Source organism: Malania oleifera, chromosome 10, assembly GCF_029873635.1.
Source record: "Malania oleifera isolate guangnan ecotype guangnan chromosome 10, ASM2987363v1, whole genome shotgun sequence".
Classification (NCBI taxonomy): Eukaryota; Viridiplantae; Streptophyta; class Magnoliopsida; order Santalales; family Ximeniaceae; genus Malania; species Malania oleifera.
Window position 1 is genome coordinate 14,038,054 of NC_080426.1, and position 144,179 is coordinate 14,182,232.

Genomic DNA, 144,179 nt, shown 5'->3' on the forward strand with positions numbered 1-144,179 from the left:
GCCAGCACGAATCCCCCTGACTTCCTGCTCAAAGCATCTACCACTACATTCGCTTTTCCTAGGTGGTAGCTAATCGTGCAGTCATAGTCTTTAATAAGCTCTAGCCACCTTCTTTATCTCATATTTAATTCTTTTTGAGTGAAGAAATATTTCAGGCTCTTATGGTCTGTGAAAATCTCGCATTTTCCACCATATAAATAATGCCTCTATATTTTAAGAGCATACACCATTGCAGCAAGCTCTAAATCATGGACAGAATGATTCTTCTCATATTCTTTAAGCTGCCTAGACGCATATGCAATAACCCTACCATGCTGCATCAACACGCACCCAAGACCCTTCAAAGAAGCATCACTGTATATCACATATTCATCCTCTCCTGATGGAATAGCCAATACTGGAGCTAAAACTAACCACTACTTTAATTCTTGAAAACTCTGCTCACAGTCATCAGTCCATTCAAATTTCACATTTTTCCTCGTAAGTCGTGTCAATGGACCTAATAGCCTGGAAAAACCCTCCACAAAGCGGCAGTAATAACCTACCAACCCCAGAAAACTCCTGACTTCCTGAACATTTCCCGGCCTCCCCCAATTCACCACTACCTCTATCTTACTTGGATCAACTGATATTCCTGCTTCTGAGATCATATGGCCGAGAAAAGTAACCTGCCTTAATCAAAACTCACATTTCTTGAACTTTGCATATAATTTCCTTTCTCTCAATACCTGCAACACCAGCCTCAAATGATGCTCATGCTCCTCAGAACTCCTCAAGTAGACCAGTATATCGTCAATGAATACAACCACAAACTGGTCCAAATACCGGTGGAATACCCGATTCATCAAGTCTATAAAAACCACTGGTGCATTAGTCAACCCAAATGGCATCACTAAGAACTCGTAATGCCTATATCGGGTACGAACAGCAGTCTTCGAAATGTCCTCTGCCTTGACTTTCACCTGATGGTAGCCTGACCGCAGATCAATCTTAGAATAAACCTGGGTCCCCTGAAACTGATCAAATAAATCATCGATCCAGGGAGAGGATATTTATTCTTGACTGTTAATTTGTTTATCTCCCTATAATCGATGCATAACCTCATGGTTTCATCTTTCTTTTTTACTAACAATACCGGCGCACCCCAAGGCGACACACTGGGCCTGATAAAACCCTTATTCAGTAACTCTTGTAGCTGATCTTTCAATTCTTTCAACTCGACAGGGGCCATACGGTATGGTGCTTTAGATACTGGTGCGGACCCTGACAACAAATCTATAGTAAACTCAATTTCTCGGTCTGGCGGCAAACCAGGCAATTCTTCTGGAAATACATCTGGGAATTCCCTCACTACTGGTATGTTATCTTGTCTCAACTCTTCTTTTGGCAACTCTTTTATGTATGCAACATACCCCTGGCAGCCATCTTGTAATAGTCTCCTCACTTGAATAGCCGACACCAGCTGTGGCGAAGCACGCACACGTGAACTCGTAAATCTAAATTCTGGTTCACCCGGGGGTCTGAAAATTACTTCTTTCTGATGGCAATCTATGCTAGCATGATAAATGGCTAACCAATCCATGCCCAATATCAGATCAAACCCCTACATTACCAGGACCACAAGATCGGCTAACAACACTCTCTCCTAAATACTTACTGGAAAATTCTGAAGTACCCTCCTGCATCTAATCACAGATCCTATCGGTGTGCCCACTGACAATTCTATATCTAATGGTTGTGTTTCTATTCTAGTAATTTTCACATACCCTGCCGATATAAAAGAGTGGGTGGCACCTGTATCAAACAAGACAATCATTCTATATGATAAAGCAGTAAGAGTACCTGTGACAATGTCCCCATCCGTCTCAGCATCTCCTGGTGTCAATGCATAAACCCTTGCCGGCGCAGTGTTCCTTAGCTGACCACCGCAGGGCGCTTGATATCCACCCCGAAATGGTTTGGGAGCCTGTGCATAACTCGACGACATCTGACATGCTCGTGCCATGTGACCGGGTCTCCCACAGCGATAGCAAACATTCTCCCCGAATCGACATTCACCTGAGTGTCTTCGGCCACACCTGGCACAAGTGGCGAGAGGCTGACTACTCTAAAATCCCCTGTGCTCTACCATCTGTCTCTGGCCTTCACCAGATCTACTTCCTCTCCAAGGGCCTCGGCTGGGACCCGCCTGATAACTCGAGGGCGCAGCCCTCTTCTTCTAATTTTGTGCCTCCGTCTCTCCAGATAGACTCTCCTCCACGATAGTGGCCCTGTCAACCAACTCTGAGAAATCCTGGATCCTCAGTACCACCACCTGCCTGTAAATATCCCGCCTCAAATTCCTCTCAAACATTCTAGCCTTTTTTGTTTCATCTGAGACAATATAAGGGCAGAAGCAAGATAGCTTAATAAACCTCGCCGCATACTGTGGGACAATCAACGACCCTTGGGACAGACTCAGAAACTCCTGCACTCGAGCATCTCTAACCGAAGCAAGGTAATATCGATCAAAGAACATGTCCCTGAATTGGGCCCAAGTCATCTGCACTGGTATAGCTCTCTGCTCCTCCAACAACCTGGTGGTTGTTCACCACCTCTCAGCCTCCCCTGCCAGTCTATATGTAGCGTACATAACTCTCTACTCGTCAGTGCAGTGAAGTACTGTCAGAATCTTTTCTATTTCCTGCACCCAGTTCTCCGCAACTGTAGGATCAGTCGCTCCAAAGAAAGCTGGCGGATTCATCTTCATAAATTTCTCTATGATACATCCCTGAGCTGAGGATGGACCTCCCTGCTCTCTAGAGTTCCGCGCTATCTCAGCCATAACTTGCTGAGCTACACTGCGTAGCCCAGCATCTGAATCCCCACCAACTGCACCAGAAGGACTTGCTCCATCATTCCCACTGGCGTGAGCACTATTGTCCCCTGCGTCCATCCTGCAAACACATAGAACACTGTTTCAAAATTTTATCTCCCTATAGACTCAACTTATTCAACTAAAATTCCAAAAACTCTATTAACTATCTCTCCTGTACCTAATCCCAAAATCCACTCCTACAACCTAAACACATGACTCGTCGACAGTTTACTATGGTTTTCCTGAAATCATCACCCCAGGAAAAACACAGAAACAATCACGAAGTCTTGTATTCAGCTCATAGAATAAAACCTCAAATCTTTTTCCTATATTCTGGTATTGTTTTCCGCTGCACTCTAGAGTCTACAGAACCTAGCAACCTAGGCTCTGATACCAAATTGTAACAACCTCCAAATTCTTATCATTTATATATACTGTAAAACTGTATACTGCCTCTGTAGCATCTTGATGCTACCTTTGTATCTCTGTCTATATATTACGGTAATAGGAAACATGGCATACTAAATTCTGTATAAAGCTGTGGTACACATACTATTCTGAATAAATATGCATACATGTATATGTACATATATATAAATATCTGTTCATAAAACTATTCGTATAAAAACAGTATATGTATGTAAATTTCTTTGTATATATATATCCTTATCTGTATAATCTGTATAATCTCTCACTGAGATTGAGGCGTTACGTATCACCGTCCCTCAATTCAGTATAGTATGATATATTATAATAACTGTATAAATTTCTTCATCTTATAAAAATCTACTTAGGTCACACAAGCATTTAAACTTATATTCTAAAACAAATACTGTTTCAAACTCATATTCTGAAAATTTTGTATATTAAAATGGTGTAGTTATGCATCTATAAAATCTCTAATATCATTACAAAAACTCCTAGCATAGCATATTTCTCTTACCTCAACTTTGAAAAGCCCCTATAAAATTTGGCTCTATACCCGCAGGATTCCTAGATCAACCTCCTGATAACACAATATCTCAGAACAAAATATTATTATTTTTCCGCCTACGTCATTTCTTACAACTACCATAAAGTCAAAAACTCAATAAAAGACCTTACCTAGAATTTGGGATGAAATCCAACTTCGTTTTCTCGACGATCCGCTCCGGCAAACTTGTAGGGAATTCCACCAGGAGCATCGTGGTAGCCTCGGATCGTCGATCCGGCGACTGGTGGGGCCGGAAACGAAGAGAGAGGAGAGAGAGAGAGAGACTTCTTAAAATGAGATATTTCCCGGATTGCGCATATATATATATATATATAACATGGGATTTCGTCGACGAGTCCTTCACAAATTTCGTTGACGAGGCCTTATATTCGTCGACGAAATTCAGGCTGCCTCAGAACCCCTCTCGGTATTTTCTCGTTGACGAAGTCTTGTGTTCGTCAACGAAATGCTTAAAGCCTTCGTCGATGAAACCCTGTGTTCGTCGATGAAATTTGGCAGCTTCCCTTCTATTTTTGTTTTCATTTCTCTCTCTCTTAATATTTGAATATCAATATTTTTCTGGGTCGTTACAAAAAGTACCCATGTGAATCTAAAATAATCATCTACAATTACGAATGCATACAATTTTCCTCCTAGACTCTGAACTTGATTAGGACCAAACAAGTCTAAGTGTAGCATTTCAAGTGGTATAGTGGTGGATATTAATTTCTTTTTCTTAAAACTTGATCTAGTTTGCTTACCCATTTGACATGCATCACAAATTTTATTCACAAAAGGTCTTTTTGGTAAGCCTTTCACTAAATCCTTTTTCACAAGCTTTGAAAGATCCATGTTAGCAAGCCCTAGACGTCTATACCACAACCAACTAACTTCATTTATAGCAGAAAAGCATGTTACATGTTGAGAAGTTAAGTTATCAAAACTAGTGGTGTACACATTTTCATGACGTTCAGCAGTAAAAAGTACTTTGTTATCAGATTTACTCTCAACAATGCATTAATCATTTTCAAAAGATACTTTATAACCTTTATCACACAATTGACTAATACTCAACAGATTATGTTTTAAGTCATCAACAAGTAAGACGTTATCAATGACGAGAGAATGTTCCTTACCAACCTTACCTGCTCCGATGATTCTGCCCTTTGCATTGTCCCTGAATGTCACACACCTTCCTTCCTTGGGGGTAATGGATGCGAACTTGGCCTTATCACTAGTCATATGTCGTGAACAGCCACTATCCATATGCCACTTGTCCTTAGATGAGGACGACGTTAAGCATATCTGCAAAAACATTTAAGTAACTGATGCTGGTCCCCAAATTCTGTTGGGTCCAAAGGGGTTAGTGCTTGATTCACCTTTAACTCTCCACACATTTTTTATTTTCACATGTTTATTTCTAAAAGGACAATCAAACTGAATATGACCTATCTGTTTGCATTTATAACATGTTATTTGCCTGACAGATTCTTTAGGTGGAATGTAGGATTTTGATTTACGAGTAAAATATCTCATATAAAGATCTTTTCACCTAACATTCTCAATTCCATTAAATCGAGACCGTCTTTACTAAGCGAGTTTCTTTGAGCCCCGAGAAGTTTTTCAAAATTGTTTTGACCCTCTGTAAATTTGTAGATAATCTTGGAGCCATCCTCCAATTTTCTTTCAAGTTCAGCCATTTTCAAATTCTTTTCTTCTTGCCAAGTAGAATGAACAGATTTTCCCATTTCAACAAGCTTTGACCAATTTTCACATTTCCTTATCAAAAAATCATTTTCTTTGGTCATCTTATTTAGCAATTTTTACACGCGAATGTATTCATACTACAATTCTTTATAAGTGAGCATACTATCAGAATCACAATCATCATAATCAGAATAATAAGAAGATTAAGAGTAGGATGATAATACCTCATTATCGTGTGCCATCAAGCACAAGTTAGCAACCTCAGAGTCACTACCATCAATGTCTGAATTACTGTTATTTTGTTTGTCTCATAACGTGCCGGTTTTCATTGCTTTCTTCTTTTTCTTTGATTCCCTCTTCAGTAACGGGGTAGTATGGTTTCATGCCCGACTTTGTCGCAATTGTAACATGTAGGAGCATTTGATTTTTTTTTTTCCTTTGCTTGGTTCTCCCTTCTCAGATACTAAATCTTTGAACCTTCTATATGGTCTGCTGTTCTTTTTGAAGAACCTATTGAATTTTCTGGTAAGCATAGTCATGTCATCTCCTGATTCTAGTTCACTACAATCACTAGACATGTTAGTTGATGTTTTCAAAGCAGTCACCTTCTTTATTCTATTTTGCTTATTGATGGTCAACTCGTATGTGATGAGAGACCCTATCAGTTCATCTAAGAGCATTGCTTTTAAGTCTCTACCCTCAGTAATGGCAGTAGCCTTAACTTCCCACACAAGTGGCAACCCTTTAAGGATTTTCCTAATCATTTCACACATGGGATATGTCTTGCCTAATGCATGTAGTGAGTTAATGATATGAGTGAAATGTGTATACATGCTCTAAATAGATTCACTAGTGTTCATCTTAAATGTTTCATATTCACTAGTTAAAATATCAATTCTACTATCTTTAACATCTCTACTACCTTCATAAGTCACCTCTAACTTATCCCAAATTTTCTTTGTGACACCCCGATTTTTGTATAAATTTTTTTTATATATAAACAATAATAAATAAATATTTACTCGTCATCAACAACATTCACAAATCGGCCACGTCAACAACCCTACTACCATTCATACGACCCGACCCGCATTGGGTACCGGATAAAAAGTCATTTTATTTATATAACCTAACAGCGGAAGATAGTACATACTTAACAATCAAAATACAATACCCAGAGTATCAACATACATATATAAATACATTACCATCTCATACTCAAAAACAACTCAACTCTAGGCGAATTACACCTCCCCTAGTCCAAAAACTCACCCTGTGTGTCAGGGTCTCAGCTCCATAAGGTCTCGGAGCTCTATTGCCTAGCCTATCTCTATTCCTTGAAAAATTTAGATAATTTGGGTGAGACACGTCTCAGTAAGTAGGAATAAATTATTTACAGTGTATGGCCATATGAGTTCAGTTGTAACACACTTTACTTTTCAAATCAACATTTCATCTAAGAAAAATATATTGATAAACATATTCTCATAATCATATAGATATACAACACAAGCTTTTATAAGCTTTAAAATCATTTCTCAAATTTAATGATTTCCAACACATATTTACTCGCAAAGTTCCTGAGAATAAGGAAGATTACCCGCCCATACAGGTAGTTTCCCTCTACCCTAACAAGTTATGCAGTCAGGTATTGCCACATCTGATACCTATCAGGGCACTCGCCTTACTCAGTAAGCCCTTAGGCGGAGAGTTTCACTTCGCCTCAATTATTTAAGTAATTAACTCACACAGATCCATTTTTCAATTTTATCATTCTCTATTTCTCAATTTCTATTATTTCTTTCATTTCTTATTTTAGCCCATATTATCATTCTTTCATTTTCTGTTTCCATTTTGCTATCCAGCTAATGAGTATCCTTGGTATCTAGTATCAACATCATGTATGTAACTCATGGCTACTCTGAGGATCTTTCTTTCCACACCATGCTTCCCCCTATGGTCAAGGTTGTGTAGCCCGAAGGCTGGATCTAACCACGGTTAGCCAACCCAGTTAGATCAAAATATCATATCACATATCTCGTATCTGTAGTACGACTGGCCGGCCTATAGCCCTGATCCAAACTCAGGGGGCACAACAACTCTACTAAACAAGTCAGTCGACTGTCACGCCGCACGCTCCATGAGTCCGTGTGGTTGCACTACACCACTAGCAATGATACCGTGCTCAATATCACAACCCATCATTAGGGTTTTCACAACCATCCATCAGGGTTCACTACGACATACCCGCATTATGTGGTATTGACATTTCATCAATCATATTTCAGTATATCTCAATTCATCTCAATATAAATGTTCTCATCATTTTCTGTGCACATTTCATCATCTCATAATAGTATATATCGTATTTCACGTATTTCAACATTTCTCAAAATATCCATATTAGTAATTTACAAAATCTCATTTTTCATGCAAATCATTTCTACTCATATATAAATACCATATTTCATAATTTTTCACTAATTACATCAGCAATTCTCATTTCAATATTTTCTTAGAAATTACTTATCGTTATATTTCACATTTTTCAATATACGTCATATGTCACACAGTTTTTTTCTATTATTCATAATATATTAATTTTACACTCCAAAATATCACAATTTAATATTACTCAAATGCCACACAATTTATCTAATATTTATATCATAATAATTTCTAGACAAAATACTATAAGCTCATTTTCACATATTAATTCAAATAGTAACTCCAAAAATATTGTTATAATTTATTCCCCTTACCTGACTTACTGAGAGTCTCGTTAAAACCCAAATCCTACGCCCTTGGCGCCCGAAACTTAAATTCTACAATTTGCATTTTTCCTAAATTAATTGACTCATTTTCCCAAAATAATACCCATATAATCTTCCCTAGGCTCCATATACCCCAAATTAACATTTAAACTAACATTTAACACTTTCACTTAATTTTTTGAACTATACTTGCGGGGTCCCAAAATTACACCCGCGGCGCTCACCCAGACCCTAAATTTCAAAAATCTTATTTCAACCTCAAATGCTCAATATTCTAGTATTTATAAATCAATACTAATTAAATAATAATAAGCCCCTTAATAACCCCCTTATCCCAAATTTGGGGTTATGCTTACAACGATCCCACGAGAAATCCACTCCGCTAGACTTGTAGAGAATTATCCCTAGATTCTCGTGGTGGTGTCTGATCGTCAATTGGACTTATAATTTACAAGAAATTGAGGTAAAAGGAAAGATTTGGCTTACCCCAAAAGATACGCCTACATCGCTCCTACCACCAATCCGCTCCGATAAAAATGATGGCAGCGAAAAATGGAGTCCAGCGATATTCATTGATTTCCGATTAGGCGAGTATTTGTCAGAAAAAATGAGGAAAGAGGGAGAGAGAATAAGGAACAGCAAAGCTTCAGGGGGGGCTCTCTGCGGCTCTTCCTTTCTACACCAAATCCTAAAGCTTCTTTTCAAGCTTCAGGTAAAGGATGATGATGATGATGACGATAATAATAATAATAATAATAATAATAATAATAATAATAATATTTAATTAATATTAATAATAATATATTTTATTAATAAAAATAAAAATAATTTTTATTTATTATTATTTTTCTTTTTTTATAAATTTAATTATTATTATTATTTTTTTTGGAATCACCCCACTAATCTTGTAGTCATTTTTGGGGTTATTACATCCTTGCCAGTAGAACATGTCATAACCTTATTAAACTCATTTACATCAAGTTCACAGTATAAAATATTCATTGCAGTTGCATTTATACTTATAGCTTTCATATCATCATCAGTGTATTCTTCCTCTATTTTAGGTACTCTAACCTCATCTTCAATTTTCATGGGAACAAAATTTCCTTTAGAGACAACTCTCCATGCCTTCCAGTCAACATTTTGAAGGTAAATACGCATCCTTTGTTTCTAGAAGGTGTAAGTCACACCGCTGAAAATAGGAGGACGTGTGGACCTGGGTCCCTCAAGAAAAAGGGTTACAGTATGATGAGTCATTTTTTTTTTTTTTTGCAAAGAAATGGTTAAGTCTACGCAATTAAGCTCTAATACCAATTGTTGAATTACTGTGATCCCAAGAGGGGGGTGAATTGAATTTTTGAAAAAATTTTCTCTTATGTCAATTATCTAGCAGCAATATTTCACAACCCTAGGATCAATCTAAAGTAAATATAAAATAAACTGATAAATGCAGCTATAATTAAATCGCCCAAGTAAATTAATCAAGCATGCACAGTAAAGCAAGTAAAGCAGGATGACACCAGATGTGTTATCAAGGTTCGGCAAATGTGCCTATGTCCCCGCCATTCCACTACGGCTCACTTAATGGGTGGAACGGTACCGAATACAACTAGTTAATTAAATATATTAGTACATGTTAAATCCTATTTTTTTGTGTTGAACTGAAAACATGTACACATTTTATGGACCTAGGAGGAACTAGTTCATGGACACCACTAGGTCCTAATCCCTAGGATGTGAATTTCATGTTGGACCCAAATGGTTAATAATCTTGTCATACATTTCAGGTCCATGTAACTAGGAATATTGCATGACTCGGGGGGGAGTCGACTTTTGAACCCCTATTGCATTACCTTTGGATTATAGCCTTGATTGGCTATCATGTATTAAAACAAAATGCAACATGTCATGCTAGTATGTGCTAAATGTCTATATTTGCTACATGCTAAAAATCTTTTGAAAGGATGAATTTTTTAGGAATGCTCTTAAATGATTATCATCCTGAACTTAATACAAGTATGTATGCATGCAAATACACAGGAGGAGTTTAAGCCTCATGCTTAAGAAAAATGAACTTAATGCCTATAATATCTTGCATGCTGAGTAATATTTAGAAGGATGAACATGTGTTAAGTGTGCTTAAATAAAATTCATCCTTGAACATTAATGCATTTTTGTATGCTTAAGACTATACTGAGGAGGTTAAGCCACATCCTTGAAAAAGGATTAGAATCACTTGACCCATGGACTCATATTATTTCTATTGTTTCTACTTTTTGAGTCCGAAGCCTTTGTAAATACCTTGAACATCATATCATGTCTCCACTGAACATCTTTGATATGGTTTGTTCCAGGTACACATGAACACCATGCATGACTTAGTACTTGATATTTAGCGCATGTGTGTTTAGAGACATTTTACTGATGAAATTTATTCGTCTAACACATATCTAGTAAAATCTGAAATTAATACTTATATTGTTTGGACTTTTAATGAATTTTCATAAATTGCATCAGTATAAGTAGTTAAAAGAATCTAAGCACGTATTCAAATTGATAGGGGGAGCACCTAGAAATTATTTTTCTATCTTGTTGTGCTCACAACATTTCTGGCTTAGATTTGGTTTTTGAATTCATTGTAGCTTGTACTTAATTGTAATGTCTTCATTTAATATAATAAATGAAAATATTTTTGTTTACCATAGTGTTTTAGGTTTTTCCATGTGATCTCCATTCTTAACTTTATTTAATATCCTTGGATCTATATGGTTGCATTTTTCTAGTATTTTGTTATTTGTGCTTAAATGATAAACCTGAAAAATTATACTTGCTTGAGTTTTAAATTAAAGTTTCTTTTTCAGCAAGCATAAGCTCTCAGTATTTATTGAAAACTTTAAGGGGATATTATATTTATATATAAATTTTCAAAAACAAGAATTGAACTTATATAGAATACATCTTGGTTCTTACTTGTGTGCTTAAATCCCTTCACGACTTATGCTCTCTCTGTATTAAAATTTTATGTCATGAAATCTTTTAAGGATGTTATATTGCATAACTAGTTCATTGATTGTTCATAAAATGCATATGAACTAGTTAGACCACTCTTATGCTCAAACCTACATTTGCTATCATATGTCGTGCGTGTTGAACTCAAATCTTTCACGAGTCTTTTGATATGTTTAAATTGACATGGTTTGTGGATAATCCTAGTCTGATCTTGTTTGTCATATGCTTTTTAATTTCTTAATGACCAGTTATGAAAATTGTTATGTGCTTAACTGCCATATATCTTTCAAACAGTTATAAATTTTTATGCCCATAATCTATACTTAAAAGATGAAGACTTTTCTTTAAAAATTATTTTATTAAAAAAGGAGGGGTGTTCTCTTTGCTATGTTTGTTTTAAATGATCAATCATTTCTTCTTAGCTTAGCTCCTTTGCTGATGACAAAAGGGGGAGAATATTTTTGAGTAAAATGTTTATGACCATAAGGGCAAATATCTTGAGAGGCAAAAAACATAAGGGCAACTATTATAGGGACAATTATCTGAGCTTGCACTTTAATGAAAAATTTAAATGCATAATCTTTGTAAATGTCTTCTTTTGTGCTATGCTTGTACTATATGCATATTGTTAGGTAGAGCCTTTTCAGGTTGTACCTATTTTGCTCTTATGTGTTTGTTATCATAAAAAAAATGGAGATTGTTGGCTTTTTGAGTCCAATCTTCGTTTTGATGCTGACAAACACAAGTGATTCTTATGTGTACTTTTAAGTGCGTGAACATATATAATTCAGGACACACATAAGATCAAGAGGACATAGAAGCCATGACATGACTCAAAACTCATATCTGGCGTATTCCATGGAATTAAAGAGTAAAGAAGAAAGAAGAAAACATTTGTGTTTTATTTGTATTGCATTTATTTTCATATCTCTAGTCCGTAATAATGCATGCATTTGCATGATATGGGTTATATGCTCAAATGGCCGTAGTTTGACCATAGAAACCGAATGACCTTAGGGCTCCCTTCAGTCAACCGATGTCGGATTTTTAGGGTTATTTCTCAAAGGTCTTAGACTGACCTTAGGTCCCTAAATATTTCATAAAAATATGCCCTATAGGCTTAACATTAATCATCATATGAATAGAAAAAATTTTATAAGAGAAAAAGGATTTAAAAAATGCCCAAATTGGCATGTTCGGTCAACCGAACTCAGTTATACTGAGTTCCTCGGTTGATCGAACTCCCATTGGATCAACAGGTTGACCTCTCATTCGATCGACCAGATATATATATATAAGCAGACCTGGTCGACCGACCAGATTTTACGGACAACACCCTGGTCAATTGAACCCACACGTGGAAATTGCCAATCGCCCAGTCGATCGAATCGCACGGGTTTGAAAATCACCTCAAGTGTGGTCGACCGAACCTATAGTTCAAAAATTCCCTATTCAACTGAACCACAAAAGTGGTCGACCGGAGCTCTCGAGTTGGAAATTTTTAAATGCATTAAAACCTCATTAAAATTAAATTAATCTTTTCCAAAATACCGAGCGTGTCCCCAATGGTCAAAATTTTCAGAAAATCTATAAATACCCCCTCATAACTCCAAATTAGCAACTTTGATTAGCCTAATTTTTCTCTCAAATATTTTTACTAATCAAAGTTCTCCCACATACTTTTTTACTTGAAAAATCATTTTGGGGTCAAATCTTTTCATACTCTCTTTGACTCTTTTTGTTAAAAACATTTTTTTTAAGAGAGTATTTTTATTGGGCTGATTATTTTTAAAGTGTGGTTATTGCAAAAATGTTTTGAGCATAAATCCTATCTTCTCCAAGCAATATTATTGCAAATTTTCATTGGAGAAAATATTTGTTTTACATTTGATCATTGAAACTTTTATTGCATGTTTCATATAATATCAAAAATCTTACATATTAGTTTTTGCAAAAATACTTTTACAATCAACCCTTGATTCTCCGGTGCATTTGAAATATATTTTTAGGAGAATATTTTATCAGGGTTTAAATATTTGAAGCATTTTATCACATATATCTTTTTTAAAAGATTAAAATATTTTTTTAGAAAAACACTCTTACTCTACTGAGCTTAAATCATATCATAAGAGAGTGCATATATTTAGAGCTTTATCATGTACATCTCTGCTTGTATTTCGGAAGCACGTTTTATGTACAAAAATGTTTTATTGTAACGGTTAGGGTTTAGTTCAGAATTGAAATAGGGAGTCTCAACCCCGTAAGTAAGACCGGTTCAGTTCAACACAAAAATTGAACTAGGAAGTCTCAACCCCATAAGTGAGACTAGTTTGGATCAGCCTAGTAATTGAGTTGGGATTTTCCTCGTCCCGTAAGGAGATGATGTAAACGGCTTTTACTCCGTCCGGTTAAGTGAGTAGGTTTAGTGGAATCCTTGCGGGTATGCCCAAAGCGGGGACGTAGGCCGTATTAGCCGAACCTCGTTAACAAAACTGTGTGTCGTTCTCTCTCTATCTTATTTAAATTCTTGTACTTAAATTTCAGTATGTGTATGTTTATTCATGTTTTTTTATAACCATCTTGCATGCACACAGAACTAATTTAAATGAGATATGTAGCATACGTGTGTATGCACACACTGATAACTTAATCGTTGTACGTACACGTTTTCAATATTGAATGGGATATGAACTGTGATGAATCGGCATAATTGTTTAAATTAGTGAAAAATGTTTTAAAACCCAATTCATCCCCCCCTCCACTCTTGGGATCACACCAATTCCAACACCAAGAGAATGTATCACATTAAAAATAAAATTTTCACCATTTATATTTTTGGAACTTCTTTTTCAAGATTTTTTTTATATCTCTTCATAGTGTTGTGTTAACGTCATTTCAATTTCTACTCTGATTTTTCTTAAAATTTTTAAAAATTTATAAAGTTGAATGACTACATTTGGAAATATGAATTTCGGACATTGGATTTGAATAAATTTCAACACAATTTTCTATTACATCTTATTCAAATTCAATATATATTAAAATCTAGAGTCTTTCCAAAAATACGATAAGTATTTAACTTTGACCTTTACAATATCAGATTGAATGACATAATTTTTTCTTCTCATTGGATCAATGTGTGCATCATTATTTTGGGTTCTTGTCAATGGTGAATAGATTCCACTAGAATTTGAGTTGTGAGGATTTGGTGCAAGACATTTGAGATCTACTTTACCATTTATCAATTTCATGATTATGAAAAAGGAAAAAACATCTGCAAATAATAGAGTTGGGCATGGTTTGGTTTGTCAAATTATTCCTTTAATAGGAAAAATGACTTAAAATATTGACCTTAGTACCTCTGTCCCAAATGATGAATATGTTTTTATAAAACGTTATTTTATACCATTCTCCTATGAGACCCTTAATAAAAGAAGGGACAAATTTTGTATAGCCCGTTTGCAAAACCATCTCTAATATGCACTTTTGTAATGATATTAATGGCAAACAACATGATAGTTTGAGCATAAGACATGTATTTATGTTGAAGTCTACAATTTGAGTGTTGAATATAAAAAATATGAGATGGAAAAAAGAAAAACGAAATGTAGAATGCAAGATCTAAAGTCTCATTTGGTTTGAAAAATAATTTTCCAAGCTTTTATGTTTTGTCTGATACATAGTGAAAATATATTTGATGAAAAATAATCAAGTTAAGGTAGAACATAACTTCCTAATTATTTTAAAAAATACTTTTCTATTGAAAGGAGTAAATTTAGAAACTATGAAGTAGATTGTGTAGCAAAATTTTAATTCCTAAATAGTTTGTCACTAAAAATTAGCTTTTAATCTTGACGGAATTGAATCATTAGAATCAAAAGTTATTTTTGTTTCACCATCTATAACATTTTTTTTATTTTTGTAACTTTTGAAAAAGGCAAATTTTAATGGTATAAAATATCAAGAAGAAATGTCTACGTTTGCTCATCAACCTCAGTGAACTAAAATAGATTGAGGAATTTTAGTTTGATTCCTTTGCTTGATGATGGTTTATGTGTATAAATTGGTTTATTTAGATGTCTTGGTTAATGTTCAAGTAGTATTCCTACCTAAGTGGAAATAGAAGATGTGTTTAAGGGTAATTCATTTTAGGTATCTTACTAGGAATGGTTTGTTAATTAGTTTGTTGTGTTTTGCTATAAGATGAATGATCATCTCTAAAGGCAATAAAATAAAAAAAGTCATTGTTTGAATTTAGAGCGCTTGATACATTCTTGGGGGCAGCCAAGAAGAGAGTGAGAAGAGAAGAAAACTTGCTGAAAATTTAAGGTTAGAGGTGTTAGTGCGGTCATCTTTTATTGCGACAATTAAAAGACGATTTCTTGTATGATTGATTCGAAATTTTGGTAACTTGTTTGTAATTTATCTTTCTTCATTCTAGTAAACTCTGTCGAAGTGTTTTTATGAATTTGGATGCATTATGTAGAAAGTATGACATATTCAGAAGAGTCCAAAAAGTAGACATGAAAATAACTAAAGAGTGTAAGAGGAAGGACCTTTTTCATCAAATGCAAAGGAAACAAGCAGTGCTCCTGCTCAATGGGAGAAAGAGTAGATGTTTTTTTTTCCCAGAAAGTACAAAAAATCCAAATACAAGGAGAAACCTTGGAAATATCTGAGAAAAAAGAAGCATAGAAAAAATTTAAAAGATCATCGATGTTACATTTGCAACCAAAAGGGACATTATGCAAAGAAGTGTCCTTATAGAAGAAAGATGAAGCCTAAGGTGTAGTCTCAAGAGTAGAGTGAATTGGGTTTATAAAACTCTTTTTAGTATTTTTAACAATTCACAACCTTTTGTATACTTAGCAAACACACAAGAATGTTTTGATTTTAAATGCTCAATTAAACTAACCAAAGATTTTGATTCAATCAACACAAACTAATGATTCAAAATATAATACTCTCAGCTTTTGAATAATTCAATCGATCAATCAAAACACAAGATACTTAACCACTTGTAAGAGTTGCAACACTTTCTTTTTTCATCGTTTGCAAAAACTCAGTTTAGAGTTTAAATAAAACCCGGTATGAATGAATATTGATGCACTTCTTTTAAACAAGATTTCCGCAAACGATTAATCAACGTACTCCTTTTAAGATTTCTGCAAAAGATTAATCAGCGTACTTTCTTAAATTAAAAGATTTTCTCAATCTCAATTTTCAGCTACCTGCACTAAGAAACACAATTTATATATGCTAAAAAATTAAATAGAAAGGGTAGAGAGTGAGACAGAATTTGTTACGAGATTCAGCTTATACCTAGCCTACGTCTTCGTTTTAGGCAATACCACCTAAGGATTTCACTAAATCGTTCCTTTGTGAATGGAACAAACTGTTTTCAATCCCTTCTTTAGGGTGGAGCCCCCTCCCTAAGCGATACCCCACGCTCAGTTACAACGATCCAATGACCTGAACCGTCAAAGAAATAAGGAAACAAAAAAAGATTTCTTTTATACAAGAGATGCTCTCAAATAGAGCTGATTAGTACAAATAAAGTTAAGCTAATTTTCTTCATATTAGAAAAATATACACTTTCCATTTAGAGCAATATATACTTTTTATTTTTTCAATTCTCTCATGTATATATATATTCTTGTAATCCTTATATTATGTGTGAATTAATAGAGAAAATTATTTTTTCTCCAATTTTAACATGGTATCATAGCAAATTTCTTAACCTAATTTTTTTCTTTCACCTTCTTTGTCGTCGCCGCCATGGTCCACTCAAGCGCTCCATCTCCGGCCATATCATTCCCTGCAAACCCATCACTGTTACCTCTCCATCATCTCCCTCACTGTTACCTCTTCATCATCACTATCTCTGGCTACCCAAAACCACCACCTTTTCCTCCTCACCGGTGTTAAGCCAAACCAGCATCCTGGCCAGAGCATTCTTGGGTCGTCACACCATCCTCGCAGTCGTCGTCGCCGGAGTTCATATGGAGACCAGCCGCGGTACAGCTCTCCTCTGGCGAACACTCTCCGCCACGTTCGTCAAACCCAGCACTTGTCGGCCATCACTCATCCACAGCAAGACGGCTCTCTCTCTCGTCTTTCTGTCTAAACCGCAGCACTCTTCAGTATTTTCGGCCTCATCTCAGTACATCGCTCAGTTGCCAGCTTGCCGCTGCTCTCTACTCTATAGGTCCTCTCGCTCTCTTCTCTCCCTTTTTTTTCGGCCATCTGGTTGGCCATCTCGACCGTCTTGCAGTCGCAGCAGCATCGTTCTTTATTCCGGCATCTTCTCCAGCAGCTCTCCGGTCTCAGTTCCGTTCGACTGGTTCCTTCCCGACGCTCTGCGAAAGGCTATCAATTCGTCGATATCGCCTTCAAAACTCGTCTTGTATTCTTTCTGGCAGAGCTCGTGCGCGTGGCGCGTTTGCTTCGCTTTGAGCCTAAAAGGGCTTCTGTACGAATACAGAGCGGTTACTCTTGCTAAGGGAGAACAGTTTAACCCAGAGTTTGAGCAGTTGACCCCTCTTCATTTTGTTCCAGTGTTAGTTGATGGTGACTTGGTTGTTTCAGACTCATATGCAATCTTAATGTATTTGGAAGATAAATACCCTCAGAAAGCCCTACTGCCAGTTCATCCTCAGTTAAGAGCTCTCAATCTGCAGGCTACAAGTATAATCAGTTCCAGTTCGTCATCTCAGCTGTTTTCTGATCGTAGCTTTCCGGCAATCCATCTCAGTCCTGTTTTCTTCTCCGGTGCCCATCTTCTTTGACATTTTTCGGTTGATCATCTCTGGGTATCCCTTAAGCCTCCGATTGTCTTCTCCGGCATCTATTCAGTTTTCTCAGTCGTCGGCGGTATTCCTTGTCTCAATTTTGGCTCGCCTTAGTGGTCTCCACACTCTGACGGCACCTTCAGCTTCTCTGATTAAACTCGAAGATTATCAATCGAAAGTTTATATTTTTTGTCATTGCAGAGATCTAAGTTGACCCGATTCGGCGGTTTTATTTATCTGAACTATCTGACGTTATCGAAGCATCTGGTTCTTCAATGGCTGAAAATAATGTCACAGGTTCTTCAACCTCTTCTGAAATTGCTATTCCCGATCTCACCAGCGAACAATACCATCAACTCTTAGATCTTTTATTGCCCTTGGACACCAACTCTGCGAATTTTGCTGGTAACCTCGAATATCAAAAGAAATTGAATTGAAACTCAAGAATTATTTCACCGGATTTCTTCTCTTGATAAGAATCAGCAATTTAGAGGTTTGAACTTAGAGAAGATTGATGAGAGACTCAGAATTTATCAGCAATTCTCAGTATGAAAGTGTGAGCAAGAGAGTTTTGATAAAGAAAGAGTAATATGGCTTGAGAGTAGATTTCTCAATTCTTAGTGCTAATTTGATTTGATAAATCATGTATGTATAGGCCCAAAAAGGTTTAATTCGTGTTACCCAAGTTACTTGGAGTGTTTCCCAAGTTTATACAAAGTTTGAGGCATAAGCAATATAAATTTGAATTTTAAAACTTTTAAAAATTATAACCGTTAATAGTGGTCAGGCATTTGAGGCTTCGGGGTCAGTCGCCTGAAGTCTCTGGACACTATATATTTTCAACTTAAAATAGGGTCAGGTACCTGAGGTTGCAAGGGTCAAGCGGTTGGGCCTATACTGCCTATTCAGAATTTGTTTAGGAAAATCTTCATGCGCCTGAGGTTAAAAGTTCAATCACCTGAATAGTTATAAAACTTGTTTTTCAATTTAGTTTTCAAAAACTCTTAGCCATCTTGCTTTGGTTCTTTAAAAAAGCTTTTTCCGGGATTTTCAAAATAAGGTCTCTAAGTTCATATTAACCCATAATGAGTTTCAAAACATTTCAAAATGATATTTATAAAAAAGTACTTACATAAGTTATCAACTTTAACCACTCTAAGCTTGAAGTCTTCGTATATGTTTTTACTTTGAATCCTCTTAGACTTGAGTTTGAATCATCTTTAGGCTTCCATATGTTTTGAACATCTTGATGCAGTATGGCTTTATGGTCTTTGTGATCTTGAACTTTCATTTTTTTGATATTTTTTAACTTTATCATATAAGGTTTCCTAAAATGTTATCACTTAAACAACAATTTGTTAAAATAACATTTATTTGTTATCATCAAAATAAGATTCGAAAGTCATATTAGACCAATAAAAGAGAATCAAACAGTTTGATTGTCATTTGGAGTTCAGTTGCATTGATTTCTTTATTTTTGGATGAGACCTCAACAATTTGTTATTTTTGATGAATTTTTTTTAGTTCAAGTGTATATATAGTTTCCATGAAGAAAGTTGTAACTTACTATTTAACATAGTAAAAGATTCAAGGCGAACTTCAATCTCATGATTTTTCCTCCAAAGGGTTTTCATGCAAATTTTGTGCTCAACTAGTTAATTTGTGTTGCTGGTAGCTGATTATTACTTGGGGTGTCTCTCATAATTAATTATTTTTATTTTTTTCTTTTGCTCTAAAATTAATTATTCTACTTGCATAAATTGAATTAAGAAAAGATTTATCTTGAGACATACTGTGTTAGCCCATCACCTCCATGCCTCCCCTTCCCAACATGGCAACATATACCTGTAAATTATTGCTTTTTCTGATTAAAAAATAACTGAAGTTTGGTTTTGGCACATAAATTGTCAACGCTTGGCGGCCTTCACTCTCAAAGAAAAAGGTCCAAGCAAAAAAGCAGAAACAGAGGAAAATATCACCAAATATTTCACAACTCATAGAACACACCAGAAAAAACAATGATATGAAAATGAAGACAGTGCATTTGCCGCATAATCCCAACCCGAATTCATGGCTATCGGATTCATAATCCTCCATGAAATCCTACACCACCAGTGCTGGACTGCCGGTGCATCAAAAGCCCAACCTCAAAAAAATTATCGTTTCCCTTATAACAAAGCAACTGTCGCAAGCAGAGCTCCTCCCGACCAAACCGCCGCCGCCGCCGAAGTACGCCACACCAGCCCCCGAGCAGCAGAGTATTCAGCCACACTGCCGCTGCCGCTGCTGCTGCCGCTGCCACTGTCACTGTCACTGCTATCGGATGAACTGGAAGCACCGTTCGCCGCCGTCTTGGGTTTGGATGGCGCCAGAGCAGGCGGTGAAGCAGCAAAGATTCGCGGCGGAAGGAGCACCTGGTCCACCTCGTACACCGCCAGCTGCCCATCGCTGTACAGGGTCTTCCCAACTTTGGCATTCACGAGCCCAGAGGTGAGGTTGACCAGATTGCCAGAAGTGGTCACGTTGAGAGGGTAATCGCCGCTGCCGTTGTCTCCGGCCATGGTGCGAAGTGGGTTACTTGCAGATTGGAACTGCGAAACGGGATAGAAAGAAGTGAGGAGATGGAAGAGAACCACCTGAACTTGCTGCTGAACGGAGAGTGCGTTCAGAGTGCCCGATTTTAGCTTGGAGAAGGCGTTGTCTGTGGGGGCGAACAGGGTAAGACCCTGTTTGGACTCGGTGAGTAGAGTGGAGATACGGTCGTCGACTTGAGTGGTTTTGAGCAATCGGATGAGGGAGGTGAACCTGCCGGGTCTGTCGAGGATTGCGGTGACGTTAATGGCCGGAGCGGTGGGTGCGGGAGACAGGGGAGACAGAGACTGAGGCGTGGGAGAAATGGGTACGAGGGGCAGAGGAGAAAAAGAAGGAGGGATCGGAGAGAGAGGAGCCGGAGAAGGAGGCGCGGGAGAAAGAGGTACCGGAGAAGGAGGAGAAGGAGGCAAGGGAAGGGGTGAGAAAGAAGGGGGTGTTGGAGACGCGGGTGGGGGTGAAACTGGGGAGATGGATGGAACGAGCAGCTGGGAGTGAGAGAAAGTTGGGAAGGTGCAAAGGAAATGGAGGAGGGTTAGCAGTACGATTGAGAGTGAAGAGTGGAGGTGGTTTTCCATCTCTGGCCTCGGGATTGTGTTGGGGTTGGGTTTTTGTATTGTGGTGATTTTGTTGGAGTTGATTTGGTTTGGTGTGCTTGAGAGGGTAAAGGGGTTTAGGGGTTTTATAGAGGAGGTATATGTGGAGTGGGGGTAGTGAGCCTAGAGAGAGAAGTGAGTTGGGAGGGTGAGATGAGAGATCCCAATGAGGCATCTGTTCTCTACTTGATGTGTGCTACTGAGAGTGAAAGAAATGGGATTAATACCGCTTGTGGTTTTGGTTACTTAGCAGGGGAGGGAAGGCATGCAGAGGGAGAACAAAATCACAAGATCCAAAGAAGAAAAAAAAAAAAAGAGAGGGAGGGAGGAGGAGAAGAAGAAGAAGAGGAGAGAAATCCTTGTCATGTTGCTGTACTTTTCAATACATATTACCTTGTTGAGTTGAAAACGAAAACGTTAACCTTTAGCTTGATGGGATAAATGCAGTTGCCCCACCACCTATGATTTGGAGATTATGAAAGAGCTATAAGAAAAAGTAGATCTCTCTCTCTCTCTCTCGTCTCTATCAGAAAGATGAAATATATAATTGTGGAGGAGGTTGATAAATGATAATTAATCCATCTATAGCTTTTTACGTGACAGCCTAACCACAGAAGTGCTGCCCTCTCCATCACTATGCATGTTTGCATATCCAAATTATGATGGATACATCTAACCATGAAAACTGCCTTCCCCCCTCCATCCCAATGATTAATTGGCACCTAGCTGCCGCCATTTCACAATACAAGGAGAGAGAAATTATATACGGCATTTGAAATTATGTACGGCATTTGTCTCTCCGGTGCCTATCCTCCAATCTCCTAAATTTTAAACATATTAAAAATAAATTCTCCTTTTCATATATTTTATATTAATTAATATAAAACCAATTTAACACATATTTAATATTTAAAATATAAGTAAATAGACCCGGACAAGCCCCATATATAAAATATCCTCATTGGGACTCATTTTGTTTTTTGGGTTCAATTGCTCACAAAGGCTAACTCTCAATTGGACAAACTTCTATTAGTTTGGTACCATCCAATGAAATATGAAAGATTTTTGTGTCAGTCTTTTATATGTTAAACATGTGATAAATTGGTTTTATATTTATTAGTATCTGACATATAAAGAAATGAACTTATTTTCAATATATTTAAATTTTAATAAATAGACATACGAACACGTAGAAGGAGACATGCCTTGTATCATTTCCTATGAATTAGAGAAAAAAAAAATTATTGATCAAAGTCAACAATTTCTATATATAAAAAACGATAATCTGTATTTCACATTAATTAATAATAATTGAAAAATATATAGATTTAAGCTAAAATTAGAAAGTTTGACGCAAGCAAGTTTATGAGCCTAGTGAGTTGAGAAATTATTAGGGCTAAATTGAACTCTATGATTTTTTTTAAATGAATTTTTACAAATGAGTTGATGAAGAGGAATTTACTAATATTATTTTAAAAATATTAACCCTTTTGTGAAAAAGAAGCTATTAGAAAGAAAAAAAATATTTGAGAATATGATTAATGCTTTGATGATTTTGTGATATATTTTTTAATAGAAAATTAAAGATAACGATGAAATAGAATAATTTGTAGGAGGAAAAAGTTAACTTTTAACTTTTAAAAATTTCAAATTTGTACATTTTAAAAGTTCTCAAAAAAGTTAAAATTAATTTTTAAAAATTAGAAAAGTTGATTGCCACATTAGACCCTGCTTTACTTTTAAAAAAGAAAAGTTCAGGTTAAAAAAAAAAAGAAGACCAAACTCGTACACATGAACAAATTGTAATCTATATGATTTCACTGTTAGTAATATATATATATATATATATATATATATATATATTTATATTTATAACTGTCTAATTGATTTAAAATATTGACATATGGTGAAACTATATTAATTACATTATATGCTCCTGGTGTACCTCATATTTTTTTAGTAATTCTCCCTTCTCAACCTTTTGTTTGCCCCTTCTTGTTATTGGATAATAAATTTTTGGGCCGACATTTCTTAAGCCTCTAGTTAAAATGTTTTTGAATTATGGCTTTGGTTTAGTGCATCGTCTCTCTATGGCTACTTGTAGGATTTGATACCATTTGCTAGCATTGGAAATTGAAAAAGTCCTTGCGCTAACTTGATATACATGGTTTAAGTAGCAACTTGACTCAAAAACTTAGGACCTTTCGATATTATGTCAAAAATTATAGAAACAAAAATAAAACGTAAAAACCAAAAATTAAAAATTAAAATTAAAAGCTAGAAACCAATAACATATTTGGCTAATATTTATAAATCTAAAAAAATTAAAAATTTATTAAAAAATGCTAATTTTCGTCTTTAAATCAAATAATATTATAAAAAAATATGATTAAAAATAATAAAATCACATAATAATAATACACATTTAAAAATCTATAATAAAAATAAAAATTAGTATAAGTATTTTACTTAATTGTTATTGTAGCGCCCCGAACCCAGTGGGCCCGGAATGCTATTATTCTATGCATATATCTCTGATACCATAATTATAACGCCCCAAACCCAAACAAGGATCTCGGGTGTCCCCGTCCATAAACTCAATATAAACATGCAGCGGAAGATAATTAAACCTCAAACACTTTACAAGAGTTCTAAAATCAACCTAGATACTCATATGTGATGTTATATATTACATAACATAATGAACTAAACATAACAAATCTAGAGTCTCACAACACTTACAATAACAATCAAATCTAATCCCAGCCCCATAGCACGCTAGGCTCGATTCCCTGTAGGACCTGAAAAATGAGTTGGATAATGGGGTGAGACACTTCTCAATAAGATGGATTAGGTTATCATCAGTGTGTGACTAACATGAATTTTAGTGTGATCATAATACATTTATATATTTAACTGTAGGTGAAATAGTATTTAAAAACTATACTCACACCTATATAACTGAAAATACACATTTCTCTGGTAACATACTTTCGACTCATTATAACCCATTTTTCATAACTAACATATATGCATAGAGAACCCTCCTGATTGGATTATCATGTAACATCATATAACATCATGTATAAACCCCCATGATCAGGTTGTGCAGTTCGAAGACTAGACTTACCTTTGACTAATCTACCATCAAGTTAAGTCAACATAATTCATCTGCAAGTACGTCTGTAGGAATGATTTACCTTATCGCATCCTGGTCTAGACTCAGGTAGGTGCCTTAACTCTTCGCAGGTCAAATCGTTTATCTACTACCTACACTTCTACTACAGTGTGGCTGCACGTACTGGTCTTTCTTTCTAGCTACGGTATCGAGTTTCCATAGTATCGAGTCTCTCAGGGTTCATAAACCATATATATAATTTATATAGCAAAAACAATAACATGATCTCGTTTTCATAATTCATAATTTTGTATAGAACCTGTCATTTTCATAAATTAGTATAAAATCGTCATATCATAACTCTCGGTATAAAACCGGCATATCATAGATCCACATTATTCTTAACATTTTCTGAGATCAGTATAAAATCATATCTTTCACTGTGTAATACCATAAAAACATCGGGTTTAATTATACAATAATAATTAACATTCTCATGTCACGCGATCTGAGTGATACATCATAATATCATAGACTGCCCGAGAAAAATATACTTTGCTGAAACAAAGATATAACCATCTCTAGGGTTTAACTTAACTCAAATACATGATTTATAGGGAAAAAAAAGATGATTACCCTACTCACTTTAGTTTTCCTCAAATACGTATAATAACCAAAATCGACATTTTCATATACTCGATTCATTCAAAAAACCATATATAGTATTCATGTAATCATATACTTCCATTTAATCGGGTTCACATTTCGAAAATAACTGACATAATCTAATTTCCTTTCCTATTCCTGAAAATGTCTACAATGTTCGGAGGAAAAACCTAGTTTCTTAACCTAGCCAAGAAACGAGAAGGGAGAGAGAACCACAGAGAGAGAGAGAGAGAGAGAGAGAGAGAGAGAGAGAGAGACCTAGAGAAGCTTAAGAGAGAGAGAGACACGTCAGGGTGGAGAAAGAAAACCCTAGGAGAGAGAAAATGTGAGTTAGAATAAAAAACTATAATTAGATTCTAACTTATAAGCCTCAGCCCCGCAAAAAACCATCGATGGTTTTCTTGAAACTGTTGACGGTTTAATCACTTACCAAACCATATTTCCCGTGATCATACATAGAAACTCTCGATAGTTTAAAATCGTCAACGGTTTTCTTGAGCTCCCTGAAACCATCGACGGTTTGGTCATGTGTCAAACCTTTTTTCTTCTTTTATTTTTCTTTCTCTTTTTCTTTTCTTTTCTTTTTCTTTTCTTGATTCGGGTTCCTATAGTTATACTTTTAAAATTTATTTATTTTACAATAAAATTTTTATTGGACATGACAATTGAAAAATAGTAAAAATATTTTGTAATTGACTTTTTTATTATTAAAATTTATGTATAGTTTTATTTAATTATATTTAAAGTTATAGAATCATTTTATTTTAGTTTTAATTTCAAAGTGTATAAAATAAATGATTTAATCAAAAAGAAATATTTCTAGATATTAAAAAGTATCTGGCAATGTAAAAGTTTGACAAAACAACTGAAAAAAAAAAAAAAAAAAAAAATCATTTTTAAAATTTTCGCAAAATATATGAAAATCGATAACAAAAACAAAAAATTGACAACATAAACAAACACATTTTTATAATTTATTTTTTTATGTGCAAAACTAGAAATAAAAAAAATAAAAAATAAAAAATAAAAAATAGCAATGATACTAAACAAACCCTTAGCTTTATTAGCTCTTAGACCGGATCATGCATATAAGAACCTATTATCCACTCAAACTTTCCCATATAAAACAAATTGACAAGTAAAATTCTCAACAACAAATTAATAAAAGGTTGGAACTTGAACTTTTGGAGTTGTTAATTCCAAAGCACAAAGTAGTACAAATGGGTTATGGTATCATATAATTTTTCTAAAAATTCAAAAACTAATAAAGACAAGATTAAAGTTTGAAAACTAAGAGTTCATAATAATAGAGAAAAATTGATGTGAGACCAACATTATTGAGGCGGTACATAAAACATATCTTTCACTTGTATAGAACATGCTAACATGGTATTTTGTGATTGATGAATTTAAAATTTTACACGAAAGAACTTTCCTTTTATGGTTTAGATATTTTGAGACTTGTGTTTAGTTCTAAATATTTATTACGAAGACAACATTGAAAATTTTATTTGAAGTAAATTTAACAAGACTTAATTAGGTGCAAGGAGTATCATTTTATTCACTTAAGTTGTGTTTGATTCGCACAGTATCTATTTATAAAGATTATGATCATGAAACAAGATGTATAATTTAGAAAAAAAATTACTAATTCAAAAGTTTGATATCTCATCTAGAAAATGGTAGAAATAAACATTTTAGATATTGTAAAATTTAGGAATAGTAGTAATTGTTTATTTATCTTCTATTATAAATTAATAATTTTTTTGCATTATTAATTTCTAAATTATTTAATGATGAAAATGTATATATATTTCATATGATTTCAAATCTTATATAATCATAAACTGAATAAATTATTTTAGTGAAAGAAATTCAATCCGATAAAAGAATTAATATGCTTTACTAGCCAAACTGGTAATCATATTTTCATGAAAAAGTCGATTATAATGGCATGCACATCAAAATATCTTGATTTTTATTAAGAAAAAACAATAAAGAAAAAAACTTTCAACACATTTGGTACATGGCCAAATTAAAAAGCATCTTGAAGAAAGCACACAAGATCGAACAAAAAGATGAATTGAAACACAATTCCAGTGCTGCTTCTGCAGCATTATCCCTCGCAATCCCATTAATTTTTCAGCTTCAAAAAACATTCCGATCCATGATCACCGCTTATCGCTCCGACAATCCGATCTTCATCACAACCAAAACGCTGCAACTACGACAACCGCCGCACCCCAAACCCCAACCAGCGAACGCCGCACCAGTACTAAACCCGCTTCTGCGCCCGAAGCGTCAGCCGAAGGCTTGTCGGACGAAACCGCCGGAGTAGTACTACTGGCACTCTCCGGCGGGGGAGCGGCGAGAAGCGCCGCCGGCGGGGGAGACGCCTTGGCCTTCTTCTTGTGCTTGGCTGGAGCGGGGGCGGGGGCGGGCGGGGCGGGGGCGAAGATGACCTGGGGGAGGAGGACCTGGTCGACCTGGTAGACGGCGAGGTGGCCGTCGTTGAAGACGGTGTTGGCGACGGTGGTGTTGACAACGCCGGAGGTGACGTTAACCTGGCCGCCGTCGGTGGTGATGTTGAGGGGGAACTGGCCGTCGTCGCTGCTGCCGGCCTGGGTGTGGAGGGGGTTGGTGGCGGTCTGGAACTGGGAGGGGGAGAGGTAGGAGGTGAGGACGTGGAACTGTACAAGCTGCACTTGCTGCTCGTTGGAGAGGGTGTTGAGGGTGCCGCTCTTGAGGCCGGAGAAGCCGGCGTCGGAGGGAGCGAAGATGGTGAGCCCCTGGTTCGATTTTCTGACCTCGGAGTTAATTCTGGTGTCCATTTGGGTGGCCTTGAGCAGCCGGAGCAGGCTGCCGAAGTGGCCTGCTTTTTGTAAGATTTCTACGATGTTGGTTTTGGAGGAGGTGGAGGTTGCCAGAGAGGAGGCCTGTGAGTGATGGAGGAGGAGGGTTAGGCATGTAATGATTGTGACCAGTGCCGCTGGGAGTGGCGAGGAGGAGATGAGAAGGTTCTTCATTTTGTTGTAATTTGTGGGCGGCTGGGTTTGATTTTACAAATTTCAATTCAGTAGCGGGTAGTGGGTAAGAGCAGTAGTAGTAATAGTGGTGATCAAGATAGGATGGGTGTGTTGGGAAGAGGCAGTGAGGGTTTAATTTATAGTGAGGTGGGGAATTAAGTGGATGATATGTATGATATTAAGTGGGTGCTAGGTGAAATCTAAGTTGGGAAAGAAACCATGTATCTGGTTGGGATTGGCCCGCATCATCTGGCTGATTTGAGAGAGAGAGAGAGAGAGAGAGAGAGAGAGAGAGAGAGATGGGATTTGCAAAATCGCATGTAGCTACCAAGCTAGCTAGGTTGCTTAGAAAGGGAGTAAATCAAGACAGATGGAAAAGGGGGAGGAAGGTATGATTTCTTAGTATGTCATATTGATTTGGTGTTTCTGGTTGGAACCGTCCCGGGTTTAGTTTCTTATTTTCTTGCTTTTATTTTTCGTCCATTCATTTTTCTTTTTTTTTTTTTCCTTTGGGCTAGGAAAACTGATTTCTTGGGATAATCTGCTGCTCAAGCACTGAGCTAGCAGATGATGAACTGAAGGGAGACAAGATGTTTCATATTTTAAAATCCGGAGCCCATAAATTGAACTGCATTTACTTATTTTTAAACACCACATTAAATTATAATGTCTGAGTTGCAACCCAAATTATACAGGAAATCTGTTCATCTGGATTCTCCATGTGTCTGTGTATCTATTTTTTAAATTCCAGATATATTAAACCTTCTTTATATGTCTAATATATTAATGTTGGTCAATTTATCACAGGTTTTAACATTTAAAATACAACTATACAAACACATGGAGGCTCAGTTCCTTTGTGTAATTTTTCAAAAAGATGGTTTGGAAACTTTGGTTACATTTGGATAAGGGAATATCAATTTCTTATGAATATTAGTGTAATAAAAATTATTATTGGAAAATAATAATTTAGGAAAAAAAATCTTTTTATGTTATTCTATCTAACTAATAATAAGAATGGAATAAAAATGGTAAAATTTAAGAATAGTTATTAATTTCTCATCTATTTTAAGAATTTATAAAGAATTGTACATCATTATCTATCTTAAATCTCGGGCCCCTAATGCCACTAAATTCAAGTGCTCTGTGAGATATATATACTGTGCTCCGCCGCCCTGTGGAGTCATCTAATATTCGATTTAAAACTCAAATTGCAATGTGCTTTAAATAATGATCATATTTAAAAGTGGGATCTGGCATTGTCCATTGAGAATGTCAGAATTTGGTGCAATTATTTTACCTAATTAAATCATACAAACACTCGCACAATCACTAATACAAACTACACTTGGTTTTTGATTTTCCATTAAGGTTAAGAGTTCAAATTTTAGTATGTTTATTTCCATTTTCTTCTGTTCATGTGGTTTTCATTCAATTACGCTGCTCTGGACTTCTGTTACTAAAGACATCAGCTAATCATAAGGTGGATATGTACCCACATCTAAATAAAGGGCTTCACACCAGAACGCGCGATGGAAAGTTCTCTTCTCCAAGCTTACCTCGGCCAAATTCTCTTCTCACTAGGGATGGAAAGGATAATTTTCTTGCATGCATATTCGCCAAACCTATAAATTGGATTCCAGCGACCACTAAGCTGGCTAAATTGTTGCACAAATAGAAACAATTTTCAAACCGTGTTCTTATGGCACACAATTCATTTCGACACAGCAAATGAATCAAGCTGATCTGATCGGGTGGTAGATAGCGAAGGCAACCACCATGCCGAAACTTTTTTCTATATATATCTTGAAATGCAGCACAAAAATGTTGTATTTTTTTTGTATCGTGAAGATAATATTCCAAAGAAAATGTACGAAAAAATTGTCCAAAAAGGAATGATCTCCATATACTGCACAGCCTCTCTTGTAGTAAGTCCTAAAGCGCGCACACACTTGATAGTGTTGTTTCTAAAACTTTTAGACATTCTCCACTGGATCTCTTTGCGGCTCTTCAGCACTCCCTCCAGCAGATCTCTCAGCTGCCAACCTTTCTTCCAGGGCTCGAGCGCCTCTTTCCCTACAATCCAGAGAAAAAGTAAAGCAGGTGTGAGGTCACAAAAATATAATGCCTCTCTCTCTCTCTTTTATTTGAAAGACGTCTGATCAGTGTATTAAACTTAATATATTTTCTCACAATAAAGGGAAAACAATACTCAATTTATAAATAAAGGGAGAGACCTATCATTGTGGTTAGTCTTCCATTTTACCCAATTATTCCATATGGTATAAGAACATGATTCTGATACTTAAAACACTAATTGTTACAACCACCATCAAAACTAAAGCCTAAAACCAAATCCACAGCATGCATGTCTACCATGATAGAAGAATTTCCAGCAACACTTACTTGTTATGTAGTGTCTGTCATCCTTCTTAATATATATTTTCACAATAAAGGGTAAACAATACTCAATTTTTGGCCACACATAAACAACTCTGTTATGTAGTATGTAGTGATGCACTTTTGGGAGCAAGTTTTGACTGTAAGCCTACTGCTTAATGTCAAAATTAATAGCATTCCTTTTCAAGAGTAAAATAACTGTGCATACATAATATTCACATCAATTGGGGGAGGGGGAACAAAGCCTATCAATTCCCTGTATCCAAGTGCGGCTATTGTTTTTGAAGGGCCACAGTTCTGGGGAAAGCTACCCTTCTATAGAGCTCTGGAACCTACTAACTCAGGATTGAGGAAAGAACTAAAGGCCGCTACCCAAATTTTCAGCACATCTATCTTACAAAGTCTGACAATTCCCTGTATCCAAGTGCGGGTACTGTTTTTGAAGGGCCAGAGCTCTGGGGAAAGCTACCCTTCTATACAGCTCCATAACCTACCAACCTACGATTGAGGAAAGATCTGAAGGCCACTACCCAAATTTTCACCACATCTATCTTAAATACCAGAGTCTTGACAGTCCAAATTTATGTTTCTGTGAAAGAAAATTACTCCAGTGAGTTTCACATGATAGTTGAAACAAGCACATAGGTTCCTATTTGCATTGTCCCATGGTTGAGTTCCCTTGTTTAAAATTTCAAGAAGCATCATCTGCTTGTGCTGTCTACAAGGCTCACAAATGACAACTTTTACTGCCTTTAACTTGTGAGAACCCCACTACACAGATGGATCATGCTCGACAAATATCATTTGAAAAACGAGGTCGAGAAGATACTAAAAGGCAGATGTTCGTACAAAAATAAAATTGGAACTGAAAAACAGGTGAACAAGATATAAAAAATTGGTTAGTTTTCAGAAGAAATATGCAACAATTCAAAAAAAAAATAAACAAAACAAAAAATGCAGGCTGGCAGACACACAATAAAACACAAGGGAACAAATGAAAATGTTAACAACATTTTGCTATTTTTCTTAGCATTTGAAAAGAAAACAACAAAAAACACTTGGATAAAATTATTAGACCACATATACAGAAAATATCAGAAGTTTTCATTTTGTACAATATAGCTACCATTGGACTACATCAAGCCTATAGTCAGGACAATAGATGAGGAAGATGATCCCTGATTTTTGTAACAACCTATCCAATGCATGCAATAATTTCCGTAATATATTCACATGCAATATGAACTATATTCTACAGAAGCACCAAACCAGGAAAATTACCTCCTCCGTGATGCTTCAATAGGGTCAGAGCCAGGCAATGGGGCACCTCCTAGGGTATAACCTGCAGCCTCACCAGAGGTTTCAGATCTTCCACAAAACATCCGAGCAAATACTGATGCAATGGGATCAATAACTGGTCTGCATGTCAAAATCAGCAGGAAGTGTCACGAAAACATGTGCAGACAGTTTAATCATAGCTGTTGAAAAGAGTAATTATTATGAGGACAAAACTAGTAAACATGAAATTACCTTAAAAATTCAGGGAAGAAGGTAGAGAAAGCGAACTCATCACTAGGATCACCCCTGATCTTTGTTTCTGGTTTTCTCTGTAGGAATCTGAGATAAATCCAGCTGATATATGTGCCAAATATTAAAATTGGAAGATATGCTGCTGACTCTGTGGTAAAAAAGCTTATCGCAATTGACAACAATAGCATGAGAGATGGCAACCACTACACAGCAACAGAAATGGCACCAAAGAAAAGTGTTAGACATGATGAAACAAGCACAAAGTTTAAAAAAAGGTATCTGAAATGCCTGAAAAATAAACAAGCACATATACTCTAGCAATTCATACCTTTGCCTTAATTCTCAATAACGAAAATAGAGATAGCTCTTGATCAGGTATGATTTGCTTCACTCCAACCAAAAAACCTGAAAGGACCCCGTGGAAGCCAGAAAGAGGCATATAACTACCAAAAAACAGTTTTAAATGAAAGTCAGAAATAATGAAGGATGGATACAGAACAACGAATAGAAACTAGGTAGTAAGGATGGATAATGGCAGTACACCATGCTAAAATAAAAATTTGTGAGATCCACATTTAAATTAAATTTAGATTTTTCAGGGAAAAAAATGATGGTTAAATTTTACATTTTTTTTTTTTTGGTGGGGGGGGGGGGGGGGGTCACCAAATTATAAGAAAAATAAAAGCATATATTTCTAGGATACTATTGAACGTGCAGTACTCACAGGTAAATTTCCTGCCTTGTTATATAGTACAAGGCAATAGCAGTAATGAAAACGCAAACAGACGTTAGAAAGTTAACTACAAATATGAACTTCAAGAACTCTCTAGAACCCCAGATCGGTTCAAGGAGCTTCCCAACAAAGAGTAGACCAAGTGTGCTGATGACCACCTGAAAAGAATGTGACTATCAGAATAACTTCATAAAGAGAACTAAAACACTTAGGTGATATAATAACACTAAAATAAAGTAGCATTGTTTGAAGTGAAAGAGATGAATACCCCATAAACTGATTGTTCAACATAACCAGCCGTTATGAGGTTCCAAGCAAAAGGAATTGTCCTACACAATAGATTTGAGAGAAGAATGAAAATTTTGAGCTATAGAAGTTTGCAAATCTGAAGAACCATGCTTGATAATCATTTATTATCTTCCCTTATCCCAAGGTGGGAGCTGAAAGGAATAGAGAATGGTTGCACAATTTATATTTTTTACCAGTTCATAATCACATTTTCCTTGGTAATTTCTCAAATATCTTCAAAAGACCATGTCCAACTAGCAATACAATCTTTAAAAGAATGTAACTTTTCTTTTTCTTCTTCTTCTTCTTCTTCTTCTTCTTCTTCTTCTTCTGCTGCTGCTTTTTTCTTTTTTTTTTTAAAGACATTGTGCAATTATTAGAAGGCCGACTATACAGTACAATAACAGACAATTAAAAAAGTATGTTTCTTCCCCTCAAAATAAAAACAAAAAACTACACTTGGGAAATAACACAAGCTTCCAATCCAATCAAACCCTTTAACTGTCATTCCTCTATTGTTTATGGCATTTTCTTATATTTCCTGGATATGTCAGTTTTAAGGGGTCCTTAATACAAGAAAACTGGTATTCACATTCTGAAAACATCACCATTCAAACACTCAGTGATGGCTTATTCATAATAGCAGAGAAAAATAAATGCATTCACAACTAAAGCAGATTTTTTTTTTTAATGATAAATCATGGATGATTGTTCAGCCATTGTACAAAGTTTGAATTCAAACGGCAAAGAAGAAAACAATTAAACAGGAAAAACTATCAAAGACCTACAAACAGTCAAAGAAATAAACCAAAAATATATTTTCCACAATATATAAACTCAAGGAAGTGACAATTATAATTGTAACTACATGATTTTGCTAATTACACTGCTTGAAGGTAGTACAGAAATCTAATCAAAGCTCCAATCTTGCTCCAAGTAATATGTTTTTAGTTACAAGATCTTCTATGCTAAGAGACCTCCTACTTGGGACCTTCATTCAGTGGTTCGGTGCCTTCACACAACTTTGCTCCAATCATCATAGAATCACATTCCCTCCTGATAAAACCTGGCTGTCGTCATTCTAAACCTCAAAATACTTATGACAGTTGCAGCCTTGTAGCCTTGTAGGCATAAGAGTTCATTATTTTGGATTAGTTAGGGATCGACTTATAATGTGGTTTAGTAACTTTTTAGGTATTGTTGCATGAAAATGCAGACTTTTATGTAATTGTCTTAGTTTATGTTTTAGGTAAACTTGTTTGTAAATATTCTATTAAATTATAATTTATAGCTTTACACATTTTTTTTCAAAATTTTCATATGATAGATACCCCTTCGACACTTCTAACATTCAATTCTTCTTCATTTCTTTGCTCTGCTGCACCCACACCCATTCCTGGTTTGCATAACAATGATTAATTTACATCAATTGCACAAAAAGTGACAGTTTGACACAGCATCACTCATGTCACATCTAAATGTTTTTTTTTTTAAATTTAGTCTGAAGCAGTTAATATTTCAGTTAGACAGTTGGACAAAGTGTTACCTAGAACGTGGAACATTCTAGCTTGAGGAACGGGATCACGGTATGATACATGCTCTAAAATATCAAACACTAGCGGTACACATAAATAGATAGATAGGTGAAAGAAGTGTAATGGCACTTGTATATTTCAGAAAAGTTGAGGTGTTTCTAAGGGCAGAGGAGATTTTCTATTGTGTAATTGATTAAAAATGATAGAAACAGACTTAATATAAGTTATTTATGTGAAAAAAATTGAATAAAGACTTTGGATCGATAGATTTAGCATTCTGGAACAAAAATGTACCACATTTTGGGATGTTAGCACCAATACATGGTTTGCTAGGGTGTTAGCATTTTCTAGTAACATGGCTGGACAGTTGTGAAGAATGGAAGTCAACACAGAAAATGAATCAAAGTGGAGGGAAGAAAATAAGTGGCCGCCATTCAAATGAAAGGAAAATCATTCTGATCTACAGGAAGCCTAATCCCAAATTACTAAAAGCCAACTCCACAAATATTTTCCCTTCAATAATTCATAGTTCACTTGAGACTCTATGCCTGCTACCAGCCCAAAACTGCCCCTCATAACCATCAGCTAGGGACTACACATTTGAAGATTGTAAAAGAAAATCATTGACCCACTGTGCAGGTTGATGCGTTCCTTGACTAGTTCTTCTTCTTTTAGCTCCAACAATTGTCTTTGAAAGAAAATGACGCATAAAATATTCACATTTTTTCAATTTTGAAGAAAATATAAGGGAAATCAAGTGTGGAATGTGTTGGGCTCTGTGGAGCCTAATTGTGTTTGATCCAGATGATGACCCAACTCGAAATGATGTCACATGGTTTTTTAATGGAATATTTTTTATTGAGGCTTAGTCCATGGAGCCAAGGCTTGGGCCAATTGGCCCAAGCCGTACCCCCAGGAAAAATTTTTTGGTCTGTTTTGTAGCCTATTGTGAATCCTATGCGCAAGATATATATAGAAACCATTGTTTTGGCGATTAGGGTTTTTTGATGCAATTTCAGAGAGAGAGGACAAACTGTACGGCCGCACTCTGTATTTTTCCCTGATAATAGGGAAATTCCTACAACTCTATGGACGTAAGCAAAAATTTCCGAACCACGTAAATATTATCTTGTGCGCATGATTATTTGTCTTTTGGCGTGTGTTTTTCTCTATTTTATTTCTCTGTCTTTTGGCGTGTGTTTTTCTCTATTTTTTTTCTCACAAGTTTTTGGGAATTTTGTGGTAATTTCCCTACAGAATAAACGTGAAACCTGAAATGATGTGGTAGTGTTTTGTACCATCAATTCATTCGTGATTTGTTGTAACAAATCATATATGAGAATAAGTTATAAGTAATTGGCAAAGAGCATTAAATTTAACTCGGCGAACAAAGATTACCTGGCAGGGATAAGTGCAAGATACGTAACAGCTGAAGGGAAAATCTGCACCACTATGTGCCCGCTGACAAGTATCACAGCGAGGCCCTTGCATAGCCGTGTAAATCCAGAAAAGAGGCCCTACAATTTAATGCCATATATCAATTTTAAACCCCTAACTGGAGAGAGATGCAAACAATTTTGTCGCATTTGTGATATAGTAATACAGATCCGTAGTAATATATTATTCAAACCGAAAAAAGAAACCCCAAATTCTGACCAATTGAGGCAACTTCAATTCGCATTTTGTAAGTACTTATCTTACTACCAAGAGCTCAAATCAATGGCATTCTAGCTTTTCCCAAAGCAAGAAAACCAACTAAGAAATGATAACCAAACAACATTTGGGTAAAAATTATTATTGGAAGATATCAGTATCAGCCCGCAGAGCGACAGAGAGAGAGAAAGAGAAACACCAGTAAAATTCGCAGATCCGATTCAAAGAGCGTACAGAGAGAGAGAGAGAGAGAGAGAGAGAGAGAGAGAGAGAATACTCCTGAAAGCGCCGGAGAACTCATGACGGGAGGCGGGCACTGGTGGCCGTGGATTAGGGAGTATGAAATCCGGTGATCTGAGTAACACTTGGGGGTGCTGAGGACTTGACTTTCGGGAGGGGATTTTGCGGAGAGACAGGTCACATGTATAGCTGCTAACGAGCAAATCTCAATAAACGCTTGATTCGGTATCAACCCTGCCGGATCGGATCCGGGTACTTGGATATCTATAATCTATAACGTATTCTATAGTCGGATTTTGAGCTGTGGCTTCTTTGCGGTTGGATGTCATTTGACCTGGACTGATGTGGGATGGATTTGAATTGGGTGGATAGATCCAAGTGAGAATTATTTTTATTTTATGAAGCATGAGCAATGCTATTTAAGAGTGTCCCCACAAAATATACTAATAAGAAGGAGGTTACATTGCATAAAATATTTCTCCCGCATGACATATATTGAAGGGTCTTTTGTGTAAAGTTCTTAAATTAACTTTCTTCTATCTCATTTAATAAAATCTACCCAACAAATAAAAATTCTAATGAGAGAAAAAATATTTTAACCATTCAATGTATATATATTATATAAACCCATCTCCCATTTTATAATTTTTTAAAAAAATTAATTTTCAAACTTTAGTATAAAAGTTTCAAGATATAACAAGTATATGATGTAATTTTTTTTTAAAAAAAAACTATCATGAAAAATATGTCACTTCAAGATAATATATCAAAGGATAAACTATATGTGTTTGTTTTGTATAAGGTAATTTACAAATTTCTATATTTCATTATTCTATTGTACATGCATTTGTAATTTTATACTATGTAAATAAATTAAGAAGCGGATCATGAAGGAATCATTTATTTCATGCATACAATTCCTTAAAGATATAAGATGCACCAATGAATTTATTTGCACATGAACATACATTTATTTACTTAGATAATGTTCAATTTGGAATTGAATTAGAATTATAAATACATAAAATTTATATCCAAATTTCACAAATTTTCAAATTCATGATTTGCCTAAAAGGTAAGATGAAAATGGATTTTTAAAGTAAATTTGAATTTGTTGTTTGAATCCATTTAAGAATGGGATGATATATTAAGATTTGAAACCATGCTGCTATAATCAAACCATTAGGTTACTTACAAAGAAACGTAAAATGAGCACATTATTAGTCTAGGAAGTTGAAAAGGGAACAAACGATTTTCTCCATCCGCGCAAAAGCTCCCGCTGGTGCCATCCATTTAGCGACACAAAATTTGCCCAAATATTTTTGTATTTTATAGAGACAAAACGAAGATCATAGTGTCTTTTTTTATCTTTTTGTTTTCTGCTTTTTAGAGTCACCTCTGGCACGTGGGTTCCACGTATGGACGTCAAACTCCACCCATCCGGAGCCGCAGGCACAGGCGGCAGCGGCCGCGGCCGTGGCCGCGGCATTGGCATTAGCAGCCCTTTCCGGAAATTGGAGAGTATTGCCAAAATGCGCATGTTTGAGGGAGAATTCATATCTCACCCATTCGCTCGAAAATGTCAACCCCTTTAATCTGATTTAATTAGCTTGATATCCAAGTCCGATCATCATGGAAAACCCTTTTTTTTTTTTTTGGTATGTTGTCATTGTCTTCTTTTTGGCAAGGGAGTTTTAGGGTGAGAAGAGTGACATGCTGATAAATTGGCAAACACACCAAGATGGATTTTAACCATCCATTATAATAAAATTATGACCCAAAACTTTTATTACTATTGATATTAATTTCATGTTTTGTTGAAATTTATTAATTTTTTACTTAATAAAGAATAAAAAAACATAAATTCTATATTGTTTATAGATAGATATAATGATAATTTTAGTATAACTAATGTTTTCAAGTCCAATTGGACCTACTCAAGTGGTAAAGCCAATTTGTGACTTCGATGATTCCAAGGTCACGCCCACCAATTGGCAGCTTTATCACAAGATGAAGCTGTTTTTTCAAGCAAACCAACAAAACATCGCAAAATAACATCAGTAATTGCACACCACAAGAGAAACAAATTTGCATCTGCACTTGAGAGAAGGCAGATGTTTCGAATGAAATGGATTTTGCATATTGTCCTCAGCAGAAGCTGCAAGCCTAGTATAATGCAACTGAGAGAGAGAGAGAGAGAGAGAGAGAGAGAAACAAATAATATTCTTCATGAGCAACTGTAAGTCTGCTGGTTGCATTACTATAGAAGAAAATATATTCATCAATTGTATGGTCAACTTCCAACCCCTAAGCAACCCAGTTATCCAAATACATATTTCTATACTCCATAAGTAAGCTCTTATATACCACACCATGAAGTATGATAGAACATGTACTACAGACAGCATTTGTCAAAAGCATGATGACTGTAACCACGCATAGTGATGTCACCACATGTGTACATTTATAGTTTTGACAGTATGCAATGCGCTGCCCTTGCATCCTCTGCAAATGGCCAAGGTAAGAGCGGTACCAAAATTGACTACTCTTTGCCAATACAAATAATGTCGGCAAGCGAAGATGGGAGCCGACCAAAAATCCATGGGTTAGTTTTATATACAAAGGCACATTAATACACATCCCTGAGGTCGTATTGAGCCACAGCAGCCAAGAACACAAATCAAAACAGCTTTATTTCTGGGCATTAGCCGCGAGCCTCATCTTTGGTTTCCAAAAATTCACTGTACAGGAAATGCCAGGAATTTATCTACGCCACAGAGAAAATAAAACAGCAGCACTCTGGGCGTGTCTGGGATGGTCCACTCAAAATGTATGTCATCCACTGAACACAAATTGCTTTGGGGCAAAAGATACTGGACCTACGAAGGCTTCATGCATGGAGGAAAAAATGCGGCGACAAGCCAAAGCTGAAGCTGCCACAAACATAACAAAAGAAGTCCAACAGAACCTCAGCATCAATAATGGGTATCTCCTTGCAGAGCCAAATAACTTGAGGAAAACCACTTTAAGCCGTCGATCTCTTAGAATGGAACGATATGCATAAATGGCAGATGAAGAACCCATCTCTCTGATGTAGGGGCCTTTCACCAATCTAAGCTGGGACTCATACCGAATTGTGGTAATGGCCCATCTAAGAGTTTCAATCGCCCACTGGTATATTCCATCAGCAATAACCTTGCAAATCTGTTGGCGGAAGAAAATCCCCTCCTTGGAAACAAATGATTTGACCAACGAAGTTCCATCCTGGTTATTAAAAAAAAAAAGTTAGTTAGCGCACAAAAGGATTCAAAGGATGAAAGGTAAATTGCCTTTGCAATTTACCCTGCATCGACCATTCACATGACCATAGACAACAGGCGTCCTCTGCATACATAGTACAGGACAAGATCATTTGCCCTCAGATAGGTCTAGGCATCCAAAAGATGCGGAAGTAATATAATTCAACAAACAAGAAGGGCCTTGAGGTTTTCCCAGTAACAATACTTGTAACAAGGATACCAAATGGCTCAAAGCCAATATCCCATATCAAAAAACAGATAAACCAACCATATAAGCTACTGCCTAAATGGTCGTGACTTGGTAATTGCTCCCTCTTGACTTTTTTCTGATGGAAAAACCATGAGATCACCAACCACGACACCATTGTCCATAAGATACTGGATGGCAATGATGGTGGCAGTTGTTATTACAGTTGATGAATCTGATTTAAAGGAACTCACTGCAGTCATTAAGAGTCTTCTCAGTACAGCGCCATCTTTGGATGGCAAGATTCTCAAAATTAAGTTTGTAACATCAAGAACACCACTGGCTCCATTGGGAGAGGATTCTAAGGAAATTTTATTATTTGATAGCATCATCTGGTGCAAGCCTTTACTGTATGCAAAAATTAAAAAGAACATATTACTCGATGTCAACATAAAGCAAGAGAGCAGGAACAATTTAACAAGCATGAAGCACCCATCCCAGACAAAATTTACGTATCTACTGATGCCCATGTTTAGTCATATGTACCCAACATGAACGTCTAACAAAGGAAATATATAGGTAATATGAATTTAGTTTCTTGTATATTATCCGAAAATTGTGATTCTTAAGGTGGAAATTTTAATAACAAAAAATGCTAATGGGGATGCTTAATCAAACAGAATAATTGGTGAAAATATGACAAATTTATAATGTAGACTTCTAGCTAATATGATGATTACATAAGCTAGTGGAATGCTAGGATAACAAAAATTGGAACTGAGAAAACCTGGGATAAAGCCTACTAGGCGATAAAATATGTAGCACACAAATTGAAGCAATTAAGCAATTAACAAAAATACAAGAGAAGGTAAAAGATATATAAAAATCATCAGATGTTTGGGTAGTGAGACAAACTCACGCTAAAATAAATCCAGACTTGTTTTGCCCATTTTAAACATTTAGATTAAAAAACTGGACGATAGCGATGACAACATGGACAAGCATGAATACTTGCAACATGGCCAACAGTAGTAGCTGTACACTTGTAGTAAAGCTAAATAGGAAACAATCATGAATTTTCCAAGCATGTCTATTATAGTATAAACAACTAGTATGGAGCCCATTAGATTTGGGCCAAGCGGCCCAGGCAGACGGTTCCCTCTGCCCAGTGAAACCCTGAAGGTGATTCCTTCTAGCCTTTATTATGTGTCCAAACATTGTATGACTTTTTATTAAGGCAGGGACAAGACAGCAGCTTCCTGGCTTATTACCTGGAAACCAAAGCAGGGAAGGCCAAAGAGAGCACACAGAGCATACTTCAGGCAGCCATTTTTTTTCAGAGTTGGCCTGACCTCAAAGAGAGTGTCATGCATACACATAAGCCTAAATCACCCTTCAGATGATACTCGACCCAGGTTTCTCTCTAAGATAGCGTGGTTAGCGGTGAAATCCTATGTGCTGTACGAATCTCTGTGTATTCAATATGGTTAAAGATACTAGAAGGGGCAGTTTGGGGTGGGTGTTGGGGTGGGGGTGGGGAAGGGGGATAAGACAACAATGTAACAACAGCAAAGCAGGTCCATATCTTTTAACTCACTCAGTCTAACAACAGCCAGCACATAATGCAGTTGATTTCCTTGTATATGCTTAGGCGCATGAACATTCACGTATGCATGGTTAATAATATCAATAATAAAGGAAAAGGCACTAACTTTCCCTAAGGTTTGGGGGAAAAATGCAGACATCTCAAAGATTTCAAAAATTCCACAAATCTCTTGAGCTTTGGCAAAAAAATGCAGACCTCCCTTGAGGTTTGGCTAAAACATTCCGGGTCTGTCCTTAGTTTTGGCAAAAAAAACAAGCCTAAGAAGAGAGATAAGTGTCCTAAAAATCAAATGTCAAGGGAGATCCGTGGGATTTTTGGCGTGTCTTTTTGCCAAACCTCAGGAGAGGTCAGTATCTTTTGCTCTATCAATAAACACAGCTAGTTCCAAGAGTATTAAAATTCACAAGAAGCATATGATATATAGGGATAATCCTTCCACTAGCCTTCAGTTTCATATTATATTGGCCCAAACAAAAATATTTAAAATAATAATAATAATAATAAGTTAGAAAATAAAGGGAGTGAGTAAACTAAAGACCACGACATCAGAACTTAGATGTGCTAAAATATATGGAGCAAAAAAGCATTAGCTGCATGCTAATGAGTAAGAAATCAGAAATCATATTACATACTTTGTTGCACCCACTCTTAAGAATAAAGCAAGCCTTTGCCACTGGAATTCCTTCCTTTTGTTTAAAACTGCCTGGATAGCACAAAGAAAAGAAGAAAATTGAAGTAAAATAATAATATGTGTGTGTGTGTGTGTGTGTGTGTGTGTGTGTCAACGATTAGGTTCAAGAATAATCACATATTAGTATAAGACTGCTAGAAATGTTACACATGAAGTCATTTACATCCAAGCATTAGGCCAAAAAATTCTGCCATCCAAAGGAAAAATAATCCATCAGGCCATCAGGAGGGATGTTTTGAGATATTTGTCTAGGCTAAGTCCTGTCAAATAGACGATTATATTCATATTCCCTTTAGCTGGGCCAGATGAATAACTCCATGTTTCCAAACCGCCTTATTCCTCCTAGACTAACCAAGCACTTTACTACTAAGTCAAAACCACATGAAAACAATATCTGCAACCTAGTAAATTACAGTCTTTAAAGTTTGTAAGCCATTTATACCGAATGTAGAATTCTCCTTGACTCAACAGAATTATCAGTAAGTAGCTTCCGAACAACGTAAGGGTATGCAGCTTCAAATGTCTTAAAATTTTCATCAGCTGCTACTGCCAATCCTGGGCACATGCAAGAGAAAACAAATTCCATAGAATCATATGAAGCCAAAGATACTGTAACATAAATTGGACAAGCAATAACAGTAAAGATATGAAACCAAAGCATATGAAACCAGACTGCAACATAAAAAATATTTACATTATAAAAAATACATATTCCTTGAAAATTTTCATCTACTACCATAACACAGTACTCCAGGAATTGGTTGTTTTCTGCTAGATGCACCTCCATATTGCTTTTATATTTTTCCCTTGCCCCTCATTTATTTTGGCAGAAATAGTACCTGGAGTTTCTCTTATCTAAGATTACATTTAGGTAAATGGATATTATACCCCGAAGCTTGAAGAAAACTAGTCATCTCTTCAATTAGTGTCAGGAAAGCCTTATCTTCACTCCTGAAAACTAATTTTTCCACAGAAAAGATGTTTCCAGCATATCATTTCTATTTCTGTTACAAAATATTGTTAATTTTGGTCTGAATGCCCTTTCCATCAGGTCTGCTTTCATTATATAGAAGAGATTTACATAGTTGTTGCCTGATTTTCAGCACTTAAATGCTGCCATATTTTCAGCATTATCTACAGCCTAATTGCCTGAATTATCTCCGTTAACATCCCCCCTCAAACTGATGCTGGTAAATCAAGAAGCATCAATTTGTCAACCAAGAACTGATGCCGGTGCTGAGAAAGAGCTTTGTGAATATGTCTGCAGTTTGATGTTCGGTGGAAATGTGAGGAAGAGTGTAATCACTCGTTTGTCAAAGGATTCATGTATGGAATGGCAATCAAATTCTATATGTTTCTTACGCTCATGAAAGACAGGATTAGCGGCGATCTGAATAGCACTGGTATTATCAGGATGAAGAGGAGTGCAATGAAGCTGAGGAAAACCAAGTTCACCCAATAACCCACGAAGCCATGTGATCTCAGAGCATGCGGAAGACAGCACGATACTCAGACTCAGTGGAGGACTTGGAAACTCTGTCTTGCTTCTTACTCTTCCAAGAAATGAGTGCATTGCCTAAGAACATGCACCAGCCAGTAACAAAGCGACGAGTATCCACACATCCAGCCCAATCAGCATCACTATACCCCACCAACTGTAAGGAAGATTCCTTAGGAAAGAATAACCCGCATGTAGAGGTGCCCTTCAGATATCGGATAATGCGGTGAACAGCAGCTAAATGAAGATGTCAGGGAGCCTGCATAAATTGACTGACTTGCTGCACAGCAAAAGAAATATCAGGACAAGTAATCATTAAGTAGTTCAAACTCCCAATAAGCTGCCAATACAAGGATGGATCTGATAGAAACTCACCTTCCTCTTGACGAAGCTTAAGATTTACCTCCAAGGGAGTAAGAACAGAATTACCCAAATGGAGACCAGCTAATGAAATCACTTCCTGCGTGTATTTGTGCTGGTGTAACAACATACCAGTCGGAGCAAGCTGCACCTCAAGGCCAAGAAAGTACTGCAGGAGACCAAGATCTTTCATGTGAAACGAGACCTTGAGATGTTGTAATTGCTTAATTAATTCAGTATCAGAGCCAGTAATTACAATGTCATCAACATATACCAGAAGCAATACGATTCCTCCAGAAGTCTGGAAAAAAGAGAGAGGAATCAAACTGACTCTGAGTAAAATGAAAAGCAAGCAAGGTAGAGCGAAATTTATTAAACCATGCACGCGAAGCCTGTTTCAGTCCATACAAGGATCGGCGTAGCCGATAAACCTCTAAGGAAGGTGTAGCAAACATGCCGGGAGGTGGAGACATATAGATTTCTTCCTTCAAATCCCCATGTAGAAAAGCATTCTTCACATCCATCTGCCAGAGAGACCACCCCTGCGACGCAGCAAGTGCCAAGATAATCCGCACAATAGTCATTTTGGCAACAGGTGCAAAGGTCTCTTCATAATCAATACCATACTCTTTTCGGTTCCCAAGAGCCACGAGACGGGCCTTATATCTATCCAGTGACCCATAAGACCGATATTTGACTGAGTACACCCATTTACAACCAATAGGTTTGACACCAGAGGGACAAGTCACAACATCCAAAGTGTGATTATCTTGAAGAGCTTGGATTTCATCTTGCACGGCCTGCTGCCAACATGCTTGGGTGCCTGCCTGGGTATATGAGTGAGGAACAAAAACAGTGTCGAGAGTGGCAGTAAGTGAGGTATGAGGAAAACCATTCCTATCCGGTGGATGTCTTACTCGAGTGGAGTGTCGAGGAACCGCATAATCAAATGAAGGATCAGTGTGTGGGAGGGGGGTTGAAGAAGGAGGACAACGTTGATGATACACCACACCTAGCTTAAATCGCTCTATAGAAGAAGACATGTCATCAAAAGCGGGAAGAAGAGTAATAGGAGTATCAGAAATAACCTGAGACTGAAAGAAATATTTATTTTCGAAGAAAATCACATTCTGGGAGATTTGGAATTTGTTTGCATGAGCATCATAACAAACAAATCCTTTTTGAGAAGGACTATATCCCCTAAAGGCACACGTGACAGACTAGGCAGCAAGCTTGTGACACTCAACAGGTGGTAGATGAACAAAACAAACACACCCAAAAGTATGAAAGGATTGATACTTAGGAGATATGCCAAATAATCGAAAATGGGGAGAATCATAACTTAGAGTGGCAGTAGGCAAACAATTGATCAGATAGACAGCAGTAGAAAAAGCTTCTACCCAGAACTTAAAAGGTCCAGAAGAATCAATCAACAAAGTATGAAGGACATCTAAGAGATGACGATTCTTACGCTCAGCGACTCCATTTTGTTGAGGGGTATAAGGACAAAAATGCTAGGAAATGATCCCCTTTTGCTGAAGAAAAGTATGAAAAGAATGAGACATGTACTCCCCCTCTGAGTCAGAGGGCAAAGTTTTGATACAAGTACTGAATTGTGTCTCGACAAACGCAACAAATATTTGAAAGACAGAAAACACGTCAGTTTTAGAGCCGAGAAAATATATCCAAATGATTTGACTATAATCATCAATAAACATCACAAAATAACAATACTGACCATAAGAAATAACAGGACTCACACCCTAAACATCAGTATGCACAATCTCAAAGCAATTAGAAGCACGAATACCATGCGCAGGAAAAGGTGAAGTTTTACTTTTACCAAGACGACAAGTAGCACAATCAAAAGATACAGGAGAAGAAGAAAAGGAATCTTTATTGCCCAAAAAACAATGTTTCATAAGATGAGCCAAGCCAACAGAATTAGGATGACCCAATTTCTTATGCCAGACTTCATTATTATTGGCAGTAGATGTACAAGCAAAAGAAACAATAATAGGAATAGAAAACTGTAAAGGAAATAAACGTCGCAATCACTGTCCCTGACACCTGATTCTGCACAAGACAACCACCACGAGAAAAATGAACATCGCAGTTATTATCTACCAATTGTCCAACATAAATCAAATTGGTAGACATTCCAAGAGAGACAAAAACGTCACGAAATGAAGAGCCGAAATTACCAACAGCAGTAATTGGAAGAGTACTATCATCAACAATCTGAATATTTTGTGTGCCTATATACTTACGAACACCATGGAGACCCGTCATATTACCAGTCATATGATTAGAAGCGCCTGAATCAACAATCCAAGAAGTTGAGTTAGTAGTCGTACCTTGCAGGCCTAAGGCCGTAAAAGCAAATACAATCATCTGTTGGACCATTGCTAGTGTGAGAACAGACGAATCAGAGCTTACAATGGGTGGTGCAGAAGAAGAAGAAGAGGACTGAACAGCAGCTTGAAAAGCTTGGGATTGGCGATTTTGAGGCCACACTTGACAATCTTTGATGATATGGCCTTCTTTCTTGCAGTAGTTACAAACTTTCTTAGGACAGTTACGAGCAATATGACCAAACTCCTTGCAATTGAAACTCTGCAACTTGTTCCTCCCTCTCCCTTGTGCTACATATGCTACATTCACAGCCTCAGAAAATACCTTCTTATAAGTCATACCCATCTGAGGGGACACCGCTGTTCTTCACGCAATAAATCTCCCAAACAAATATCCAAATAAGGAACCGGATTATGGTTCAATAAACAGGCTCGAACAAACTCAAATTCAGGTCAGAGTTTCATCAAAAACTGATTGTGTTGACTCTCAGCATGAACCACTTGAAGAGCCGCGAGTGCCCTGGGAGGAACCTTAGAATGAACAATAGCAGAATACTCACTCCAAAGATTAATAAAACCAAAATAAAATTGTTCAGTAGGTAAATTACCTTAACTGTAATTACTAATTTCCAACTCTAATTGGAACTTCCGAGCACTGTGATCTTGGTGGTAAATACTGTGGAGATAATCCCACATAGCTTGAGCCGTAGTAAAACAGCGAAGATTGGTCACAAGGTTCTCAATCGTCCCCAAAAGCCAAGAGATCACCTTAGTATCCTTGACCTCCCATTGTGCAAATTCCTTTTCATCAATAGGAACTTGAGCAAAACTATCAATATGATTTGATAAATCATTCCCTTTCAAGAACATTTTAAATTGGAATTTCCAAGTAGAGAAATTCTTTCCGGTAAATCGAACAATAGTATTTTCAATACACATGATGAAAGGCACTGCCCTGTGTGAAAAACTACGCAGCAGAGGAAGAAACACAGCACCTTCGTCGATCACACCAGGAGGAGTCGAAGCTGCTGACCACCACAGAAACTGCCAACAGCCACAAAGATGCGCAACCACCACGAGAAAAAACACCGAGATGAGTAGCCTGCAACGAAGGATAGCATGCGCAACTAAAAAAATTCCAGCAGCCCCAAACAAAACTCAAAACCACCAAAGTGGACACCACAGAGAAGGCAGACGCCCACGAAAAGCAAGAAAGAACTTGCTGAAACTGAGAGAAAGGAAAAGAAAGAAAAAAAAAACAGCGATGAGAATCGCACCGAGTGATTAAGACCAAAACAACGGAATCAGAAGAGGGGCTCTGATACCATGTTAATTTTGGTCTGAATGCCCTTTCCATCAGGTTTGCTTTCATTATATAGAAGAGATTTACATAGTTGTTGCCTGGTTTTCAGCACTTAAATGCTGCCAGATTTTCAGCATTATTTACAGCCTAATCAGCATTATTTACAACCTAACTGCCTGCTTTTCAGTACTTAAATGCTGCCAGATTTTCAGCATTATTTACATCCTAATTGCCTGCTTTTCAGTACTTAAATGCTGCCAGATTTTCAGCATTATTTACATCCTAATTGCCTGAATTATCTCTGTTAACAAATATTAGCCTCAGTTATAATAAAGAAGCAAAGCAAAGTCATTTGTTCTAATGTCCTTAAAGCCTGATAACATCCTTGAAGTCGTAAAATTACTGTATCTAACAGTTTTAGCGTACAGTTCCTGTTAGTTCAAATAGCATAACAACATTAAAACAACTGTTACAGCTGAATTTAGTTATTCTAGGAAAATTGTTTACTTTTGAGATACCTCCCCAGCCAGCTCTAATGGCATGATGCAGCGATCCTATTCAATCAGCATCAAGCAAGGAATTTTTAGTTGATGATTCTTTATTGGGTTGTTAAGCAGTCCAATTAATATATTAACATTAATATTAGAGCAAGGCAGGATTCCGGAAAACTAGACTGATCCTAACAAACAATTCTGCAGAGTAAACCTAAGATCTAACCTTTTTTTTTTCCCAAAATCAATGGCAACCAGTACATTGATGAAATCCTGCCCTTCAAACCAAAAATACAAGGCGTCTATTAAGAGTTGTCTCTGCCCCTTCAAAAGCTCTATGGTTTGTCAGTTTCTCTATCCAAATCATCCAGAAAATAGATAAAGGAATTAGTTCAGCAGTCTCCTTTCTTTCTTTATATGTCCAGAAGACCCTCCAAATGCACAATTTGCCCAAAACAGAACCTGCTGCCCCCCATTGAACCCTCAACGTGACCAAAGCACTGTCCCAGAGGTTTCTTTACCATTTGCACAGAAGAAACAACGATGAACAGTCTCATTCTCCCTCTTGCATAGAAAACATCTATTCACCATCATAATGCCTCCAGCAAATTATGAATTGTCCAAATCATTCCTAACCAGCTTCCCAAGCTACCGAACAAAAAACACACACAAACACACATTTTAGTAAAAGCATTTGTCTTGCAAATGGCCTTCCAATGAACAACATCTTTTGTCAATGATCCAAAGGAAAAATTTAACCTCATAAAATTTCTCACTTTATTTCAGCTTCCCTATTCAATGTTAGAATTTTACCACACAAGCATTCAAAAAACTTACAGAAATTTTCCAGCTATCAGTCTCAAGCCCTACTCAGAAAAAGGAACATACTGCATCATGCCTCTCTCTGAAACATGCAAACATGAAACGTGAACTCAAAAAGCATCCTTTCCCTCTTCCCAAAGTAAACAGCTCAGGAAACAGCCTCTTTAACAGATAATCTTCACTAGCAATCATGCCAAGAAAACCAACTCTCTATTGCCCACTGCAACTAACTTGTTTAAAAAAAAGAAAGAAAAGGCATTCCACCCTTTCCTAAAGTTTTTCCACAACCCCACCAGATGAAAAGGATCCCATCTGTAATCCATGCATTATAATATATCCCATGCTTTGCTACTTAAACCACTCTCCAAAGATCTTCCTTATCCATCATCAATCTGTATAACCATTAGCCCAACAAAACATAAAATTGATTAAGCTCTCACTACCAATCCTCCCTTAGAGGTTGTTTCACGAGCTCCCGCTGCACCAACTAGCATTTAAACTCCTCCACTGCCCAATAAAACCCTCCTCTGAGTATCTTCCTCAGCAAACCCACACTCTTCCATCACTGATGGAACTATTCATGCTGCATAAAAGACAGTTGGGTCAAGCACTACATAGATACTATTCCTCAATTACACTATAACCCCCCCCCCCCCCATAAGTCTAACACCACAGAGCTTTGGAATTAACTTAGATTACACAATATTAGTCTAAAATGCACACCCAAAAAAGGAACAGAGAAAAAAAAACTAATAATAATCAGGGAAGTGCCACTTCATGAGAGTAACTAAACAGAGGGAAAAGCATAAAAGACAACAGTTGACAATACATGATTATGAATCCCAGCAAATATTAAAGATAAAAACCAATTATAACAATTAGGAGGATGGCATAAAATACCTTCCAATGATGCAAGAGAACGCAAGACTAGTGTATAATATGCAGGCATGCGGAAATGATGTTTGAAGGCTACAGACCAGATTTTTCCAAGTACCTTCAGGAAAGGGAAATGCAGTAATATCAGCCAATTACGAATGTATGGCTGGAGAGATGTCACATTCCGAATATAAATTTAAAGAAAGCGAAACGAAAATGCATTGATTACAATCTAAATCTTATCCATATGTCAAATAAAACCAGAAGAGTGGATTTTTTAGAATCATAATTACCAGAATTATGAGGGAAAGAAAGGTAAAACATATGAAAGCTGGCATTTTGCGTCTGGTATCAAGGTATTCCATAGCAACAGTTGTTGCACATAAAATTTGAACCACAATTGGTGACAGGTGGGAGATCAATGGACAATCAGAAACCCATAAATTTATTTTCATTTGGTTAGAACTTGTGGTTTCTTTCCATATTTTAAAAGAGAGTATATTATAAGTATATAATCCAAAACAATGTTATTTTAATGACTACAATCATGTAGTCAAACACATTCTGATACAAAATCTTTCCTTGGGTGGAGCCTCCAACGTGGAAATCCTCATTAATTCATGCAAAATTAATGCTTGAATGTAACAAGACAAAATCCCAGTAAGTTCCCTGTCCTCAACAATAGTTTCATTATGACACAATTCTCACCCTGCTGAACTTGACATCGGGGATTCCATCCTTAAACTCTACCTCCCCCAAGGCATCTTCAAGTTCCTGAAACAGTAATTGAGCTCCATTTTAGCATAAACAGAGGAATTTAACAGGCTGCGGTCCATGAGAAAATTAGATCAGACATACTTGCCTTAACCCAACACAAGCATAAACTACTTAACATGAAGTAGAGTGTAACTCACTTCCCACTCTTAATAGACTCATCACTCGGTAACATGAAAAACAAAAATAATACAGAATCGATACCATGGTAACACGCCGAATATTAGTCCCTGGCCTTACAACATCCATTTCAGACAAAGCACGAACAAGAGAGGCCCAATCCCCATTCACTATATGCACTATGGATGCAAGCATTGCAAATTGATGTTTCTTTTCCATTCGACAGACAAGACCAAAATCCAGAAACCTAGCAAGGAAATCACAAAAAAGAGGTTTAAAAAAGTTAGCTATAAATGCAATAAACCAACCAGCATATTTATAAACTAATGGTAAACAGAATTTACCAGAAGAAGAAGAAGAAAAAGAAGGCAAGGCAAATACCCTATTTCCCCTGCATCTGTGTAACGCAAGTTTCCAGGATGTGGATCAGCATGTAGCAAGCCAGTTTCAAGCAGTTGAATCAGTGAAGCTTCCACGCCTTTGCTAACCTAGAATAATTGAAGACAATGATTTTCTAACACTCCCAAGCATATTATTATTCTCGCTATTTTCATAATGCTCAATTCTTTGGATTAAGCCCTAATATAGAAATTGCATTCTCAATATGGTCTCAACTAAGCTTTAAATCAATATTTTGTGTTTTTCATACGCAAAATCCAGCTTCTCCATTCTCTTCTATATCAATAGCTTGTATCAATATTTGCTTGCCGTGCTTTCTCTCACTATATTGATCATTCAGGCCATAACCCACCCACCCCTCCCCCCCCCCCCCCCCCCCCCCCACGCACAGGTTCCATTACTCCTAAGGATCTTAAACTTACAAAGCTTTTAAAATCTCAATTGAAATCCAAACACTTTCAACATTAATATAGGCTTCATACACAACCCAAATTAAAGCTTTTCACAAAGTAAAAAATAACTGCGATCCTTGAATACATACCAGATCAAGAAGACATCCCTTAGCATCAAGTTGCTGGCTTTTTGATAACAAAGAGCCATGATTTACAAAACTTCCTGTAGATACAAAAAGTAAATCACTTGGATTCTTGCCGACGATCCACTCCATGGTGAGCACTCTTTTACAGCTTAAATGATGAAAGACTTTTGGAATACGAATAAATGGAAAAGGGGAGTGAACTTCCTGCCATAAACAAGTATTCAGTGAGAAGAATCATAGGATTAAGTTTCTTTAATCATGAAATGCATGATTAATGTGTGTGTGTGTGTGTGTAAAAGAGAGAGAGAGAGAGAGGCGGGGGAAGCTACCCCCAATTGTGTCAACCAGTTAAGTTTGATGGAGAACCTTATGTCCAAGACACTCGAGGGATTAAACCATAAAAACTCATACATATAATTCAACCCCAAATAAATCTCTCACAACTAGATATTGATAAGGTCAAGGTACTTAGGATTTGAGCAAAATCCTAGATACCAGTTTCCTAAAGTGAATAATACTCTAAAATAATAGATACCTTACATCATAAAATCCAAAAGAATAAAACTATAATAACTTCCAATAAAAATTCTAAATTTCAAATATTTTGCACAATTCTTGATCCTGGGCCTTTGAGCTGAACTAGTATCATCATAAAATCATTATCCTTGGTTAGAAAAAATTTGTATTTGAATTTTAAATTTTGAAAGAATTGAAGAACGAAGCAGACAATTCACATATTCAAACTAAATTGAATTTTATGTAGTAAGAGTTTTTTGGGAAAAATGAATCCCACACACGAGATCTCATTCATGTCTTCGATTTTAAACTCAATGAGTAGTGCCTTCTTGAAATGGCTTTGTCACCATCAGTTTTCTCCTTCAACGCAGATTCCAATATTGGCACTTCCATCAATTTTTCTTGAGCTTGTCTTCTATCCCAGCTGGTCACAGCTCGGGTGTAACACTAGCTCTCTTATCATTACCTCAAACTTCTCGTTTTTTCCCTTCCATATGACTAATAATCCCTACTCCTTTAAGCCCTTTAGATTGTGTCCATACACTAAAGTAAATTACGTCCTTCTTTGAATATCCAATATGCGTGGACTAGAGAAAACACTATTGTCTAACCTCTTTGTAAAATTCTGTACGACATGTCTCCAGAAAACAGGATCAAACTAAGCCTTGATCAGTATGACTTTTTGTTGGGTGGGCTGACACTTTACTTGCGCTAGATGGGTATGGGTAAACGGGTGGAGCTGATTTTTTAGTTCATGCCTCAGGGTTAGTTCCAGAATAGGGAATAAAAATGAGCCTCAGCTTTTCTTGAGGTAGGCCAAGTTAAAAAGCAAAGCAGAGAGGAAATTCGGTTTGGTAAGTTCGGTCAGGAATGAGGGATTAATACTTTAGCCTTGGCAAACACAATGATATGTGGATATCGTCAAGAATGAGAGAAGAAGAGCTGGGGAGGTAATCAACATCTAGGGAGAAATATGCAGGGAAGCACGTTCCTGCAGCAGCAACAGCACTAGTAAATGATGATGACAAGGATAGATTTCCATTCATGCAATGACCCCCTTGACTTTTGACTAGTTTGAGAAATCAACTTCAAAGGCCAAGGCATTGATTGGGTTTAATTGAGCTTCAATCAGAAGTTTAAATGGAGGCCTGGCCTGTATGGATGGGTCAACATTTAAATTTAGCTTCTATCAGACATGATGAGGAATGAAAAGGAGTTGGACGATCACATTAGCGGAAGATTCATATTTTAAGATTCAATTTTACTGGATTGGGTTTGTTTTGATAATTTGGTTATTTTCTAATTTGTGATCATTTTGTTCTTAGGGTTTATTGTTGCCTATAAATATAAGATAATGCAATACTGAAATAACTTTGACTGAATTATTAAAAACCTGCCTACTAATCTCTTCTCCTCCTCAGTCCTCGCACCCATTCTCCCTCAATTCTTGCCTCCTCTCCTTATTTCTCCTAAATCTCCCCGGGATCAGAGCGAAACTACATGAAGCAATCATTTTTTTTCTCTTCCTTTGGAAATTCCACCTCTACCAAACCCCTTCAATTCTGCCACATCAAACCCCTTCTCAACTAAAATCTATCTTTGCGGCCTTTAAATCACTGGCATCATCCTATCTTAATCCCTCAAACCCAATTTATCCCTAGATACACCTTCAATCCATTCACAATCACGACAAGACTAAGGATATAACTTTAACCAGAGTTTCAAATTTCCTTCAACCTAGATATATACCCAACATTCCCATTGAATTAAGAAGGAAAGGAAAATTTCGATGCTGCCAAAAAAAATTTCATGCTGTCCTCCCCAAGCAATAGTCCATCTGTTAAGAATTTCACTTATGAATTTGTCAAACATTGTAAAAATATAGTGGATGACGAGTGCTTACAAACATGGTTGGGTCCAAGATCCAATAGGCTTAAACTTTTTAGGTCAAATTGGTGCTCACCCACGGATATCAAGCTTGCCCATGAGAACTCCCTCAGTCCTAACAAGTGGCATCAGAGTCGATGGTTCGAATTGGGCTCAAGTGTTCGTGCATGTGTTCATACGTGTTGCTGCCAAAAATTTTTCATGAGAATTTGGATCAATCACAACTTTGATCACCTGCCAAAAATAAAAGAAAAACAGCTTTGAGGACTCAGGGTGTACTCCGGGGGATCACTCTGATGCCTAAGTTAGGGAACCTAGAAGGATTGTATGTTTGCACTAGTAAAAGTATGGATGAGAATGAGATAAGATGAGACATTTTACCTTTCTTAGGGGGTCCTTTTTTGTAGGCATTCAAGAGACCTCCCTATTGATTTCCCTACTAATGGATCACAAGTGTTACATTTCAGATAGATACCCAGAGAGTAAAGATTGGTGTGCTAACCTCTTGCTTTAATTAACGAACATTACCTTCTTCCCATAATCCCTTGATGTCTTGTCATTTTTTTGGTCTTGCATTAGTTAATGGCAAGTTTAATGCCAAGGTCTCTTTTAGGTTATATCAATACGGATGTTTATCCCGTAAAAGAGGACTAGGGGATTATATGGATGCTAATCCCATAGATGAGTGGACTCCCATGGTTGAGCAATGGCTCCTAGTTGGTTGCATGACAAGTAATGACTTTTGTTTAGAGGGGAGTGGTTGGAACTCACGGGTGAATGGGAGATTGTTGAGAATTCCACTTGTGAATCTGTCCCACATTAGACAAATATAGTGGATGATAAGTACTTATATACATGATTGGGCCCAAGACCCAATAGGCTCAAGCTTTTGGGTCAAGTTGGCATTCACCCATGGATGTCAAATCTGGCCATGAGAACTCCCGAGGTCCTAGCACCATCGTTGCTATTTAAGCCATTGTAGTGTCACTCTACAATCACCATCATTTGTTCCATATTGTCATCATTCAAATATTTGTTGCTGCACTCTTCTGCCGCCATGAGCACCTTCCTCCATCACAGCCTTTGGATTACTATGTTGCTTCAACATCACCACCACCTCATCTTTGTTGACTGACTTTGAGTAGCTACTTCCAGTTGATGATGCCACCATTGTCACTATTTGATGATGCCACCATCGCCAATCAGCCTCCATGCCTCATCATCACCCCGCCTTGCCATCATCACACCATCACCTTTCCTCTTTGAGTCTTCAACACCATTGACCGAATAGGCTTCCATGCCTCATCACCACCTCATCATCACCCATCCTTGCCATCATCACACAGTCACCTTTCCTCCTGGAGTCTTCAATCACTCGTTCTCACTATAATCTGGTCATCACTCTAAATCCTTTCTCTTCACCGCCACCATGCCACCTGCAAATAGTTGGTGTTTGAAATGAAACCCTAGTTCCCCTTCATTCCCCCTCCCCCAGATCAACTTAGATCTGCATTTCAGATCCGAGTGACCTTATCCAAATCCATAACACTTCTAAACTGCTGGTCCAACAACAAACAATGAACTGGCTAGTTTGACAGTCTGGACTAGTCCAAACCAACCAACATGGGGGAAGAAAAACAAAATCAAAATTTCTTGGTATTCTCAAAATCTTTGAGGACTTTGCGTCAGTAGGAACAACAATTACATTTGACTACATTAACTAGAAGAGGTAGCCTTCATACCTGAAATCAAGTTTATTATTTTTATCCAATTGATGAGTCACATAAATCTATGCATGGAGTCCTGTTCAAGTTCTAGTTTCCCCCAAGAAACAAGTGTCTGTTCCTTGCTTGTTTTGGGTCTTAGTTCTTTGAATCTCCTTGATCCCCCAAAAAAATTACAAATGTCCTTTAATTTCTTTATATATGTGATTAATCAAGGGTAATTATTGTCTTGATGATCACCTTTGTAGATCCCAAGATTGATATTATAAGGATTGTTACAGTTAGGTGGTTCTTGAGAAGGAAGGAGAGCTTTGTTGTGCAAAGTAACAAGCGTACTGGAGAGAGCCTAGAGAGGAGAGTTAGGCAATTCCCGAGAAGCTCAAGCACGGATTGTGGTGGATGAAGGAATTCTGATGGATATAGGAGTTCCTTGAACTAGTGGAAATCCAAAGTGGAGGGAGAGAGAGAGGGAGAGAGAGAGAGATGGTTCCAATCTCTAAAGCCGAAAAAAGTCCCCTCATGAATAATCAGGGGTATTTATAAAGGGGAGACAAAATGCTACAAGGTCCCTCATCTTCCAATAATAGATTGACACATTGCATATCAATTAATGAAAATAACTAATGGTTCGAAAGAGAAGAAAGAAAGGAAACACGTGTTACTATTGACACGAACAATTGAGCAACTTAAGAAAAGGAGTAAGGGGTAAGAACCCACTTAGAGAACCCTAACTCAAGCCACCACGTCTAAACTCCCTAGAACATCCCAAGACCGGGATTGGTAGAGACCTGTTAAAATGTCAACCTAGAATATCTTTGTAAATAAAACAAATTAGGAAAGTGAGTAATTAGTGAGTAATTATGGGGGATTTGATTTCATTTAATAGGAAATTATTTCCTTGATTAGAATAGGTTATTGTATTATATATTGGATTGTACGAAGGAACAAAATTATGAAAGAAATATTTTTTTCCAATCTTTTCTTCTTTTATGGTATCAGAGCCAAGGTTTCTTAAACCCAGCTAAAACAATGGCTAACAGCAGAGACTCTATCTCCTCTGCAAACATCACCGGTGATTCAGAGGTTACATCCGGTGGGAGTACGAATGATAACACAATTTTTCCATTCTCACTGGAAAAATTAAACGGAAAAAATTTCCGTGAATGGGCTCAATCCATTAAACTAGTAATTGAGGGAAAAGGAAAACTTGGTTACCTTACCGGTGAGCGAAGGAAACCAGATCCATCCGACGCCATCGCCTTGCAAAGATGGAGGTCCGAAAATTCCATGGTCACTGCTTGGCTCGTCAATTCAATGCAACCATCAATCGGAAAAATTTATTTGTTTTTGCCGACGGCGAAGGAGGTCTGGGAAGCCGTACGTGAGACGTACTCCGATGGCGAAAGTTACTCTCAAATCTTCGACATCAAGACACGATTGTGGCAGATGAGGCAAGGCGAGAGAGGGGTTACCGAGTATTTCATGGAGATGAGTCATCTCTGGCAGGAGCTCGATCTGAGCATTGACGAAGAGTGGGAGTGCTCCGGCGATAGCACTCGAGACCGAAGGAGGCTCGAAACGAGAGGGTCTTCGAGTTTCTTGCCGGCCTGAATCGAGAGCTCGACGATGTGAGGGGACGGATCCTTGGCCGGCGCCCTCTCCCTTCAACCCGACAAGTTTTCGCAGAGGTCAGGCGTGAGGAGAATAGGAGACGGGTAATGTTGTGACCCCAAAATGATTCCGCTGGGCTGGACCCGGCTGCACGTGGATCTGCCCAAAAATTAGATGGGCCGCACACCGGGCCGGACGCATCAGCCCTTACATTAAAAGGCCCAGGAGGACCTAGTCAACAGCCACAAAGAGGTAAAATGTGGTGTGAACATTGTCGAAAAACAGGTCATTCAAAAAATACCTGCTGGGAGATTCATGGAAAACCGGCAAACTGGAAACCGAGACAATACCACAAAAATCGTGGGTACCAGGCCAACACTGGCGGGTCAAATGAAAGATCACAAGGAGAGAACAATGATACCCCATCCAGCAGTGTATTTAGTCCTGAACAGTTGGATCAGTTATATAAGATGTTTTCATCAATGCAAACCTCGGGTCAGTCTTCCTCTGGTTCTCTGGCTCATCAAGGTAATCATCTGACGGCTTTAAAAACCACATCTTGTTACAAATGCCCTTAGATAATTGATTCAGGTGCGTCCGATCATATGACTGGGTCATATCAATATTTTTCATCCTATTCCCCATATGCCGGGAATTTGAAGGTAAAAATTGCAGATGGATCTCTCTCACCAGTTGCTGGAAAAGGAAGTATTCGCATATCTGATTCCTTAACTTTACAATCAGTCTTACATGTCCCCAAGTTATCCTGCAATTTGTTATCTATCAGTCAGTTAACAAAAGACTCAAATTGTTTCGCTAAATTTGTTTCCTCCCATTGTGTTTTTCAGGACCTATCATCGGGGAAGACGATTGGCACTGCTAAAGCGTATGAGGGACTCTACTACTTTGAGGAGGCAAGTTTGAGTGAATTATGTAATACTGCAATTTGTGATTCTGCATCTACTTCTAAAAATAGTGAACCTTTGTTATGGCATTCACGGATGGGTCATCCCAATTTTCAGTATTTAAAACGTTTGTTTCCTTCTCTTTGTTATAAAATGGCTTTTGAGTTTCAATGTGAAGTATGTGAGCTTGCTAAACATCGTCGTACTTCGTTTCCATCATCCATATACAAACCATCTCGCCCATTTGCAATATTTCAGAGTGATGTATGGGGTCCCTCACGTTCCCTAAATCGCACCAATACAAAATGGTTTGTGACCTTTATCGATGATCATACTCGTTTTGTTGGGTCTACTTACTGAAAGACAAAACTGAAGTCCGTTCCATTTTTATCAATTTTCATACCATGATTCATACACAGTTCCAGACTCATATTCAAATCCTACGTACTGATAATGGTACGGAATATTTCAATACCATCCTGGGAACTTATCTTCGAGATCATGGGATTGTTCATCAAAGTTCTTGTGTAGATACCCCTCAACAAAATGGGGTTGCTGAATGAAAAAATAGACATATACTTGAAGTCGCCCGGGCTTTAATGTTTACCACCCACATGAAACATTATTTTTGGGGCGATGTCATCTTAACAGCCACACATCTCATTAATCAAATGCCAAGTCGAGTACTCTCATTTGTCACTCCTCTACAGAAATTTCAGGAAAACTTTCCTAACTCTCGTCTCCCTTCCAGTCTCCCACTGAAAATTTTTGGCTGTACTGCATTTGTCCATGTCCATGCACACCACCGCGATAAATTGGATCCTCGTGCCATTAAATGTGTTTTCATTGGTTATTCACCTACCCAAAAAAGCTACAAATGCTATGACCCGATCTCAAAACGACTGTTCGTTAGTCTTGATGTTACCTTTTTTGAAACCACTCCTTATTTCTCAAAGCCCTCTCTTCAGGGGGAGAAATGGAGGAGTGAAGATCGGTTCTTTGATCCTTTTACTATTGAATCTGAATCTGCAATTACTCCAGTTACTTCATTCTCTGACCCGTCTATTGACCCGCCTATTGAGTCTTCCATTACAGTACTTCCTGGTCTGCCAAACACAACTGAACACTTACGCTCAGGGGGAGATGCAGGAGAACAAAACAACGCAGACATACTGGTTTACTCAAGAAAGCCGAAAACAAAGGAGAAGGAGAACCTCATATCTGAAGCACCAAGATCGTTGGACCCGGTGATGGCTCCGAATAATCATGATCTGGTAATTGAGTCTTCTTCTGACAATCCTGCACCTGATGATATCAATCTACCTATTGCAATCAGAAAACAAACCAGGTCATGTACTCAATATCCTTTGTCGAAATACATGTCTTATAAAAGCTTGTCTACAGGATATCGTGCATTTGTCTCTAATCTGGACAGGACGAAAGTACCAAAAAACATTCAGGAAGCTCTAGAAATACCAGAATGGAGAGAGGCAGTCTTGGAAGAAATGCGAGCCTTAGAAAAAAATGGAACTTGGAAGTTGACAAATCTACCGAAAGGGAAGAAGCCAGTAGGTTGTAAATGGGTTTTCACAGTGAAATGTAAATCTGATGGAACAGTTGAAAGATATAAAGCCAAACTTGTTGCAAAAGGCTTTACACAGACCTACGGCATTGACTATACTGAGACATTTGCACCAGTGGCAAACTTAAATACATTTCGGGTTCTCTTATCCCTGGCAGCCAATTTAGATTGGCCACTACAACAGCTTGATATCAAAAATGCTTTCTTAAATGGAGAATTAGAAGAGGAAGTTTACATGACTATACCACCAGGATTCAGTAGAACAGGTGAAGAAAACAAAGTGTGTAAACTAAAAAAATCGTTATATGGCCTCAAACAATCTCCAAGAGCGTGGTTCGACAGATTCGCAAAGGTACTCAAGAATCAAGGGTATCGACAAGGGCAATCAGACCATACACTATTCTTCCAACAGTCTGAAGGAGGTAAGAAAACAATTCTAATAGTGTATGTTGATGATATAATTCTTACTGGTGATGATACTGTAGAAATGGAGAGATTGAAGAAGGTTCTGGCTACTAAATTTGAAGTTAAAGACTTGGGACAGATGCGGTATTTCCTGGGAATGGAAGTGGCAAGAACAAAAAAGGGGATTAGTGTTTCGCAGCGAAAGTATGTTACTGACCTCCTAGTTGAAACTGGCATGCTAGGGTGTAAACCCAGCGAAACCCCGATAGAAACAATAAAGAGGGTTGAAGATTGTGGAAAACCAGTAGAAAAAGAGAGGTATCAGAGATTGGTTGGCAAACTGATCTACCTATCACATACTCGACCAGATATTGCATTTGCAGTTAGTGTAGTAAGCCAACACATGCACTCACCAAAGGAAGTTCACTTCAATGCTGTATACAAGATCCTTAGATACCTCAAGGGATCCCCAGGAAGAGGACTCTTCTTCAAGAAATGTGAGAGCAAGGAAATAGAGATCTTTACAAATGCAGATTGGGCAGGATCAGTGGAAGATAGAAGGTCCACCACAGGATATTGTACATTCGTTTGGGGAAATCTCGTGACTTGGAGAAGCAAAAAACAGAATGTGGTGGCTCGTAGTAGTGCTGAAGCTGAATTTAGGGCAATTGCTCAAGGGATTTGTGAAGGATTGTGGTTACGAAAACTATTGGAGGAATTACGGGTACCGGTGAACCTTCCTATCAAACTCTACAGTGACAATAAGGCAGCTATTAGCATCTCTCTTAATCCAGTCCAACATGACAGGACTAAACATGTGGAGGTAGACAGACACTTCATCAAGGAAAAAATTGAAGAAGGAGTTATATGTATGACTTATGTACCAACCAAGGAACAAACTGCAGATATTCTCACTAAAGGCTTGGGACGACAGAGTTTTGAAGATCTTATTAACAAGTTGGAGATGATTAATATTTATGATCCAACTTGAGGGAGAGTGTTAAAATGTCAACCTAGAATATCTTTGTAAATAAAACAAATTAGGAAAGTGAGTAATTAGTGAGTAATTATGGGGGATTTGATTTCATTTAATAGGAAATTATTTCCTTGATTAGAATAGGTTATTGTATTATATATTGGATTGTACGAAGGAACAAAATTATGAAAGAAATATTTTTTTCCAATCTTTTCTTCTTTCAAGACCCCACAACATAGAGTCTTAGTGTTAGATATATGTATTAAAAAATGGAAGAAAAAGGATAAAATATACTAGTGTAAGAGAACTAGGTGGTGGAACCTAAAGGGAGAAAATATAATAAAATTTAAAGATAAAATTATTAAATATGGGGATTGAACTATAGAGGATGGGATAGATACAAATACTCTTTGGAGTAGATTAGCTAGCTCTATTAAAAAGATAGCAAAAGATATTTTAGGTGAATCAAGGGGAAGATTCTCAAATAGCAAAGAAAGTTGGTGGTGGGATAAAGATATCCAAAAAGTCGTAAAGACAAAGAATTTGGTATAAAACGTAGCAAAAATGTAGAAACATTGATAACTTTGAAAAGTATAAAGAGACGAGAAAAGATGCAAAAAAAGGCCATTAGTTAAACTAAACACAAATCATTTAATAGTTTGTATGATAGATTAGATACCAAAAAAAAAGGGAAAGAGATATTTAAACTTGCTAAAGCTAAAGAAAGGAAAAGTAAGGACTTAGGAAATGTAAAATGTATAAAAAGTGAGCATGATATTGTCTTGATTAAGGACGAAGGCATAAAAGATAGATGACAAAGTTACTTTAGTAAGTTGTTTAATGAAAACAAATAAAAGGCTCAAACTTAGAATTGACAAATGAGAAAAAAACTAAAAATATAAGATTTATTCACAAAATTAGAGTTAATGAAGTTAAGTTTGCACTAAAAAAGAGAGTTAGGACCGGATAACATCCAAATTGAAGTTTAGAAATGCTTAGGTGATAACAGAATTATATGGTTAACTAATTTATTTAAGACAATTATAAAAAATAAGAAAATGCTAGATGAATGGAGGAAAAGCACTTTAATACCTATATACAAAATTAGAAGAGATGTTCAAAGTTATAATAACTATCGTGGAATTAAACTTATGAGTCATATGATGAAACTGTGGGAAAAGGTAGTTGAACAAAAATTAAGGCTAGAAACGAAGGTCTCTGAAAATCAATTTGGTTTTATGCCTGGGAGATCTACCACAGAAGTTATATATCTTTTAAGAAGATTTATGAAAAAGCTTAGGGAAAAGAAGAGGGACTTACATATGGTATTTATTGACTTAGAGAAAGCATATGATAGGGTACTTAGGAAAGTTCTATTGTGGGTTTTAGGAAGAAAAAAAAAGGTGTATGTAGTAGGTACACTAATGTCATTAAGGATATGAACAATGGAGTAATGACTAGTGTAAGGACTATAAATGGAGAAACTAAAGAATTTCCAATCACTATAGGTGTACATCAAGGATCTGCTTTTAGCCCTTATCTTTTTGCTTTAGTGATGGACCAACTAACTAAGAACATTCAAAATGAGATTCCATGGTGTATGTTGTTTGCAGATGATATTGTATTGATTAATGAAACTAGGGGCGGAATAGAGGCTAAGTTAGAATTATAGAGAGAAGCTTTGGAATCTAGAGGCTTTAGGACAAGTAGAAATAAGACAGAATATATGAAATGTAATTTCAATAATGGTAGGAGGAATATTGGAGACAAAGTTAAACTTGATGATGAAGAAATAAATAACACTTGTAGATTTCGATACCTTGGATCTATTATGCAAGCTGAAGGAGAAATTGAAGATGATGTGATGCATAGAGTTAAAGCAGGTTAGAAATTTGACACCGGCTTGCTCCATAACAACCAAGTGGTGAACTAGAGTGAAGGCCCCCGTAGCCTAGATTGCTAAGCAGGATTCCTCAAGGGGCTTCCTAGGATATTAGGGTTATTTACACTCATAGGTACAATGGAGAAGAGCTTTAAGTGTGCTTAGTTGATCGTAGAATACCCTTAAAATTAAAAGGGAAGTTTTATAGGACGGCTATAAGACCAACTATGTTATATGGATCAGAATGTTGGGCGAAGAAGAAACAAAATATCCAAAAAGTAAAAGTTGCCGAGATGAGAATGTTAGATGGATAAGTGGTACTCTGAAAGATAAATTAAGGAATGAACATATTCGCGATAAGTTAGGTGTAGCTCCTATAGAAGATAAGATAAGGGAGGGACGACTTATTTTGGGCACTTGCAACGTAGGTCACATAGTGCGCCAGTGGGGAAGAGTGAGTTAGTTACTATGGGGGGTAATAGAAAGGATAGGGGCAAACCTAAAATAACGTAAAATGAGATAGTGAAAAAGTATTTAATAGCCCTAAATTTGTCAAAAGAAATGGTCCATGATCGAATAAATTGGCGGAAAATGATTCATGTAGCCAACCCCACCTAGTGGGACTTAAAGCTTGGTTTCGTTGTTGTTGTTGTTGTTGTATGTACATATACGTTCGACATTGATCAATTCTATAATTAAGGGCAAAGTAGTAATTTTGCGCATTTACAATAATCATCAAGAATCTTTTCAGCATTACGTTTATCTTCCTTCCTATCTCGATACTTTAGTCCTCTTCACTTCTTAAATTGGATGATTGACATGGAATATTTCTTTTACTATTATCAACTACCAAATAGCCAAAGTTTTCATATTATTGAAACAATAATATTTGGTTATGCTAAATGGTACTGGCAAGCAATCAAGCAAAATTTAGAAAATTTGATAGGTAGACTATTACTCTCTGGACTAACATGAAACTTCACTTGAAAATTTTTAATGGTTATTTGGTCATTAGCACTACTAGTATGTGTTAAAGAGTTATGTTATTCAGTGTGAGTCAGTAAGGGTATTATGGTCATTGGGATTGTACTTGACATATATTATAAATAGAGGGAGAGACCTATCATTTATGTTAGGTCTTCCATTTTACACAATTATTCAACATGGTATCAGAGCATGATTTTGAGACCTAAACCCTAATTTGTCACAACCACCATCAAAACTAAATCCGCTGCATGGCTTCCATCATAGGAGAACTTCCAGCAACACTATAGCCCTAGAAAACAGCTAGCAGCTGCTGGAAGTCAGACCAGTCGTTGGAAATTTCCTGGGTGATACTACCGGTTGAGGAACATAGAATCTACCATAGATTTTGCAAAAACAACACCTAGTCACCCACAGACACAGCCGATCTGCCCCCCAACTGAAATCCCATCTCCAGACAGTTCCCTACTCGCCCTCACATGCCGGTCAAAGGCTTCCAAGGCCGACCTCACATGCCGATGAGTAAAGTCAAATTCAGGCATGTTTTTTGGCATGAATTCATCCAGCAGTGCTCAAATCCCTTCATAAACATATTTGTGAAGATTTTGGTCCAAAGATCATGCCTTTTTTAATTGCTCATTTGTGGCGCACCCGAGGGATGGTTGTTGTTTGATGCTTCTTGAAGCTGTTTGTCAATGGTTATAGAGTTTATTGGGCTTAAAATAATGGTATTTGCTGTGCTTTTTTTATTTTACGTTGTGTGCTTGTGGTTTGCATCATTTGTCAAAGGTTGTGCGTGTTGGAATGGAGTTGATGAATTCAAAAAACATGTTGTCTGCTGTGTATTTTTTATCTGCTGCTCTATCAAGGTGGTTTCTGTGTTGGGATGGAGTTCCCAAATTCCAAAAGTGTGCCTCCCTTGCCAATTACTTGTTCAAGTGAACAGTATGCTATAACTATCTCAGAGGAGGGGCATTCAAGGTTCCTACAATATCAGGCATTCCAACAAGCATTTCATCATACATTGCATCTTTTTCTTAGAAAAGTAATCATAACATCTGTATGTCATCTGGCATCTCTCCCACTAGTCCCTAGGTTATTAACCCTACTACTATTGACCATGTGAAAAATGTCACCAACTTATTTTCTTCTCCCCAGTATTCTCAAAATCTACCTCAAGTTACCCTTGCTGATGGGTCCACTATTACAGTTAAGGGAATAGGAACAATAAATCCTACTCCCTCCATCTCTTTTTCTTCTGTTTTGTACATTTCTAAATCCCCTTTAATCTCATGTCTATTAGTTAAAATATAAAGTCACTAAATTGATATGTAACCTTCTTTTCTGATTTTGTTCTTCTTCAGGATCTCAAGAGAAGGAATACGATTGGCATAAGACATGAGGCTAGTGGAATTCACTACTTAGTCACTCTCTTCTCCTACTACTTGTAGTGCCGCTACCACACCACATCAATCCATTGTCGCCTTGGTCATCCAGCATTGGACAAGTTAAAACAACTAGTTCCTACTTTGATTTCCGTGTCTAACCTTGACTATGAGTCTTGTCAATTAGGAAAGCATCATCGTGTTCCCTTTGCCTCCAAAGTCAATAAAAGAGTCGTTAGCCTTTTTATGCGAGTCCATTATGATGTTTCAGGTCCTTGTCGTGTCACATCAAAGTCAGGGTTTCAATACTTTGTTACATTTGTTGATGACTTCAAAATGACTCGGTTGTATTTAATGAAAGACCATTCTAAGTTGTTTAATATCTTTTGTGTCTTTGTTTCTTAAACTACTCAGTTTGACATGCCAGCCCGGATATTTCGTAGTGATAATGCTAGTACTCAATTCATTACCTATATGACTAACTCTAGCATGAACCATCAGTCATCTTATGCCCAAACTCCACAACAAAACGGAGTTGCAGAGTGGAACAACAAACATATTCTTGAAGCCACTTGAACCCCATTGCAGCAAATGAATGTCCCCAAAGTTTTTTGGAGTGATGTCGTGCTCACTGCTTGCTCTCATTAATAAAATTCCATCTTCTATCCTTGGGGGTAAAATCCCATATTCAATTATCTTCCCTAAGGCTCCTTTTTTCTCCCTTCCTCCTTGTATATTCGGTCGTGTGTCCTTCATTCATCAGCTAAATCCAAGAAGAGATAAATTGGATCCTCATGCTATAAAATGTATTTTTCTAGGTTATTCCAATACTCAAAAATGATATCGATGTCATAGCCCCACTTTATATCAATTCTTTGTTTTTTTGAGTCTACACTATACTATTCTGATGCCTTGAGTTCTGTTGACCTTGATGAGTCCCTTCCTTTGCCTAGCCTTCTCAATCCTAACTTATTTCATCCATCCAGTCTTCCTACATCTTCATCCAATTTGAGTCCTCGTTGCTTGGATAGTCCCAATCTGCAAGTGTACACACAGCAACTCAAAGTAGGACAGCTTCCTCCAACTTCCACTTCTACGCCTACAATACCCTTGTTACTTGTTAGATGATCCTCTTCCCCAGGTGGTTGAGCCTCCTATTGCTGTTCAAAAAGGCAAACGCATTTGTACCCAACATCCAATCTTTAATTTGGTTTCTTATGATTTCCTACCCATTATGGACGGAGGACTACAATGGTTGAAGAGATGCACATGCTATATGATAATGATAATTGGGATTTGGTACCTCTTCCTTCTGATAAACCTATGGTTGGTTGTCGTTGGGTGTACAATGTGAAAGTCAATCCTGATGGTGTTGTGGCTCGTTTGAGGGGATATAATCAGGTGTACGATTTGGATTATTCAAACATATTCTCTCATGTCGCTAAACTTGTCTTGTTTATCTCTTTTTAGTCACTACTTGTCACTGGTCTCTACATCAATTAGATGTGAAGAATGTTTTCTTACATAGTGATCTTCATAAGAAGGGCCATATGGAGCAACCATCTGATTTTGTTGCTCAGGGGGAGTCAAGCTCGGTGTGTTGGCTTAAGAAATTATTATATGGACTAAAACAATCTCCAAAGCATGATTTGGCTTATTTAGTAGATGGTGTGTAGTAGATCATTCTGTATTTTATCGTCATACTCCATCTTTTGGCAAGATTTTGCTCATTGTGTATGTAGATGACATTCAGATCACTGGTGACAATGATCAAGGCATCCAATACCTAAAGCTTTTCTTATAAAGTAAGTTTCAAACCAAGGGCTTGGAACCATTGAAGTACTTCTTAGGTATAGAAGTATCGAGATTTTCTACGAGAATTATCTTGTCACAGAGGAAGTATGTTCTTGATATTTTATATGAGACAAGACTATTGGGATCCAAAACTATTGATACACCTATGGATCCCAATATTAAGTTAGTGCCAAATATGGGTGATTTGTCGCCTAACCTAGGGCGGTGCTGAAGACATGTAGGAAAGTCAAAATTATCTCATAGTCACTCAACCAAATATATCCTTAGCAACAATTGTTGTGAGTTAGTTTCTCGATTCCCCAAGAACAAGTCACTGAGAGGCAGTAATTCACATTTTAAGATATCTCAAAGGTGCACTAGGGAGAGATCTCTTATATCAAGATTAGAGTCACTCTTGTTAATTTTGGTCTAAATACCCTTTCCATCAGTTTTGATTTCACTATATAGAAGAGATTTACATAGTTGTTGCCTGATTTTCAGCACTAAAATACTGCCATATTTTCAGCATTATTTACAGCCTAATTGCCTGATTTTCAGCACTTCAATGCTGCCAGATTTTAAGCATAATAATTACAGCCTAACCAGCATTATTTACAGCCCACTATTTACAGCCTAATTGCCTGAATTATCTCCGTTAACATCCCCCCTCAAATTGATGCTGGTAAATCAAGAAGCATCAATTTGTCAACCAAGAAATGATGCCAGTGCCGAGAAAGAGTTTTGTGAATATGTCGCAGTTTGACGTTCGATGGAAATGTGAGGAAGAGTAATCACTCATTTGACAAAGGATTCACGTATGGAATGGCAATCGACTTTGATATGTTTCGTACGCTCATGGAAGAAAGGATTAGCGGCGATCAGAATAGCACTAGTATTATCAGCATCAAGAGAAGTGGAATGAAGCTGAGAAAAACCAAGTTCACCCAATAACCCACGAAGCCATGTGATCTCAGAACATGCGGAAGACATAGCACGATACTCAGACTCAGTGGAGGATGTGGAAACTCTGTCTTGCTTCTTACTCTTCCAAGAAATGATTGCATTGCCAAAGAACATGCACCAGCCAGTAACAAAGCGACGAGTATCCGCACATCCGACCCAATCAACATCACTATACCCCACCAGCTGAAAGGAAGATTCCTTAGGAAAGAACAACAAGTGTGTGAGGTGCCCTTAAGATATCGGATAATGCAGCGGACAACAGCTAAATGAAGATGTCGGGGAGCCTGCATAAATTGACTGACTTGCTGCACAGCAAAAGAAATATCAAGACGAGTAATCATTAAGTAGTTCAAACTCCCAACAAGTTGCCGATACAAAGATGGATTTGATAGAAACTCGCCTTACTCTTGACGAAGCTTAAGATTTACCTCCAAGGGATTAAGAACAGAATTACCCGATTAGAGACCAGTCAATGAAATCACTTCCTGCGTGTATTTGTGCTGGTGTAACAACATACCAGTCGGAATAAGCTGCACCTCAAGTCCAAGAAAGTACTACAGGAGACCAAGATCTTTCATGTGAAAAGAGGCCTTGAGATGCTGTTCTAATTGCTTAATTAACTCAGTTACGGAGCTAGTAATTACAATGTCATCAACATATACCAAAAGCAATACAATTCCTCCAGAAGTCTTGCGAAGAAAAAGAGAAGAATCAAATTGACTCTGAGTAAAATGAAAAGCAAGCAGGGTAGAGCGAAATCTATCAAACCATGCACGTGGAGCCTGTTTCAGTCCGTACAAGGATCGACGAAGCCGACAAACCTCTGAGGAAGGTGTAGCAAACATGCCAAGAGGTGGAGACATAGATTTCTTCCTTCAAATCCCCATGTAGAAAAGCATTCTTCAAATCCATCTGCTGGAAAAACCACCCCTGTGACGCAGCAAGAGCCAAGATAATCCGCATAGTAGTCATTTTGGCAACAAGTGAAAAGGTCTCTTCATAATCAATACCATACTCCTGCCGGTTCCCAAGAGCCACGAGACGAGCCTTATATCTTTCCAGTGACCCATCAGACCAAACGTTTACAAAGTACACCCATTTACAACCAATAGGTTTGACACTAGAGAGACAAGTCACATCACAAAATCCCAAATGTGATTATCTTGAAGAGCTTGGATTTCTTCTTGCATGGCCTGCTGCCAACATGCTTGGGTGGCTGCCTGGGCATATGAGTGAGGAACAAAAATAGTGTCAAGAGTGGCAGTAAGCGAGGTATGAGGAAAACCATACCTATCCGGTGGATGTGTAACCCAGGTGGAGCGTCGAAGAACCGCAGAATCATATGACGGATTAGTGTCTAAAGGGGTGTTGAAGAAGGAGGAGGACGTCGATGATACACCACACTTGGTTTAAATCGCTCAATAGAAGAAGACACATCATCAAAAGCGGAAAAAAGAATAATAGGAGTATCAGAAATAACCTGAGACTGAAAGAAATATTGATTTTCGAAAAAAATCACATTCCAAGAAATCCGGAATTTGTTTGCACGAGCATCATAACAAGCAAATCCTTTATGAGTAGGGCTATATCCCATAAAAGCACACGTGACTAACTGGGCAGCAAGCTTGTGACGCTCAATAGGTGGTAGATGAACAAAACAAACACACCCAAAAGTATGAAAGGATTGATACACGGGAGATATGCCAAATAATCGAAATAGGGAGAATCATAATTTAAAGTGGCAGTAGGCAACTGATTGATCAAATAGACAGCAGTAGAAAAAGCTTTTACCTAGAACTTAAAAGGTACAAAAGAATCAATCAACAAAGTACGAAGGACATCTAAGAGATGATGATTCTTATGCCCAGGGACTTCATTTTGTTGAGGGTTATAAGGACAAGAACGCTGGGAAATGATCCCCTTTTACTGAAGAAAATTCTGAAAAGAATGAGACATGTGCGCCCCCCTTGAGACGGAGCGTAAAGTTTTGATACAAGTACTGAACTGTGTCTCGAAAAATGCAACAAATTTTTGAAAGACAGAAAACACGTAAGCTTTAGAGTAAAGAAAATATATCCAAGTGAATCGACTATAATCATCAATAAACGTCACAAAATAGCGATACTGACCATGAGAAATATCAGAACTCACACCCCAAACATCAGTATGCACAATCTCAAAACAATTAGAAGCACGACTACCATACACAGGAAAAGGTAAAGTTTTACTTTTACCAAGATGACAAGTAGCACAATCAAAAGATACAGGAGAAGAAGAAAAGGAATTTTTATTGCCCAAAAAACCATGTTTCATAAGATGAGCCAAAACAATAGAATTAGGATGACCCAATTTCTTATGCCAAACTTCATTATTATTGGCAGTAGCCGTACAAGCAAGAGAAACAACATTAGGAATAGAAAATTGTAAAGGGAATAAACATCCCACTTAAGGCCCCTTCGCGATCACTGTCCCCGACACCTGTTCTTGCATAAGACAACCACCACAAGAAAAATGAACATCACAGTTATTATCTACAAATCGTCCAACAGAAATCAAATTGGTAGATGATCCAGGAGAGACAAAAACATCGCGAAATAAAGAGCCCAAATTACCAACAGCAGTAATTGGAAGAGTACTGCCATCAGTAATATGAATATTTTGCGTGCCTCTATACTTGTGAACGCCATGGAGACCCGTCATATTACCAGCCATATGATTAGAAGCGCCCAAATCAACAATCCAAGAAGTTGAGTTAGCAATCGTACCTTGTAGGCCTAAGGCCGTAAAAGCAAACACAATCATCTGTTGGACCATTGCTAGTGTGAGAAGAAACGAGTTAGAGCTCACAGTGGGTGGCACAGAAGAAGGAGAAGAAGAGGACTAAAGAATAGCCTGAAAATCTTGGGATTGGCAATTTTGAGGTCACACTCGACAGTCTTTGATGATATGGCCTTCTTTCTTGCAGTAGTTACAAACTTTCTTAGGACAGTCATGAGCAATATGACCAAACTCCTTGCAACTGAAACACTGCAACTTGTTCCTCCCTCTCCCTTGTGCTGCTGCGTATGCTACATTCACATCCTCAAAAAATACCTTCTCAGAAGTCATACCCATCTGAGTGGATAACCACTGTTCTTCACGCAATAAATCTCCCAAACAAATATCCAAATAAGGAACCGGATTACGGTTCAATAAACTGGCTAAAACAGGCTCAAATTCAAGTCGAAGTTTCATCAAAAACTGATCGCGTTGACTCTCAGCCTGAACTACTTGAAGAGCCATGAGTGTCGTAGGGGGAACCTTAGCATGAACAATAGCAGAATACTTGCTCCAAAGATTAATAAAACCAGAATAAAATTGTTCAATAGGTAAATTACCTCGACTGTAATTACTAATTTCCAACTCCAATTGGAACTTCCGAGCACTGTGATCTTGGTGGTAAATACGGTGGAGATAATCCCACATAGCCTAAGCCATAGTAAAACAGCAAAGATTGGTCACAAGGTGAGACTCAATCGTCCCCAACAGCCAAGAGATCACCTTAGCATCCTTGACCTTCCATTGTGCAAATTCCTTTTCATCAATGGGAACTTGAGCAGAACTATCAATATGATTTAATTCGATCCCTTTCAAGAACATTTTAAATTGGAATTCCCACGTAGAGAAATTCTTTCCAGTTAATCGAACAATAGTCTTTTCAATAGACATAATGAAAGGCACTAAAAAAATAAGCCCAAGCAATCAACCAAATAAACGGCAAGCCTAACCCAAATCGGGTCCAAATCCAAATAATAAGAAGTCCACAGACACAACCAGATTACAAAAGCCCAGCAGAAATAATAAAAAAAAAAAATCCCAGATCAAACACGAAAGCCTAACTCAAAATACCTGCCCTGTGTGAAAAACGACACAGCAGAGGAAGAAACACAGCACCTTCGTTGATCACACCAGGAGGAGTTGAAGCACCTTTGTCAATCACACCAGGAGGAGTTGAAGCTGCTGACCACCACAGAAACTGCCGACAGCCACAAAGATGCGCAACCACCACAAGAAAAACACTGAGAAGAGTAGCCCGCAACAAAGGACAGCGTGCGCAACTAAATAAAAAATCCGGCAGCCCCAAACAAAACTCAAAACCACCAAAGTGGACATCACAGAGAAGGCTAACGACTACGAAAAGCAAGAAAGAACTTGCTGAAACCGAGAAAAACAAAACAAAAAACCAAAAAAAAAAAAAAAGACAAAAAAAAAAAAGGTGATGAGAATCACATCCAGTGATTAAGACCAAAACAATGGAATCAAATGAGGGGCTCTGATACCATGTTAATTTTGGTATGAATACCCTTTCCATCAGGTTTGCTTTCATTATATAGAAGAGATTTACATAGTTGTTGCCTGATTTTCAGCACTTAAATGCTGCCATATTTTCAGCATTATTTACAGCATAATTGCCAGATTTTCAGCACTTAAATGCTGCCAGATTTTCAGCATTAATTACAGCCCATTATTTATAGTCTAATTGCCTGAATTATCTCCGTTAACAACACTCATATTCAAGGATATACAAATGCAGATTGGGTTGGGATGCCATTAGACTGAAGATCTACAATCGAGTACTTTATCTTTGTTGGTGGTAATTTGGTGTCCTGGAAAAGTAAGAAACAAATTGTGGTGGTCAGGTCAAGTGTTGTTAAGAGTATAGGACTATGGCACATATGTGAGCTTGTTTGGTTGGAGAATATGTTGAAAGAACTAGGTTCTCCACATTCTCAGCCAGGGGGTTGATGTGTGATAATCAAGCTGCTCATATTGCCTCCAATTCGGTCTTCTATGAGCGGATAAAGCACATTGAAGTTGATTGCCACTTTATTTGGCATAAACTTGTACAAGAGCTCATTACAACCACTTATGTGAAGCCTAAGTTTCAGCTTGCTAATTGGTTCCCTAAATCCTTGGGAGGTGCTCATATGAAATTCATTTATAACAAGCTAGAAGTATATGATATTTTTGAGTAATTGGGTAAAATGGAAGACCTAAACTCAATGATAGGCATGGTTCGAAATCGCGGTCGCAGGTAACGTCGCGAAACGGTCGCGGGTCGCGGGAGACGCGGGTGTTACGTAACGGGAAGCGGGCGTAACGGTCGTGAATTTTTTTCACGCATGCACAACCATGCCAAAATTAAAAAATAAGCATGAAATCCATTAATACATGATTTTTAATGAATTTTGAAGGCTTTTTTTCAACCTACAAATGCTTTTTAATAGGCATTATGATTTTTATATTAATTTTAGTGCGCTGTTTACAAAAAAAAACATATTTTTTTTATAGTTTACATTACTTTAATGAGTAAAAAGATGTAGAAATGTAAGAATCAATTAATTAAAGTCATAAAGTTACTAAAAATGAATCAATACTCAATAGACTTAATACTCAATATACACATTACACATACATGAATTTAAAAAGTGATTAATATCAAATATCAATAAATAGTTGAAAATACATGAATACAATATTACAAATTTATAACATAACACATGTCGCCACCAAAAAGAATGACGTGGAGGGTCTTCATAATTTGCATCTATATCTTGGGATTGGGATGGGAAATTATCTCCCCATCCTTGTGGAAATACATAGTTGAATGAACCCAAGTTTACGTCATTTTGTTGTTGCTCTTGAAAATGTACTGGTGATGAAAATTCTCCTGAATAATGTCTATAAGTTGGGGCAGGGGCTGGCTCTGAGTAGTGTGTAGAAGAAGACTCACTAGATCCTGAGATTCCTGATCCACTGGGATAAAAATGTGAGTCACGAGATGCATAATGTGGATATGCTGGATGAGATCCATATGATTGTGATGATGAACCATCTAAACCAAAGTCGCCCAAACTACGAACCACACCATATGAATCTTCAGTAGAATCGTTAGGGTCACCACGAGCACTCCTTCTCCTGGGTTGTGAAGATTGGTTCCCTGGAGGAATACCCAAGTCATAATTTTCAGGTATGTCATGTAGTCCATAAGGATCAGAAGGATATATATCCCTTCCAAATGATGTCCCTGTATCATATCCATAATTATATTCTACACCGCCGCCTCCACCACCACCACTGCCACCCCCCCCCCCCCCAACCCCAGCTCCAGCACCACTATTACCATCATCATCACTTGGTGGGCTCAAACCAAGATTGTCATCACTTTGTGTACGTTCAGGGCTTGAACTTGAATCATCATGCGCGTTTATTGGTGATTGATCACCTCCTTCTGTAGTACCACCAACCTCTTCATTTAACCAATTTGAATTGTCCTGACCGTCGAGTAGTGGTGTCTCTCTCTCCTCTAACCATTGACTTAAAGGATCATCTTCTTCGAAAATGTAGTCCAAATTGATAGGATTGAAACCCTCTTCAATTTCTCGTTGGCTTCTTCTCATTGTACGTCTTAACTTTAACCTCATGTTGTAATGTACGAAAACAAGTTTTTGTAGTCTCATGTACTTTAATCTATTTCTTGTTTTCGTATGGATGAGGCTAAAGGTGCTCCAATTACGCTCACAGTTCGAAACTGATGTGGTCTGGCTAAGAACTCTAATTGCTATTCTTTGGAGTTCAGGAGCACACAAGCCATAATGAATCCACCATTCAGCTGCATTAATAATTAAAAAGAGTTTTATATTAGTATAGCGTATTTCAAAAGTCAAATTTGAACACAAAGAGAGAAAATAAAGTAATTCTCCATTATTTAGCTATATAGTCATATTTACCAGGATTTGTTTGTTTCACTGCCCTTTGAGCCAATGGGGTTCCAAAAGTCTCCTGCCTATCTCGATATAGCAACAACTAAAAAAGGATGATTGTGAAATATAATTAATTAATTAGATGTATTAATAATTATTCTTGAAAGTATTACAGAATACTAGAACAATTCATTATTCAATTTAATGGAACCAATACCTACTTGATTAATAGCCCGAATTTGAGTATCTATATCGGGTACCAACTTGGTTATCACTTTTTTAACTCCATCCATGACTTCTCTAGCAACTTCAGGAGAGGGTGGGGCACCATAAAGAAATTGTGGGTTCAAAAAATACCCTACAATTAAATTTAGAAACATATTAATCAATAGTTTTCTAATGCAACTATGCATAATTTAAAAGTTAAAATAATAAGAAATTGTATTTGATTTACACTTACCAGCAGCGTGCAAATCTTGGTGCAACTGAAAACTCCACCGGTTGTCAATAATTTTCCAATAGTCTTTGTAAAACCGGCAATCTTTTTGAATGGCCAACCTCGCCCTATCAATTGCCTCGTATATGAAGCCCATGGTTAGTTTTTCATCACCATCAACCAATTTAAGAACTTTCACCAAGGGTTCTTGCACTTTAATTATATCAGAGGCCTTTTGCCAAAACTCTTTGCCTAAGATAATTTTCTTCGAATCATATGCTAGGCCTGATTTTGCCATTCCAAACCTTGAGTTTTTCCAAGCATCAGATGTAAACATTTCCCTTAGTGCTTGTTTATGCCTGACAATAGTCTCTAAAGCAATGAAATTTGTGGCAAATCGAGTGATGGCAGGGCGAAGTAACTCTCTATTATTTGTGAATTTCTTCATGAAATTCACTGTCCATGTGTGGTTGTAAATAAATGAGGTTATTGTTCTTGCATCTTCTAAGGCCTTCTTCACGTTACTTTTCTTACCAATATCTTCAAGAATAAGGTCTATGCAATGAGCTGCACATGCTGTCCAATAGAGATTGGGCCTCTTCTGCATCAATAATTTTCCTCCTGCCTTCATTGCAGCTTCATTATCAGTCACTACTTGAACAACATTCTCCTCTCCAATTTCTTCAACCACCTCGTCCATTAATCTGAAATGAAATTATAGATTCAATAATTACTACTATTTAATTAAAAACATGCAAGTCCATAATACTATTTGCATATACAATTAAAATTAGAAAATTACCTGAAATAATATTCAGCTGTTCTGCTTGGCACATCAGAGGCATCAACTGATTTATGAAACACGGTGCCTCTATCGCAATAAACTAAAAAGTTTATAATGTGTTTTCTAGTTGGTCCTGACCAACCATCACACATAAGTGTTACACCTCTTTCTTTCCAAATTACAGCAAAAGAAGCTATATAATTTTTCATTTCTTGATACTCTTGCTCCAAATAAATTTTAGATATCTCATAGGGTGATGGACCCTTCACCCCCTTTCCAACCTCTGCAGCAATATCAAGCATAGGCTGCATAAATGGAGAGTCAGCTACATTCGCTGGAATCCGATTATAAATTAGGAATTTTCCAACCGCTTTTCCTAATTTACTTCTTAAACCTTTCAGTAACTTTGTGTTGAGTTTTGGTTGTTTCGCACTCTTGCTTCTTTCTAAAATAGGATCCATTGCCTTTAGTCTAGCTTCAGGGGCATCAGGATTGATCCATTGTCGTCCACTACCTCCAGCTTCTCGACCACTATAAGATCGAGCTCCTGCTCTATTGAAACCACTGGTAGCACCACTGCCAGAGCCACCTCCCTCTTCATAAATATTACCCCTTCCAGTTGTTCTTGCTCGAAATCTTTGTCTTTCTTCCCATTGTTGTTGTGATCGCATGCTTTCTTGTCGAGCAAATCTCATACTTTCTTCTTCTAAGTCTTCTTCATCGCTCAAATTCTCAAAATCTCCTCTAATTTGGGCTTCTGCCTCTTCTTGTCTTTTTTGTTTATCTCTTTTCTTCTCAGCATACTGTTGTAGATGTTTCATCATTTGTTCTCTTACTTGTATGGTCACATTTGAGCATCCAGCTACTTGACCCTTTTTATGTGCCAAGTGTTGTTTCAAGCGTGTAATGCCCCCTTTGATTATCTTCCCACATAACTTACACATAATAACATGTCTATTACCGTCTACCGCAGTACCAAAATGCCATCCAATATCCTCACTAGGTAAGTTTTCATTTCCTCTATCACGTGACATATTGATAGACTTAATTTGATGATCTCTACACAAAATATAAAGAAAATACAAAGTTACAACCTTTCTACAATGACAGGAATAATATAATTAGTAATTTAGTAAATATTAAATAATAAGTACTAAATAGTCCTAATTTTAAATACTTATTACGTAAAAATAAAGTATAATATTTGATTAAAAATAATAAGTAATGTTTATTATTTTTATATTTAAATAAACAAAATTATAAAATATTAGATATTTTATTACAAAAAATATATATTCCTTTATCTTTAAAAAGATATTTTCATTTTTTTTATAGCTTGATTTTATTTTCATTTATAACTATAAGAAATTAACAGGTGAAAAAGATTTTTGCTCTACTTTCATATACATCATAGCATCACAAAGAGAGATCCATACATTACAAATTGACTATTTAATTTTTTAAGCATTTTCTCAGTATATGGATTAAAATTAAATTTTTCTACAAATTCCAGTAGTAATTAGTAAAAATCAGATTTATTAATGTATTAACTATTAGGTTAATTTTTTTTTTATTAAGTTATCAATTTTTACTTTATTTGATAACTAAAAACAAAAAATAGATGTAAACATTTATTTTACCTAATTTTAAATTTAAGGTCAAAATGATGTTTTAAAACTTAAAAAATATTAATAAACAGGGTCACCCTACTCAAGAAATGGCAAGTAGATACACATGTAACATAAAATGGGTGACAGATGTTATTTAATTTTTTTTTCTTTTATAATATGAACATTATTTAATATTTTTTCAATAGATGGGAGTGAATATGATATCTTCTTTATCAAAATAACCACTTTGTCCAGCTGACATAAATAGTATGTTAGCCAATTGGTGCCATGAATTAATTTTATTTCTATAAGTTTGGCAAATCCTAAGACTAAATATTATAATAATTGTGCAGAGTATTCCTTAGAATTTGGCAAATCCTAAGACTAAATATTATAATAATTGTGCAGAGTATTCCTTAGAATTCTTTAAGAATGGTGAAAAATAGAGCTCAATTAAGCCTAGATAATATAAAATGCCATCACATGGATGTCTTGTGTACATACATTATTTTAATGCTTTGTTTAGATGGTGAATGCAGTAGTGGATTATTGATATTCAAATATTATTATAAAAAAGGCTTCAATTATTATTGGTAAATATTAATTATTTACTAACCTTAAAAAATATTAATTATATACTATTAATAATTGCTTGCTATGTCATGGAATTAATTTTCATAATTATCTTTCAAAAAATATAATACAATTAAAATATTTATAAATTAAGAAAATTTTATTTTACATAATTATTAATGATTTCTAATTTTTTACTCTATTAAATTACTTTTTTTTTTTAATTCAATTTAACAAACCTATTTTACAACAAAATATAATTTAAAAAAAAAAACAGAATGAAAAGTGTTGTGGGAACAACAAAATATAATTTAAAAAAAAAAAAAACATAATGAAAAGTGCTGTGGGAACAACAAAATATAATTTAAAAAAAAAACAGAATGAAAAGTGTTGTGGGAACAACAAAATATAATTTAAAAAAAAAAAAAAACATAATGAAAAGTGCTGTGGGTGTTGAGTGTTAGTGTTAGAGTGTCTCATACGCTGGGCCTGGTAGTCGAGTCAGACCGAGAGAGGGGAGGGATTCGAGGGAACTCGAAGGAGCTCGAAGGAGCGAAAGCTGCGAACTACGAAGCACAAAGCAGCGATGACTCCAAGCTCCGAGCCTCCGAAGCTTAAAACGAGAGGCTGGCTGGTGGCGACTGCGACGACTGGCGGAGGAAGGTGCCGACTGCGACGACTGGCGGAGCTGCTGCAGACCTTTCGCCGTCGCCGGTGACTCGCCAAGTTGCTGGAACTGCAAGATGAGTAGATCTGCTCGGTAGCCTCGGTGTGCTCACTCTCAGGCTTCGAAGCCTTCTTATTGCTTCCGCCAGGCGCCAACAAATTTTCAAGGTTAGTTTGTAACTTTCCATTTTACCCTTTGAATGGCAGATGGGTGTGGGGACTGGGGAGAGGGGGAAAGCAGCGCTGCTGCCTGCTGCCTGCAGCAGAAATCCTTCAGCGAATCTGCGACCTGTCGGCCATGTAACGGTCCGTAACGGACGTTATGAAGTGTAACGTTGGAGAATCGGCTGTTACGTGCCGTTACGCCTCCGTAACGGCCGTTACAGCCGTGAATTTTTTCCGAACCGCATTATCGGCCCGTATCGGTTTCGGGGCCTCCGATTTCCGTTACGTATCGGCCGTTACGCTACGTAACGGCCGTTATTTAAAACCATGATGATAGGTCTCTCCCTCTATTTATAATATATGTAAGTGCAATAGGAATGACCATAATATCCTTACCAACTCACAATTATGACTAACAAAACTCTTTACACATAATAATAATAATTATAATGCTAAAAGACTAAATAACCATTAACACACCCCCTCAAGCTGGAGCATGTATATCATATGCTCCCAGCTTGTTACAAATGAATTTCACACAATCACCTCCCAAGGCTTTAGTGAACAAACAAGCTGAAACTCTGACTTCACATGAATGCTCGTAATGAGCTTCTGTACAAATTTCTCTCAAATAAAGTGGCAATCAACTTTAATTAGTTTTGTCCACTTATGGATGATAGGGTTGGAGGCAATATGAATAGCAACTCAATTATCACACATCAACTCCATAGGCTAAGAATGTGGAAAACCTAGTTCTTTCAACATGTTCTTTAACCAAACAAGTTCACATGTAGTGTGCGTCATAGCCCCATACTCTGACTCAACACTCGACCTGGTAACCACAATTTGTTTCTTACTTTTCCAAGACACCAAATTACCACACACAAAGATACAATATCCGGTTGTGGATCTTTGATCAAATGGTGATCCAACCCAATCTGCATCTCTATATCCCTAAATATGAGTGTGACCCCAATCCTGATATAAGAGACCTCTCCCTAGTGCACCTTTGAGATATCTCAAAATGCAAATTACTGCATCCTAATGACTTGTTCTTGGGGAACCGAGAAACTAACTCACAACACTTGTTGCGAAGGATATATTTGGTCAAGTGACTGAGATAATTCAACTTTCCAGCAAGTCTCCAGTATCGACTTGGGTTAGGCAACAAATCACTCACATATGGCATTAACTTACTATTGGGATCCATGGGTATATCAACAGGTTTGGATCCCAACAGCCCCGTCTCATCTAAAAGATCAAGAAAATGCTTCCTCTATGACAGGACAATTCCCGTACTAGATCTCGATACTTTAATACCCAAGAAGTACTTCAATGGTCCCAAGTCTTTGGTCTAAAACTTACTCTGTAGAAAAAGCTTTAGATCCTGGGTGCCACAATCATCACCACCAATGATCACAATGTCATCCACATATACAATAAGCAAAATACTACCCAATGGAGTATGACAATAAAATACAGAGTAATTTACTGCACATCGATGAAAGCTAAACTCAAGTACTACAACACTAAAACAGCCAAACCATGCTCTTGGAAATTGTTTTAATCCATACAATGGCTTATTGAGCCGACATAATAAGCCTGACTCCCCCTGAGCAACAAACCTAGAGGGTTGCTCCATATATACCTCCTTATGAAGACCACCATGTAGGAAAGCATTCTTCACATCTGACTGATGTAAAGGCCAACGACAAGTGGCGGGTAAAAAAATGAACAAACATATTGAGGCAAGTTTAGCAACCGGAGAATGTGTGAATAATCCAAACCATACACTTGAGTATAACCCTTAACAACAAGGCGGACCTTCAAACGAGCCACAAAACCATCAGGATTGACTTTTACATTGTACACCTAGCTACAACCAACCACAAACTTATCAAGAGGAAGAGGTACCAAATCCCAATTATCATTATCATGTAGTGCACTCATCTCTTAAACCATTGCCGTCCTCCACCCAGAATGGGATAGGGCTTCAGAAATAGATCTTGGAAGAGCAATAGAAGACAAAGTACTAACAAAACAATAATAAGAGGGTGACAAGAAATCATAAAAAACAAAATTAGAGATCGGATGTTGGGTACAAGTGCATTTACCTTTTTGAACAGCTATTAAAGGATCAGCATCACGAGAAATAAGATCATCTGATAAGGGAACTAGAGGCACACTAGTAGAAGTTAGAGAAGGCACTCCCCCCTTGAGTCGCCATGTGTATACCTATAAATTGGGATGATTCAAGTGAAGAGAAGGACTTAAACTAGATGAAGATGTAAGAGGATCAGGCACAAATACTAGGTTTGGATATGGAAGACACGGCAGAGGAAGGGACTCATCAAGGTCAACAAAACTCAAGGAAACAGAATACTATGGTGTAGACTCAAAAAAGGTGACATCAGCAGAGACAAAGAATAGACGTAGAGTAGGACTATAACATCAATATCCCTTTTGAGTATAGGAATAGCCCAAAAAAATACATTTGGTAGCATGAGGATCCAACTTATCCATTCCTGGAGATAATTGATGGACAAAGAACACAACCAAATACACAAGCAGGAAGAGAGAACAAAGGGGCCTTAGGAAAGATAAATATGGAATTTTACCACCGTGGACAAAGGATGGCATTTTATTGATAAAGGAGCAAGTTGTGAGCACAACATCACTCCAAAAGACTTTGGGGGCATTCATTTGATACAATACGGTACAAGTGACTTCAAAAATATGTCTGTTTTTTCGCTTTGCAACTCCATTTTGTTGTGTAGTGTGGGCACAAGAGGACTGATGGATCATACCAAAGTTAGTCATTTAAGTATTGAATTGGGTACTGAAGTACTCCTTAGCATTATCACTACGAAGTATCCTGACTGGCATGTCAAATTGAGTCTTTATTTGGGAACAGAAAGCACAAAAGATATCAAACAACTCGAAACAATCTTTCATTAAATATAACCAAGTCATCCTAGAGTAGTCATCAACAAATGCAACAAAGTACCGAAACCCCAACTTTGATGTCACACGACTAGAACCCCAAATATTAGAATGGACAAGCATGAAAGGACTAACCACCATTTGTCAACCCGAGGAGCAAAGGGAACACAATGATGCTTGCCCAATTGATGGAACTCACACTCAAGATTAGACACATAACTCAAAGTAGGAACTAGCTGTTTCAACTTGTCCAAGGACGGATGACCAAAACGACAATAGATTTGAACTAGTGTAGCTGCGACTGTGCAGGCAATCGGTGGAGAAGGCGACTCAAAGTAGTAAAGTCCACATGCCTCACGTCCTATGCCAATTGCCTTTCCTATCTTCAGATTCTAAATAACCACAGAATCAACAAAGAATGTGATAGAAAAATCTAGTGACTTTGTAAGCTTACTAACTGACATAAGATTGAAAGGAGATTTAGGAATGTTTAAAGTAGAAGAAAAAGAGATAGAAGAAGTGTGATTTACTGTTCCTATCCCCTTAACAGCAATAGTGGACCCATCAGCAAGGGTAACTTGAGGGAGATTTTTAGGATGTTGGAGATCAGAAAAGAAGTTGGTTGCACCTATTACATGATCAGTGGCATCAGAATCAATAATCCAAGGACTAGTAGGAAGGATATCAGATGACATGCAAACTGTAGGATTACCTTTCTGGGCAAAAGATGCAATGTGATAAGATGCTTGTTTAGACAATTTGTCACGCCCTCAACCCGAAAATGGGACCCAGGGGCGAAATTAAGTAACCTAACCTATCTCTATATCACTTAAAACATACATGATACGACATACAAAGAGGGTCCAACCCCGTGGGGTGAACAGATGCCCTATAACGTCCACACTCATCAAAATACGCAGCGAAATACGGTCTTTTATACATAACTAGTATCATACCAGAGTCTATACCATACAAGGATATACATCCCTACGAATACCATACATACTACGGGCGTCTACAAAATCCATCACGACAACCCGGCTACACAAACTCATACCTATCAGGCACTAGCAGTAGCTAAACAACACCCCTCGCTTCCGAACGCTAAGATGCTAGTTTCGGCTACCCGAAGGACCTGAAAAACATTTATATATATTCGGGGTGAGACACCTCTCAGTAAGGGAGAAAACAGGTTATAATAGTGTGTGGCATACCAGTGTCATTTTACATACTTCATAACACTATACATACGAAACAATTGAAACAATTCGTACAGTTTCATACAGTTCCAGTATTTTCACAAAACCCATTCCAGTTCATACGATATCCAAATACATACGTACATACATACATACGGTCAGTGTTGTCACACTAGTTCGCAACTACACAAGGTCACCTCGTCTCAACAGCGATTACATTGCTACATACGCAACTACGCTGCAACGATCAAGGCCCAATAGTGAATCTATTGCTACATACGCAACTACAAAAGGTCACCTAGTCTCACAACGATTACATTACTACACATGCAACTACGAAGATCTACGACTCAGACCCAATAGTGAATCCATTGCTACATACGCAACTACACACGGTCACCCAGTCTCACCACGATTACATTACCACGTGTAAAACTACGCTGCGACAATCTTAGGCCCATAGTGAATCCATTGCTACAAACGGTGTAGAACACACCTTCGGTGACCAGCCGAATCATACTGGTGATATTTCACACCCCAAATGTAGAGCCGGCCACTCTTGCCCATGGTAACTACCTGATACCTGACAGTTTTACAAATCCCTGGAATCATTTTGGAACTCATGTTCCTATATATTTCAGCATACGGTAATTAGTCGCCACATAGCTATTTTACAAATATCTGGAACAAAATACATACAACCATACATACCACACTTATTTGGTTTACGGCAAATCATATCATTTACAATTTCAAGTATACAGTTTATGCAAATATGGATTACGGTCACCTCAATAATATAGTTTAAACAAGACAAGCGGTTTTCCAAACAAAGTAGAGATGATACCCGAAATCTCCAATTTTCCCAAAAACTGTAACCTGAAAATCCCGCATTTTTACCCGATAGATTTCCCCAAATAAGTAGCCAAAACATACACATGATCGTAGCCTACAAGCTTACCGATCTTGATTTCGAAAATGAACTGATATAAACAGAATCCCCTTACCTTAACCCGAAATCCAACCACGAACTCTACGGTCCTCAAAACTACGAACCGAGACTCCGAAATCTACAAACCACAGTACAATACATACTTACAATCCGTACTACTACACATATACCGAATCAGAAATGAAAACCGAGTCTTACCTCGACTTTAGCCCGAAACCCGAAATCCTCCGAAACAAGATTTCGATCCACTAGAAACGTAGAGAATCCTGCACCAATCCTCGCTGTAACATTGGATTTGCGAATCAGACGATGTACGGCAAAGAAAAACTAGAGAGAGAGAGTGTAGGGAGAGTTCTAGAGAGAGAGGGAGAGCTTTTGGGAAAACTTAGTCCCAAAGCAACCCAAAATATCCTTTTATAGCACCTTTGACCCGAGAGGCTTCGTCGACGAATTGGTGTCCTCATCGACGAAGTCTTCAGGGATTTCGTCGACGAGGCAGCGATTTCGTCAACGAATCCTGATATTTAAATTTTCCTGAACCCCTCAGCATTTACTCGTCGACGACCCTCTGAATTTCGTCGACGAGTTCTTCACTAGCTTCATCGACGAATTATGGCTTCGTCGACAAAGTCTGTACAATTTCCACTTTTACCCCTCTTTTACAAAATAAACCCATATATCACGGTTCGGGTTCTTACACAATTGATACTGTAGAAACCTGGAATACTCCTCCTCTCATATCGTCATAGTACGCGGTTCACTCAAACTAGTGACTAACGAAGGAATCATACTTTTGGGATTTGCAAACACCATCCCAACATTCACAAACTCAGACCAATGATCATAAGATTAATTGCTGGAACAATTGGAACAACCACAAACAAGGGGACCCACCATGAACAAGCCACAAATAAATCAGTACAAGGCTGCCATAGCACCAAGAAACTCACATGCAGCCCCAAGAAAGCAACACTCAGGATTGGAACAATTGGAGAGGTGAACCACCGAAACTACCATTAGCCCCAAGAAAGCAACACTGCCACAGCCTCACAAAGAAAAAAAAAAAAAAAACAGAAAAGAAACAGCTTATGAGCACTGCCACTGGCCCGAGAAGGTCACCAATGACCGTTACTAACACCAAACAAAAACTAACAAATTACCATGAGTGCATTGTCACAACAAAGATGGGATCTTGAAGCAAAAACACATGCCCAACAGCTTGATATTTTGATACATAGAATGGATTAGAATAGTGTATCAAAAAAAAACACTAGCAAATTCAACTGTCTCAAACCCAAATACCCAATAAACTCATTAACAATTGATAAACAGCTTCACGAAGCATCAAACAACCATTCCTTGGGTGTCGTACTGCCACGGACGAGGTGAACAATTCACCGACAGCACTGCCACAGCCTCACAACAGAACATATGAATGCAGCCATGGCTCCAAAAAACTCACAAAGAAGCCTTCACAAGCCTTGAACAAACATTAATGGAATGTCGTGAGTGCATGATTAGAAAAGGTTGAATTTTTTAGCAAAAAACTGACCTAATAACTTGATAATATAGTCTAGAGAAGGAATCAGAGCATGGCCGAAGGGGAAAAAAAAGGTGGCTAGAAATTCACTCAAGCGCCGGCGAGTGAGGTCGGCGTGTGGGGGCTCCTCCGGCGATGGGGTTTTGTGGGGTGAGTCATCCCCCCGGGGGGGGGGGGGGTCCGTTTATGGGTGTATGGTTGGTTTTGTGAATTAATATGGGGTGGAGGTGAATCTAGGAAGGACAGCTGCAGAAATGGTGTTTTCCAGCGACGGCTAAGAAGAGTAGGGTTTAGTTTGGATAACGCTCTGATACCATGTTGAGTAATTGGGTAAAATGGAAGACCTAAACTCAATGATAGGTCTCTCCCTCTATTTATAACATATGTAAGTACAATAGGAATGATCATAATACCTTTACTAACTCACACTTATTACTAACAAAACTCTAACAAATAATAATAATTATAATTATTATCATTATTATTTAGTCATTTAACATTATTATTATGTGTTAGAGTTATGCAAGTAGGTATGGGTTAGTAAGGGTATTATGGTCATTGGAATTGTACATTGTACTTGACATATATTATAAATAGAGAGCGAGACCTATCATTGTGGTTAGGTCTTCCATTTTACCTAGTTATTCAATAGTAAGAAATAAACTGGGGTGGCCAAGTCAGGTGTTGAGTCAAAGTATAGGACTATGGTGCACACTAAATGTGAACTTTTTTGGTTGAAGAACATGTTGGAAGAATTGGGTTTTCCACATTCTCCGCCTATGGAGTTAATGTGTGATAATCAAGTTGCTATTCATATTGCCTCCATCCCAGTCTTCCATGACAGGACAAAATACATTGAAGTTGATTGCCACTTTGCTCAAGAGCAACCTGTACAGAAGCTCATTACAATCACTCATGTGAGGTATGACTTCAGCTTGCTGATTTGTTCACTAAATTCTTGGGAGGTGCTCGTATGAAATTCATTTGTAACAAGCTAAGAGCATATGATATATATATGCTTCAACTTGAGTGGGAGTACCAAAGGTTAATTGAGCATTTAGCATTATTAGTATGTGTTAAGAGTTATGTTAGTATGAGGTAGTAAGGGTATATTATGGTTATTGGTATTGTACTTGACATATATTATAAATAGAGGAAGAGATCTATCATTGATATTAGATCTTCCATTTTACCCAATTAATCAACAAAAATGCTCCTAGGCTCCACAAGGTCCTATGGTCAAGTGCGATGTCAAGATTTCTGGTTAAAAGGGGCACAACAACAATATTCTCATAATTTTTCATTAGTGACTTAATTATACAGCTAATATTTAATATGTATATATGTATGTATCTATGTATGCATGTATTTATGTATACATGTATGTACATGTGTGTGTGTAGACAGAAATATATGTGTGTGTAAAGGAAAACACCAAATAGTTGGCCATTACAAATGAAGAACCACCGATTCACATATCTAAAACAAATAGCATTGTTCAAATAAGTAACTTATAAAGGATGAAGGATCAACCACAATGAAATACAAGGGCAAATTAGAATTTAAATATTTCAATATCATGCTTTTGAAGCACATCTTTGGCAATATTATTCTAATTCCCTTGAAGCAATGCGGTCAACCTAACCCTAAAGACGAGTTTTTCAAGTGAGGGAGAACGATGAGGAGCAACAAAGAGTTGAATGATCACAGTGAATGAAGATTAATAGTATAGAATTCAATTTCACTAAAATATTTGTTATTTTGGGCTTATTTTGACATTAAGTAATTTTATGGTTAGTTTATCATTGGGGTTTCTTCTCTCCTCTTTTTCCCTCTCTTCTCCTTTCTTTCCATTTCTCTCTATGTTTCTTTGTGGTTGGTTGGTTGATCATTAGTGTTTCTCTCAGTCTCTAACAGTAACTCCCTCCATCTCTCCCCTCCCTAAGGTTCGACTAATGTTGATTACCTCAATTTCACAAGTACATGGAATTTGATGAGGATTAGGATGGAGGATTTGTTGGGAATTCATTTCAACAATGGTGGATTGGATTGTTTTGCAACAATGATGCAAGGCCATCATTAATTGGCAAATATAGTGGAGGCGGCAAAATTTAATATCCTAGTTCCCAAACTAAAGGGCATCCCCAGGCCATAAGGCTCCTCGCTTCGCAAGGGTAAGGGGAGGGTCATCACAATGTCTGCAGCCTTACACCTACTTCTATGTAGAGAGGCTGTTTCCTTGGACTCAAACCGATGACCAACCAGCCACAAAGAAGCAACCTTACCTTAAAATAATAGATATCCTACAATGCTACAAATCTAAAAAAGTTCAAAATTATAAAATTCCAAAAAAGGCATCTGTGTTGTAAACATAAATGTTAAGTGTAAAATACATTTCACATCTTAAGAAAGAAAGTAGCTATTATGGCGGTAATTAGAAATATTAGTTGATAGCAAGACAACTAAAGGAAAATACACATTATTGGCAGTCAGCTTATACAAAACGCTTCAATCCCACCATAGACATCCACAAGTACATTCCATATCAACAATTGCTCTATCTTAACAAAACCTAAGTAATTTGCAAAATGTTCAAGATTTCCATTGCTTAGTCATAGTGATTATAAGGAGAGTTGAGCATTGTGAAAGATACACTTGCTAAGATGAAGGATATAGGTGTCAGATTACCACTTTACCTAAAAGCTTAAGCTGTTAGGTTGTGGGCTAACAATGTATATCAAGCTTTAACACTCCCCCGCACGTGCAGCCCAACAGCACGTGGAGAGATAAACACACAATAAATTTTTAAATACCACAGAATAAATGCGGGCGACAACACTAGTAGAACCCAAGACCTTCTGGTAACCAACTCTGATACCATGTTAGATTACCACTTTACCTAAAAGCTTAAGTTGTTAGGTTGTGAGCTAACAATGTATATCAAGCTTTAACAATAGAAAGTGATGGAGTAGGGAGATTTTTCAAATAATGATAGTGATGACATCAGTGAGTTTGACAATGAGGTGGTTTGCTGTTGGATGAGATTTGGAAACAATATGGATATATTTCTGATTCCTGTGATGTCCTAGGGGACCTATCATATGTACGTCCTGCCCCATTGGAAGGATTGGAGGGGGATCCTATTTGTGAGAACAATGAGGTTGGATAATAAACTGCAGTGCAATGTTGGAAGTTGACCTACACCAGTGGAGGTGATTTTCAGGAAAGACTTAAAAGCCCAAGATATAATGGATAAACTGGATTAAAAATGTGTGATGCTGGTGGGATTGAAATGCGCTTTGATGGGAGTAAGTACAAAGACAAGAAGGATCAGAGAGAGCTAGCAAATTTAAAGTGCTCAGTGAATTATTATGGAGAGGGATTGAAAAGGGGTTTTCTTGGTGCGGAGTACTATTCTGTTTTTTTTTTATTATTATTATTATTTTTGCTTTATTTCTGTTTTTTTTTTTTTTTTAAATTTTCAAGTGGACCTCTTTCCCCTTAGGTTGTAACTTCTCTTTCTCAACCTAATATACCTTCTTTTACTATAAATAAATAAAATTAAAAAATTAAAAAAAAAAGTCAGTCAAAAGGAAAGACTTTAGTATGGTCCTAGTTGTTTTTTTCTTTTTTTTTTTTCCTTTTCTGTTAAGTCCTAGTAGCTCTTCTACTTTTTAACTCAGCAAACCAAATGGAAAAAGGAAGTATACCCGAAACTCAGATGCATTTGCTGCCTCTAACGTGTAGTCCAACTCTCCAACTAAGCCTTTTCCAAGTTCGTCCGCATAGAGGCGAGGATCGCTTTTTCTCTTTGCTATCTTTTGCAATAAACCAAGCTGAAATAACCCAAAGAAATGTGATGCCAAGATATATTTAAACATACAAATAAATACATATTAATACAAGACAAAACAAACCCCAAGGCGAAGAATATAAATATCCCTGACAACCACATGACGCAAATTAGGACGCTGAACTTTCACAGCAACACTACAACCATCAATAGTAGTACCCCGATAAACCTAGTACATGTAACACAAGAAACGTGTGAGAAACCAAGTCCAAAGCATGTGTGTGCATGCGCAGAATGCCATAATTTTCAAGGTGTGAATTACCTGACCAAATGAAGCTGAAGCCACAGGTTCCTCAGAAATGTAGCTAAAGATTGTTTCCACAGGGGAACCTAATTCTTCTTCAATGATCTTCATTGCCATGGTCCTGGGAAAAGGAGGGATCTGATCATGCAGTTCAGATAAAGCCTGCAATCACAGTTCAAAAGCAAGAGCTGAAAAATGCTGTTTGTTCCACTTTCTTGCACAATAGTTTACATTTAGACATTAAATTGTATTAAAAGAAAAGATGATAAAAAAAAAAATGCAAAAGGGAAACATGCAGCCAAATTCCTGAAGCCTGCAATCACAATTCAAAAAAGCAAGAACTGAAAATACTGTTTGTCACTTTCTCGCACAATAGTTTGTTTCAAATGAAAAGATGACCAAAAAAAGAATGCAAAAGAGACACATGCAATCAATTTGGATCATAAACCAGTAAAGAAAGCATCTTTACAGTAGAATACTCCCTGTGCATGCACATACTTTGAATAAAAGAACTTCATATTTGAGTTTTCACCACCACTTGCCACCAGAAGCAGAGAAATTTCAAATAATTTATGCCAATTGAGGTCACAAAATAATGCAAAACAGCACCTAAAAACAGCTGACACCCAGAATTTTTTAAGCCTTTCAAAGCATACGGAAGAAGCATGTTGGCAATATATATGCCACAGTAATTACTCAATTAATTGAAAAAAAAAACATTTAAGAAAGGTTTAAGGAGCACATAACTTGCCCCACAAAAACTGAAAAGACAAAGCAGGGCAGAGGAAAACAAAACAAAAACAAAAACGAAAACAAGAGAGATCTTTACTTATAAAAACCCAACAAGGTACTAATATATTTATTTGCACCCCATCTCTCACCCCCGCAATGCAATTTCTTGGTCTCGTCCTGCATTTCACGACAGGTAAAAAAAGGAAAATATTTTGTTTGGGAAATGTTTGAACATGGTCAAGGGGAGACAAAAAAAAAATCAACACTAACAAACATTAAATTAAAGAGACAACCTAAAAATCAAACTCTGCTTCTTTAAAACAGATTTATAAATTTAAAAATAAAAGACTGATCAACTGACCTTAGAAATTTCTGAACCAGTAATATCTGGCCTTGTCGAAAGAGACTGACCAACTGCATCAGCAAGCAAAGGCAAGTCACTAGCATATTGATAATCCAATGACTGCATGGAAAGGTTGAAAGAAAAAGGCATATATTTTTTAAAAACAACTCTATGAAAATCCATAGCAAATGTGAGAATGATGGAAAGCAGTAAAACCAATACCTATATCTGCAAATTAAGACATCAATTAGATTACATGCCTCACCTTTGATAAAAGTGGGACCAAGGCTAAGCATAGTTTCTTTCAGCACCATGCCAAAATTGTATTGTGATATATTCCAGTTGATGTCCTTAGCAACAGTTGGACTATAGAGATTCCACATTCCCCAAATTCGAATCTTGATTGCAGCAAAAGCAAAGGAGGAAAACACCTTACAATACACCAAGCTATCAACCCGTTTAGTATATGCTTTTTTGTAAAATAGCCAAGAGAAAATAGCTTGATCATACTGATGAATCACCATGCACATATTCAAGTGTAGCTGTGCAATACAGGTTAAAAAAGTAAACATCTGTAATCATACAGTAAACAGAAATATCACAGTACTTTCTCTTACCATCTGTCAATCACGACCCTACCTCATGCCAAAAGTTGGCCATCAAAGTCATTTAGCCAAGTATTTTCTTGAACTGTTTGACTCTCGATAAAAGAGAATTCAGTCACAGACACTTCGGAGTGGAAAAATAGCAAGAGTGAGCTTTATCAAATTTTGAATAAGCAAGCTATTAAGCGGAACCATTGAGACTGCACCTAGGACAATCTCCATAGACTCGTGGCAATCTAACTTACCAGCATGGAATCACCTTATGTTTTCCACTAATGATGAAGCATTTTGTTCAGATAGAAAACAGCAAAAAAATTGCATTTCTCGGGCAGAACTACAAAATGGCCTTTAGTTAGGCTTAAAACCAAAAGAAAATAATATAAAGAAATTGCCAATTTTGAGAAGAATATTGCATAACACATAACACTACATGCTGCCAAAATTGTACTCGCTTATCGAGATTATTTAAAACACAAGAGTATCCTTTCTAGCATAAGCAGAAGTTGAAACTAAGTTTAGTTAATCAAAAGAAATTAAAATGCAAAAGCTGTATATGGGGATTATATAATAAAAAATCCTTGTCTGTGAGTTCAGAGGCCGCACATGGCTAAACATAAAGCACAGCTGACAAGCTAGATGAAATAACCTGTGGTGAATTTTTGTGATTGATTAAGACAGCAAGACAATAACTGATTTCAAATACCTCAACAAGTCGAAGGGCTACTAAATGAGGCCTGCAACCAAAATAGTTAGCCACTTCCTCTGGATCATAGAACTCCTGAAGTGGCCTCGACCAAGCCTTGGAGAGATGGTAGAAGTAACAAGCATATGCCTCCAAGGCCTTGAGATCAGCCATGAACAAATCCACTCCAGAGAGTTCTGTCACAGAACACCGATACATCAATACTAAAGTTAGAGATATAATAGAGGCCAATACATTGACACAGAGAGAGAGATACAGTTCAGTTTATTGTCTGGGAAAATCATTTCAATAGAAATATGGATGGTGGTTGGTATCGATGCATTAGTCTAGTAACAAAGTCTTAAGGCATCCCACCTCTGTTGTCCCACATTGTTAATAGAGTCTATTGGTTTAGGGAAAACTAATTATTTTTAACATTCTAATCTAATAATGATTTGTTAACTTAAAAGTATGGGACAGTAATTTTTTTCCCAATAATAATAATCCATGTTACTTATTTCTTAGGCCTTCGTATCCTCATAGCACCTTTAAACTAAGTATAATTTCTCCTAAATAATGTTGCAGTCACTTGTCTTCACTACAACTAAATCATCTCAGCTAACTTTTCTCATCTCTCTTCAAATGATGCTACCTCTAAGTCTCTAACTTCCCAGATGAATTTTTTCTACTTCTGTCCTTTCTTTACATCACCTTTCCCATTTCAGCCCTGCTCAATTTATGGCATATTATTTATTAATCACACAAGTTAAGCATCATAACATCTGACTAGCCTTCACCATCAATTTTACCTTTAATTTGATTAGTTATTTTCTGATCACAAGGTGCCTGAGTTCAAGTAATGAAATGCTTTCAGATAGTGCAACATGGACATTTCTTTTCTTGACACCCTCGTTATAAAACTAAGATTTGTCTCAGCAGTTTTCCAAGCCTCGCACTCACATCATTTCCCAAATGCCTCAAGAAAATTCAGTGCAGGACTCCTTGCATCATCCTCCACTTCCATGAATAGATTAAACAACAAGAGGAAAGGCGAGAAAAAAAAGGGACCTTGCACATTAAGAAAAATCGGGATTATACAATGGGATTTCATTTTGAGGTTTTCCAATAGTCGTATGAGAATAGCAACATGCAAAGCCAATTATATCCAAACAGAAGAAAAACAAAAAATTTCTACTCAACCAAGCGTAATATAAGTATATAACCATGGAACTGAGTTAAATTGAGCTCTTAAGGAACAAATTAATACAGCGCAAACCAGCAACTCGAATTCTCATGTTATTTCCTTCTACTTTCCCCATGTTTCGGCAATCAGATGGAGAAACAGTCCTAATAATAATTCGAATGTTGTGTATAGATGTGCTGAGAGAGAGAGAGAGAGAGAGAGAGAGAGATTGACCTGGATAGAATGGTTGAGGCCAAGCAGGAGGGGAAAAGGGAGGGGCATTGGGGTCTTCGAGATTCCGAAGCCAAAGAAGGTGGTCGAGTGTTTTAAAGAGCTGAGGGAAGCGAAAAGCTTCGTTTGACCACCGGACTCCTCCGCTGAATCGCTTCCTGATAAAACCTGCGTCCTTGCAAAGCACCTGAGCCAAATGGCTGAAGTCGCCAACAGCGCGCGCTTGCTTCTTTGGCACCTTCCTTGCGGCCTTCGAAGGCGATCGAGCAGTGCAGCAGAGCACCGGCATCGTCACCGAAGACGGCGACGCTGCCGCGAAAGCCATGGGAGATGGCTTCTTCAATGGCTGGTTTCGCCTCGGAGTACACTCTTTGTGGCTCCGGACTTCAGGAGAGTGCGAAGTGCAGAGAGGGGCGCCTCTCGGCGGAAGAGCAGTGATCAGAAGCGCTGCGGCTCAACCGAGGTCGAAGACGTGGAAGAAGAGTGGACGAAAGCCTTGCACCCTTGGACCTTATTTGACCTACCAACCTGTTAAACTGTTACACGTATCCAACCGACCTCACCGTAAGTCTCCTTTGGGCGCAGGTGTCGTGCCAGGCTGCCAGCCTCGGCGCTTCTTCTGTTTGACAGTTTGACTGTGGGGCCCGCCTTTTTTCTTTTTTCGCCCCTTCAAGTGGATTGGGTGAGTGAGTGCGGTTAGGGTGGGCATGATTTGGGGAAAAATCGAATTAATAAACTAAATTCAATCAATTAAAAATTTACTCAGTTTGAATCAATTCTTATTTTCATTAAATTTTGACTTTTATTTTCTGGCTTGATTTTAGGATTTAATGTGTTTGGTTAATCGAATTAACCAATAGCATATGTAAATAATTAATAATTTTCTATATTATAGATGCCAAAATTTTATATATTTTATATATATTATATATTTTATAATTATGTATATTAATATGTTATATATTATAAATTACATATATTAAAATATCTATTCGGTTAAAATCAACCAACTAAAATTCGTTTCGATCGGTTTTACACTTTGTTAATATTAAATTTTGGTTAAGTTCGGTTAATAAGATTCTTTAACTGAAATTTTTTTATTAATTCAACTAATTAACCAAATTAATTGTACCAATACTCACCCTTAATAACAGTTATTCATTTGAGAAGGGCAAATGAAGAAAAATGGTAAAAATATGAGAACATGCAAAAAGGGTTAGTTGAAATGAGAATTTTTCAATGATGAGCTATTTAAGAGATGTTGTAAAATTATTGTTGTTGTTTTTTTTTTTAACATATGAGTAAAATTATTGTTGTTGTTTTTTTTTAACATATGAGCACGTAAGAGAAATTATTAGATTTGGTCGTTAAATCATGTTATATTTTTAAATAATTAATTATATTCTCAAATTTTGAAGAATTTTTAAGTGATTTGAGAATAATTGACTTAAATTGATTATTTTTAAATTCAATGAAAATCTAGTGATATGATTAGTTACTTGCAGCGTGACGTAATTATACAATTTAATCTAATGATATAATTAGTTGTAGGATTTATTTTTTTAATTATCTTGTAAAAAAATTATCAGCTTCAGTCATCCTAGCATGTCAAATTTTAAACAACCAATTATATTCTTAAATTTTGGGTAACTTTGGAAATGTTTAACTTCGATTAATGATCATTAATTGAAAATTACCTTTAAAAAAAGTGGATTTGATTAATAATCTAATCTAAAATATAACATCTCGATATTTTCTTGTGCATTTTGGTCAAATCCTAAAAAAAATATTTATATCTGGCTATCTAAACTAATAATTGTATGTATTTTGATTATAAAATTGATAAATTATTAAGTTAGGTTATCTAACATAATAATTTTTCGTTTAATTTTGGTCAAAACCTACATTCTATATGTACATTGTAACAACCCGACCTTGAGGGGCCTGGGATATTAACTTTTTACTACTAATTTACAACGGAAGCAAATAAACTCAATTTTTATTAAACCAGAGCGCTAATCATCTATATTACAATCATTTATTTCAAAAGAAAAAAAATTACACAAACATAAATATCTAAAACCATACTAATATTTCTAATCAATCTTTATTTTTCTAATCCCCACCCGCATGCCTGCTAAACTTGATTTCCGACATATCCTTCAGAGTTATCTGAAATAAAATACGATTGGGATGAGACGACGCTCAATAAGTAAATAAGATTATTATTAGTGTGTGGTCAAAATGAGTTTTTTAAAGAATTTCGTAAAACAATATTTAATACTATAACTTCAATACTACTTTTAGAATAAATATAAATTTAAAAATTTATGCATAAAACTTTTGTCATCAATTTCAACAGTAAATTTTTTATAATCATATACTATAACTGCTAAATTAAACTTTTAACTTTAAAACTGTAAAAATATTTTATGATAAACATACATATACTTTTTCTTATACGTTTTCCTTAGATCGTCATTTAAGCACTAAAATGATCATTTTCACGTAAACTTACACTTTTCCTTCAAATCATCAGTAACTTTGTACACGTAATTAAATATGTATAAACATATATTATAAAAACCACCCTTAGGCCTCTTTGTCGTAAGTCATGTTTACCCCATGACTGGGTTGTGCGGTCCGAAGACTGGACTTAGCTGGCTGGCCGACCAAACTAAATCAACATACGTAAACTTTAAGTGAGATTTTCCTTATTAAGTCCTAGTCCGGAACCAGGTGTGCACTCAGGAGAAATCCACTAACATAAATAACCATTCTGTAAACAGTGTGGGTGCACTCTGATCCGTTTAAACTTTAAGTTGCGGTACCGAGCATCTGTAACTTTGAACTTTCGTTGCCATAAGGGATTTTAAAATCATTTTATTATAATTTATGCAATTTAAAATAATATCGTAAAAAATCTCATCTTTACTCATATTTTCATAAAAAATGTAAAGTAAAAATAAACTCATGTCACACAATTTTTGTGTTAAAAATATATATAATTTTATTTTTGAATAGAAATAAATGTTGAAAATTTACCCGAGGGAATTAGAAAATTTTTTAACCCAAAAATAGATGCAAGTATATTAAAGATAGAACTTGTATAATTAAATACGTGTAAAAATAAACTCATGAAATTTTTGTGGAACTAATTAACATAATAGAAATTTACTCATAAAATAAACTCGGATATGAATTTTAAATAAAAGAAAACTAACATAATCAAAATTTACTTACCTTCTTTTTTTACTGCGTGCTACGAACACAATAACTATCTTTAAGAAATGAGATCGAAAAAAGTGGGTGAGTGAAAACTTATTCAAAAATTATCTCTCCACCACAAATTCTTTCACTCACTAATCCTTCTATTTCTTAAAAAATTGTTGTGAAAAATGAAGGTTGAGAGCTTCCTATTTATAGGAAAATTTTGGGGAAGAAATGAAATTTATAAAAGTGTAGGGAGATGGGTGAAATTATAATTTTTAAAAATTAAAGAATGGGCAAGGGATGGGCAAGGTATGGGTTGAGTATGGGATGGGGATGGAGGCCATGTGGGAGTGCTTGCCACCATTCCCATTAAATAAATTTTTAATTAATCACTTACCTAATTAATTAATCAATTAGTTAATTAATTATTTTATTATTTTATTATTTTTCTTAATCATTATTATCATTATTATTATCATTGTTATTAATTTTGAACCATTTTTAGTATTTATTTATTTTATTATTTATTTTTGAATAAGAATTAAATTTAAATTTTAAAAACTCATGTGGGCCCCACACGGTCTTGTGGGCCCCACACAACTTCGAGACCCGAATGGATCCTACATAATTCGAATAATTCTTATACGATTTTATGCATCCTAAATAGCTTTGAGACTCGTGTAAACCTCCATACGGCTTCGGAACTCATGTGGGCCCCACACAGTCTTGTGGGCCCCGCATAGGATACCTATATTATTATTATTTTATCATATATTTCTATAAATTATATCAGTCAAAACATTAGTTTATGTACTTATTTACGTATATAAATAGTGTCTATCCTGTTTTATCCTATGAAATTCCATTTTGACCAGGTCGACCACCAAGGAGCGACTAAGCCGCAATGATCTCTGAGCACTCGCTTAGACAAGGTCTTTATTAGGCATCAAACATGGAATCAAGGATCCTAACAGAGAAACACTTTCTTTTTTAATACTAACTATTATTATTATTTTTTTTTTTTGGTTATTACATACATGTCCAAAAATAAAAATGGTTTGAGAATACCACTTATGTCACTAACATTTTAATCCAAGACTCCAAATTTTCTCAAAATGAAATAGACTTTCTTTCGCGAGTATCTCCAAGTGTGTAATTTAAATTACACAAGGATGACATATGTAGATTAGATTTTGAATTTAAGTAAAACTTAAATGTAAATTTGAATGCAATAATTCATGGTTATTGTATTGTCAATAAATCTTTGCATGGTATTGGATTGATGGTGTCAATTTTATAAACATGTAAGACCCTATTTTGACCCGAACCTGTTTATGATTCATCTGAACCCAGCCCGTTAACCTATTTTGTCACCCTTACAAATATATAATATAATTGAAAAAGTAAATCAAGTAAGAGTGATTGAGACTACTAGGTCCAATACTTATGGCTCCTAACATAGTGGTATAGGGTCATCTAAATATTTTTCTTATTTGAGAGTTTAGATTTTAGATTTTAAATTTTATAAATTGTGTGAATTTGAATAAATAAAATACAAAATTTTATTTTGTTATATACATCAAATGCTAAGTCGAAAATAATAAAAGTAGCGTCTCCAACTTGTGACTTATAGAAACAGCAGAAGATCAAAGAGATATGGTGTGATTGCTTTCCTATATGTAGTGATGACAATTTTAAGATGAAAAAATATATATAGGTTGTCGAGAATTAATTAAAGTAATTAGATTAGTAGCGTATTTTTCCAATGACTTGGAAATTATTCCAAAAAACAGATATTGGTGGTTGATTCTATAATATAATTAAAGTTTTTAATTCATCACAATTAATGCTAAATAGCTAATGTTTAGTTCCTTTAATTTTTATTATCAATAATTCATCTTCTTACTATCAATTAGCATCATAATGATTACTTTTTTGAGTGCACAATTATTAAATTTTATTATAAGAACATGAACAATGCACTCTATTGGTTAAATGGTCAGAATTCAAGTTTTGTAAGTTACGACTTTTCATTTAAAATAATACTTTGATAATTAAGTGAAAAATGATAGATAGATAGATAGGTTCATTATTCTAATGGATTTATCAACTATCTAGATGATCTCAAACATCATCATGTATGTATGTACATATATACAGAGTTTTTAGTCTAACAACCAGTATTAAAACAAAGTTGATTTCGATTCAAAAAGACCTTGTGAGTTTAATTGGTTCTTCCAACGATATTTGTGTATAAAAACCTTTGAGTTTTAGGTTATGAATGTAAATATATGCCGATTTAAGTAAAATATAATACAAAATTATATTAAATTTCAATTAAATCCATACAAATTCAAATTAATAACCTAAACATTTATACATACAAATACTTCCTGGAGACACCCTATTTTGTTGGGGCTTTATATAGCAAAATGTTAGATTTTTTTTTCATTAGTACAATCAAAAAAATCAAAACATGTTGCAAATAAAAAAAGGAATACAAAAATTTGGAGTTATAGAAATTCAACAGTCTAGTTTTTCAGGAACTAGATGTTGGTAGTCATCTTATTTATCTCATTTTGTTGTAAAGCATGTCCTTATATAGGCAAATACATTGGCATCCCAAAAGTTAACCACATAATGAACCATTATGTGGGCATATCAAAGGTTATAACCTATTATTTAGATAGTCATCCACATAAATATACATGTTTTATAACACTTCCCCTTGGATGACTATACATTATGAATATGTCTCGTTAAAACATTCACTAAGGAAAATCCTGTGGGGCAAAACCTTAATAAAAGAAAAAGAGTACAATATTCATACTTCTCCTAAAAAATACAATCAATTAAAAAATGTTCTTAAGTTGTCGCATTCAAATGTTATGTATATGCTTCTTGAAAATTGAAGTTGACAATGCTTTTGTGAATAGATCTGTTGAGTTGTCACTTGAACGAATTTTACAAATGTTAACATTTCCTTTCTTCAGAAGTTCATCAGTGTAAAAGAACTTTGGTGAAATATGTTTAGTTCTATCACCTTTTATGTACCCACCTTTGATTTGTGCAATACACGCCGCATTGTCCTCGTACAATATTATTGGCGTGTCATTCTCCAGTGATAATCCACTTGTCCCTTTAATGTGTTGAATTATAGTTCTTAACCATACACACTCGCGACTTACTTCGTGAACTGTCAATATTTTTAAATGGTTTGAAGAGGTAGAGGTGATCGTTTGCTTTACAGATCGTCATGAGATAGCAGTACAACTACATGTAAAAATATAGCCTATTTGTGATCGAGCTTTATGAGGATCAGAAATATATCCAGCATCAGCATATCCTTTCAACTCTGACTTTACTTCTTTTGGGTAAAACAAACTCATAGCAGATGTGTCGCGGAGTTAACGAAAGACATGTTTTACTCAATTCCAATGTTTCTGAGTTGGTGTAAAACTAAACCTTGCTAGCAAATTTACCGCAAAAGCTATATCTGGTCTAGTGCAATTTGCAAGATATAAGAGTGCTTCTATTGCACTAAGATAGGGTACTTCTGGATCAAAGATTTCTCCATCATCCTCTTGATGACGAAAAAGATCATTTTTCACACAAAGTAAACGAACAACCATCGGGAAGCTTAATGGATAAGATTTATCCATTTAAAACTGTTTCAAGATTTTTTCTATATAAGATGATTGATGAATAAGAATTCCACTTGTTAAATGTTCAACTTGAAAACCAAGGCAAAATTTTATCTCCTTCATCTCAAATTCTTTCATTAAGTAGTCAGCAATCGTTGAGATCTCTTATGGAGTTTCAATTATGTTTATGTCATCAACATAAACTACAACTATAGTAAATCCAGAATTTATCTTCTTAATGAAAACACAAGGATAGATAAGATTATTTTCATATCCAATTTTCAACAAATATTCACTTAGACGATTGTACCACATTCGTCCAAATTGTTTCAATCCATACAAGGATCTTTGTAATTTAACAGAATACATTTGCCGTTGTTTTGGATTATATGTTTCAGGCATTTTAAATCCTTCAGGGATTTTCATATATATGCCATTATCCAATGAGTCATACAAGTAAGTTGTTACTACGTTCATGAGGTGAATGTCAAGTCCTTTAAAAACCGTTAAACTAATCAAAAATCTAAAACTAACTGCATCCATAATAGGGGAATAAGTCTCATTATAATCTATACCAGACCTTTGGGAGAAGCTTTATGCTATAAGATGTGTCTTGTATCTCACAATTTCATTCATTTCTTTTCTTTTACGTACAAAAACCCATTTATATCCAACAGGTTTGACATTCTCAGGTGTTTGGACTACTGGTCCAAATACCTTACGTTTGGCTAATAAGTCTAGCTCAGCCTGTATTGCTTCTTTCCATTTTAGTCAATCATTTTGATATCGACATTCTTCTACAGTTTGAGGTTCAAGCTCATTATCATTAATAATTTCTAAAGCAATCGCATATGCAAACACATTGTCAACAATAACTTCATTTATTTTCCGCATATTTCCAAATTTTAATGAGATCTTATAATTTTCCGGTACCAAAACCACTTCTGGTGTTGCTTCTGCGAAAATATAGGATTGTTGATCTATATTTCTTTTAACCTCTTCTTGAGTGTTAATGACCTCTTTTAGAGTGTCACTTTTATTCATTTCCTTTTTCTTTCGAGGAACAGTGTCATTTGCACCAATTGGTCTACCATGCTTCTGGCACACTTTAGATTCATTAGCTGCTATTCCCATTGGGTGTTCTTCGGGAACAATCAATTTGGCAGGAATATTTGCAGTCGGAACATGTGATTCAGTGACCCTTTTGGTGTTAGTAAAAACATCTGACAATTGATTTGCAGCATTCTACAAATGAATTAATCTTTGAACTTCAAGTTCACATTGATTTGTGCGTGTATCAAAATTAGACAAAGTTGGTGTGTTCCAAATTTTTTTTTGTGTTCTTAATTATTTACCTTTTCCTTCTCCTAATAACGGGAAAACTGATTCATCAAATTGACAATCTATAAATCTTGCTTTAAAAAGATCATCTATTAGTGGTTCAAGATATCTAATGATAGAAGGAGAATCAAAACCAACATAAATGCCAAGACGATGTTGCGGTCCCATCTTACTTCGTTGTGTAGGTGCAATAAGAACATATACAACGCAACCAAAAATTTTAAGATGAGATATATTATGTGGCGCCCTACTATTTAAGTGGGTTTTTTATTTTATTTTTATATATACTATAATATTTAAAATGCCTTGATGTCATACTGAATTAAACCCAATTATCAACCTATGTAGCGAGAAGCAAAAATCAAATAAACATAACTATGTGTAATTATATACAATACCAGAGTGCTAACAGGTTTCCCAAAATACACATATATGACTATTCCCCAAATATCCTCAATCGGTAAGGGCTATACAAAAATACTCCCAAAAGTATACTCACTCTCTACTGATAAAGCAGACTGTGGCCCCTCTATTTGCGAGCCTGGTCTACTCGCCTACTTGGATTACCTGACAAATGTTAAATTAATTGGGATGAGCTTACGCTCAGTAAGACAAAATATGCTATTACTAGTGTGTGGCAAATGAGTTACAATATTATGAAAATCTATCACTATACAGTCATGTATCATTGAATCTGTAGAGTACAATACCACTAATATAAATCTTCATCTTTTACCTGTTGTTTAATATTTCTATACTTTAGGTTTCTACTCAAAATACTGCTAATATACATATATATATATTTTCTGCTTCTGTAAAACTGTATAATCATAGTAATAACTGTAACCTTCCTTGTGGATAACTGTGTGTCATGATTTAACCCCTCATGATAAGGTTATGCGGCCCGTAGGCGGGATTTACCCTGGCTAGCCAACCAGGAATAAATCACTATACTCCAAGTCTGATCAGCCCTCCTCAACTCATATCTAATGGGGAGCCTGTCCACTCGTGGGCTCTATGCGATCGACCTTTATACCACGTATTATCTGAATAGGTGGTTGCACTCTATAAATTGTATGTAGTTACGGTACCGTGCTCTGTAAACTGTATGGTCCAATAGGGTTTGATATTATATAATACATCTCTATAATACAACTATCTGTTTTACCATGATTCTGTAATAATTATATAAACCATGACGCTGTAGAAAACTGTATCTGTATCACTATGTTTCTGTAATGAACTGTAAAACTATATGTCATGTGTGACGCCCCGACCCGCCAAGTGGGGCCCGAGTGCCACATGTTCCAATCACCTGTATCTGATACCATAATTAACATACACACAACGGCACATGAATAAATAACCTCAAATAAATACCAGAGTTCTATATAACAACCAAAAACCAACACTACAACATCCAAATATCTATATCCACAATCAGCATTTAAAACGTAATTCTGTACAAATATATCTATACATATATCGGTATCTCACAATATCCCAAAAAGAAACTACCACGAACAATCCCAGCCTAGGCCTTCAAACCCGGTCTCCAGAAGAACCTGAAAATTTGTTAATCCACTAGGGTGAGACACTTCTCAATAAGGGTGGAATAAATTATAACAGTGTGTGACAAATGAGTTTTAATATTTATATCTCAAAATAAACTGCTTCTCATATAACATCAATAACAACTGAGAAAATGTACCATTAATAACATTCCCGACATCCAATATCACACACGCATTCAATATGCACAAGTACATAATTTTTATGCAAGCAAAAGTCCCCAAGGATAGGGAAGATTACCCTCCCATACAAGTAGCTTCCCTCTGCTCTGGTACTAAAAACTACCTACCAGAGTACTCACCTTACTCAGTAAGCCCTTAGGTGAAGTATTACCTCGCCGCCAATACACACATCTTTATTATTTTAAAGGCGAAGATTTCTGAGGATCGAGATGTCTACCCGCCCATACAAGTAGCATCCCTTTGCACTGATACCAAAAACTACCTAACAGAGCACTCGCCTTTCTCAGCAAGCCCCCGGTGGTATGTTTACCTCGCCGCATGCACACACATGCATTCACAATATGCTATACCATTATTTTTATGCTATAATTAAATTCACATGCACACAACACATCCACACAGGAATCATGCATCTCATACTTCATCTTCCAATGTCCTCAGTATGTGGCCCACACAGAGCAACTGCGTACATATCAGTACGTGGCCCACACAGGCACCTACGTACTTCTTATCTACACGTGGCCCACACAGGTACCACTAACCACACAGGGTACATAACATGGCCCAGACAGGTGCCATTATCCACACAGGATATAACGTGGCCCACACAGGGTATATAACATGGCTCACACAGATGCCATTATCCACACAGGATATAACGGGCCCACACAGGCACCACTACCCACACAGGGTATATAACATGGCCCACACAGGTGCCATTATTCACCAGTATCCAATCCCCATGACCTACCCGTCATACATCAGTAGAACAAGCTCTCGACCTGCCAATGTCCTACCCCATATAAATAACAATATGACGAGCTCCTCGACCTGCCAACGTCACATCATCATTTACATCTAGGCAATATAACAACCTCCTCATGCCAATGTTATATTGAGATACATACGAATAACCACACAGTTAGTTCACATAGACGCATTAAATCATTTCCACACAGGAATCCAACAGATTAATACATTCTCACACAGTAATCCAAAAGATCAATACATTTCCACACGGTATCCCCATAGATCAATACATTTCCACACAGGAGTCAAACATAACAACTCATTCATCATGTCATAATCATTTCAAACACCCCCACATGCAAACCCAAATATCATAGTGATTCATATTCAGTTTATGAGGAAAATTACTCCCATGTCACACGAATTTAATATCATAAACAATTATCCCAAATATAATCTTAAACCAAATCATCATTTTTCCAATAATCAGGCTATTTTGAAAATCATACAGATAAATAATAAATTTCATATGTTCGTAAATAATCGATTCACCTTAATAAAATACCGATATAATTTTATTCCCCCTTACCTAATTCCCTGAATTACGCTTGCAGGGCTCCCAAACTTATACCCACAACGCTCACCCGAACCCTGATTCAATCAAATCAACCCCAATAAAATATTATTTTAACATTTCCTAATTTATAATAATTAAATAATAATTAATTTCTAAATAACACATTTATCCTAATTTTGGACTATTTCTACAATAACCCCACGAGAATTTCACTCCGCTAGACTTGTAGAGAATCATCCCTAGATTCTCGTGGTGTCCGATCATCCATTTGGCTTAAAATTTAGGAAAAATTGAGATAAGAATGAGAATTTGGCTTACCCCATGAGATATGCCCACGTTACTCTTATGACAAATGCACTTCTGTAGATATGTTGGTGGCGAAGAATGGAGTTCGATGGTATCTTCGGATTTTTAAATGGACGAGAATTGACCGCGAAATCATAGAAGAAGAGGAGTGGAGAGCGTGAGAGAATATATATATATTTTTTCCTCTTTCTTTCTCTTTCCTTCTGTTCAGAGCGCGTGAATCTATTTTTTTTTCTTTCCTTCTTCTCTTCCTGAATCTCCGAAGACTTGACCTTTAAGTTTCCTTTTTTTTTTTTTTCTTTCCTTTATCCTACTTTCTCCTTTATCCATTCTTTAATATATACTTATATATATATATATATATGTATACTTATATATACTTTTATATATATACTTACATATATACTTTTATATATATATCCAAAATCCTTAAATTTCTTAATAATAATTAATTAATTAATAATAATAATTTTTTATAATTTATTTATTTATTTATTTTTTGGGTCGTTACATCATGGTACTGTAAAACTGTATAATCATGGTATTTATGTAATTGTTGAAAAATACATTCACTATCTGTATATTCTGTAAAACATATCTCTAAAAAATACTGTAAAGCATGTTTCTATACTAGGTACATATTCTCAAGTCACACAGTAATTTTAAAACATATTAATCATATTTGATAAATTGTACAAATCTCTGTTGTAGAACAATACTCTGGTGAAACATTTATAATTTAATACTGAAAACATTCTCAAATAACCTAGTATAACATATTTCCCTTACCTGTTTCCTGCTAAAAATCCCCTACTATAACGGGTCCAACACCCACAGGGTTCTCCACTCAATACCCTGAAAACCATAAATTCCAGAACAAAACATTAATATTTCTTGGCCTACATCATTTCCTACAACTGCCAGAAAGCCAAAAACTGAATAAAAGGCCTTACCCTAGATTTGGGATGAATTCCAACTTCGTTTCACCAACGATCCGCTCCAGCAGACTCGAAGAGAAGTCCGCCAGAAACGTCGTGGTGGCTTCAGATTGTCGATCCAACGATTGACGAGGCCGAAATCGAAGAGAGAAGTAGGAGGGGTCGTAGAAGAGAGAGAGAGGAGAGGGTCTGCGGCTAATTTTCTGTGATTAAAATGATTTTAGTGCTATTTATATTGCAGGATTCGTCGACGAGCCACGTCATCTCGTCGATGAGTCCTTAAGTAATTTCGTCGACGAATCTTACCCTTCGTCGACGAAATTCAGAGTAGCCTAAATTCCTCTCCCGGTATTTTCTTGTCAACGAAGCTCGCCTTCGTCGACGAGGTCCTATTGAACCTTTGTCGACGAACCCCTGTATTCGTCGAAGAAACCTGAAAATTCCTTGAAATTATATTCTCCAAAATGCAATGTCGTCGACGAAGTCTACTGCCTCCTTCTGTTACTGATTCCATTTCTCTCTCTCTCTTTATTATTTAAATACCATTATTTTCCGGGTCGTTACATATTAGGTTAGTGGTTAAACACAAGCTCTAAAGGCGAAAACTTGCGATATGTAGTTGGTCTAATTATAATAAAAGATGCAGCATGCACTATAGCATGACCCCAAACAGATGGAGGAAGCTTTGATCGCATAAGCATAGGTCTAGCAATAAATTGTAAACGCTTAATGAAGGATTCCGCTAAACCATTTTGTGTATGAACATGTGCAATAGAATATTCAACACTTATTCCTATTGACATGCAATAGTCACAAAATGATTTTGAAGAAAATTCACCTGCATTATCTAAATGGACAGTCTGAATGGGATGATCAGGAAAACTTGATCTTAACTTTATTATTTGAGCAAGAGATTTAGCAAAAGCAACATTACGAGTTGAAAGTAGACAAATATGTGACCATCGGGTGGAAACATCAATTAAAACCATGAAATATCGAAATGGTTTGTAAGATGGATGGATTGGGCCACAAATATCTCCTTGTATTCTTTGCAAAAAAGGTGGAGACTCTAAAGATAATTTAGATGGAGAAGGTCTAGCAAGTAGTTTTCCTTGAGCACGATAAGTACAAAAATAATCACTAGGTAAAAGAACTTTCTGATCCTTTAATGGATGTCCATGTGTATTTTCAATGATTCATCGCATCATAGTTGAACCATGATGGCCAAGACGATCATGTCAAAGTATAAAACTTCTAGGCTCGGAGCCCTTTCAATAATGACCTGAGGAATAATGGTATTTAAATAATAAGGAAAAGGGCAAAATGGAATTCGAACAGAAGGAGGCAGCAGCCTTCGTCGACGAAGGGGGAGTTCGTCGACGAATTTTCTATTAACCTAGTTGACGAGGTGATGTGGCTCGTCGACAAGAATATACCAAGAGGATATTTGGGGTCTCTGAATTTCGTCGACGAAGGAGAGAGCACATTGACGAATTTTATATTAACCTCGTCAATGAGGTGACGTGTCTCGTCGACGAATCCGACCCTATAAATAGCCTAAAACTCGGATTAAACACAGAAAAATCAGAAAATTTCTTACATTCTCTCTCTCCTACGGTTGCTTTCTCCTCTCTCTTTGATTTTGGCTCTGTCGTTCGCCGAATCTACGATTTGAGGCCACCACGACGCTCCTGGAAAAGTTTTCTCCAAATCTGCTAGAGCGGATCATTGGTGGAAGTGAGTTGAAATTCATTCCTGAGTTAAAGTAAGGTTTTTTATGCCAAATATGGTCTTACTGTAGTTATAGAAAATGTTACACACAGAGAAATACTGAGGTTTAGTTATGAGAGTTGTCCTTTTCAGGGTATTGATCAAAAAATCCTATGGGTGTGAGACCAGGAATTCATAGGGGCTTTTCAATTGTCAGGTAAGGGAGTAAAATAAAGCAGTGCTTTTCCATACAAATTATATTATTATTATTTATCAGCAAATTTATTTTCAGGAGACATGTATAATATATATGAGAAAATTAGTAACAATGCACGTTTGGGAAAATACTGTTATTATGTTGAAATGTACGTATATTAGTATGAGATGCCATAAAATATGATTTTTGAGTAAAACGTATGATTTTATGCAGTAATGTGTGACATGAATATTACTTTGTGTGGAAAACATTATAATAGGGGAATTTTATGAATAAGCATGTTTTCAGGAATTATGAAATAATGTAGTATATGATAATTTTGAAGTACATGATAAATGACTTATTTACTCATAATGATATGTATAAGATTTTCGGCGCAAGGTCGTGTATGTTATATGTTTTCAGCGCAAGGTCGTGTTTATGAAATGTTCGGCACAAGGCCGTATTTACGAAATGTTTGGCGCAAGACCGTATTTATGAAAGTATAGAAATGTTATATTATCATGTACTATATGTTATCAGAACCCGAATGTTAGTTTAGTTCAGTTTAGGAGCACGGTACCGTAACTATATAGATCAGATATCTATGTTCAGATTGGTGCTAACCACCCCACGAGGGGGTGAGAAATGGATAGTTGATGTGGCTTTCAGTGTAGAGTTGTAGACATCCACCTGGCAGTCCGGACCAGGGTGTGGCGGGTCTATCGTACTTACAGACATTTTTAACTCGGCAGTGGTCGGCCAGCCATTGTTGGATCCCGATTCGGGCTGCACAACCCATCATGGGGGGTAATACATGACATCGACTAGTTATTTATCCCAAGTATGTTTTCAGTATTATCAGCTATAAAGACATTTCATGATCAATATGAATTATTAGAAATTATGAAAGTATATGATTATTTACTATGTTATGATGTATGTTTTTCAGGTATATGAAATGTACTGAATATATATAACTGCATTAAATATTCATGTTACCACACAGCTGTATTTAGTTTACCTTCCCTTACTGAGAAGTGTCTCACCCCCGAACATTAAATGATTTTCAGGAAACCAAGGACCGGCGGGTCGTGACCGCCGCTGAGTCAGTCGTGCTGCCCTGCTAGAAAGGTAAGTTTAGACTAGGATCAGGAGAGTTTGTTGTAGGATCCTAGGAAATACTTTTGGTATTTTTGGATATTTTGGGAGATTGTATATAAACACAATATTTTGACATATGCTTGACTCTGGTATTATGTATTTTGTGGTTATGAGTTTGTGATTTATATTTACTGCTGCCTAGGTTCCGCTGCATATGACAGGTGTCCCCGTTAGCCACGTGTTCGGGTTGACTATTTATTTATTCTGCTTTTATTATATGAATATTTAAGCAGGTTGTTACACTTTCGATGCATAAAATTTGATTCAACCGTCCTTATTTTTGTGAAATATAGGCCAAATGAAAAAGTTGAAAATTTTTTTAATATGATCTTCCAGTTTGAAACTGTAGATGTAAAAAAGAGATTCCATATTTCCTTCATTTTTAGTTTCAACATGATATCTATTGCAACGTATATCTTTAAAACTTAGTAGATTTCTTCGGGATCTATTAGAATACAACGCATCATCAATATACAATTTTGTTCCATTTAGAAATATAACGTGAACTCTTCTAGAGCCTTTTATTATATTTGCAGAGCCAGATATTGTATTAATCTTAATTTCAGTTAATGTTGATTGAAAGAAATATTTTTTAACACGAAGAATTGTGTGAGTCGTGTCACTATCCACCAAACACATGTCATCCTCTATTTTATCAAGTTTATTTTGTATGATCTAGTAAATGAAAAGTAAAATTTAAGAATTATGAAAGATAACAAAATATTACCAAGCATATTATCTGTAAAAATTTTAATAAAAAAAATTACATAAGTTAATTTTTTCAGAATAACTTAAAGATGAAGATAATTTAATAGTAAACATTTCCATCTCCAATCAAAGGATCAATTTTGCCACAAGGGTCCTAAAAAATAAATAAATCAGAAACATCAAAATCAACATCCAAAGGAGACTCATATTTAGCTTCAATGGGTTCAGACAAATTCACTTCAGCATTTTTCCCTTTTTCCTTTTAACGATGCCTTGTAAATATCAACAAGGTGTTTAGGAGTACGACATATTCGAGACCAATGACCTTTTGTTTCACACCTATAACAAATATTGTCATTATTTTGCACTTTGTTATTTTGTTCAAAGCTTTATTTATTCTTTGCCCACTTCCTTTGAGTATTTTCATCACCTTTGCTTTCAAACTTTGAAAGATGATCATCACGGGTCCAACAATTTTTCCTACCATGACCCCTTTTACCACCACGACCTCGTCCACGATCTTGAGAAAAAGCCACATTCACTTCAGGGAATGGTGTTAAGCCAGTTGGACAAGGTTGATGATTTTTCAACAAAAGCTCATTATTTTGTTCAGCCACATGTAAACAAGAAATTAGCTTCAAATATTTTGTAAATCTACACTCTTGATATTGTTGTTGTAGGAGCACATTCGAGACATGGAAAGTGAAATATGCTTTTTCTAACATATCATCATTGGTAATTTTTTCTCTACATAACTTCAATTGAGAACTAATTTTAAACAAGATTGAATTATATTCACTTATATTGTCACGACCTACTCATTTCCCACACATTTTTTTTTTTATAATAATATCATCATATCATAAAATCAATACTACACATCTCACATTCCAGCTTAGTAGGTCACCATCCACCTGGACCCGTGGGTACCAGGGATATAACAGAACATACAGCAGAAGCCTACGCAGCAGAAAGTATAAAATCATATACATCTCATCATAATGTGCATAACATATACCAGAATACTACAAACACCATCTCTTAGTACATACATCCCAAAAATAAATCTAGGGACAATTCCCACAAAAATCTAACTATCCCAACCAAGACTTATCCTTCCAACAAGGGAAGATAATTGCTCTATATCAGCGGGGCTTTTCCCGCTTTTTCTATCTGGGGCTCCTGAAAAGTTAATGAAATTTAGGGGTGAGACACCTCTCAGTAAGAGAAATAAACTAATACTAGTGTGTGACAACATGAGTATTCTATGCTCTATATATACCATAAATAACATATTCAATACTGTTTATCAAATATGGGAAAACATATGTATATCAAAACATGGCAGAACATACTGCATTTTCATAAACACTTCTCATCTCATATCATAATAATAATAACATAAAAACATCCCTGGTAGGTTAGCTGGCTGTTGTCGTGTATTTCCTCCACATGACTGGGTTGTGTGGCCCGAAGGCGGGACCTGACAATGGTCGGCCGACCACTGCCAAGTCAATAGTCTAGTCTGTAGGTCCGATGGGTCTACCCAGACTGGTCCGTACACTAGGGGCGATAACAGCACACTTCTTGAAAATAACCACATCGACCATCCAATCTCACACTACTCCGTACAGCGGCGTTAACACAAATATCATGATCACGAAGACCATGGACACATAGCAACGGTACCGTGCAAGTGCTAGCCTAAACCAAGCCAACCAAGTTCTGATATCATATACATATACTGAAATCGTGATACATAAATATCTCATATAATTTATTTTCATATCAATCATATCATTTCACATATATACGTGTATCATGAAAATCATCGGCCCGTCCGCTAACAAATCATATCACATAGCACGGCCTGTACGCCGGCAAATCACAGTCACATAGCACGGCTCGTATGCCGGCAAATCACATAAAAATCTCGGCCCGTACGCCGGTTTTCCATCATAAAAATCCGTATCATCCACATTCCTAGAAAACAGTATTTCACAACATTTTACTCATGCCACACAACAAATTTTTCACATATTTAACATACGATCATTTTCATAGTATTTTGCAAATATAAAACATATATATATATATATATATATAAACATATACATTTTCCATAAATCAAATGATAAGTATATATATAAGCATTTTCTCAAAAACAGAAACTAGCTTAGTTTATCCCCTTACCTGGTTCCTGAACAGCCCCTAAAAAAATCTTCCCCGCACCCGCAAGGTTCCTAACTCAACACCCTGAAAGTAAAAACTCACAAAATTAAACTTTAGTATTTCAACGTATACAACATTTCTTTTAACTATCATGAAGTCAAATTTGGCTTAAAAAGCCTTATCTCAACTCAGGGATGATTTCCTACGTTCCCAATCAACACCCCTGGAAACGAAAACTCCCAGTATTAAACTTTAATATTTTAACGCATAAAATATTTTTCTCAACGGTCACAAATCCAAAAATTGAGTATTAAGCCTTACCCTGGATTTGGAATGGTTTCCACCTTACTTTCACCGATGATTCGCTCCAGCAAATTCGGAGAGAACTCCGCCAAGAGGGTCGTGGTGACTTTGGATTGTCGATCCGGCGAAGATCTGGCCCGAAATCGATGAAAGAAGGAGAGAGAGAGAGAGAGAGAGAGAGAGAAAAGAGTTAGCTTCTTAAAGAAGCTTAAATCCGGATTTTCGTATATATAAAACAGGGGATTTCGTCGACGAGTCCTTCACAAATTTCGTCGACGAGACCCTCTATTCATCGACGAAATTTAGGCTGCCTCAGAACCCCTCTCGGTATTTTCTCATCGACGAAACCCTGTGTTCGTCGACGAAATCTTTAAAGCCTTCGTCAACGAAACCCTGTGTTCATCGACGAAGCTTGGCAGCATCCCTTCTTTTCCCAACTTCCATTTCCCTTTTCTTTTATCATTTAAATTTCATTTAAAATCCGGGTCGTTACATATATTTTTAAAATCTTACAGTTGCAAGTGTATCAAATCATATCGAGCTTTTGGAAGAATTACCGTTTTTTGGTGTTCATATCTCTCCTTCAAGTTGTTCCAAAGGACTAATGAGTCCTTAATGGCAAGACACTCAATTTTCATTTTTTCATGTAAATGGTGTCAAAGGAAAATCATTGCCTTTGTGCGATCCTGCAGGGATGCTTGATTTCCTTCTTCAATTGTACTTCCAAGATTTATAGCATTAAAGTGAATCTCAGCATTAAGTACCCATGATAGATAATTTCTTCCAAAAATATAAAGGGCAACGAATTCAAGTTTTGTGAGGTTTGACATTATAAAGTCACTTTGAAAACAAATAAAAACTCAAAGTTAGGTAAATATTAAATGGAAATGTTATTCTCACATATATCCCAACATAAAAATAATTAAAGACACATACTCAAGATAAAAGATATAGTTAACATATAAATATAGTTTGACGGAAAACTAAAGTTATATAGATAACAAATGTTAAAGGAAAAAAGATTCTTACCTTAAAATAATACCAACAAAATTTGTTATACCATTAGAGACTTGATCGTGTTAATAGCGTGATGTAAATAAAAAGAGAATACAAAATTTTGGAGTTATAAAAATTCAATATTCTAGTTCTTTAGGAACTAGATGTTACTAATCATCTTATTTATCTCATTTTGTTATAAAGCATGTTCTTATATAAGCAAATACATTAGCATCTCAAAGGTTAACTACATAATGAACCATTATGTGGGCATACCAAAGGTTGTAATCTATTATTTAGATAGTCATCCACATAAATATATATGTTTTACAACAAAACAATAATAAATAAAAAAATATACATGAAAAAAAAAAAAAAAAAAACAGCATCAAGGTGACCTGCACACATCAAAAGGGAGAGTTTTCAATTAGTCATAAGATTATAAATATAAATCAATCATGCATTATCATTTATTTTAAATTGATTGGTTATCTTCAATTCTTTACCAATAAATTGTGTTTCTCAAATAAATTGAAGGAAAGAGAGAAATTTGATGTTGAGAAAAAAGAGATAAAAGTGAGATAGAGAAATTGGAATAAGGGTTTCGCCAAGAGGAGGGTAAGAAGCAGCAAGGAAATTGTAGAAGACAAAGGCACAATAAGCAGCTTAAAGAATAAGAGATTTGGAATGAAGCAATAAAGCATGAGCAAAAAAGGGACATACTAAGGTAAGTACTTATTCTCAGTTTCGCTATATTTGGATTAATATTCGACTAGAATAATTAGGTTATTTGATTTTTGTGAATGGATTAATAGGTTGCCATAATTTTATTTCAAATTCCCTTAGTTCACACTAAGTGCCTTAGAGTTCAAAAAGCCCCAAACAGAGCCAAAATAAGCATACAAAAAAATAAAAAAAAACATGATCATAGTATGAAAAGTGACATGTGACACTACCAGAATAGAGCGGCGACATGATGTGATCCTAGTCGTCCTATCTATGTTTTATTTATATGGCCAAATCACTGCCACATAAGCAATTTGTTCTTGTTAAACGAAGCTAATACCATTTTGCCATGTGACAGGTGACGTCACACTTACATCACCAAAGCACATGTCATGTCATGATTTAAAAAATAATAATAAACAAATAAATAATAAAAACTAGAATCACCTCGTTGCCGTTACATGTCGCCTCGTGTGGCTGATATGTGGCAGTCCCAAACACTTTGCCGTCTTTGCCTCTTCTTTGAATCGGGTTAACCTATCGATTCAAACTAGTTGGGCTGGTCTAACTACCCTAGACTGCCCAATTTTTAAAATTATTAATTTATTTTTAATTTTAAAAAATAGAAAAATAGTAAACAAAAAATAGGAAAATTAGGGAAAGTAGAAAAGATAAAAATAATAATAATAATAATTCTTTGAGTCAACTTTGGCTGAAGGAAACAAAAAATGAAAAAAAAAAAACCAAAAAATGCATATAATTGGATAAAATTCCTTTAAAATCCCATAAAATTATAGAAGAAATTTGAAATTTTCCAAAAAAAATTATAGAAATTTTTTGAAAAATTGGGAATGTTTTGAAGATCCTTTCTATTTAAATTTAAGGCATTTGCATGATCATTTTACATGTTTAATATTTGTGTATATCATGCTTTGTGTGCATGTGCATGTGTGTGACCTGATGATAAAACAAAGGGTAAACATGTGTTTCATACCTCATTTATATCAATTTTAATGGAGATTTATCTAATAAGATTCTCTCATTTGAAGGTTTTATAAGATAGTCCTACATCACACTTGATTTTGCGTTCTCTTTTAAAAGTTCAATATTCATTGGATTACTTAGGAGTTAATTAAGGATCATCTTATTTAACTTGAGCTAATTCATAATTAAATAAGTACCGTTTGTAAAATGAGTGTGTAGGAAGTGTTAATACCTTCTTTTCACATAACTATACTTTTTATCTCAATTTTGGTAAAAACAGATCGAGACTACTAGTTCCTTAACCTTTGGATTTGTCTTAGAGAGTGATCAACAAGTAATAATTAGGTGAATGAGCCGTATCTAAAAAAATAACAAATTAGTAACGATTTCATTGATCCATCAAAATTATTTCTTGTCGTTTTCAATCTTTTTTTTTATATGACATTATTTTAATTAAATTCATTTTATCCATAGGGGGACCAAGGTGGCCCATTGGGGCATCCCTTCAACTGCACCGCCCAATTGCTTGGTCAAACCCACTTTTATTTAAAGTAGATGAGTTAATTTTTGATTTTTTTTCTTAACTTCACCCACATTTCTTAATAAAAGTATAGTTGTCCTCCTTTCCTACACTATCATTTAATTTATATTTTTATAGAAGTTTTTGATGCACAAGATAATCCACAATTATACACAATTATTAAAATTTTTGATGTTTTAAATGAACTTTCTTGATTTATTTTATGTTGATAATTTTGGAAGTTAACAAACCTTGAATGGTTCTTCCCTTTTCTTTATATTGAAACTTTGTAGTATAAACTAACAAGTAATTTTATTTCATTTAAAAAATAAAAAAGGAAAATAAATAGATGTAAGATATCTCATAAATAGTTTTTTCCATCGAGCTAATGAAGTAAAATTAATTTATTACAATTGCAACATACTTTGCACATTTAAAACTTTGACATGCACTTAATAAAATATCTGAAAATCTAAAATGATCTCATATTTAACACCACTTATTTAACTTATATTAGTATTATAATTATAATACTTAGGAATGCAAATGAGTCAAGTTGAGTTGTGGCTAGGTCAAGCTACTCGTTTATTTAAAAGTGAACTCTATTTCGACCTCAAGTTTAAAATTTTCTATTCAAGTTCAACTTGTTTAATACTTATATAACTCAAGTTTAACTCAACTAAAACTCATTTTACATTAATAAATGAACCAAGTTAAAGTTCGAACTCAAACTCAAACTCAATTCAATTGAAGCTTATTTCAAACTAATAAACCACCCAACCCACAAAACTAATTAAATTAATTAACAATTAATAAATATAGTTGGAGGAAATATATTTTAATGAAAATTTAAAATTAAATATTTAATGAGATTGATATCAAGTTTGTTCATGAGCCTAACATTGAGTTAGTTCATAAACTGTTGATGAACTAATAAATAAGTCAATTAAAAAGTTGATAGATGAGTCAACTCGCAAATTTAAACAAATCAGTTTGTGAGCTTAACAAGTCGAGCATGAGCTAACTCGAGCTCGACTTGTTTAGTTAACAAGCTTGAAATTTGAGTTCAAGCTCGACTCATTTAACTTAATAAACAAGTTCAAACAAACCATTATTGAATCAATCTCACAAGCAGCTCATCAACTCATTTGTAGCACTAATAATATTATATATCAAAAGGTAAGCATACAATTAAAAGCACCATATTGTAAGTTAATGCATAACAAATGAGTCAAATGCTCTCGTGCACCGTCCTTAATTAAATAATACTATTGTTGCTGCCAAAATTTGTCAAGGAGAATTTTATGAATTTGATCACCTACCATGAATAAAAGAAAAATGACTTAGAGGACCCAAGGGTACTCCAGGGATCACACTTCAATGCCTAAGTTGAAGAATTGTATATTTACAATGGTAAAAGTATGGATGAGAATGAAATAGGATGAAATGTCTTACCTTCCTTAGCGGATCTTTTTTTATAAGCATTCGGGATACCTTCCTATTGATTTTCCTACTAATGGATCGCAGGGGTTATATTTCAAATAGTTTACTAGAGAGCAAAGATTGGTGTGCTAACCTTCTGTTTTAATTAACGGATGTTACCTTCTTTCTATTAATCCCTTAATGTCTTTTCAGTTTTTTGTCTCACATTAGTTAATGTCAAGTTTAGTCTTTTTTAGGTTATATCAGTTGTCCTCCTATCGAAGTGTCCAAGAGAAAGGTCTAAAATGACAATAAATAATAATATTGAAAATTCGATGGAGTCATCACTAACCTATTATTTTCTTAAGTGTGGTTAATTTACCTAATTAATACTCATTAATTGATCTTTTGTAGACTAATTCTTAGGCCAAAAGACCAGTCATCTTTATCTGCATTTACCAGAGTTTGGATCGGGAGTTTAGTTATGCAAGGGGAAGGTATTAGCACCCCCTATACACCTGTTTTATTAACGGTACCTAATTAACCATAAATTATCTTTAAATTGAATCTAATGGTAATTAATTAACTCCTTAAAAAACAAATAAATATTTGAAAATTTAGAAGAGAATGGGAAATAAAGTGCGATTTAGGAATGTCTAATAAAACCTCCAAAGAAGGGAATCTCATTAGATAAACCCCCTTTATAACTAATACATGTGAGGTCTGAAACACCTCTTTACCATTTGTTTAATCAATGAGACGCATACACAAAAAGATAAAATTAAGACAAAAATTCAAACAAATTCATCAACTTTGATTAAAAAGAGTATTTAAAATATTCCTAGGTTTAAAAAAAAATTTAAGATTTTTCTAAAAAAATTTCAATATTTTTTTGCAATTCCTAGAGTTTTATAAAGTCTTTTTCTGCATTTTTGATATTTTTATTTTTCAACTTTTTTTTTGTTATCCGATTCAAGGTTCAATCCTACAACTTAAATACTCAACCCGACGATAGTTTACCATGAATTTCCTAAAATCGTCACCCCAGGAAAATCACACAAACCAACACAAAAGTCCTGCATCTAGACTACAAAACCAGACCTCAAATTCCCTTATCCTATACTCTGGTATTATTACTACTGCACTCTAGAGTCTACAGAACCTAGTATTCTAGGCTCTGATACCAAACTGTAACGATCTCAAAATCTTAATATAAAATGAAACATAATAAATAAAATGGTCAACCCTAACCCATGGGTATCGGAGACACCTGTCAAACATAGCGGAAACCTAAGTAGCAGTAAAAATAAAATTACAACCATCAAACCATAAAACATAATACCAGAGTTTACTACATCACCAAAATACTATATTTATATACAACCTCCAAAACATCAAAATAATCCCTTGGATCATACAACAAAAATCTCCTGATCCTAAATCAATGCTTACCCTTCTAGTAGGGAAGCTCAACTCACTCAACGACGGCCTTGACTCGCCGGTCTTTCTGGGTTTCCTGAAAATCATTTAATGTTTAGGGGTGAGACACTTCTCAGTAAGGGAAAATAAACTAAATACAACTGTATGGCAACATAAATATATAATGCAGTTATACATATACAATACATTTCTTATATTTGTAAACATTCATCATTACATACTGAATCATCATATACTTTCATGTTTTTCTAGTAACTCATATCATTCATAAATTGTTTGTTATATATGATAATACTGAAAACATACCTAGGATGAATAACTAGCTGATGTCATGTATTACCCCCCATGACGGATTGTGTAGCTCCAAGGCGGGACCCGACAATGGCTGGCCAACCACTGCCGAGTCAAAAATGTCTGTTAGTACGATGGGCCCTCCACACCCTGGTCTAGACTGCTAGGTGGACGTCCACACTCTACTGAAAGCCACATCGACTATCCATCTCTCACCCTCTCGTGGGATGGTTAGCACCAATCTGATCATAGATATCTTATCTATAAGCTATGGTACCGTGCTCCTGAACTAATTTAAACTAACATCCGGGTTCTGATAACATATAATACATGATAATATAGCATCTTTCATAATTTTATAAATACGGCCTTGCGCCGAACATTTTGTAAATACGGCCTCGTGCCGATCGTTTCATAAATATATGTTACGTCGAACATTTCATAAATACAGCCTCGTGCCAAAATCATACATATATATGGCCTCGCACGGAAATCATACATAAATACGGTCTCGCGCTGAAATCATACATATATTTATATCATTCTGAAAATAATCAATTTATCATGTATTTTCAACATCATAATGTACTATATTCTTTCATAATTTCTCGAAACATACTTCATTCATATCATTGTCATATCATGATATTTTTCCATATAAAATAATATTCATGCCACACATTTACTGTATAAAACTATACATTGTGTTCTAAAAATCATAATTTCTGGCATCTCATACATATATACACATTTTAACATAATAGTAATATTTTTCCCAAACATGCATTTATTCCATAATATTTAAATATCGTACATATTTTTCAGAAAATCAATTTGCTTATAAATAATAGTAATTTGCATGAAAAATAACTGTTTTAGTTTATTCTCTTACCTGACTAATGAGAAAGCCCCTAAAATATCCTGGTATAACACCCGTAGGATTTCCTGATCAATACCCTGAAAATGAAAACTCACAGTATTAAACTTAAGTATTTTCACGTGTATATCATTTCCTATAACTACCGTAAGACCAAATTCAACATAAAAAATCTTACCTCAACTTAGGGATGATTTTCAACGGAGTTCCACCAACGATTCGCTCCGATAGATATGTAGAGAACTTCCCTAGGAGCGCTGTGGTGACTTCAGATTGTCAATCCAGCAAGCGACGGAGCCAGAATCGAAGAGAGAAGAGAGAGAAACCGTAGGGAGAGAGAGAGAGAGTAAGATATTTTCTTAATTTTCATGTTTAATTCCCTATTTCTATTATTTATAGAGTCAGATTCGTCGACGAGACACATCACCTCGTCGACGAATCCTGTAGAAAGTTCGTCGACGAACTTGCTCCCTCGTCGACGAATTTCAGATTTCCAGAAACTCTCTCTTGGTATTTCTTCGTCGACAAATCCTGTCTTCGTTGACGAGGTCCTCTTATACTCTCGTCGACAAATCCCCTGTGTTCGTCGACGAGGCCTTGATAATTTCCCTTCCTCTTTATTTAATTTACATTATTATTATTCGGGTCGTCATAATATATATATATATATATAAATTTATTTTTTTATAGTTCTTAAGATGTATTTACTCACGATTTTAATTAATATTTTTTTAATTCTTGCATGTGTAGATAATTTAGTTAAAAATTAGTAAAAGTTATAATAATTACAAACATATTCAAATAATATTTATAATATATATATATATATATATATATAATATTTTGACCCTCCAAAATATAATTTCTGGATTCCCTACTGCCACAAATGCTCAACACATAATTGCATTAGGTGTACCTTGCAATTACATCAACATTCTAAAAGAGTCAAGAAGATCTAAGGGATTTGACGGCCCATCATATTCTTTTATGTTAGGCATCTTGAATTTACTAGGCAGAGTAAAGGGGGATAAGAAAATCTAACTAAGGTTTCCCTTATTGAGGGTTGATTATGAAGTTCTTTTATCAATTTTTCCAACTGATCAATTTTCTTTAGCTTTTCTTCACATTCTTGGATCATTGCTCATCGATGCCCACATTGTTGGCTCCTTCTAGTTCCTTTGTCGGATATGAAAGTTTTAAGGATTCTTCATGTGGTACCACCGCATTATCCTTAGGTATCATTTATGCTTGAACAATCCTTGGACCATGTTCTACAAGATCTTTTTTCTATTGTAAGATAATACTAAACATGTCTTCCACCTCATTTGAAAGATTATAAATTGGTCTAAAACCACAATTTAGGGCGAATTATCTAGTGGTGGAGAGTGAATTGATTGGGGTGATTGATCCCCATTCCCCAACAATGAGTTCAAACTCAGAATTGCATGATGAAACCATGATTGAATTTTAAAAAGAAATCCTTCCATATTTTCAACGGACAACGACAACTGTTGTTGCCAAAATTCGTACGAGAAAATTTGAATCAATCATGACTTTAATCCCCTGTCAAGAATAAGAAAAAAACAGTTTGGAGGACCCAAGGTGTATTTCTGGGGATTACTCTGATGTTTATGTTAGGGAATTCAAAAAGGTTATATAATTGCAACAATAAAAATATAGATGAGAATGAGATAAGATGAGATGTCTTGTCTTCCTTACGAAGTTCTTTTTATAAACATTTGGAATACCTCCCTATTGATTTCTCTATTAATGGATCGCAAGGGTTACATTTTGACTAGGTTACTTGGGAGTAAAGATTAATGTACCAACCTCTTACTTTAATTAACATACCTTACCTTCTTTTCATTAATCCAGGGTGGTGTTTGGTGATTGAGAATCAACTTTAGGAATCATAATCGGAGGGAATGATTGATTCTCTTTCTTAATATTTGTTTTATAGTAATCTTATTCTGATTCCCATTCCATGCAAGAATGAGATCCCCCGTTTTACTTACATTTTGATTCTTGATTTTTAATTTTGGAATAAAATTTTTATTTCTCGAAACACAATATTTATTATAATATAATAATTACATTAATATAGTATAGTTTTTTTTTTTTGAAAAAAGAGGGTGGCACCTCCATTTATTTATTAATAAACCCTCACTTTTGGTGGATGAATACTGTGGTTACAAGTTAAAACCAACCAACCAAATTAGGACAAACAAAATTAAACATAACTACCAAAGGAGATAAAAATATAAAAACAATAAAAAACAAAACGAAATACACCAAACGAAACTCTAGAGATGAACTAACGACGAACGGAAACAAGACCTCACCTATCCATCCGAAGGATACCTTTCAGATAGTATAGTATTATATATTACATAAATTGAAAAATAATATTAGTATTATGAAATCATTATTAATATTTAAAATATTATAATATATTTTAAGATAAAAAATTAAATCATCATTATTAATATTTTTTATTATATATAATAACTGTATAACGTATACAAATTAATAGAACAATATTAAATGTTAAATATTATGATATAATTGTGATATGATTGTTGATTTATTATGTTATTATTTTTTATCTTAAAAATAAAAAAAATTTAAATTGAAATATTTATTATCATCAAATATAAATATATAATGATAAAATTTAATAATTATATAGTATAGAAAAATATATAATACCATATATAGTATAATATAACATAATATAATACAAAAATATAAAAAATAATATTAATATTAAAAAATAATTGAATATAAATATATAATAATGTTTTTAATATAAAATATTTAATCATTATTATTAATATTATACTATATATGATAATATTATAACACAAAAAAGTAAAAGAATAGTATAAAATTATAGAATACTATGATATAGTTGTGGTTATTATTATGTATAAGTAAAATAAAATAAAATTTCAATTATTAATGTCATTGATAAAATTATACAATAATAAATTTTAATTATGATTTAATATATAAAAAGAATTAAATACTATTATTTTATAATGCTATGGTGATTGTTTTATTATATTATTATTTTATGTTAAATAATAAATTATGCTATAGTGTTGTAATACATGATATTTTTATTTACATTTAACAAATTACATATTAAAAAATAATACCTATAAAATATAATATTAATAATATAGTTTAAACAAAATAATAATAAAAAATATAATAAAGTATAACATGCAAAGTATAATCAAGTATATAATTTTCAAAATGATTTTATTGTAAAAAAATATTTACTATGTAGTTTAATAAAATCATATTATGCAATGATTATATATTTATAATATTATTATTCTATATTAAATTAATTGAATACATTTTTTATCCTCAATGACATAATTAATAAATTAAACTTAATTCCGATTCTTATGTTATATAGCAAACACTATAATATAATTTTGATTTTGATTTTTTGCGGAATCAAACATAAGAGAGGAATCTGACATTTCGTTTCCGATTCCATTAAATTTCAATTCCGATTTTAATTGTGCACTAGACGTTACTTTGACGTCTTTTTAGTTTTTAGTTTTATGTTAGTTAATGTTGAATTTAATATCAAGATCCCTTTTAAGTGGAAAATTATACAAGAAACCTCCTCCTCTTCAACACATAACAAATTGATCATACATTCATTAATATGAGATGGATACCCATTTTTAATAGGCATATAAGAAATAGGTATAGACATATAAAGAGATCTCTTGTATAATTTCTCCTTTTAGGTTATGTACACAATTTTACAAACTTATAATATCATCCTCTCAACTCTCATCCTTTTTGGCCCCCTTAACATAATAATATAATATGTTATATACTTCCATTAAATCAGATTTTTCCTTGAAGCCAACACCCACCACACAAATAAGATGTAACACCAACCTGAAAATCCAGATGGACAGCTCAATGGATGACCTGCGTGACACGTGGTTCACCCTATCCAGAGCAAGCCTCGCCACCCAATGACAATCTACATTTAGATACGCCCATATCCCCTCGTTGCCTATACCTGTACCAGTCTCTTTCCATTTCCCACACTGCCCCTTCCTTCCTGCCTCCATAGCCGCCCACCAGTTAACCAACCAGTTAGTTGATTCAGAGAATGGCCTCCAACGCGTTGATGGGTTGCGGCGTCGCCGCCGCCGCTTGCCCCTCACTCCTCTCCTCTTCCAAGTCTAAATTCGCCACCTCAGTGTCTTTGCCCACTCCCGGCGGCTCCACAGCCGCGTCCGGCCGCTTCACCATGTCCAGCGCCGATTGGATGCCCGGCCAGCCCCGCCCACCCTATCTCGATGGCTCTGCACCCGGGTACGTATCTAATCAAAGCACTTATTATGGTATACGCTGTCATATACACAAAGATCTATGATCTGGTTAAGGAGATTTTTGTAATTTGTGCGGTGGATATATATCAGTGACTTTGGATTCGACCCCCTCCGCCTGGGGCAAGTCCCGGAAAACCTTGAGAGATTCAAGGAGTCCGAACTCATTCACTGCAGATGGGCTATGCTTGCCGTGGTAAGTTCTCTGAAGTCAAAATTTTATATGTTACAGAGAAGTAGTTCAGATTTTATGTGAATGTGTTTGATGAAATGGATGCAGCCGGGGATACTGGTGCCGGAGGCCTTGGGGTTGGGGAACTGGGTGAAGGCGCAAGAGTGGGCGGCGATACCGGGAGGGCAGGCGACGTACCTGGGGAACCCTGTTCCGTGGGGTACCCTCCCCACCATTTTGGTCATCGAGTTCCTGTCCATAGCCTTCGTGGAGCACCAGCGCAGCATGGAGAAAGACCCGGAGAAGAAGAAGTACCCCGGCGGAGCTTTCGATCCATTGGGCTACTCCAAAGACCCCGCCAAGTTCGAAGAATACAAGGTTAAAGAGATCAAAAATGGTACGCTAGCTACTTGAGTATTCTATTTCCACTTTGCTTTTGCTATCGTTTTTTATCTTCGTTGTGTTCAAAAGAGTGAATTTGATTGCGGTGCAGGGCGCCTGGCGTTGTTGGCATTCGTGGGGTTCTGCGTTCAGCAGTCGGCGTACCCGGGAACAGGGCCATTGGAGAATTTGGCAACTCACTTGGCTGATCCATGGCACAACAACATTGGAGATGTGATTATTCCCAGATCAGTTATGGGTTAAACTATTCACAGTAACAATTATGTATCAATATTAATTATTTTGCAGCTTTTGTATATTTTGGCACGCCTCAATTAGGAAATATCAGAGAAAGATTGGATAATGTAATTATTATTATTATTATGACCACTATTAGTTGTGGACATGTGTGCTTTGCTACTCTCTAAACATTTATTTTTAATTTAAAAAACTAATTGCAGAGAAATAAATAAGAGTTAAGGGTCATTTGCTTTCGAATTTATCAAGTAAACACAAAGTGGCAAGCAAGTTGCATGTGTAAATAAAAATTACTAATATGTCTCTTGCTCGATTACTCTCTCCTTAATGCAAGTTCATACCTTTCTCCCAATTCTATATATGTATAGTTTTCGACCATAGTATATAATGCCTAACTCTTTTGCATTTAACGATCAGTGTAATCAATGAGTTGCAAAAATAAATATGGGCAGTAGCAGAGAGGCTGTTGGCAAGCATCCATAGTGTTTAATTATTATCAAAATTAATGAAATCTTGAGCTAGCAGAAACATATCTGCTTCACCTTAAAGTTTTGCAAAATCACTAGATTTGCATCGTACATTACTTCTCTTTTATTTCAATTTGATAGTCGAGAAATTGAAATGTTAGACTGAATAATTGCATCATGCTTTAAATAGCCAATCAGGTTTTGGGACGCTAGATGGTTAAGATAATATTTGTAGTATGATGAAATGTAATTTTCCTTTGAAGAAGTATAGAATGTTATCAAATTTAAGCATTGATATTTTTATGTTGCAGTTGCGGATATTTAATCTACATAATTTTTCTACCACGAAATCCTTTAATTGAGCCTTAGGGGAAGAATGGCTCTCATTTTGATGAAGCAAGGAGCTGAAGCTGTGAGTCAACTCACTAGCTATTTGCATTCTAACAATTTGCAAAATCTTACTTAAAGATTTTCGATGCAGTAGAAGGCTTTTGATGCATGAAAAGTGTTAGACACTCCCATACTCACCCGTTTGTGCAAAAAAAAAAAACCACATAAAATACACAAAATAGAAAACCAAAAGAAAGGAATTACCCTTAACTACCACCGTCTATCACTCAAGCATTTACCAATTCGTTTTGCATTCAAATTGACAAATTTCTAGCAGATGATATGGAATCACATTGGGTGTGGTATCATTGGTGTAAAGGTGTGGCTGCTCTCTACTTGTTGTAACTGTACTATGCTGAGCCTAATAACTTGTAAAATACTGAAATACCATGTGTTTTAGGCAACTAAATAGTCATTTTCCATATTTAATTCAGTATGGCTAGAGTTGCTATTTCACTATGTGGAATTCAAGTTGTAAGCACCTATATTATGCGTGCTATTTAAGTTATACTCAGCTATCATTTTGTTAAAATAAGTGGTAGAATGTTCATATACTTTAACCTAATTAAATACTTAGCTTATGAGTTTGTTCGAAAAATGTGAAGAAAAGAAAAAGATGAATAAGCTAATTAAGTCTTACCTTGGGTTCTTATGTAAGGGTAAGTCAAGAGTCAAGCCACACACAAAAGGGGGAGCCAACTTTAAGCTAATTTTTATTTTGTAGAAGATAACAATTTATATCACTTACATAAATTTAAAAGTAACCCCCCTTTATGATCACAATCTCAATACAAAAATGATTCTAGGAACTTCAAAAAATGAAAATATACATGTTTTTTTTCCCTCATTTTTCTAACTATTAGAATCTAGAAGAGAACACTGACTGGTAACGTGAGCACTGTCAAGATTGAGACGATTGTGATGACGTTCACATGGTTAATGTGCAAAGATGATCCAATGTCTGGTAAGAGAACTGATGCACATAAATCTCAGTAAGCAATGAATTCACTTCTAGGACTAGTTAAAATATATGCTTGATAGTTGATAATAAAGTTACAGTACAGCAAATCGTCAACCCTTCAGCAAATAAAAGGAAGAAGGATACCTGAATTATTATTTACTGTAGATAGGTTGACCTGGTTTAGTTCTTGTATGCTTTGCGAAATTAAAGCTGATTTCCCAAGGTATGACCTTGTAAGCTGTTTCACTGCAGCTAATGCTTGAGTACTGCCCAAAAAAAAAAAAAAAAAAAACACTTAATCTTAGCATTTTGTGTACAAAAAAGCTTTAAATAATTTTATTCTTCCATCTTTGAGCTTCATCTTTCAACTGGCAACCAGTTTATGCAGAGGTGCATGGTGGAAAATTTCTTACTTAGCATTGGATGCATCTCAAGAAGAAAATATAAATCTTGCCCAAGCAAAGGTTGCAACCTTGATTCCCGGAGAAAGAAAAACAAGGGTTTAGTACCTTGGACTAATAATGTGGCCTTCTCCTGTATAACTAGCATCAACCCAGGTGGTGGAGTTGAGCAAGGTTTGCAAAATGACCAATCTCTTCTTATTCAAAATGGAGTTACTCCCCATTACCACATTAGCTGGAACAGTGCCAAGGCTGATCAAGCAAAAGAGCAAGCCACTTAAAATCAATCAATGATAAACCAGTAGCAACTGAAAACTATGTATACAATACAAAAAGGAAGTTGTACTTGTCTCCAGGTTTTGAAAATCAGAAGAACATAATGCATGCTACCAATGATAAGATTTAGCAGCCTTTAAGTTTAAGCTTCAACTAGCACAGAAAAAAATGAAACGACCAGCAGAAAGATCAACATTTTTCGAGAACTATGTGAATTGTATACTCACGAACAGGTTCCTGGATAGCCATTGATTTCTCTGCAGCCCCCTTTTGGACAAAGATACCTGCATATATGCAATAGATTTAAACAGAAGAAAACACATGATCGAAATTCAAGTACTAATGAATAAAAAGAAAAATTCTGTGTAAGGACAAGCCATCAACATATTTACATGAAATCTCTTAGGGACTTTGTAGACCATGACTGGTTATGAGGCCCTTCCATGGAGTAAAGCAGAGCAGTGTCACCTTTGACAAATGCAATGTCCCCTAATTCCTCCAGTAGGCACCTAAAAGCCCCGGAGTGACCAAAGTACACACTGTTTGATTGGCAGGAGCTGTTCTGATCAAAGCCCAGTCCTTCAAACTCTAACTCAGATGGAGCACAGACCTCAGTGAAGAAACTCGCAGCAAGTTCCCAGTCATTCTTTTTCTCAGAATAGACCGATGTTCGTATATGAGCAATGGGATAGTTCCAGCCTGCAGCTGTGGAGTATCCTCCATGGCAAGACCTAAGGCCCTTGAAATCCATTAGAGTAATGTCCCTGTTGGCCATGCAGGCCTCCCTGCTTACCACTGCAACCGCTTCATAGCTCTCAGCACTGTTGCAGTAAACTTCATTAGCAATGGCTTTCATGGAGTAGTTGATGAATGCAAAGTAGGCAAGTCCTGCTTCCAGATTTATTACATCCGCTTGGCCTTTCTTTATAGAATCCAGGCACTCTAGGGTTGTATCTCTTTGAACGCTGCATACAAATTAGAAAATGGAATTCAGGGAAACACGGAGCAGGTAGGGAATTCTAGTCAAAGATGAGGAATGCTCCAAATGATGTGAATAGTCATAATCATTACTTTCATAATGTTTTTTTAATTTTTTTTGAGATTATAATAGTTGTAATATTGTTCATAGTTTGATATTGATGAAATAAGGTATATAATATTTTTGTTTAATATAAATGAGTTCTTATACTATGCTATATTTATTTGAAGGGCTCTAATTTTCTATTTCTTCTTCTATTTGCAATAAATAAATTCGAAAAAATAGTCATTTTTAAAGTCTAAAAAATACTGCTCAGACCAATGCAAGCCCTAGGTGTTTATTTTGGTAGAAATCAGTTTGGTAATAATTCATGATTTCCCCAAATTGTGAAACATCAAATTGGTTTTCGTAGCAAAAGTAATAATCCAAACAGACTATATAAATTAAAAATTAATCAAACACAAAATCTTATAGGTGCAACCTGCGTGCTTTCACTAGTTTCGAGAAATGCTCGAGTGTCAATAGATACCGAAGCTATTGAAGAAAATTTTATACCTTGCAAGATCCATGGCCCATAGCCACGGTGGGCTAGGCCCTAGCCTGTAAGATAGATATATTATGGGCTTTTGTTCTTGTAAAAACCATGACACAATGGAAACAAGTTTGTAGACGATCTGGGCCGCTGGGCCAAGAACTAGGTCCACGTACCAAGTCGATTGGCTTGGGCATTGCAAATCGAAGGGTGTCAAACGTACCATTTCCACGTGTAACCATCTGATTGGGCAAATAGACTCACAAAATGTTGACAGTTCACGAACTCCTCCCGCACAGCGCACCACCTCACCGTAGCAGATTCCGTGTCCTCTTCCGCGGAACTCGCCGGGATCTCGTCCGAGCCGCCGTCTTCACTTTCTTCCTTCTTCACCGGTTCAGGCACCGGAGCTCCGTACTTACCCCGGAGTGACTCCGCCGGCGCGGGCGGCTCTGACAATGCCGCTGTCGGAGGAGAGGGATTGACCGCGGGCGATCCATCTCCATCGCCCGATACCGGCGATGGCGCCGGCTCGAAACCTGTAAAAATTGAATTCGATGCATTTGAACAGGATGAATGCAAGGATTATGTCGAACATAGGATCGTGAGTAGGTGAATTGATTCAAGAATTGGTCCGTACCTGCAATGGAAGAGGAGAAGAGGGAGGAGAGGAGGAAGAGAAGGGGGAGAGCAGAGATCTGCATCTGGAATTGTTGAGTGTGATGCAATGCGAACTGAAGCAGATATCCATGTAAGATCCATTGATTCTGATTTGTCACTTGCCAGGCAGTGCCTAACGACTAACGTTGCGAGGAAGCAATTGCTTTTTTAGTTCTCCACACCCTTTTCATTATGATTGCTTCATCGAAAATTTTGAGATTTGTTTTAATTGTAGTATTTTTTGGGTACCAAAAAACCACTATCCAAAATTATGCTTTCAATTTTTTACTGTGAAAAATAGCAAAAACTAATTAAAAGAGAGTCGTTCGTAATCACAATCATACAATAATTATAATGATAAAAGCAATTTTTATTTAGGTATATGTAAGTATGAGTAGAAATTAAAGATATGAAAATGCATTGTGATGAACCACGCTATTATATTCATGTAAAAAATAATAATAAAATAAAAATAATCCTATAGAGTTTCAAACATTAAATGCATGCATGGTCCAAAATGGAAAAAAAAATTCCAAAAACATTGTAATTTTAACTCAATAACATGAATTAAAGGCGCTAATCAATTATCATCGAGCTGATTAAAAAGATTCTTCTAAATATCAAATATTTTTAACATATTTTTCTCCCTTTTCCCTTGGTTATAGGAAGCAAATTTGGTCCAATTAATATCATAAGGCCAACAATAATCTAATATTATTAAGGGTATTTTGAGTTGTGAAATTTTTTTTTTCAAGTTCTTAGAAAATTACAAAGGTTTTATATTTATCTATTAATATTTTTTTCATTTAATTATATGAAAATTTTTAAAACTATATCAAAATTTTTATTCGAATGTTAAAAAAAAAATTACTTTTCAAAACTAAGCATGCCCTAGGACATGGGAAAATTTGAAAATTTAAATTTAATTCACTGCATGATAATGAGATTTCACCTATGATCTTAAACATGGAACTTTCTCTTTCCTTTTTATTGCATAATAGGGTTTGCAAATACTGAGAATAAATGATGACTTAGGTTTAGTTTCACTTTTTTTTTGGCTAATAAATACAATACTTAAAAGAATTATTAAGTTAATATAAAATTTGTTAAAGGAAAATTTTATTTTGAGTTTTAGCAAAGATGTTGTAAGTTAGAGAATGGCGAAAAGAAACTTTAAAAACATTGTAACCTAATATCATTTTGATTTGGCTTTTGGGCTAGTGGTTCATCTTCTCACTCTCTATTGAGGAGATGGGAGGTTCAAGTCCCAATAAGGGCAGGTGTTATTGAAATAGTTACTAGGCATTGAAATATGACATTTATGTGTACATTAAATATTAATTGTCTTATAATTTTATCCTTTAATGTATTAGCATTATTCATTTGTTTGGTACACAAGAATAAAATGAAATTAATCTTTATAGTGATTTTTCATTATATTTCACTTTTAATCTGTTCCATCAAATATACCAAACATTAGGTTAATTGCAATTGGCTTACCTTTAAAAAAGGAGAAAAATAAGGTCTAGTCATGAAATAACAACTTTAACTACATAAAATTAATAAGTTCAAATCTATAACTTTGTAAGTTAAAAGTACATGAATTAAAATAATTTTTTGCTTAGTAGTTAGTAGTATCAAGACTAACTTATTATTTTAGTTCTTTATTTACTATTGTTTTGTCGGTTGGTATGGTTTTTTAAAACTATTTTCACACTAAGTACATACTATCTATATTGTTATGCATTATTGAGCATTTGCTAGGTAAACATGAGGAAGCAATAACAATTTTTTTTTTTTTGTATTAAATTTAAGATCTCTATAATTAAATAGAATAAGAATGAAATAATCATTTACAAAATATAAATTAATAAAATAAAAAAGATAGTAAATACCATTTAATTTAAGATAAAATGATGATGTAAAAGTCATCATGCATTATTCTAAAACAGATGATGAATGTCTATGCACTATAAGGTAAATAGTGGATTATAAATTTATAGTGCATTAGTAGAAATAACTTATCTTATGCTTGGAAAAGTTTGGATTTGTATTGGATTTGGTTAAAATATAATGAATTTTATTGGTCTTAAATTCATACTGCCAAACATAATGTTAGTCAAAATTTAAAAAATACACATAATCAAAAATTAGACTAGCAGCAAAAAATATGTTAGATTTAATACCTTCTTCACATGTTATTTAATTTCAAACTCAAAATGTTGAGTTTATTTATGAACGAGTGGTGCAATTGACTGTGGGAACCAATAATGACATTGGTAGCCATAGGAGGCGAGAATTGCTCAAACAATCCCAATCGGACCTGAATACCAAAAAATGACTATTTATTTTGAGATGATTGGTTATCTTGATTCATTAGATACTTAAAAGTGAATAAATCTCAGTTCCAAGGGATCATATCTTCTACGAGGACTTTTACTTGCGTGCCAAGAATAAACTCTCTTTTATCTTACAAGACCTAGGGCATGTGAAAAACATGGATAATCGTGGAAATTTTTTTAAATTGACTAGAAAAATGTGGAAAGGTACAGGCACAACATGTTTGACCAATCAATAATATTTTTCCACTTTTGATTCTTCTTTTTAGATTGAATTTATAATATATTGGTAGCCATAGCAGGAGTGCATGCCAAGAATGAACTCTCTATGTCATAGGAGACCTAGGCATGTGAAAAACATGGGCTGCATATACATATTTGCATGTAGGTTTTAGCACCAAGTAGCTTGATAATTGTAGATGAGTACCATCTTGATTCAAAAGTTTAAGCCTATTGAATCTTGGACTTAACTATATATATAAATACCTATTATGCACTCAATATTTCAAAGTATGACAAACTCACAAGTGAAATTCTTAACAATAGATGTATTGAGATTTTGTGCATGTTCAGTGCATCAAATATAAGATCCAATTATTTTAAGTTATATGTTAATATATGTTTGATGCTACGTGATATGATTATGGTATACTAATTAGCATGCGAATGTATTTAATGTTTTCCTGTACTTGAAATTTAAAAAAAAGTCACCTACTTATAAATATTGTTCAGGGTTATTTGTTAATTAGTTGGTTTCATGTACAAAAAATGCTCTATTATATCAAGATTTTAATTAGTGAATAAAGTTGCTAGATTAATCACATTTTTTATGTATATTTTAATTAATTAAGTAATAATTAAAATTTTAGCAAATGGCGGTGAAAAATATATATTTTTTTTTAGAAATTGTGAAATTGTTTGGTTGATGGCTAATGTTTAATCTTTACTTTTTACTTCTTGTTATGCATTTATTTTTTCGATAACCTAGGGACTTCAGCTACCATCGCAACGCTTTGGGATCCACCCATTGACGCATTCCTGATAATTTACCGGTGTAATGTCTCAAGGGGGAATCAAACCCGTGACCTTAGGATCAAAAAAGTCACAAGTTGCTCTTACCACTTGAGCTGAACTGGCTGGGCCTTGTTATTCTTTTATATTAGGAGGCATGATATATGTATAAGATAAAAACAACTCTTTTTACATTTTATATCAAATTCAAGACTTCAACTATGTATAGAGATTTTGTTTGGAATGATTGTGTTCAAGAGAAAGAAAAAAATAAAGATAAAAAGAAAGTCTTTTCTTAAAAAATAAAATTTAGTCCAATATGATTAAAATAAAAAAATTAGCATTGTTTTATACATATTCTATTTCTTTAAAAAAAAAAAAAAATTCAAGTAAATAAATATAAAAAAGTGAATTTATTTAAACTTTTCTTTCCTTTTACTATTGTTTTCCTTGTTTCAAACAAAAAAATTATGGGGTTTGAGGTAAAATGAATAATCCTCCATGACTGTTTGTGACTCTTATGAAGAGCATTTTTCACTATTGGTATTACCAATCATCCCTTTAATATTAGGTAGAATCAGCATCTTGCTAATCATCTTTACTTTGGCTTGGAGCAAGACCTTCCTAATAGCTGTTGCTTCGACTTGGTAAGTTGATACAACACTTGCTACCTTTAATCTTTATAATTAAAACTTCAACTTGATTCGCCTCAAAATGATGCTTGCACCAACTTGATTTCCAAAATTAAATGCAGCATCACAATAAATAATTATATTAAAATTCCATAAGTCATGAATGTAATTAGAAGTCTCATTGTTTGAAATATGAATGCATTCATCATGACATTTCTTTCAAAATTATAAACAGATGTCAAGGAAATAATGTTAGAAGCTTCCTAAATAGTCTTTTTGATAATTTTTTTTTTTATCATTTCTCCCTCTCCAAAATGAAAAAACTTGACAAGAATTGAATGTGAGAAGGCATGGGAAATGGAGGCAAGTGAATAACAAGTACTTACATTTCTTTATTATTATTATTACTTTAATAAAAAAAGGGTAAAAAAATAGAGGTTAATTTGTTAAGAATTCTATTTATAAGTTTGTCCTACATTAAAAAAATTAAATGGATAATGAGTGTTTATATATATGATTGGACCTAAAATTCAATGAATTAAAGTTTTTGAATTAAATTGGTGCTCACTCATATATATTAAGCTTACCCATATATCCTCCCAACATTAATATGATTCTCATATATATATATATATATATAAATAAATTATAAATTGTTTTTTTTATTTGATTCATTATATTGCTTGTACCAAATGAGGGTCCCTAGGAGCTAGTGGGTGTGAAGCTGAAAAAGGGAGTGGGAGCCAACAATGGGGCATAGCATCAGAGGAATCACAGTACGTGCTTTAATGTCTGAATGATTGCCATTTTTAATGGGTGTACTCTGCCTGATTGAACTTTGCCTTGTGACGCTTCATTTCTTATTTAGGCAACTGTTAATTAAAGTGACATTTTTCCTTCGCCTGGGTACTATGGTAGGTTTTGTAGGGACCATTTCTGCTGTTCCCTTTACCCTTATGGCTCTCTCTCTAGCTTGGGCTAAAAAGCCCAATAGAGAACAGAAACTACATCCGCCCATGGAAGGGTGCAAAGCCCATTAGTTAAGGGGCTAACCTTTCTTTTCTCTTTGATGACCCAAAATTTTTATTTGCGCAAACCCTTTGACTCACTCAAGCGACACTAAATATTTCTAATAATTTAGCAGGTAAATCACAAGTGTTTGAAGAATCGAAACTAGGATCTTGAGACACCAAGGCCTAACTTTGCACTTATTATTTGAGAAAATTTAATTGAAAAAATCATTTTACTATTATTAAAAGGGATAAATGGCTTCTTCAAAATTTACCACACGATGGTGTGTAATTAGTCTTAAGCAAGAAACTTGAGTGGCAAGGAGAATAACAAAGGGTCTTAATATAAAGTTACAAGTCGAGGGAGGCAAAAGAGATGAGAAACTCCTCCCAATTTGAAGGGTCAGAAGAAAAGAATGCACGACTCTAATGAAATAAATTTGTAATAACATCGTTTTGAGGCCTACTGAAAAGAGATCTTTTTATCTTGGAAGATTTTGCTATTTTTTGACCTCTATATATCCCATGAGATGGCAATTGATATGACGTCTCTCAATCTCTTTGAATCTCCTCTGGAATTTGAGTAGTTCCATGCTAACAACTAAATTTTAATTTTGTTTTTAGAAAATCGAATTCAAGTTTAGTAGCTTCAATGTATGACACAAAATTTGTTTGCTGAACTCACAATGTAAGAGAAAGGGGTCAACTTTTTCAGCATTGTTATAACAAAGAACACATGTTAAGGCTAGGATCAAACCTTTCCTTTGAAGATTATCATGCGTTTGAATGCAATTTTTGTCCGCTAACCAAATACAGTATTAATGTTTTTCAAATTTTAAACAAGACCTCATAGAGACTTAATGGAAGAGGATCAAATTAAGATGTCAAGACTGAATTTATGTTTAAACATGTACATGTCTACCATCCTATCTACAAGTTATTTAGCTATACGACAAAAAAAAAAGCACAATTACATCTAATTATATTGTATTTAGAAGCATAGATCATTGAATGAAACAAGAGAATGCATTATCGAAATAGAGATACCTATACATATAATATTAGAGAAAAAAATAAGCTAGTGTTTTGAGTTTGCATTTAAAACTTTTGTATATTTATAAGAAATTGAATATAAATTTGTACTATTTTATTTAATTTCACTTAAACTCAAACCTAATACTCAAAATATATATCTGTAAACATAAAATTAGAATAAAAATTTTAAATATTGTATGAATTTTACAATTATGAGATTATACCTATTAAACTTTTCGTAATTACTAAAAAACATTCATATATAATTTGTAAGATAAAGTTTGTAAAGAAGATTGTTGTGGTAAAATTCTAATTTTTTAGAAGATATTTTGATGATAATTTTTTTTTTTTTTATGATTGCCAAAAATTTACTAGCGAGATGTCATATTATATAAATATTCTGAAAAGTTTAAGGATCGTTCGCGAAATTTAGCCAACAAACAATGCAAGTTCTGGGAGGAGTGTCAAATCAAGTCAGGGGATGGTCCCCGGAATATTTTATATATATATATATATATATATGTATATGTATATATGAAATTTCCGACAAAGTTGAGATAGAAGTGTCAAACTGGGAAACCCCATATACATATCATCCTCCATACACATGCATCCAACCATTATATATATATATATGTATATATATATATACATATGTGTGTGATCATCCATGCATGCATGCTCCGTCTGCATCTGCATCGGCATCTGCATCCAGTTCTTATTAATTAAGATGCCAATAGCAATACATGTCTATATATATAAAATATATATTGTATTCTAACGATGCAGCTGTAGAGACCGACGCAGATCTCGCACGTCTGACAGCTGGCCCCCCGGCCTTCACCCATCACCTTTCGATCGCTTTTTTTTTTTAAAAAATTTTATTCTATTGATCAATGTAAAAAAAGAAAAAGGAAATGGAAGAAAAGGAAAAGCTGGAGTGATGCTGGGACCTTCGGCTCCTTCCTCCTTCCTGCCCACCCCTGTTCATTTTCCATTACCCCCCAGTCCAAGAACAGATGTACCTATATATATATATATATATGGCATGGATCCCGCAGTCAAACATACGTATTTTAACACCCCAGCTACTTTTATCCTATATATACGAATGTATAATGAGCTCAGGGCTGGGCTTTATAATGGGCCACCCTTCTCTTCTTTTAATCTTTTCCGGGCCCCCATGACATGGAGAGGGAGAGAGATTAGGGTTTGGAGCAACCAGCCGGGGGGGATGGGGGGTGAGGGAATATAGAAGCGGCGGAACAGCAAAGAAAAGCATTAAAAAAAAAAAAAAAAAAGGAGGGGGTGGGGGGGCTACAAAATAAAGGCATGCGTGAAAGAATGTGGTGCGGTGTGATCGATCAGGTTGGTTAAATTCGAGGTCGGCTACCTCCCATACATACAAAATACATTATGGCTTTGTGATTTTTCATTTGAGAGAGAGAAAGAGAGACTCAGAGACTGCTGACTGCTCATGAGCAGCACGTGACTCCCATCAGTAGTTTATACCTGCGTGGTTGTCATAATAATAATAATAATAATAATATTTTGCTCTGAGCGTGGTTCCGTGCTCCTCCTCATCATCTCCACCATTGCAGCCACCGAGCAAGCTAAGCTGGCTACTTTAATTAATTGCAATCAGTGAGAAAATACAGCTACACATACATGAAAGCGCTAGTGAAACAGGGAAGAAAAAAAAAGAGAGAATACATGCAAATAAACCGACCCTTTCCCTATAATTAACTTTATATATATATATATATATATATAAAACTCACATCATTAAAAATTGTTGAAATGAAAATGTTTAAATTGATAAGTGGTATAACTTTAAAAGATAAATTAAGAAATAAACATATTCGTGGTAAATTAAGTATGAATCCTATAAAAGATAAGATAAGAGAAGAACGATTTAGATGATATGTATACTTGCAACATATGTCATATAATGCACTAGTGAGTAATAGTGATTTAGTTACTATGAGAGATAACAGAAGTGGTAGAGATAGACTTAGAATAACTTGAAATGAGATAATGATTAAATATTTAATAGTCCTGAATCTGTCAAAAGAAATGATTCATTGTTGCATGAATTGATAGAAAAAAATTCACATAACCGACCATACTTAGTAAAACTTAAGACTTGATTTTATTGTTGTTGTTGTTATACTTTTTAAGAGATGGTAAAAGATAATAGTGCGGACACTCAACATTTGTATAATATTAAATATACACATTATACTTAATTTAATTTTGTCATATATATATTTATTTAATTAATTAAATAACTTTATATATATATAATAAAATTATATTAATATCGAAATTATACCTTTTTTATTTTTTTTTGTAGAAAAACCTGCCCTCAAAAATAAGCCAACAAACTTTCAATGAGGTGAAGAGAGAGAGAGAGAGAGAAAGCAAAGGCAGAGTTGGAGTAGAATCTAACCGTGAGACACAAGCATACAAAGAGCAAAGTGGGGATGAGAAGTACTGCATGCTGATGAAGATCTGATCATCCTTACTCTGCCCCCAATACCAAAACCCTCTCTTCCCCTACGGTACGTCCTGACACCAGCTGGGATTCCCACACTTGTTCCTTCCAACACTCTACACGATAAAACCCTTTCCTGTCTTCCTTAGTTCCTTGCTTCCTTCTTTTCTTTTCTGTTTTTTTTTTTTTTTAAAAAAAAGTGCATTATGATATGATCACCTCCCATCCCCTTAGCTCCTTTTTTGAACACTCAATTAATTTATTCAAATGACATTTAAAGCTGAAAGAATCATCATTTGCAAGTTTAATATACAAGAATAAAACTCTTAAATTCAATTATATATGTATATGCATATTCATCATTCATCATATTATTTTTTTGAAATGTAAGGCCAATTCATAAGTGAAACTTTTAATATATAATGAATCTATGTTTTTATGTTTAAATCATGAAATATTATTTCAAGTTAAAAATTAAATCCTTTAAAATACAAATTCTGACAATTTAAACAGGAGTATTGAATTCATTCTCATTTTCTCTGATCCTCTTCATCCTCCCTTGACCCTTCTCCTTCCCGTTTATCATTTTCTACTTCTCTGTAAGTTAATGGAAACGTCTGCAGCCTTTTCTAGTTCCCACGCATGCTCGTGCGCGCATGCATACACACACACACACACACACATATATATATATATATATATAACATGCATGCAGGCTCATCATTCGCTCCACTCTTCTTCTTCATGAATACCTACCTTCCTACCTATATACCTAGCGCCCTTTTTGACTCCCCTCTCTCTCTCTCTCTCTCTCTCTCTCTCTCTCTCTCTCTCTCTCTCATGAGTGAGATATTAATTAAAGATGAATATACAAGAAGGGAATGTACAAAAAATCTTATTTCAGTGTAATGGAAAGAGATTTAAACTCTCTCCTTCTCATGCCCTAATATATATATATATATATATATATATATTATAACTTTTAATGATATTTGAATTTATAATGATCAGTGATCTTCAAATATTTCTTAATTAACAGGCAATTTTACACAGTATTTTCCCATTTGACATAAAATTTAACCCCTAATGCATTGATTTTTAATAATTTAATAAATGCAATTTATTTTCACAATATTATATTATATATATATATATATATATATGCTATTATAAATTTAGTAAGTACACTTTTTTTTGAAAGGTAGAAAAAATTTTATTAGAAGAAGAAGTAAAAGAGAAACAGGTAGAATATACATACAACAACCCATAAGAATGATGTTATTAATAGTTAATTTTATTAATAAGTAAATAAAAATTTAGATTTTAAATATTACCACTCATTAGTACATACAATGAGATTATGACCTTCAAAATAATGTGATATGTCACTTAAAACCATTTACATTCAAATAATAATTTTATTTTATTTATTTTCAAAAAATAAAGTTAAGTAAAAGAAAATGTTGAGATAAATTTTACAAGATCTTCAAAAGAGCCAATCACAAAGATTGCTCCTTCTATATATGTACAGATACAGATGCGATCAAGGTTTTAGAGGTAGAATTTTAATTAGAAGCAATGGAATGTTATCAAATTCACGTCCTAAATATTTTTTAAACAAAAATACACCAATTCAATTAATTGTGATTAGTCGCAAAATTTCACTCATAAATCAAAATTTGTACGCCTTCATCATGATCAAGTCAATTCTCAAAAATTAATATCCTTGCGCCTCTTCACAACTATTAGATCTTTACTTGAATGTCGCTACTATTTTTTTGTTTGAAATCAAAATATTACTCCTCAACTAAGGAGATCAAATAGATAAAAAAGTTTGTACGCAATTACATATGTAGGTTTGAATAACATGTCATATTAAATACCCATCAAGACAAGAATAATATATAGTTTTGTTTTTACTACTAATGATGAGAATGGAGTGAACAATGATATTAACCTAAACATATTTTATTTGATGATGTAAGTACATGATTAGACTTATATTAAATTAATATCTTGAAAGTATTTAATTGACAAACTTTGACGTCATGATTGATACATTTAAGTACTAAGAAAAAAATATTTTACTTTTGCTACATAGAAATGAAATAGAATTAACAAAAAAAAAAAAAAATTTATCAATTCATCCCACCATGCAATTCATTTAAATTTTCATTTAATTTCTCTTTTACCCTATTGCATTTCACAGCAAACATGATATAGTATTCTTACCCAATTAAATTTGGACGAAATTTTTTCTTAGGCATGCAATCTGAAAGCACCCTTTTAACAGTTAAACACATCAATTTTTTCATTCAAAAAAGTCCAAATATGCGTGATGATTAGTCGCATCAAAAGATAGATTATAGTTGATAAAAAAGTCAAATATTTTAGTTGATACATCAGCCATTAATTAGTTGGTCTTGGCCATCAATAGACAATGGTCCTAATCCTTCCAAATCCTGTTGTTGAAAATTAATTTCTCTCATTTTTGCCCTTTTCAAGCATAGAATTCCTTCTTCCGTCCAATAGATCATGCTTTTTACTTTTTAAGTGTTTTGACAATCTTCCTTTATGACAATTGCAATCAAATCACGTGCCTAAAGTGGTCCAAAAGCATTATTATTTTGAAGAGAGAGAGAGAGAGAGAGAGAGAGAGATCACATAATTAATAAACAAAAAGAAAATCTCAGCCTCATTTAAAATGATTACACATGACTTGATACATATGAATGTAATCTCATGACATCATAAGTATTTAAACAAACACAATAATGAAATTTCTTCATGTTTTCGTAAATAAATTAGAATAAGATGATGATTCAAAATTTATTAAATAGAAAATTTAATTTTTATATTCTTTTCTACGCTTCTCCTTCAAATTTCTATTTCATTTTCGTATCTAATTCCTTTCAAAAAATTAAAAATTTTTTAGATTGAAACTAGTTAATGAAAATAAAATTTATGCACAGTTGTTGAGCCATAAACATTATATGCAGTTACAAATGAGAATAAAATTCATGCACAACTCTATAGTTATATTTAATACCAATATTTAATATTAATTAAACAGTAATTATACGTAACCCCCAATACTTAAACTTTAGTATAAAAAACAAATTCTTAAATTTACTTAGTGAGCACTCTTCGGGCAAACATCAAATTTTTGAGAGAAAGAGAGACCTTTTGTTCCACCTAGCAAGTAAAGGAACATGCATGTGTGTGGATGTGTGTGTGTGTGTGTGTGAGAGAGAGAGAGAGAGAGAGAGAGAGAGAGAGAGATCATCATGAGAATAAGACAAGCTTTATATTTGAATGATGATTTTGAAAATCTTGAAGTGTTAAATGCACCTATGTTGTTAACATGTGAGTAGACAATGTCATTTTAATGATATAGGTAAAGAGAATTAACATAACAAGAGGGGATACTATTATGACGAGTTAGTGCATTTACCTTAATTAAAAGGTCAAAGTATGTTTAGGATTTAGGTTGCTAGGGTTAGGTGATGTACAACCCTTAATTACCTTCATTTGCAAAGAGGGTCATGATTAGTTTATGCATGCGTTTGTTTCCACGAATATAATGGAGAGTAGATCATCCTTATCAACTAGCAATGGCCCACCTAGTTGGTGCACCAAATCTTCTTGATGTCGCAACATCTCGGAGAATGATCTATAATGTCGAGAAAAAATAATATTAAAGGTTTGATAAAATTGCCACTAACCTATTATTTTCCAACGTACGTTTAGTTTACCTAATTACTACTCATTGATTAGTCTTTAGACTAATCCAAAGCCAAGGAACCAATAATTTTGGTCTGCATCCACCAGAGTTGGGATCGAGGGTTTAATTATGTGAGAGGAAGGTGTTGACCTTATTGGTCACGCCCGATTTTTGATTATGACAAATACTCATTGTATCTAATGAGTGATTGAGTTTTGTGCAAGAATCAAGAATAATAAGATCAAGATGTGCACAAAGCAAGAAAGGCTTGAAGATAATTTTATACTCTTAATTGTAATAGTTTTTAAATGAAATTTGTCTGTAATAGTAATTAGGGTTTTCGGTTTGTAATAAGCTCACACACATCACATGCATGATTTAATTTGTAAGCTCAAACCGAACCATAGAAAGACCTTAGGGTGAACCTTTGGTCGACCGACACCAGACTTTTTCGGTGATCTCAAATTGGACCCCAAAGTGACCTTAGGACACACACATATTCACATATATTTGTTAGGCACTTGAATAGGAATTGTTTGGGTAGATACGGGACCGAAATGCACACTTGGTGCACTTTCGGTCGACCGGCCAATTCAGTTCAATTTGGCCCGGTCGACCGAGCCCTTATAGGTCATTTGACCTCGGTCGACCGAACCACCTGGGAGTCAATAGTTTGACCTCCCGGTCGACCGACCAGATTTGTACTCCAACTACCTGGTCGACCGAGGGGTCTTGGGAGAATTCCTAGCGGTATGGTCGACCGAGCCCTGTAGTTCAAAAAGGCCCCGGTCGACCGAACCTCGGTGTTTTTGAAAATCGCCGTTGCCTGGTCGACCAACCACTTAGTTCAAAATGCCCCTGATCGACCGAGCCACTTGAGTCCTGGTCGACCGAACCACTTTTGGTCGACCGGACCTCTCGGGTTGTTCCCATTTTTACCATGGTTAATATTTTTCTAAACAGGGTTAAAATGCCTTAAACGTCATTAGACTTTTCTAATAATACCCTATAGGTCCCCAACGGTCATATTTTCTCCCTTGGCTATATATATGTGTTCATTTGCAAAAATTAAGAAGGGATTAGCCACTTTGATTAGGGAAAATTCTTTGAAAATCCAAAACCCTATAATACTCATTTCCAAGCTCCACACACTCAATCTTACCTTCCCATATTGCCTACATCATTTGTAAGTTGGTTTTGAGTGCTTGTCTTGATAGGTTTGCTCTCCCATCTTTGGATTGTCTGACTTATTTTGAGAGCTAAACCTTAAGTATTCTTAGGGGACTTTGTTAGTAAGTCTCTCCTAAGAAGACTTATATAAAACTTCTGAATATTGCATAGTCATTGCAATATCTTAAGAAGTTAGTATTTGCATTTTGGTTGCAAAAACATTTTCAAATATCTACTGTGTTTTTATCTTGAAAATATTTGATGATATATTTGCTAGTGTGATAAAATCTTTGTTGCAATGTTCATTAACTCATATATCCCTTGCTGAATATAAAGATTGAATATCCTTTTGCAAACCAAACCTATACGTTGCTAGAGCTTCATATACATATATGTATTGAGAAAACTCGTTGATTGAAATATATGAAGTTTGATTAATATCTTTGTTTGAGCACTTAGATTGAATATCCTGTGATACAAAGATCGTTTAGGTTTGCACTCTCACGCACTCATTACAACGATAGTAAATTTATTTGAGAGTTGACATTTTAGACCACATTGAGCTTACATATTGAATCATACTGTGGTGTATATTATTGCAAGAATTTGGGTACATATCTGCTTTACTTGAAAGTACAATCACTGTACCATTTCAGTATAATACACATTGGTTGTATTTCCAGGCACGGGCTTGAAGAGGGAGACTAGCCCTGGAATAGTCCCGGATTGGCTTAGACCCGGTTAGGAAAGCTAGGTGCGTCGTCCTGTTAAGGCGTGTAGGTTGAGGTCAGCCCCGCAAATTGACTTGGTTAAGGTTGAGGTCAGCCCTGTGTTAATTTGACCTAGTTGTAAACGGTGCCGCTCCACCCTTAAGTGAGCTATTAGTGGAATCCTCTAGCTTGCGAGCTCGAGGCGGGGACGTAGGCACAGTTGGCCGAACCTCGATAACATATCTTGTGTTCATTTACATTTTCGTACTTT

The 144,179-nt window shown here is 35.6% G+C and overlaps 5 protein-coding genes and 1 pseudogene across 8 annotated transcripts; 1 reads left to right on the forward strand and 5 right to left on the reverse strand.

Moving 5' to 3' along the window:
- Window positions 1–20,279: 20,279 nt before the first annotated feature.
- On the reverse strand, window positions 20,280–22,032 carry LOC131166521 (fasciclin-like arabinogalactan protein 11; annotated as a pseudogene).
- Window positions 22,033–27,284: 5,252 nt separating this feature from the next.
- LOC131166522 (fasciclin-like arabinogalactan protein 12) lies at window positions 27,285–28,195 on the reverse strand. Its single transcript, XM_058125116.1, has one exon. The coding sequence runs from the start codon at window positions 28,104–28,106 to the stop codon at window positions 27,285–27,287; it is 822 nt and encodes a 273-aa protein (XP_057981099.1). The 5' UTR covers window positions 28,107–28,195.
- A 1,643-nt stretch (window positions 28,196–29,838) lies between these two features.
- Window positions 29,839–36,855, reverse strand: LOC131165631 (rhomboid-like protein 19). Its single transcript, XM_058123577.1, has 8 exons — window positions 36,523–36,855; window positions 35,991–36,109; window positions 33,038–33,098; window positions 32,761–32,927; window positions 32,365–32,479; window positions 32,037–32,239; window positions 31,788–31,925; window positions 29,839–30,182 (listed from the first exon to the last, which is right to left on the reverse strand). Exons 1-8 carry the CDS (start codon window positions 36,544–36,546, stop codon window positions 30,083–30,085), a joined length of 927 nt encoding a protein of 308 aa, XP_057979560.1. The 5' UTR covers window positions 36,547–36,855; the 3' UTR covers window positions 29,839–30,082.
- Window positions 36,856–38,695: 1,840 nt separating this feature from the next.
- Window positions 38,696–94,422, reverse strand: LOC131165632 (uncharacterized). Of its 3 annotated transcripts, XM_058123578.1 has the most exons (16): window positions 93,905–94,422; window positions 92,509–92,684; window positions 91,466–91,631; window positions 91,219–91,271; window positions 90,144–90,287; window positions 89,946–90,050; window positions 89,739–89,864; window positions 51,807–52,007; window positions 51,248–51,354; window positions 50,951–51,113; window positions 50,681–50,746; window positions 49,997–50,090; window positions 42,711–42,823; window positions 42,210–42,280; window positions 40,226–40,379; window positions 38,696–39,749 (listed from the first exon to the last, which is right to left on the reverse strand). In XM_058123578.1, the coding sequence occupies exons 1-16, from the start codon at window positions 94,224–94,226 to the stop codon at window positions 39,321–39,323; spliced, it is 2,490 nt and encodes an 829-aa protein (XP_057979561.1). In that variant the 5' UTR covers window positions 94,227–94,422; the 3' UTR covers window positions 38,696–39,320. The 3 variants fall into 3 exon arrangements, with proteins under 3 accessions (XP_057979561.1, XP_057979562.1, XP_057979564.1); XM_058123579.1 differs by lacking the exon at window positions 40,226–40,379 and having other exon boundaries at window positions 93,905–94,413; XM_058123581.1 differs by lacking the exon at window positions 38,696–39,749 and having other exon boundaries at window positions 40,227–40,374; window positions 93,905–94,413.
- A 29,452-nt stretch (window positions 94,423–123,874) lies between these two features.
- Window positions 123,875–125,260, forward strand: LOC131165633 (chlorophyll a-b binding protein 6, chloroplastic). Its single transcript, XM_058123582.1, has 4 exons — window positions 123,875–124,289; window positions 124,397–124,499; window positions 124,584–124,872; window positions 124,969–125,260. Exons 1-4 carry the CDS (start codon window positions 124,084–124,086, stop codon window positions 125,118–125,120), a joined length of 750 nt encoding a protein of 249 aa, XP_057979565.1. The 5' UTR covers window positions 123,875–124,083; the 3' UTR covers window positions 125,121–125,260.
- A 1,401-nt stretch (window positions 125,261–126,661) lies between these two features.
- On the reverse strand, window positions 126,662–130,191 carry LOC131165634 (uncharacterized). 2 transcript variants are annotated; one of them, XM_058123583.1, is made up of 7 exons: window positions 129,761–130,191; window positions 129,344–129,659; window positions 128,002–128,574; window positions 127,837–127,893; window positions 127,442–127,585; window positions 127,077–127,198; window positions 126,662–126,944 (listed from the first exon to the last, which is right to left on the reverse strand). In XM_058123583.1, the coding sequence occupies exons 1-7, from the start codon at window positions 129,822–129,824 to the stop codon at window positions 126,838–126,840; spliced, it is 1,383 nt and encodes a 460-aa protein (XP_057979566.1). In that variant the 5' UTR covers window positions 129,825–130,191; the 3' UTR covers window positions 126,662–126,837. The 2 variants fall into 2 exon arrangements, with proteins under 2 accessions (XP_057979566.1, XP_057979567.1); XM_058123584.1 differs by having other exon boundaries at window positions 126,662–126,932; window positions 129,761–129,980.
- Between the last annotated feature and the right edge of the window lie 13,988 nt (window positions 130,192–144,179).

What these genes read in the sequence shown, in the direction of transcription:
- LOC131165634 (XM_058123583.1), bottom strand. Translation starts at nt 129,824, where the DNA reads ATGCAGATCTCTGCTCTCCCCCTTCTCTTCCTCCTCTCCTCCCTCTTC. An exon ending in CTTCTCCTCTTCCATTGCAG is followed by an intron (nt 129,660 to 129,760) that starts GTACGGACCAAT and finishes CAATTTTTACAG; the next exon opens with GTTTCGAGCCGGCGCCATCG. An exon ending in GGCTATCCAGGAACCTGTTC is followed by an intron (nt 127,586 to 127,836) that starts GTGAGTATACAA and finishes TTGCTTGATCAG; the next exon opens with CCTTGGCACTGTTCCAGCTA.
- LOC131165631 (XM_058123577.1), bottom strand. Translation starts at nt 36,546, where the DNA reads ATGAGTTCTCCGGCGCTTTCAGGA. An exon ending in TATTGAGAATTAAGGCAAAG is followed by an intron (nt 32,240 to 32,364) that starts GTATGAATTGCT and finishes GTTGCTGTGTAG; the next exon opens with TGGTTGCCATCTCTCATGCT. An exon ending in ATTGAAGCATCACGGAGGAG is followed by an intron (nt 30,183 to 31,787) that starts GTAATTTTCCTG and finishes TCTGGATTGTAG; the next exon opens with GGAAAGAGGCGCTCGAGCCC.
- LOC131166522 (XM_058125116.1), bottom strand. Translation starts at nt 28,106, where the DNA reads ATGAAGAACCTTCTCATCTCCTCCTCGCCACTCCCAGCGGCACTGGTC.
- LOC131165633 (XM_058123582.1), top strand. Translation starts at nt 124,084, where the DNA reads ATGGCCTCCAACGCGTTGATGGGTTGCGGCGTCGCCGCCGCCGCTTGC. An exon ending in CTCGATGGCTCTGCACCCGG is followed by an intron (nt 124,290 to 124,396) that starts GTACGTATCTAA and finishes GATATATATCAG; the next exon opens with TGACTTTGGATTCGACCCCC. An exon ending in GGTTAAAGAGATCAAAAATG is followed by an intron (nt 124,873 to 124,968) that starts GTACGCTAGCTA and finishes ATTGCGGTGCAG; the next exon opens with GGCGCCTGGCGTTGTTGGCA.
- LOC131165632 (XM_058123578.1), bottom strand. Translation starts at nt 94,226, where the DNA reads ATGGCTTTCGCGGCAGCGTCGCCGTCTTCGGTGACGATGCCGGTGCTC. An exon ending in GCCTCAACCATTCTATCCAG is followed by an intron (nt 92,685 to 93,904) that starts GTCAATCTCTCT and finishes GTTCTGTGACAG; the next exon opens with AACTCTCTGGAGTGGATTTG. An exon ending in AGGGATGTCTTCTTGATCTG is followed by an intron (nt 51,355 to 51,806) that starts GTATGTATTCAA and finishes CAATTATTCTAG; the next exon opens with GTTAGCAAAGGCGTGGAAGC.